The following is a 144,179-nucleotide window of genomic DNA, read 5'->3' on the forward strand; positions in this document are numbered from 1 at the left end:
CAGAGAAACAGAGAGAGACAGACACAGCGACACAGTGACACATACACAGAGACACAGAGTCACAGAGAGAGACAGACAGAGGTAGACCAAGACTGACCTAGGAATGCCACATGGGTTTTAAAACATCAAAACCTGTGCCCAGTTTTGTACTTCCTCTCTCAAGAGCACAATTCTTAAGCCTCATCAGACAGCACCATCAACTGGAAACCATGTTTCTAAATGCCTGAGCATAAGGGTGGGTGGGTGGATGGGGTGGGGGGGTTACACACCTCCTTCAAACCCCCACACAGCATGGCTTGTACTCGGTTGTCTGGAGACTAATTTTACAGAGCTCACCTTCCCCCTGAGACCAGAGCACTGCACTGTTGGGGCAGAGCAGAGATGGCTGCGTGGATTGAGTGCCTGCTGTGCAAGCACGGAGACCTGGGTTTGGAACCTCAGCCTCTGTGGAAATGCTGGCATGGTGAGGCATACCTGAACCCCAGAACTAGACGGTGGAGACAGGAAGATCCCAGGGGCTTGCTTGTCACTCAGCCTTGCTCAGACGGTGAGCTCCAGGACCACTGAGGGACCCTGTCTTGAAAAATAAAATGAAAAAGGTAGAAGAGATACCCGACATCCACCTCTAGCCTCTACATGTGCACAGACTGGGAGCATCCCTACACACATACATATAGCTATCTTTCTTTCTGCAAAAAAAAATATCATGAAATCTCATGTGACAAGGAGCTGTGTTCTATTTGGGATGCACTGAGCTCGTTTATCTGTTGAGTGTAGATGGATGAGTCAACTGAGTATAATCAGAAATGGGAAATAAACGAGGCTCCTTCGCTTGGTATTTATGGTGACATCGAGATGGATTTAATTTAAGGCTCTCTGTGGGTAATGGAAAAGGCATCTGCAAGGGCTGTGAAGACTGAACGCCTGCCTCATTTACTCCATGTGGATTTATAGAAGCTGGGACAGGGAAGTTATTTGCTGGAATAATCAGATGGCAGGAAAAAAAAAAGAAAGAAAGAAAGAAAAAAGAAACAGAGATCAGATTGAAAGTAAAAGCAAGGGTGAAGAGTAAAGCGACCAGTTCCACTCAGGCACACATGTCTGGCCCAAGTTAAGCATTAGCTATGTGTCTTGCATTTTATGTATCAGTTGCTTGTCTGATGCTGTGATGAGCTTTCTTGACAAAAGTAGCTTAGTGGAGAAGGGGTTTATTTTGGCTCACAGTTCAAAGATACAGTCTGTCCTGGCAGGGAAGTAATCGTAGCAGGGACTTGAGGTTGGCTGGTCACACTGGCCACAGTCAAAAGCAAAGAGTCATGAAAGGTGCTGTTCAGGTAACTTTTTCCTTCACAATATTAAGTCATTGTCATCATCATCACCATAATTTTTAATGTGTATGTGTGCATGCTGGTGTGTGTGTGTGTGTGTGTGTGTGTGTGTGTGTGTGTGTGTATTGAAGGTGTAGAGGCCAGAGGACAACATTGGGTACCTTCCTCATAAATGCTGTGCACCTCCTTCGAGGCAGGGTCTTTTACTGGCTTGGAACTCACTGACTTGGCTAGAGTGGCCAGCTAACGAACCCCAGGAATCCTCCTTTCTCTTCACCCCCAGTGCTGGGATTGCAAACATGTGCTTCCACACGGGAATTCTTACACCAGTGTTGGGGATCAAGCTCAGTTCCTCAGGCTAGAGAGGAAATGAGTCATCTCCTAGCGAGCTTAATCCCAAGCCAACATGAGCCATGGCTTGCCCTCTAGACAGCAGCCAGTGGCAGCAAACAGCATCATTAACCCTGGCATTCACGTTGCAGTGAAGAGTGTTACTTAGCCTAGTTCTGGGAAGAGATTTTTTTCCTTCTGGAACCAATATTTACTATTGGGGTTTCAGTACTGAGTCGCCAAAGAGTCTTCGGCCTGGAGGTCTGGAGGGAGCTGCAGAAGCCTGGACGTTGGGCTGGGTGTCTCCTTGGCTTTCTCATCAGACAGTGAGAAAGTCAGATGGAGTCAGCTCACTCCTGGGACTACGGCCTTAGTTTGGAGCCTCCTTAACGTAGCCGGAGTGTATTTTGGGAATAGACTAGCTGAGGGCATTTTGCTGATGTTGCTAGCTTGGGAACTGGGGACTAGCACAGTGGTGGCAACTATGTATCTGGGGATGCCCCAGCTCTAAATATGATGTCATGTTCTGAGACCATGCGCCCCAATTAAGATGATCATCAAGTGTGTGTGTGTGAATGACAGTAGTTCAGAGAGAAACCACACTAAACATTTTATTAAGAACCTTGTTATACAGAGCAGAACATCTGAAAAGCTGTGGGCCATCCTTCTCAGCTCAGTAAGTTTCTTTTCTTCTTTCCTTCATGACAGGGAGAGGAGAGAGTTGCCACTCTGACAAATGACAGTTGCCGGAACGTGCCTCGGCCTCCTCATCTGTGAAAGGCACACAATATAGACTTTATTTTTTTTCTTAATTTTTTTTGAGAACACCATCAAATATGATTTTTGGAAGTATTTTTGGGTGCTCGTTTTTCATTAATTAATTAATTAATTAATTCACTTTACGCCCCGGTTGTACCTCTTTCCCTCCTCTCCTCTGAATCTGAGTGCTAAGAGCACAATATAGACTTTAAAAGTTGGCTGAGGAGAGATTGGACGGACACTAGTTTGGGTCTGAAATGTCCCTCCAAGGCACGTATGTCAAAGGTAGGCCTCAGGCCTTGATTGGAAGAGGTGGAAATTAAAAGAGGTGAGGAAGGGTGAGTGAGACGGCGCCGCTGGCAGACACCCATCTCCAAGTCCGAGGACCTGAGTTTGATCCCTGAGCCTCAGAAAGAGAGAAAGAGAGAAAGAGAGAGAGAGAGAGAGAGAGAGAGAGAGAGAGAGAGAGAGAGAGAGCACTTGCTCAATACGTATGTGTTACTTGGCTAGTTTGAAATAGTTTTTGTTAATTCATGTATGTGTTTGTAGGTTCACATATGTGCAGCTGCTTGTGGAAGCCAGAAGAGGGTGTTATCTGGAGTTATGGTGGTTATGAGCCACCCAATGTAGAGAGAATCTCTTGTGTCCTGTATGGAAACACCACCTGTCAATAAAAAGGCTGATGGCCTATTAGCAGAGGCAGGGGATAGGAGGCGGAGTTCTGCTAGAAAGAGATGAACTCTGGGATAGGGTCAGAGGGGGAAATTCGCCCTGGACTCTGAGGAAGAAGGATGTATGAAACTGAGGAGAGATAACCAGCTGTGTGGCACACAGAGAACAGAATAAATGGGTGGAATAAGCAACGAGCTAGTCGGGGAATGAGCCGAAGCTCATGGCTTAGGCATTTATTCATAAGTAATGAAATCTCAGAGTCATTGTTTCTGGAACTGGGGCATGGGTGGAAAAGCCCGCAGTTACAGTCCAGCGTGGGTGTTAGGGGCTGAGCTCTGGTCTGTGCAAGATATGTACCCCAACTGCGGATTTAGCTCCCTGGCCCTTGGACTACTCTCAAAATACAACATTTTCTTTGCTGAAGAAAAAGGGAATAAGGTAAATCCCAAGGGCCTGTCACCTTCTTTGTCACCAGCTGTTTTTTTTTTTTAAAATACTTTTATTTTATTACACATGTATAAAACAAACTACATACAGCAGGGAGAACCATGTGACAATCATGAGAATAATGAGTTCTGTACATGTTATATTCATAGTGACTCGGCCATCTGCATTCATCTTGTTTGAAGTGTTTTTCTTGTCTTATTGGGTCTAAATTTCCTAATGAGATTCAATATCTATCCTATCTCAACTCTAATAGCTTAACTTCTTTATCTCGATCTAAAACAATCTTGTCCCCTAACCAACTAAGCTTGATTGTAAAAGTTTACTATCTTGTCTTCAATGCCCCTCCGAGACTTGAGGAGGAATAAAACTTAAATTCCTGAGTGAACCAGCAGTGTGGGTTATCAGCTTTCAAAATGTACAAATTGACTTAAGACAGTTTACTGCCTGACCAGTCACCCAAAACACTTTATAACGTTGGAGCCTCATCTTCAGCTTTCTGGCCTAATATCTCTTCCAGACTTATAGCCTAAGTCTAACAGATAGATATGACTCTATCAATATATGAGGTAAAATAGTTCAATAAGGTCTTCAAAAGCCTCAGAGACACACAGAATATGGCATTTAAAGCTGTTCTTACAACCCTAAATTTCTTCGACAAGACAAGTTAATTCCTGACAACACCCAGCCGACCTCAAAAAAAGATGATGAGCATCAAAGAGCCTCCTTATGGACATGGCTTCAAAAGTGGCAAAATAGCCACTGGACAAAATGTCCTCATTCCTGCCACAAACAGAATCTGCCTAAAAATAGACTACTTAGATGCAGGCAGAGTCGATGGGCGCACTCTGCCAAGTCAGGGTAAGCAAGTCCTCAATAGTTCCTGCCCTGTCACCAGCTTTTAATCCTCGTGTGCCCTGCGGCTCTGAGCCATCCCTGTGCTTCTTTGGGTCTTCCTGAACTCCAAGTTGCTCTTGATTTCAGTCTCCAAGGAAGAGTTCTCGCCGATGCTGGCCGTGTTTGGTAACCGACTTTGGTCTTTGTCTCTCCTTTTATTTGTAGTAGACTTCTAAAAAGCCAAGCCCTTCAGTGGCCATGCTCCAACACCAGGAGTCAGGCACACTCTCTGTGGTTATTTTACAGCTGTGGGCGGGGAGCCTATGGGAAAGCAAGATGGCTGCCGTTCCTGAAGAGTATGTGCTTCCTCTCAGCTCCAGCCCCACTGCAGGGCCTCTCATGAAGGAAGCAGAGGTATGTGAGCAGCTGACAGTCAGAGTCTGTGCTTTTTCTCACAGCACTCAATGCCTCCTCCATTTTTCTTTATTTTGCACAGTGGTCATCAGAGCATATGGTTTTATCCAGTAAAACAATGACACTGATTAGCAGTGTTTGGGGACTGGAGAGATGGCTCAATTAGTAAAAGGTTTGCCATCACTTATTTAAAAACAAAAACAAAAACAAAACCAACCAACCAAACAAACAGAACAAGCAGAAAACCAAGGAAAAGAAGAGAAAAATCTGTAGAAAGCATTGACCTAATTTTTCCCAGTGAATTTATTCAGAACTGCTTTTTATAGTGGTTTGACCTCTGTGACTTGCCTCTGGCTAACAGGATGAGAGAGTCATCTGGCCAACGCATTGGCAATGGTCACTTGTGGACTCCAACAGCAGGGGCCCCGGAAGCTTCCTCTCAGCCTAGAAGGCTCACACTTCTCATTTGAGAAAGGATTCTAGTAGTCAAGGCTAGTATTATCTGTGATCATAAGTAAATAACTGACGGTTGGGGGACAGTGCCACACATGAGTTGACTCCAAAGGCAATCTCTGAAGAGTTCCAGGAATATTTTGGGCAGTGACAACGCTGCTGAAACAAGTTTATGGCCCTTCAAAATGCTAGACACTCTAAAATAAGCTCTCAGGGTCGTTTTGTAAGACTCTTGATATTAAACTGCTATTTTCTGAAGGGAGGGAGGCTGGACTTGGCTTTAATCCTGAGGTGTGTTTGTTAAGGCAGAAACATAAGATCTAAGATAAACAAGCACCTCCATTGACTCAGTCTCAGGCCTATAAAGCGCACCTGAGGGCAACCAGTGAGGAGATCCGGCTCACTGTGCTTTCAGAAGGCGATTAAAAAGAGCTGCAGATTTGAGTGTGCTTAGATTATTTCTGGAAGATGTCTAGCATGCAAGCTCATAGCCGACATCTTTCCCCCACTATACTGTTGTTTAACGCATGCCGTGACGACATCAGTCTTGTGTATAGGAGATGCTTAGTAGGAATGTGTTGGATGAACCAGTTAATAAGGAATGATGGTTGCCTCCTGGGAACAGGGCTGAAGGCTGCTGGAACCCAGTTTAAACCCTCATACAGCTGTTACACGGACAGAGTGTGAAGGATGCTTCTTTGTGCTGTGTAGCTACTCTTTCAAGCATAGTGAGGAGGGACCTTGTGTTTCTGACTTTCCTACAACAGCTCTTGGCTCTTTCAATTCCACCGCCCCCCCCCCCCCACAGGCATCTCATGTACCAAGGAGGGTGGTGTAGTCTGGCACATACTATTAGCATAAGAACGACACCCTTCCTTGTTCACTTTCCCTCTTGGTTACTCTATGGTCAGGGCCTTGCTTGTAGAGTAGGCGTGGCTAAGATTTTCCTACACACTGCAGTGTTTGTGCCTCTGTTGTGTTTGTAGAGCTGGCTGGCTGAGGACATTGGGTGTTCTCTTGTCTTAGTTTGGAATATATATATCCATTAACTTGGGGCTTCTATTCAATAGAAATCTGTGGGGGCTGAGCTGCCTAGAAGCACAGTGTCAGGGCCTGTTCCCTGATTCCAAGATGCTCTTCTGAATGTAATTTCATAAGGCAGAAGGGGTGAGGCAGTTTTCTGAGGTCACTTTTTGGGGGCGTAGTCTTGCTATTTCTTTCTTCTTTATTATAGTTATTTGGACATACTAATTGTATTAGTTACTTTACATGCTGATGGGACAAAATACCCGATGTGTGCCACTTAAGGAGGGAGGGTTTATTCTGTTTCGCAGCCCAAGAGTACAGTCCCTCATGAGACAGGGGGAGGAGACAGGTGGTCACATTGTATCTACAGTGAGGGAGTAGAGCAAGATGAACTGCAGCCCATGGAATGGTACTATCCACGTTTAGTGTAGCTCTTTCTATCTCATTCAACCCAATCAATATTGATGTAGATAAGATGGAGGCTTGTGTTTATAGTGATCCTACACCTTATCAAGTTGACAATCAAGATCTTGCAGAAGTTATTAGACTTCACTGGAGGCATTTCCACACGCATACACACCACACTTTGATGGCGTTTACCCACTATTTCATGCCTTCTAACTGTCTTTGGTCTTCCTAGGCCACAGGTCCTATGAAAGAGGCCTCTCCCCTCCCCCACTTAATGAGGCCTTCTAAAGGCTTCACCCTCAAACACATTCACACTGGAAATTAGATTTCCACATCTGGATTTTGGAAGAGTCTGACCCATTCAGCCCGCAGCAGTCTTCGGCCCTGGGAACCTCAGATGCAAGCAAGTCAGGTGTGGAAGACCTAGAGACTTCAGAAGGACTGAGCAGTGACATTGGGGGTGCAGGGTGCAGCTCTCCTGGGGGTTAATAAAAACCGGATGCCACTTCCAAATTGATTCTTGCAGAAGGGAGCAGCTCAGAGCCCAGCACTCACCTCAGCCTAGACATGATAATGTGTTTAATCGGGTAGCTCCCCATCTGCATGCATCCGGTTTCAAATACGCGCACGGCTTAGAGCAGAATAGCAAGTGAGGAGTGAGGACAGAGCAGGTTTCCACCCCCATCTACACAACAGTCATTCTGTCTCTTTAAATTCTTTTAGAAGCAATTTACATTTATAAGCAGGAGTGATGATAATTGGCTGGCAGAATGACTTAGCACTCGGTCTGTGTCTGGGGACACTGGTTCATAGAGTCATTAAATACCTTGGTTAACATCAAAATGGAGAGGGATAAAATTATCACTCAGTCATTTGGGTCTGAAGCAGAGACTAACAAATTCAGTGTAGGTGAGAGTAAGGAGCCCGTGCTATATAGCGCCTGAAACATACACCCAGAGGAGGCATCCCTTAGGAACTGAGAGGGGGGAAAAAGACTCACTATTCTTTAGGATTTTTTTTAAATTGGCAAATGTTTATTGTATATGGCACAGGGCTTCAGAAAGAATCCTTTCAAACACGATAGGCACTTTGACCCAATGTAACCCCATAGTCTTCCCCTTCCTCATGTCCTGACGTTCTGTTTTTCACCCCAGCCTCCTTTCTGCTTTTATATATATATAACACACACACACACACACACACACACACACACACACACACACACACACATATATGGGCTTTCGCATCTTTATAAAATCTCCTATCTAGGCTACTGGAGTCCTTTTCAGAAAGCCCTTCCCCACATCTATATGTGGAATTGTTTTCTAGCAACTTGAGAAGTCCAGGCCTTAGTTAGATAGGTTTGCAATCTATTTTGTGCAAGGTGAGAGATGGGGAGCTTATCTTTCTTCATGCAGACTTCTGGTTTCCTGAGAGCTACTGGTCGAAGAGACTGACTTTTACTAAATGTATGTTTGTTCTGACTTTATAGAGTTGGGAGGGTTCAGTGTGGGAGCCTCTGTTTTGCTGATTTATGTGTCTGCATTTGTCCCAGCACCGCACTGCCTCTGTAAACATGGCTCTGAAAGTATAACAGTGGTAATCTGGGCCTGGTTTTGTTTTCTTCTCAAGATTGCCTTGTTTCTCCAGGGACTTCTGTGTTTTTAATCTGAGTCTTAGTACATGTGTGTACACTATATATGACATATTCATATACATGTGTATGTATCACAAATATGATATATTCACATCTATGAATATTGTCATTAGAATTTTGGCGGGGTTACATTGAATAAATAGATTGCCTTTTGGTAATGTAACCATTTTCACTATAGTAATTCTGACTATCCTTGAGTGTAAGAAGTCTTTTTAAGTGTCTTCTCCATTTTCTTTAGTATTTTAAGTTTTCTACTATGGAGGTCTTTTATTCCTTGGTAAGGCTTTTCCCTAGATACTTTATATTTTGGATATTATGAGTGGAATTATTTACAGTTATCATACATGAATGCTGCTGGCTTTTGTATGTTGAATTTATATCCTGATATTTTACTAACAGTGTTCACCATATCTAAGGGTTTTCTAGTAGGATCTTTAGTTTTCTTATGTATAGGGTCATATCATCTGCTTACAGTAGTATTTGCTTCTTTCTTTCCTATTTGTGGTCCTTTTATTTCTTTCTCTTATTTCTCTAAGACTTCAAATACTGTACCGAATGACAATACCTCATGCTCTTATTTCTGATTTTAGTAGAAATGCTTTGTGTCTTCCCCAGTTAGTATACTGTTGGTTGTAGGTTTGGCATATAAAGCCTTTATTATTAAGCCCTTTAAATTTTGTCTTTTGTTTGTTTCTAGTTCTTTGGAGTTTTTATCATGAAGGGATTTTAGTCTTCATCCAAGGCCTTTCTGCATCTGTTGAGACGATCATGTGATTTCTGTCCTTGTATCTACTGCTCTGATGTAGTACATGTATTGCTTTGTGCATGGTCAACCATCCCCGCACCCGTGGACTACAGCTCACTTGGCCACGGTGGGAAAGGCCTTTTAGAGGGAAAGGGCTCAAGTGTAACCCTGAGGTTCTGCAGTTCTGGTGTAGTGATCTGAAAATAGTCTCTGTTGGAGATTTCTCCTTGGACTGACCACCGGCCCTGCTGGTCTTTATCTTGGGTTTGGGCCACTCGTCACAATCTGTGGAGAATACATTTAATATCTCCATGTCTGACTTCTCTTCCATCTTCCGCTTACTACTTGCCTCTCCCTTGATGACCCAGTCACAAGGCCTGTGTCTTGAATGCAGCTATTGTGTGCACAGCATGCCTATTCTCCCAAGCACCAACTTCCGCTGTCTCAACCACCCACTGCATTCATCGCCAGCCATATGACAGCACATCACAACTGAATAATGAGGGCATTATGTGTTTAAAGAAAGAGGTTTAAAATACTTTATTAGGGAACACTCATCAATATTGAACATAGCTTAAATACATGGCATCAATATGTATAAGGGCCATATAAATTTTTTATCACTGGGACAGTCACATTATGAAACAAATAAAATAAATTTATTTTTAACAGTTGGCATGGTCCATAAATTCTATAATTTAATAATTTATTCATTTTCTTAGTAGTATGTACATTGATTTTCTTGAAAAAACAGAAAGAACATAAAACCAACATGATTGTTTATCATGTCACATCATAAAGAAGTGGACCTGTAAAAATGGTGTGTAAAAAATTCATAAACACTTAAGCAGCACATTCCATGGGTATGGAGGCCATTTAAATGGAATAAAATGCTTCAAAGCCATTGTAGATGTCGGGGTGTGTGGCCTATTTGCATCAATACACAATGTGCACACAATTCAAGTACAACAATGCACACACATGGATATATTATTTTCACGTGGGAAAGAATTTCTCCCGTATAGAGCATAGTGCACATCCCAGGCTCTCAGCAGGATTCCCACTAACTGAAGGGAATGTGGTCATCAACTCCACTGACCAAAGACCAAACCTAGACCTGGTGGGCACAGTTCTCAAGCACTGGGCACTTAGGAACTGTACCTCCTGGGAATTGCACATATCACAGTCTCCAAGGTTCTGGGAGAGTAACGGCAGCGAAAACCAGCCAGGCAGCCCACATCTACCTCTCCGGCAGCACAGAAATGGTGCATTTGTATTCTCAGCAGCTTTGAGGAAGAGACAGGCAGAAAAGCTGCACCAGGCCAGCAGATGTCAGGGTTCACGTCCGAGCAGCAGCAGCAGCCTTCTTTGATTTACGAAAGCACACTTTTCCTGAGCTGGAGCAAGTCAAGTCTACACGCGCCGGCGGACTGTAAAAAGAGAAGCCCGAGTTCTTCACCTGTTCTCCTCTCTCTTCCACCTCCTGGGCTGTGATTAGTTTGTAACCCTCACCCAACACCATGGCAGAACACTTGTCTTGGTGGGACCAGCTACTGCCCCTTCCTGGCTGGTGTAGGGGGCAACCAGCGTGGTTATTACAGTGATGCAGTTCACTGCTGTGCTTTCTTTGCAGGATAAAACTCGGTCTTTTCAAACATAGCGTGGAATATTTTCCTGCTCTCACAGTTTCTCTACTTTTAGTATCTCTGAATACCTTTGCTGTAATTTCCTTGCTAAGCCTTCTGAAGCCTTTGGCTTTTCTTTTGGATTAAACACATGTAGGATGAGAAGGAAATTAGATTTATTTATTTTTTCTGTTCAGGCATCTCACTGTAATGTTGTAGAATGCTCTGAGAACAAACGCAGGCTACTGAGTAGCTGAGGCTTCTTAGGTTTTCAGCCTGGCTGAACCTGGTGGCCCTACTGAGAAAGAGCCCCTACATCCAGTGTGTTCTGGTTTGCCTGGTGAGTTTTCCATTGCGTTTAAAAAGGAAAAAGAGTGGATGGGAAGTAGGTGTGGTTTGCCTTCAGGACTAGGGGAATGGAGTTTGCTGAGCCCAGGAGCCACCATAATTAATAAGGCTGTCCCTCCCTGTGCCTGGCAAACTGCAGGAGGGGCAACCCCAGCCCACTCTTGGGATGTACCCACCACAGGGCCTTTGCATGGATGTGTCCCTTCTTTTCCTTTCTAGGAGCAACTGCCTTCATTCCCACTGTCCTTGTCGCTCAGGATCCAGAAAAGTTAATATTATTGAGATTCCTAATTTTGTGGTTTAGTGGGAACTCCCCTCCAGACTCCCACACAGGGTCCTTCATGTGGACCTTCAGGGAGCCATATTATAATTTTTGAAAATGAGCATTGTTTGTCGGTTTTATGCTTATTTATTTATTTTGTGTGTCCACCGTGGCACGCGTGTGGAGGTCAGAGGACAACTCTCAGGGGCTGGTTCTCTCCTACCACCGCATGGATCTCAGGGACTGAACTCAAATCGTCAGGTGGCAACTTAGTGGCAAGTGTTTAGTCATCTTGATGGATCCTAGGACACAAGGCATCAATGCAATAAAACCTTATCTTTTCATAGAGTGGTAATTTTTTAACTCTAAACCCCAAATTTCAATTTTTTTGAGAGTTAGAAGCTCGGCAGGGAGAGTTCCTAGACTCGAGACACACACCCCCTGTCAGTGGGACAGCCCTGTGCTGCGCTCCTGTCTTCTGAGAGTCATGCTCCAGCTTTCTCTCTCCCAGCACTCCGAGGACCAGTCATTTGGGTCAAGGAACTTCCCTTGGCTCTGCCTGTAACCTCACAGCTGCTCCCTAAAAATCAAGAACCGAAATAGCCATAGACTCTGTGTTTATCCGAAGCACATTTGGGCCAAGAACCTCAGTTCAGAAACTTGACTTTCTCGCTCTGCTTAGAGCAAATTTGAGACTTGGAGTCACGAGAGACTGTTGGCAGGGAGATGGTGGCCAACGTCTGCCAGAGCCAGGCTCTGAGTGTGCTTACGTCCCCGTCCAACCAAGCCTGGCTGAGCTGTACTGTGGGCCTTCCCCATTCAGCTACCTGCTCAGAAGTTCCCAGAGGTCTTTTGAAGGGCCTGCGGTAATATCCTGAGAACATGCTGTGACGTCCAGTTCACATGTCAGGCACTCGGTTCCCCCCCCTCCGCCCCCCCACTCAAACTGCCCTTGCTGGTGATTGGGAATGGCTGTTCGTCTTGTAAACATTTACTTCTGACAGTTGCCAGGCACTGCTTGGCCCTGTTTTCCTAGACAAATTGAAACGGAAGCCTTGTGTTGAATCCTATCCCTCGTCCCACGCTCAGGTGGACTTTTCTTTCTCATGGCATCAGTGTTACACACACACACACACACACACACACACACACACACACACACACACAAGCTGCGTGTAGTGACTTTCACAGGACAGCTGCTATACACATCCAGCGCCATGTTAGTAGCCTTGCCTAGACAGTTCTGAGCCTGGTGGAATTCTTTACAGAAGTTCTGGGCGTTTGACTTAAAAAATTATTAAAGTGGAATTTCCAGGTACAGACATCCCTAATCCAAAGAAAATAGCACAGTGGGGGAAGAGTTCAGATAACTGAGAGCTCACATCTGAGTTTCGGAGTGGCAGTGCCCTGGCATGGCACAGCTCGTTTCTGATTTCCTTTCTAGTACTACAGAAATGAGTGTCATCCGTGGATGCTGGCAAAATCTGCGGGTAAGCCTGAGGCAGGTTAAAGGGTAAAGGAAAACTTACTAAGTTGTTATATGTGGAATGCTCAGGGCTTTCAGATGCCTTGCAGGTTCTTTACAACACTTTACAACATGCAGGGAACAGCTAGGGGGAGAAGTGGGGAAGATGAGAGTGCAGTGGCGTGTACCAGTTTTATCCTCTCATGAGACATCTTCCTGAACTCACTTCTCATCTGCTCCCCATTCCACAGATGAAGACCTGGCCCCAGAGAGTACAAGGAGCTTGCTTAGAGTCACTGTGAGATAGAGGGCGCGCTGAAACCCAGGACTATGATGTCCTGCCTAGGCCTCTTTTCATACCCATCTGAGCATCACTTCAGCTTTCCTCCTGTGCTTGGGTCTGGGGTGGGGGTGAGCTGAGCAGGTCAAGGTTCAGCATGCTGAGTCTGGTTCAGCTTTATGCAAGAGAGTTTCAGAGCAAAGGGTGGGCTCAAGTGTCAGGCTTCTGTTTCCCAAACTCCCTGTAGACCTTCTCTTCCCGCTTTCATGCCCAAATCTTCATGGCAGCTTTCTGCAAAAAAATTTTTCATCTATAATATATCCTTTATCGTTCCGAAGTTTGTTACAGGGCTTAGCTTGGAGCAGGTCTCTCTCTCTCTCTCTCTCTCTCTCTCTCTCTCTCTCTCTCTCTCTCTCTCTCTCTCTCTCTGTGTGTGTAGGCAAGAGAACCACCTCAGGAATTGTCCCTTAGGAGCTGACCACCTTGTCTTTTGAGTACAGTCTTTCACTATTACCTGGAACTCACTGATTTAATTATGCTGGCTGGTTAGTGAGCTTCAGGGATCCACCTCTCTGCTCCCCAGTGCTGTGATCATGAAGGTGGCATTCCCTTCCCTTCCCTTCCCTCTTTTATTCCATTTCTTTCTTCCTTTCTTCTTTCTTTCATCGGTTCTGGGAATTTCTTGGTATTTGCAAGGCAAACACATAACCAGCTGAGTTATCCCTACAGACCTAAACTCTATGTTTTACGACGTAAGCCTTGCTTCTACACCGTCCATAGAGACACAGGGAGGAGTAAAATGCTCTTCCTATCTGAAATCTTGGGTTAAGTCGCTATGGAAGTGACTGGAAGGATGTTGTTTGTAACTTATGAGAGCCAGAGAATAAAATGCCTTTTCCTTCATATCTGATGAGGAAAGCATACATTTTGATTTGGGCTTTCAAAGCGGAGACAGGACAGGCTGGCTATAGCTGACTGCCTGCTCTCTCCCTTGAAGTTAGGGATGAGGGGTGGATGCAGTACTTAGCATAGGCAGGCAGGAGCCAGGCTGGCTGCCAGAAATGGAGGTGAGAGAGAGAGCAAGCAAGAGACTTTACTTTTTAGTTCAGTTACTCCCCAATAAGTGTTTCATACTTAAGAAACAAAAACAAGTTTGTAGAAAACTGGTGATAAATCATTACTCAAGTATCTGAGGTTCTTGGATGTTTTTCTTTTAAAAAAATACTTGCTGTCTTACTTTTGCAGTCCTTCTCATTTGTCAGCTTGAATTTGGGCACTTATTTTTGTAGAAGAAAGCTGCTCACTGGCCTAGCATCCACCAATGCCCCCTATATCTTTGCTTTTTACAACTACTGTCGCTTCTGGTATGACATAGGCACTGGGAAGGAGAGACACTGCATGGTAAGAAGTCATTATCCCATGCTCAGAGTTTGATCAGTAAGGAGGGGGAAAAAAAGGACAGATGCTTTTGTGGATTCATCATCAAGATAGAGCCGCATGCATCCCAACTTCTTTTGTGATGGCTTTTGGCTCTGGAAGCTTCTGTAGGCTTTGATTTCTCAATAGAATTTTCTTCTTCCCCATTTCTAGATTGGACTAATGGTAAATATGTCTTGTTACTCTAGACAAAATCACTGCACTGTGATGGAGACTGCTGGACCAGAGACACTTTCCACCTGAGAGGCTCTGGGGTAGGGGCAAGGGCAGGAAACCAATGCTGTGTGGCTCAGGGTAAGGGAAGCTCAGTGGAGGACCAGCACTGTGGAGCAGCCGAGGCTTCCTAATGAGGATGGATGCTCTACACTTCTTGACAGGAAGCAGGGCAGAGGAGAAGACATCGCTCTGTGCTTGTCACAGTGAGACAATGGGGACAGTAAGGGCTGGGATGGGTTATGAAGCAGAAGTAGAGTTTCATGAGAAGTGATGTAGCCAGGGCGAGGTGCTCAATGGCTCTGCAGAAGGGCAAAGCCCATCACTATGATCCCGGGAGGCCCAGGGAGTGATAAAAGGAAAGGATCCTCAGAAGTCCTAATTGAAGTTCCTCTCACCAAGTGTGGCCATCATGGCTTTCAGTCAGGTTATTTCAGTAGATGGGACCTGGGGTGATCACAGTGTTGCCAAGAGGCCCTGCTGACCCAGTTCTCAGGATGCAGGCTCCCGCTGGACTTTAAGGCCACTGTCTGCCTCACTCTTACCATGTAGTCAAGGGTCTGGTCTGCTGAGTGCTGGGGTTCTACTTTCCTGGGTGCTGATGTTTCTTGAGAGCAAATGCCCACCTGGCTCAGGCCACACGAGTCAGGTCTCCAACCATTATACCCTGCTCCTTCCAAGTTCTTGTTGATTTGTCCTCTCAGCCTCTCCTTCTCCTCCCCATCCTTGTCTAGCTGGGGCATTGAGGGCCTTTCCTCCTCACGGGTGGAGTGTTGCTTTGGTTGTACTGAGTGACACAGCCGTCCCTGCCCTTCAGAGCTTTCTTTCTCATTGAAAAGTCAGAACCCACGTAAGGTCAATGTATACTAGGCACCCTACAAAATCCTTTAAGCATTAAGGTTACCAAGAAGAGACTTGATACCCTATGAGCATATAGAGGGGGAGGTAATCCTCCTCAGGAACAGTCATAGGGGAGGGGAATAAGGGGAAAAATGGGAGGGAGGGAAGAATGGGAGGATACAAAGGATGGGATAACCATTGAGATGTAACAAGAATAAATTAATAAAGAGGAAAAAAAAGATTTTAAGAAGCCTCAGGAAGATCACAATTAGTTGCTAAATACAGTTTTCAGATAATTGGCATAAATACTTGGGGAAGAGTAAACAGAAAGAGCTGAATTTGAACTTCCTATCCAGTTAAAGGATTATGGACTTTTTTTTTTGGTAGGGGAATAAAGGAGGGGTGAATAGGCTCATGAGTTGAGCTAAGTGCTCCCTAAATTCCCATTTCCATTTGATCTCATGTCTTCTCCTAATGTGACTGTATTTGGAAATAGTCTCTAAAGAGCTAATTAAGATGCCACGAGGTCATGAGGACAGATCTTAATGCGATACAACCAGTGTCATTGTAAGAAGTAGAAGTTCCCGCAGGGACTTGTGCACACACAGAGAAAAGACTACAGAGACATTCAGGGGACAAGTCAAGATCCACTGAAGAAAAGCTAACCAGCCAACACCCTGATTTTGGATTTCCAGCATGCAGGACTGAAAAGAAACCGGCGAATGCCACTGAAGCCATGCAAGCCTGAAACATTGGGTAAAAATGCACCTGAGAAATGAACGTGTGGATACAAATGCTGAAGCTCCCAGCACAAACTGGAACACAGATGTGGGAGAAGACTCTTCAGAGCCGAAGTTTCCCTAGTTCAAGGGCAGGGCACATGGAAAGGGGGATCTTAGGTCCCAGGAGCACACAGACTGATGTGTGGGGAGGGACAAGGGAAAGAGTCTCCAATCAAACAGTATCCCTGTTGACAGTCCAGCCTAGCGTATGCCTCCTGAGGGATTAGTCATCAGTCAAGGTTGTGTTTGGACAAATGTCTTGGGGGAAACTGTCTCCTAAGCCTGGAAGACTCCTGCACTCATGGTAACTTCTGCTGACCTGCCTACCCCATAGGGCACAATGGGAAGAGGCAAGTGCTTTCCTCTGTTCCCACTACTTGCTTGGGAATCATGAAGCTATGAGTCTGCTGCAAGTTGGGAAAGTCGATTTAGTCCAGTGGATCCATTAGTGACCTACTGTTAAAAGCGTGCTGATCACCTACAGCTGTAGTTCAGTAGCATTGGTTCAATAACATAAATGGGTAGTGGTTTGGGTCAGGAATAGAAAATTGTGGCCCATGGGCTAAACCTGAAACACACCTTGCAGTCTTTTGAGCTAATGATGGGTCTATAGCCTTCTGCCAAAAATCAAAACAGACCATACTGTCCCTCATGCTTAAAATATTTACCATTTTGCCATTTGGGGAAATAGTTGTCCAATTCCTGGTATACATTCGACAGATGTTTATTTATTTATTTTTGGTTCCTCTAGAACACCTCCCCATTTGGAACAATGCCTCTTTGAAAAACACATTCTTGACTTCTAAACAGATGAACTCAGAACCCTGCCAGCTCGTACACTGGGGACAGTCTGCAGTTCCCTTTGGTGTCATGCCAGGGTGGTGCAAGTGAAGAGAGTCCATCTGGGGCTGCTGCTCAGAGTATGCCCAGTGACCCACAGGTTCTCCCTGGGATCTTTGTGTTCCTGAGGACTTTAGAGTGACAGCCACAGCTGGCTTTGCCCTTACACGTCATCCTATTGAGCAGAGAGGCAGGCAGCCTTCTGGCCCTATTTCCCTGTCCCTGTAGCAGCTTATCTATGGAGAAAGAACAGAATGACACGTGCCTGTCTGTCTGTTAGCCAAGAAAATGAGAACGGGTGGCCATGCACTATTTCCAATTGTTGGCCGGGACAGGAGGGAAGAAGGCGCAGACAGAGCTGGAGTTATGAACTGGAGCTGAAGAGATGGATGTGAAAGTCAGAGGGTCAAAATACACAGCGGACACTGGGGACATGGAAGAATTGCAGATAAAGATGGAATATGGGGGTGGCCAAAGACGCCCTTAACTCATGACTTCTATTTCTTCACATGTCAAATGTGGATTAAAAACCCCCTTTCTTCTTCTCCCACACAGGAATGAACCGAGAAAGATTTGATAAGTACACATTGGCGGTGTACACATTAAATAAAATTCATGTTGAAATTTCTGTCTTAGCTGCTTCTCTATGACATTCAAATATATTTATTCTATTCAGTCCGTTTCATAGACCAGGATATTCATCACATTTCTCCCCTAAATGCAGTGCTAAGTTTTGCTAAGATTCTTTCTCACCTAATTAAGTCTGCATTTTCACGGCTTAACAGTCATCACCTCCAGATTATAGTGTGACTGCACTGAGTGTGTGACAGGGACAGTGTGGCAATAACTCTGAAACCACATGAAAGAAAAGGTCACTATTTTGCCCTTTGAAATGAATAAGCCTCTAGCTTCAGGGCAGCTCCTTACTTATCAGATGCAGCAAAGCGTGACTAAACCTCCCTGCTTAGAGCCACAGCTACAGTCAGTCTTCTCCCTCAATGCTCCCTGCCGCTCCACAGCCTTCGCAGGTTCAGCAGGGGCTCTTTAAAACCTGACACTCTCCTGCAGAGAACAGGTAAGTCTCTTTCTCAGCTCACTAGTATGCCACAGGGTCTGAGAAACATGAACAAGAGCCAATCCGTGGCACCTTCGTCCACGGGCTGGCATCATATGCCAAAATCCTAGCTGGCTTCCTGGCCCAGCCCCACAACAGTCATGCCCACACCTTCATCTTACAGGGAACATGGATGGCCAGAGGCCACTGTTGCCATGGCTTTTTGGAAGACATGGCCTCAGCCCAACTCCTCAGCATTAGTTTGGAGGCCTAGGGCAGGTTCCAACTGGGCTCTGTCGGAGCTGTGTCTGCACAGGTGGTTTCATGGTAGTGTGAAAAAGCGACCAGAGCGACCAGCGAGCATATCTCTGATGCCTGTACATCTCCTACCTCTGTCTTCTCTTGTCTCTCTGGCTTTTGCTTGCCTTTCATCGGCTTGCCTTCCACCTGTTTGCTTTTCCCTTTCCTGATGAGCCAATCTCTTCCCTTAATTAAGTCAGCAGGCATTCATGGAAGAAACAGCATCATATTTTGGCAAGAGGATGGGAACAGAACTATCTGCACAAGCAATTAGGAATGTTTGTTAGCGGTGATTAAGGAATGTCGATTAACACACGAACAATTACCTGCTCAAGAAAATAGCTCCTAAAATAGTTTCATTCTCAGGCTTTTAGCACAAAGCCTGCCGGTCTGGAAGGCCTTCGTGATGGTTCAAATAGAAAAGCAAGCAAGCAAGCAAGCAAAGATGCACAGCTGCCTACCAATGGCCCATCTTCAAAAGCTACCTGGAGACCAGTGTTCTGAGCCCTTCTCTCTGAGTGGCATCCATGAAAATCACATGCCCGGTACATGATGTGCAATTCCTGGTGGGGTTCCTCTAGCCTCTTCCCTTTCTGCTAACTTGTAAAATAAAAGTTGGCATGCACGCGAGTCAGGACAAGTGTCGTATCTGTTTGTATATACTCCGGAAGAGGCATACTTCCTAAGTGTTCCTGCAAACCATGATTGGCAATTCAAGCCTTCCACAAGCCACCCAACGTGTGTCCCACCTATCATTGAGATTTTCCATTCCTGGCCAATTTCTCCATGTTCTGTTGTTTGCTCATCTTGTCCTGGTTTGGCACATCCTGCCCTCTTTGTACGGCTTCATCTGTATCTGGGAGCGTTATGTCCTGCAGAGACCACACACTCTAAAGGTAGGCACAAGGTGTGTTGGCATGTTTTCTAAGCCCAACCTGCAGCAAAGTCCCAAGGGAATAAATTACATTAAAGTTTTGGGTGTGGATTGGTCTCCTGAGAATACTCAATTCAAACTCTCCTGTCCCATAGTGTGATGCAGAGGTGCTACAGAGAGCGAGAACACCTGCGGGGTGGGGGAATCCCCAGGTTCGAGCCACAGTTCCTTCTTGACCATGTGCAAGTCCGTAGCCTGTCTTAACCGTTAGAGTTTCATTTCAGCGATGGTAATGGAGGCGTCTCAGAGGGTTAGAGTCACCGCTCCCTGACATGCAGCAGAGCACAATGCAGAGCGTTCAGGGAGCGCCTATGTATTTAGACACCACTGTCTATCTTGAATGGGCTGATGCAAGTCAGCGACGAGAGTCAGAGGCCGCCTTGCTTTGTGAAGTGTGTTGAATACAGAGCGATCCCATGCAGATGAGGCTATGACAAGGAAAATGCTTTTCTCGAAGTGGTATAGCCTGGAATCTTGTTTTGTTGTTGTTGGGTTTTGTTTGTTTATTTGGTTGGTTTTTTTTTTTTTGAAACGGAGTCTCATGTGGTCTAGGCTAAGTACTCAAGGATAACCTTGAAGTCTTGATCCTCTAGTTTGCACTTACTGAATACTGAGTTTATCATCCTGAGCCATCACTCTTGGTTTTAGTGCTCCTGGGGATGTGTATGTCAGGCAAGTACTTTACCAACTGAGCTACATCTCCGATGCCCTGGAGAAAATATTTGAGTGAAGAGATCCATGTTCCCTCGTCAAACACAGTCTGACTCTCAGATTAGTCTCAAGTTTGCTACCATAATGTTCCATTGATTTCAAGACATAGAGACAATCCCAAAGAAATAATTTCTTTTAGAAGACACAGGAGAAGACATTTTAACTAGGGTTACTCTGGGCAAATTCCTCAAACTCCAAATAGAATCAGTAAACATGCGAATATAAATATGACAATCATTTGTTTGGCTGCAGCCATTTCAGATAGTTTTTGGCTCACTTAACGGTACAGACATTTTTTGATGGATGATTAAAACTCAACTCCACTTTTATGTTGTTTACCGCACTTTTGCCACTAATGTTTTGGTGACATTGTCAATTTCTTATAAAAGTTGGTGTGTTTCTATCCAAGGTCCTACTGTGGGAATGGAAAAAGCTGTTAGATACTTGTTTTTTTTTTTTTTAGAGGGAGAGATGCCAGTGGACTGTGCAGGCAATTGTTTATGGATAACTTTACAGGGATATGATTGTTAAGGTTTTATCTGATAACTCACTTTCTAGGGTCTTTTGTGTGTGTGATTAGAAGTGGCATCAATGGCAGCTTTTTAGTGTGCCTAAGCTTTCTCACTTTTAACATTTGTGTTTTATTCATCAAGGGATTTAAAGATCATTAGTAACACGGAATGGTACACCGATAACAAAAAGCTATGATCCTTCTTCCCAGAAGGATGCTCATCTAGGAGGGGACAGCATGGCCAAGGGTGGGTTTTAGAGTTGGGATTTAGAAGGAAGCTAATCTGAACAACAAAGCTTGTAGAGAAGAAGAGGCAGGCTAGCATTCTAAAGTTCTCCCGTGATGCTTGGACACCCACATCTGGTAGAGCTGCTATGAGCTATGAGGAGAGCCCAGGAGCCTAGAATCCCAGGCAACTTCTCAGTGTCAGAAGCCAAGTTCAGATCACAAGGCCGAGTAATGACCTTGCTGGCCAATAAGAAGCCACAGCCCAGGAAAAGGTGGAGGAAGCGGGTCAGATTCAAAGTCTCAATGCAAGCAACCACAAAAACCCAGCGCCACATGCAACATGGATAGAAATTTCCCTTTACAAAGGCTGATGGGCCAAGTTCAATTTATTGTAAGGGAGGAAGGGAAGATGCAAAGGCATCCCGTTAGGTGGATGGGAGAAGTTATAAAATGCTGGTAGCTGTGATTCTTATTAGGGTTGGAGTCACAAGCATAAACCTTATTTTACAATTCTTAAGGTAGAGTGATAGGCATGATTTTTATGTGTGATTACCAGGGTCACCATCCATAATAATCTGATTAAGGATGCAAGACTTTGGTGTATATATATATATGTGTGTGTGTGTCTGTGTGTCTGTGTGTCTGTGTGTATGTATGTATATATATATATATATATATATATATATATATATATATATATATATATAGTGTGTGTGTGTGTGTGTGTGTGTGTGTGTGTGTGTGTGTGTGTGTGTGTCTGTGTGTGTGAAATCTTCCAAGGTCTTGCAAAAGGTAGAAATCAGTTTGTGAACTTGTTTGGCAATCAATTAAAGTGTCTGAAGGTTAAGGGTCAATATGTTTGGAAACTCAGGAGGGGTGTACCTGGACCCCAAGACTCATCCTACATCCCACGGGTGAGCTCCGTTCACTACGCAGCAGTGAAGTGAATGGAGGGTGAAGGAAGCCAGTATCCCGCCATTCCTGGATTTCCACTATGGAGTTCTGGGAAAGGCAGGTCGCTTATCACATCCAGGAGGCTGCAGGGTAATAGGGCACCAGCCTGGTGTTAGTACCCATCCCATTCCAGCCTCTTGCTCTTTATGGAGGCAAGAAAAGGAGCCGTGCCTCACCAGTTCTTGCAACTGCTGCCCAGGACTATCTTACTCCATTGATAAAAGCATGCTGTCCCTCTTCAGTCCTGGCCACACTCCTCAGATCCAAGGGTGGAGAATGCACCCCAGTTTCAAATGGGGATATAGAACCAATCAAAGAGCAACCAATGGAACCCTGTCTAGGTTCACCCAAGCTGAGAATCTGGTGGTCCTTCCAAACTCACTTTAAAAACACGCTGGCCGCTACCTCACACTCCTTTCTAGGTCCCCTCTCCATAAATGTCTAATGTAGTCGCCAGTAGGTTCAGCCTGAAAATAAAATCCCCTCCCTTCCATCGAGAAATAGCTCCAAACTTAGAGTGTGTGCTCAAAATATTCACAATGAAATCATCATCCTGTATTTATAGTCTTTTTGGATTGTGGATGAGATTTTCTTTCTTTCCCATGGTATTTCTTGTCGAAAGGGTCCGTAGTGGGAAGCAGAACCAGAGAACGACTGAGGTCTTTGAGCTGAAGGGCAACAGGCCTCCCACCATCATTCAGAACCAGTTAGTTAGTTGCCAGACGCCCTGCCTCTTCCTCTGCGCCCTACCCACTCGCCTGATAAACTGGTACCCTCCCTCTCCTCTTTCCCCTCCATGAACGGTCCCTGCTTGTCCTTTAAGAAGCATTCACTGGCCTTCCGAGTGGGAGTCAGTGTCATCCCTCGTCCTGTGACCTTTCCCATCCCCTAGACTTCCTCCCCATTTTCACCAAGGGAGATGGTGTGGATCTTAATGGTTGGGACTTGGTGGTTTTCTTCAAGGCTAGGGGTCGAGGACCCCACACAGCAGCAGACCTGCAGAAAGCTTTTACTCCTCACTCGAGCTGTGGTACAGGCGGATTGGTCCTTCGGCACCGTAATCCTGGCCGATGCCTGGGGCATGGAAGAGAAAAACTTCCATTCACAGACTCCGTCTGTTTTGGAGATCTTATAGAACGTCTCTCCCGAGCCCACGGGGATACGCACCATGTCTCTATGCTGTCCCTCTAGAGCCTGGCTGGGCGCGTGCAGGGTGTAGCCCAGAGCATGCTTGGAGGACTGCCTTCTGCGGAGACACTGGATTCGCAGGACGTTCTGAAAGGCTTTCTTGAACTCCTGACTGGAGCATGGGTATATGATGGGGTTGATGCAGCTGTTTAGGTACCCGAGCCAAAATACTATTTTGAAAACGGTTTCCGGAGGCTTGAAGTCCGGGAAGAAGGACCCTGAAAGAGAACACAAAGGGTTACACATCTGATGGGCAAATCAAGAGGCCAATTGGCTAGAACCACAAACCAACACACGTCCTTTCATATCTTTAAAAGAGTTTCAAAAGCCTCCAGATGCACGTGAGTGTCTCACATTAGCTGGTAACCCTTTGTCGCGTTTTCGGAGATGGTGTCACACAGATAGGGTTGTACCAGCCCCCTCTCTCAGTGGTAGGGAACCATCTGTTGGCTTCCTCGAAGCTTTGCTGAGTGCAGCATCACATTTGGGTAGAGTCTAGACACTTGGTTTTGCCTGAGTTATAAAATAAGGCGGGGCGCACTCAAACCCACACCTGCATTAAAATGTGATTACCCTAGCTGGATGTAGTGGGGCAGGCCTTTAATCCTAGCACTCCGGAGGCAGAGGCAGGTGGATCTCTCTGCGTTCGAGGCCAGCCTGTCCTGGTCTACAGAGTGAGTCCCTAGACTGCCAGGGCTACACAGACCAGCCCTGTCTTGAGGTGGAAAAAAAACCCTTATGATTGCCCGATCATATCCTCTGTGAGCAGTGGGATCTAGGACGCCCAGCCTACTGTTCCTTATTTTTCCACTCAACATTTATTAGCTCCCTGAAAAGGCACTGTGTGAATTATGCACACCGGAAATGGTCCTCTTCATCCCTTTCAGACAGGTTTGTAAGCACAGATTCACCATACTTTCACCTTCTTTTCCCCTTTGACTCCTGAGCTGGTCTCCTTTCTCCCCCTGCTACCTGGAACAGTTCTATGTCCACTCAGCTGAGTGGTTTTGGGAAGTTTTATTACCCCTGTAGTCTTCAGTTTTTTTTTTCTTTTAAACAAAAAGGAAGGTTGAATCAATGTTTTCCTCATGGCCTCACATAACATTTTCCTTTCTTTCAGCCTATGGTCTTTTAGTATTATTATTTTAACTTACTGTTTTAAAAGTGCATATTATACATATAATGTGCTTTGATAAAATCCGCCCATATTTTCTCCCCTTCAGCTCCTCCCATAATCCTCACCACCTTTTCCTCCCAGCTTCAGGAGTGATTCCTCTAATGCATGGAGAACACTTAGCAGTGTATGTGCGCTGGAGAGGGGCAGCCTGCCAGGGCCTGCATTCCTGAAGAAGACGACACTCCGTCTCTTCTGGCAGCCGCCAGCTGCACAAAGATCCTCAGCTGAGGGTGGGATTTCATGGCATGGCAAGACTCCAGTCTCGATTTGCCTTCTTTCTCTTCCTCACTGAGCTGCAGACCCACCCATCAGAGTCAGGACACATGACATGCATGCTGGATGCTCTTACAGATGACTCCAGCCAACAGTATCCTGAGTTCACTCAGAATAAAAACTTAGATGCCATGGAAATCAAAACACACAGACTGCTGGGGCAGTTGGTAGGGACATTTAACACCAAACACAAATCTTGCAAAGTCCAATGTGTCTCAGAGAAATCACACGTGCACACACACACACACACACACACACACACACACACACACAGAGTTGATGGGTGTTTTCTCTGGAAAAACCATGTAGCTGAGGGAGTTTTATTCTTTAGGTTCCAAGTTTTCAGTGTTGTCTAATCATTTTTTAAAAAGTTTAGAGTCACCGATGATATCTTGAGCCCTGCAGGCAGTGTGACTAACTTTTTGCGTATAATTTAATGATCATTAGTAATATTGTTGAGTTATATGACTTCTGGGCTGGGGAGATATGGCTCAACCAGTAAATGCCTGCTTTGCAAGCACGAAGACCTGACATTGGGTCCCAGAACTCACATTAAAAAAACACAGGCGTGGCGGTACATGCTCATCCAAGACTGAGGATGTGAAGACAAGTGGCTCCTTGAAGCTTTCTGGTCAACCAGCCTAGCCTACTTGGTGAGTTGTAGGCCACTAGAGAATTTGGTTTCCACTCCTTCACACCCAAAATGGAATTGCCTAAGGAATAAGACCTGAAGTTGTCCTCCGACCTTCACACTCATGCACACACACACATGCAAACATAAACACATGTATATGCATCCACATATAAACCTTCACATAAGCATGTGCTCACATAACAAATTACATGCTTAATATCAATATTTCTATTTCATTAAAAAATCCTCTGTCACTCTATAAGGTTGAGTAATTCAACCACGGTCATTCAGGTAGTCTCTGGCAGGGCTGAGGCTTGACATTAGGTAGTCTAATTCCATCAGAATCTCCTAGACTAACACATTTCCTGGAAAGAGAGTGGTACAGAGAAGGGCATATGCGAAGAGTGAGGTGAGTAGACAGGATTCAGAGAAGGCTGAATTAGAATCAAGCTTTTCCAACTTCACCCAGGAGCAGAGGAAGTGTTCTGTGTTAACGTGATGACTGGCTTCATGCAAATATGGTCAATTCTCGGGGGAAAAATTCATTTTGCATTCCATTGTCTATATATTGTCCAATATTTCTCTCTCATGGTGACAGCCATGTGATTAAGGCAACCCATTTTTACAAACCTCTGCCTTTGCCTGGGCTTAATGACAGATGGCCAAGCAGAGATGAGGTGGGCATAGCAAAACTTACCTGATCTGGAGACTTCATTACAAACAAATCAGCTAAACCTGGGGAGGTATTTTCCTTATTTGAAGAATTTTCAGCTAACAATAGTAACAGCACGGCCCATAGGCCCATTGAACATGAAGCTATTAAAGTGATTTGAGAGCCCCCAGCTCTTTCAAGGATGCTATTTCTGCTTAGAGTCCAGCTTTGCACGCATAAATCTCACCTTTCCCCTTCACTCCTCAACTTCTGAGTCTCTCTCCCCTCCCAGACCTCACTTCCTTAGCCTTGGGTCTAGCTGACCCATGGCTAAGCTCCTGTGCTCTCCTTGGGTCTAGTTGACCCATGGCTAAGCTCCTGTGCTCTCCTTGGATCTAGCTGACCTATGGCTAAGCTTCTGTGCTCTCCTTGGGTCTAGCTGACCCATGGCTAAGCTCCTGTGCTCTCCTTGTGTCTAGTTGACCCATGGCTAAGCTCCTGTGCTCTCCTTGGGTCTAGCTGACCCATGGCTAAGCTCCTGTGCTCTCCTTGGGTCTAGCTGACCCATGGCTAGGCTCCTGTGCTCTCCTTGGGTCTAGCTGACCCATGGCTAAGCTCCTGTGCTCTCCTTGGGTCTAGCTGACCCATAGCTAAGCTCCTGTACTCTCCTTGGGTCTAGCTGACCCATGGCTAAGCTCCCCACTATTCAAAACATTCTGTTGGTCCCCCCCCCCCCCAGCAGCTAAGGTACAAGGCAAGAAAAGGATTTAGTTAGACAACATATTAAGATTTGGATGTAAGAGTCTCCAGCCTCAATTCTTCAGGAATATTTTCTCTTGAACCCAAGAACATCTCCGAATCCTGGCTGTTCAAACAGGCCAAAGACCTTTTCATAAACAGCACCATTTGGCTTATTTCATGAAGGGTCTGACGGTATCCGGATGTGTCTAAGCCTAGTATGTCCCTGCCCACTCCCATCTGAGGACTTCCCTGGTGGAAGGTGGCTGCATCTCTTTCCTACCACAAAGCATCACTCTGATTTTAGGAGGGATGCTTGTGATTCTCTCCAGGGAGCTGCTGATGGGCTGTGCTTCAGAGAGGGATGCAGAATGGTACTTCCACCAGCAATTTCCCAGTGGGCGAGAAACAATAGCAAAGGGAGTGGGCCTTAGGCTTCAGAAAGAGTTACTACCACCGAGTTCCCAGCAAAGTTTTACATCACACTGTCTCTCCTTCCTTGCCCAAACCTTACTACACAGACTCAGTCTCCTTTAAACTCCCCAGACTTATCTCCCCAAACTCAGTTTTTTCTCAGATCCCTTTCTCCCCGGTTACTGTGATGCTTTTTGAGAGCGTGAGCACCGCTGAAGAAGGCTGTTCCTGGTCCTCTATCCATCAGGAGCACCAGCGTGGAACCAGTCATGCTAAGGGTGTGGGATGGTTCGTGTTGACTGTCAACATGACAGGGCCTAGGATCTCCTAGAAGAGAAATCTCTGGTCATGTCTGTGAGAGATTTTATATGTTAATATAACTGAGGTGGGAAGACCCTGTGGGTGGCATCATTTCATGGGCTGGGGTCTTGGATAAAAAGGATAAAGGGAGCTGAGCCCCAGTATTCATCCATGTCTGCTTTCTGGCTGTGGATGCAATGTAACCAGCTGTCTCCCATTCCTGTCACCATGACATACCCACCATGACTCTATCTCCTTAAACCAGGAGCTAAAACAAACCCTTCCTTCTTTAAATTGCTTTTGTCAGATATTTTTGTTTACAGCAACAGAATAGTAACTAATACAAAATACGTTTCCTGACCCAGACAGTAGGGTGTGAACTCCACTTGATTACAACCTTGTTTCTGTTTACTCACAGAGCTCTACAACCCGGCACAATGACCTTGAGGACCAACAACCACTGAGTGGATGATCTGGCTGAGGATGACTGTAGTTGACTGTAGCTGACCGAATGGATGAGTGTCCTTGTCTTCTCTATGCTTGTGACCACCCTGTAGCATGCAGCTTTCTTCTGTAACCACCACAGCACCCGACTTCTCTCCTTGAGCCTGCTTTCTTCCTATAGTCTTCACTTTTTTGTGTGTGTGCACTTTCTTTATAGTCTTTTGTTATTTTTGCCATTGGTATTTCTCTTGTGTCTCTCTCCCATTCTGTACCATTTGCTGTCAAGTACCCCAGCATGTCTTGCCATACTTTATGGGTAGGGTATGTTTTCTGAAACCCATATGTGAGAAACACCTGTTTCTTTTATCGCCATAGCTGTGTTTCATGCCCCAGTGACCTCTGTCCTGACTTTGCTTCCAGGGAGCTGACACTCATCAGCTCAGTTCCTGGAACATCTTGCCCTGTAGGTCAGGTCATCTTGTACATGTGAATTTGCCTAATTTAATTCTTGGGCTTTAGAAAAATTTCAATCCTTTGGAGCTTCTTATTTAAAAATTATATTTATTTATTTATTATTTATTTATTTATTCATTCATTCTTGGAGTTCATGGTATGTGTGTGTGTGTGTGTGTGTGTGTGTGTGTGTGTGTGTGTGTGTATGTGTGTGTGTAATCATACCATAATTTGTGAAGGTCAGAGGAAAAATTTTCCATGGTAGAGTCTTTCCGTCTGCCTTTTTGAGGCAGGATTTTACTACTACTACTACTACTACTACTACTACTACTACTACTACTACTATTATTATTATTATTATTATTAATTTGTTTGGCTCCTGTTCTGTGTATTCCAAGCCATCTAGCCTATTGATTTTGCATTTTGGCCAGTTTGCGTCTGACTCCGATCTCACTGTAGGAGTGTCAGCATTAATAGATGAGTACTACCGCATGCACACAGCTGGCTAAAGGTGGGATCCAGGGACTGAACTTGTGTGTCAGGGTTTGACATGTGTGCTTTTACTTGCTGAGCTACCTCCTTGGCTTGGGTGAATTGAATTTCCATCCACTACTAGTTGCTACAGGTTTTTGGACTCTTTTCCAACCTAAACACTGTGGCTATCTTAAACCCAACTGGCTAGAGACAGGTAGAGCAGGTGCTGAAGGCTGAAGGCCAACAGCAACAATCCTCTCACCTTTAGAGAGTTAGAAACTTCTCTTCCATTGTAGGAGCTTCTTGACTCCAAGGAGAAACAGACACTGGCAAATTGAGGTAAATCCTCATGACCTTTTCCTTAAAGTCCTGACCATCAGGAACACCTGGCTTCTCATTTTTGACCTGGGGCTCCCTTGGTGTGTTGGTAAGGAGACACTAAAAGGCTTGGCTATTATAGTTAACTATGCTTCAGCTGTGAGGTGAAAGCACTGTCTTCCCTCAGTGCTCTCAGGAGAAGATCAACCAGTGTTGATTTCTTTACCTGAATTGGCTTCCACAGCACTTCTGTTTACTCCCAAAGTCAATGAGAACCAAGAGAGAGAGAGAGTGCTTCAGTTCCAACCCAACACTGGTATTTAGAGGGATCCTTTTTCCAGCTCAACTGGTCCTTCCTCAATCAAGGAGACTGAGTATGGGGCCAGGAAGTTTTTGGCCTCCCAGTAGTGCTTTGCATTACCTATCTGAAAGAGTGAGATATTGATGACAACTTTAAGAGACCCTCGGTTGTAGAGAGTCTCAGGTAAGTACAGCCATAGAATTGCTAGGTTTCAAGGATTGGCAGGACTCTAGAGACCAGGAACCCCCCTCTGCTTTATAGAGATCAAGACAGTTAAGCTGAACAGAGCAGTGGTGACTCTTTTGTTAAAGGGTCAACACCAGACCCAGACTCTATTTCACTTTACCCATGCCCACTCCCAATCTTCATGCACCATTTAACAATCCAACAATGGCATGGGCAATGTTAGTGGCAGTGCAGGCAGCCTCCATTGTATAGCACATACAATAAGGAAGAGCAAACTGGTATAATTAATACCTATGTTACTTAAAAAGTTAGAATGCATTGTTCAGAAAGCTTTTCAGAGCATTCTTATTATCATATTTTGAAAATTAGAGCTTAAATGACTCTAGATTTTAAAAAACTGACTCTGAAGGAGAATCTGACTTTTTGTGACAATGGGAGAAAATTACCCTTAATTGTTGGTTATTGTTGAACCAGTGGTCTCAGTAGCAGACCTGGTACATATCCAATGGACACAGAAGAGAAGCAATTGGCCAATTTTCCATGCCAAAGAGCTCCAGTGCCAAGTAACATTCAGGCCAAACTGGTTGGCACCTTAATATCAGGGAGAAAATTGCCTCATCCAATCAAACCCCAGAGAAATGCCGTAGGAATGACAGTGTAAGAACAAACTCAAGTCTCTTAGTCTCCTGGGGTCTACCAGATGACCCGTGTTGGGCTCCTAGTTTGGCTGTGTCATAGTGACCTGACTGAGTACCTCATAGGGTTCATCCAGGTCACATTTGAACAGTTCTTAAGTACCAGAAATCGTCAGCATATCCACGTGGAGTGGTGGCCAGGAATCCACTAGGAATGCTGCCTGGATTGACCTGTATAGAAACCCTAGGCTCACAACTCAAGACCCATGGACAAATTCCCTGTGAACTTCAAGCCTTTTTATATACAGTTTACATTTTCTTGGGAAGAGGCCTTCAGTTTGTAGTAGTACCTTCAAGTGGTCTGTGGTTTAGAACATGGCTCAGCCCGAGAAGCTAAGCCTTTGCCTGGTACACCTCATTCAGCCTGTATTCCATGACCGTGTCCAACTTAGAATCAGGGCCAGAAGATGTGACTTGGAAGGATCTCTCCTAACCCTTCCTCCCCACCCCACCCCCACCCCATTTAACTATAAAGTGCATGGCTCTCATTGTATGCTTGAGTGTAGCCGAGTGTTTCCTAATTTGAGAGTCAGCAGGTTGGGTCTTTTCTGAACATGTTGGCTGGAAGGTGAGCAAGAGTGAAGTCATGGGAGGACATGGTAAGTAAGGGGAAGATGCAAAGCGAGTGGAAGGGCAAGCTTGGGTCCCCTGGGTGCCTGCCCAGTGTGGGATAAAATGGCTAGTTATTCTCTCAGAGACAGATTCACTCCTACTCTTAGATTAGGAAAGGCAAGAAGCCAACAAGAGGTAGATGAAGTGCATTTCACAGCCTTCTCTGGGTGTCCCAGGACAGCTCTAGAGATCTAGAAATTCCCCCCAAATATATCCAAGTTGCCCAAACCAGAGCTTTTCAAAAGCCCTGTCGCCCCCAGCCAACAATGCGCAGAGCATCACTTTTCTCTTTCAAAGTGGGAGGCATCTGCTGATGACATGGGTCACACAGTGTCTTTTTGTTACTGATAAAACTGGGTCCGAGATCATCAAATAACATCCTGTCATGCAAGAACCTTCAACAAGACCCTGAAATCTCTCTATACAATCTTCTCTTTTCTTATTTTATTTGCTTAACAAATACTTAACAATACTGGATCAGGCAGTGTGGTGGGGACCAGAAAAGGGGTGGTCAGAAGCAGGCACGTAGGTCTTGTCTGTGGAGCTCAGAGTCTATTCACATACCCAGTCAACGCTTGTGCAAATGAGTCATGAGTTTCCAACACAAAGGCTTTCTTCTTGGCATGGGTAGACTCTTTGTCGATCCACCAAGATCACTGCAACCTCAGAGATGTGGCTGTAGTTTTTCACTCTATTTTCCTTCTCTTCTCAGTCATTTGCCTCTGACATATACTTAACCACGAATATGTTCAAATTCCTTTTGTTTGTTTTCAAGACTCTGGTCAAAGTTCTACTCATCCATAAGCCCCATCTACACCTGTAGTCTGACTTCTTTCTCGCCTTTCCTACTATTTCACAGAAGTTAGTTTTTTTCTCCAGCATCCACTTCTATTTTCCTTTATCTATCCACTCACTTACCCACCCACCCATCCATCTATCCCTAAGAAGACAGGGCATTTTGGCTTCAGCTTTGCTGCTGTATCCCTAACAGTGGCAGCAATTTTTATCATACGTAGGCTTCTGCCAATATTGTGGAATGGAGTCCTTTACATATATGACTCTAGTCTTTTTGAAGATGAATGTTACTTGTGACCCTTTATATCTGTCTTAGTGATGGGCACAGTGCTCAGTGAATGTTTATGGAGTCCATGAAAGGCCTTTGTTGATGGAAGACAACGGTATTTTGAATAAAATTCCTGTTTCATCGACTCACAACTATAAATTCACTGAGAGAGAAAGAGAGAATCTTAACTCAAGTTCTAAAACTGTATCTTCCTGATCAGGATGCACATATTTACATGAAAACGAGAACATTCTCCAAGCAATTTTAGATAGTTAAGCTGCAGGCACTTCATAAAGTTATTACTTCCAGTACTTATAAAAACATTTTACAGGGTCCTGCAGGAAGAGCTAAAGCCTGCAGTCCAGCTGTGATAACCATCGTCTCCACCCGTATTTGTGGACCTGAGTCTGGAGCCAAACATCATCAATTCAAAGTCGTGACATAAATAACCAAAATCGGTCTTCCTTAGGAGGAAGTGTGGGACCTTTTCAGGACTGTGTCCCTCTGCATTGTGCTGAAAGGTCGAGTGAAGACCAAGTCCTGGTTTTTGCCAGCAAGGTCATGGGTGAGTGGGCTGATGTTGGGGTGGAGAAGGGTGAATAGGAGAGTCACAAAAAGGCTTTGGTTCTGCTTGCTGTTCAATGCTTTCTGACCAATTTCCCTACTTGGAAACTCTGTACCAAGTACTTTTGATAGCTGCTGGGTCAACAATAGGCGGGTCCTCCCTCTGATTCTAGTGCCACCCTCCAGCAGCATGTAAGAATCTGGATAAGTGCTTGTTTTCTGTTAATGGCTCCTGCATGCCAACCTCCCCATCCTGCCCACAATAGCTCAGGATGATCCAGGGATGGAGTTGTTGCGGCTCCCTGCCTCTTCTCTGCAGCCATAGAGAGAACCATCATGGGCTCAGGTTATACTGACTACCATAGTCCCTGACCTCTACCAGATATGGGTGTTTTAATAGTCAAAGTAGATATAGCCAAGAGTTTTAATAGCTCATTTAAAAATTGCAGGGTGTCTTTTGGAATCTATAACATGGCTTCTAAGTACAGTGAGGCTAGCCAGTTTAAAAATACTATAAGGGGTTGGAACAATGAAATTTTAAAATAGCAATAGGGTATGGTACTGTCTTGATAATAGGCATCATAAATGAGAATTGGACATAGCACTCTCTTTCATCATAAATGAGGAATTTAGGGAGTTCAGCTTTGCCTTGAAGGAGGCAACTTTTATACTCTTCAAATTTAATGGAGTCTTCTGTAGTCTCTCCTGTGAACTGTGTGGTCCTTCCAGGGAGAATACTAAGTTTGGCAGCTCATTGATTTCTGTACCTTGGCTTCCTTCTTTGACCCACAACTCTCACACCCTCTTCTTTACACTCCATCTAAATCCTGAGCTCTAGTCTACAGGGCACAAACATCATCAGATCTTTCTCCCCATGCTCACCAACGATTTCATCCTTAACAAACCAGAGTCAACCTATTGTCTCCCATGGAACCTTCTTGCTCCACATGCAGCCAATGGCAACCTTCCCCCTCAGTTCCTCAGGCCAGAAGCCTGCTGGCATCTTCAACGACTCATTCTCCTAACTCACTCCTCCATGACAGCTAACAGTGAGTCTTGGCCACGGAACTTTCAATCTCCTGCCATGGTCCTTCTCCACCAAGGCCACCATCTCCTTTGGCTGGGACCCCATGCCAGCCCTCTCCCTGGCTTCCTGTTGTTGCTCTTACCCTTTCTATGGTGGCTGTTCTTGGTTGTCAGGCTAACTGCATCTGGAATTAACTACAACCCCAAAATGGAGGGCACACATGTGAGATTTTTACTTCACCCATATCAGGCAGCTCGCAAACACCTGTAACTCCAGTTCCTAGGGATCCAATACTCCCTTTTAGCCTTCATGTGAAGCCAAGTGTGTGTCTGTGTGTGTGTGTGTGTGTGTGTGTGTGTGTGTGTGTTTGTGTGTGCACATAGATAAGCAGGCATACACTCACCATGTAAATAAAAGTAGGTAAAAATGTAAGGAGAAAGACCCAGTCCTGGGTGTAGGGTGTCATTTTTCTGTTATTAAGGGCAGTCATGATTGTCAGAGAAGGTTCTTCTCCAGTGTTCTGATTCCCACTTGACATGTCACCTGATACCTCTTCTCGCTAGGGGATTGCTTGAAATCACATGACTGAAGTCTTACTCACTGTAGATCATCTTACTGGGGAAGAAAGGGGAGGGGGGGACCCATGAAGTTGGTAGGGGTGGGGCATCATCAGGGGGAGCGGGAGAGAGCTGGAACCCGGAAGGCAGTAATGGTGAATGGATGTGATAAAAATACATTGTACAAACGCAGATGGGATTTTCAAAGAAAAAAAATAAAAATATTAAAATATAAATTAACAAGCCATAAGAGTAGAGCCCATGTAAGTTGATTATTCTACAGTGGAAGACCACAAACCCAAGAATGTTTTGGCAGCACAGACTGATCTTAAAGGATTAAAAAAAAAGGGGGAGGGAGACAAAGTTGAGTGGGAAGGGAAGGGGGCAGATCTGAGACGTTGGAAGAAGGTGGTAAGTATCGTCGAAACATGTTTTATGAAGCTCTCAAGGAACCAATAAAATAAATCAGTGAAATAAAAATACTCTTCATGAAGCTTTTTTAACCTTGAGGCCTTGGAGCGTCTTGAGAAGCAAACAGCACTGAGGGAAAGCAAGTTTTGGTTTTTCCAGACAGGGTTTCTCTGTGTGATCCTGGCTGCCCTGGAACTTCACTCTGTAGACGAGGCTGGCCTTGAACCCAGAGGTCTTCCTGCCTCTGCTTCCCAAGTGCTGGGATTAAAGTGTGCACCACTGCACCTGGCTGTTGATTGTTTTTGAATGTCTTGCTTTCTTTTTAATATTGCAACAAAGAAATTGTCCACTGGAAGAATTTTAAACATGTGTATAAAATAATATGGGTATATTGTTTGCTATGGTAAATTACTTAGCTTGACTTATTTGCCTTTGACAGTGGTTATAGTAGAAATGTTTTAAAGAATGTGCGAATTTTCATCACAGATGACAATTTGACCGAAATAATATTGAAATTATTTACTATCACTTTGTATAAACCCTTAAGTTGATCAGGCTCAAATAGGTAAGGATGTGACCATCCAGGAAAGTAAGGTCCAGGTGAGATGCTTTGGATTTCAGATTCCTGGCTTTTTTGTTTGTTTGTTTGTTTTGTTTTGTTTTGGGTTTTTGTTTTTATTTTTGTTTTTTTGAGACAAGGTTTCTTTGTGTCGCTTTCTTTGTGTCGCTTTGGCTGTCCCAGACACGCTTTGTAGACCAGGCTGCCCTCGCTCCAACTCACAGAGATCCGTTTGCCTCTGCTTCCTTGAGTGCTGGGATTGCAGGTGTGTGCCACCACACCAGGACCAGATTCCTGGCTTTTAATGCCCAACTGACTCCATTGTCATTATCCAAGCCAAGTGCCAGCAATTGCTACCTGCAAGAGCCTTCTCATAGGACTTCTGCCTGTCTGTCACTGTCTCCTTTCTAAGGATCATCTTAGAAATTGTGATTACAATTTGGTGACATTTCTGCTAATCTGATTTAAGCATCTTCCTGGACCCTGAGATAAAATCCAGAATCCTTAACATGGTCCAGCAGGACAGAAGATCTCGTGTTGCTTCTCTCTCCTTCCCATGCTGCCCTGACCATGCTCTGGCCATTCTGATTCGTGGAATGTTTTTCTTTCTTAGGACCCCCTGCTCTTCTTTACATGGAGTATTCTCTGCATCGCCATCATCTTTGTGATGTAAGCACCCATTTGCTGTGTAAGTCTTAGCTTAAATTCTACTTCCATACACAAAGGCTCTCTGGTCCTCCTGTACCCACCCACATGCCCCAGACTCCAGCCTAGGAGGATTTGTCTTGTTAAACACTGTAAAATCAACCCGTGCTTTTCCATTACAGCATCTAGCACATTTGCTCTTCTCTGACAACATGTATGATGATGCATAATAAATATTTACTCATGAATAAAACGTGTATTGAGGTGTGTGTGTGTGTGTGTGTGTGTGTGTGTGTGTGTGTGTGTGTGTACATATGTGGCCCTCTCTGTGTGTGCATAGGTATGTAAGACAGAGGTAGGCATTGTTCATCTTTCTCTACCACTTTCTATATTGTTTTTTGAGCTAGAGTCTTGCACTAAACTTGGACCTCTCCGATTCAGCTAGGCTGGGCAACCAATGGTTCAACTATCTCTGCCTCCTAGTGCTGGGATTACAGATGTGTGCAGTCACACCCAGCTTTCAGCAGGTGGTAGGGGTTGAACCCAGGTCCTCATGCTTTCCAGAAAGTACCTTAGTGTCTGAGGCATCTTCCCAGGACTTTCCTAGGACTTTTGATATGTGACAACATGCAAAATATTTTACACACCTTATCCCAGGCAATCCATTTTATAGGCAAGGAGACTGAAGCTTAGAGAGTTTAATTCATAACTACAGTATCTGGCTGGGCTAAGACACAAATCCAACTCAGTGTTTACACTGTGCTTTGCTTTCTAGATTGTGCAGCCCATGCCATCTGCCTCTGCTTTTCTGCTTTATGGTGAAACGGGTACACAGTATCACAGCAGTGTGAGTTCCAAAGCAAGACAATCATCCAAGAGGACAAAAAAATTAACCATACACACCTTTATGATGTTATTTTTTTCAGATAGCAGAATTTTATACAATTTAAATCATTAAGAGTAAAATAAAGCCATTGAATGTGGATAATTATGAGTTCAGAGCAGACACTTGGACACTGGGTCAGCTGTGCATACTATGTTCTGTCTAAAACAATATATTTAAAAAACAAGCAGGATTGGGTCAGGAAGTATGTTCTGTCATTTTAAATGCAACATTGGATGAAGCTCAAGACTATATTCTACAGAGAACAACATTTATCTACTTATATATATCGACTACCTACCTATTTATGCTCTATCTATCTCTGTCTGTCTATCTATTTAATCTATCATCTGTCACTTATTTCTATTTATCATCTATGGAATTCATCATCTATCAGTCATCTACTTCTATTTATCATCTGTCTAATCATTTCTATCTCTATCTATCTATCTATCTATCTATCTATCTATCTATCTATTATCATCTATTATCTACCTGTTTACTAGTCTATCATTTACTTAGCTCTTTTTATCACTATATGTCATCTATGTACCCATTTTTCTGTCTGTCTGTCTATCCATCTGTCTGTTGTCTATTAAGACTCTCTATCTTACCCTACTGTCTATCGTCTACTTAGCTCTATCAACCTACCATCTATGTACCTATTTTTATTTGTCCATTAATGTACCTATTTTTGAGGGTCATTCTAGGTAGCTCAGAGTGGCCTTGAGCTTGCAATCTTTCTGTTTCAGTTTCCTGAATGCTAGGATTACAGACATGTACCACTGTGCCACCCAGAATTTTTGCCTTTTATTTTTAGATGAAAAGGTTTTTAAGAGCTATAAATAATTTACTTTAGGTTTACAATGTTTTCAAACACCTTTAGGAGTTCTTTAGCATTTTAGGTTGTGGTGATGTCTAATGAAAATGACTATAGCAACAGTGCAATTGATCCGGTGTTTTCATGCATCTGTGCCAGGTGCTTGCTCTGTGTCACTTAGGGAGTCACTTCATCTCAATCCTAGAAGCTGCATACAGGTTAATCCCCATTTTACAGATGGGGAAGAAAAAAGACAGAGAAATAAGACATTTCTCAATGAGCAAAGAACCAGTAGGAGTGAGTTGAATTCAGGGTTATGCCAGCCAGCTACAGCCCTGCTTTGTAGCCTTAGCAGTCCACTTGCTGAGGGTTTTCATGGGTGCTGCCCACCCTCTCCCTGCTGCGTGCTACTAGTGCCTGTGATTCAGTCTTCATCAGCCAATCTCAGGGCTTGACTTAGACAGCAAAAGCAAAGCATGGGATTAAGGTAACTTCTATAAACTTCTCACATAGTAATGTGTGGTGTCTTATTCCTTTTGAGAATGAGTTTGCTGGTATCCAGGCACCAAAACCATCTGAAAGGGGTTATTGTAGATAGGCTTAAAAATTGTAGTTTTTTTCCTTCTTAACTCTCTGATGGGGTTGAAGACCAGATAGTTTAGTTTCACACTTAAGCTTAGTTAGTTGTTTAGGGGGTAAGATGTTTTTAGGGTCTAGATAGATGTTTTAAGTAGATAGAGATGACATACGATAGATATTGATTTACGTTCAGAATTTTAGATTCACCAAGATAGGGACCAAGATGTTTTCTTCAAGGTTGCCAAATACAAATAACCAAAACACTATGAATGAATGTAACATTTATATAATTCCGGATTGTTTCGTGGTTCTTCTTGCTATATGTAGTTTATCGTATTTATGTGTAAAAAATTGTTGAGTTTGTGTTGTAAACAACAAATATGTACCAGCAGTTAAATCAATTTATGATTGACATGTTCCCCACTGTGAGCCTGTTTTATGCATAGGATTCACATGTGTAAGTGTGTGTGTGCAGACGTGCACATAGAAAGCCAAAGCCAATCAAGATGCTCTAGTCTAGAAACATGTGATGGGCCCTTCCCCAGAGCTGTCCTTCCCTTCCTTTCCCTTTGGACCTTCAACACTTCAATTGCCTCTCTCCATCCCCTTTTCCGAGAATTTGAAATTCTAAAGCAAAGTCTCACCTTAGTGGGTTAAGGACAGCTCAGTCTTGATTTCTTTTTACCCAGAACATCTGAAGACTTCTGAAATAGCCTTCCTAGGCTTTGACTTTGCTAAGCGACGTAAGGTTTAACTTACAGAAAAAGCACAAAGTCTTTCAAAAAGAAGGAGAGGAAGAGCCTGTCGCCTCCCCGCACCCACCACCACACACAGCCTGTATGAGGAAGACCATGAGCCTCCTCTTTTCTTTTTGGGCCTCTGAGTTTTGGGGGTGACAGCAAATCTGTCTTCTCAAGACCCAAGCACCATTCCTTCCTCTCAACACTCACCCCCGGAGCACTGGCCTCACGTGGCACCCCGACTTTAATTCTGGTAACAAGAACACATCGTAAACAACTGGGATTGTATTTCTAGCACATGCTTTTGTGACAAGCCTTTCTTCACTTAAAAGCCACCAACATTCTTCTCTTTTATTTTTGTTTCAGAAAGCAATTTTTTTCATGTCATCATAGTGTTTCATCGGATGAGTGAGATGAAATTTATTGACCTACTCTTGCTAATATGAATATTTTGCTTCTTTCCAAATTCTGCACATTATAAGTAACCAAGAAATAAATGTGGTTTTTTTTTTGGTTTGTTTGGTTTTTGGTTTTTATTTTTGTGGCTGGATTTGGAGGGGCATTTTTTGAATATTTTCTCAAGCTACATTCTTAGAAAAGGACTTATGAGTCATATGATGTATTTTTTTCTAAGTGTTTGAACCCATATTTCAAAAATTTCCTTTGGAAAGAGCACACCTATGTATATTTGTTGCCACAGGAATGAAAAATAATTGCAGTCACAGTGAAGGATAGTGAGTGTGCACTCAGTGCAAGGCTCCTAAGATTTCACACCAACAGCTGGGTTTTCCAAATTGGGAAATGGCACAGTCACCAGATAGGAGTTATGGTTGTCAAACTTTATGCGTTAAGTGATACCAAGTAATGTGTGCATAGTAAAAATTATTAGAAAATTATTTAAAACCTGTACTCAAAATCTGTACTCACTGTTTAAAATATACATAGAACGAAGTATCTACTAATATTTTTTCAGCTGACATATAAAAGTTGCAGTGACATGGGCCAGGCAAGGTGACTCAGTGGGTAAAGGTGCTTGCCACCAAACCTGACAACCTGAGTTCAATCCCAGGCCCCACAGGGTTGAAGGAGAGAACTGACTTGACCTTTACAGGTATACTGTCGCAGGTGCACACCAACACAAGAAAACATACATATATATACACACACATACACACACTCACACACACACACATGCACACATGCCCACACGTACCCGCACATATACACAATACGCATACAATGCACACACAAATTTAAAAATCCTTTGGTGAAGCATTTAAAAATAAATGTGCAATGACAGGCAACTTGTAGACACTGACAATGACAGACTCATGCAAGAAGCCACAGTTGGACTCCAAAGAAGTTTATATGGTCTGTGGGTAGCCAGGGAAGACACCACAGAGAGACAAAGTGATCATTAGACTAAGCAGCCTTGAAGGGATCAAAAAAAAATTAGAATACAGCAAGTTAAAAAAAAAAGTATGTGATTAGAAAGCAGAAAATGATTAGGCTCAATTAGCCTGAAATTTAGGCCGATTCATTGTCATAGCCCCCAAATTGGATAGTTCCCCGAGAAGCCTGGCTGAAGAGAAGAGGGAAAGCACAGTTGCTCACCAACATTGAGAAAAAATGAATTTTCAAATGCTTAGAGGATGAAAGGCAGCTTTGGGGAAAACCTGTAGCTGGTCTTAAGATTTGGGGTAATTTTGTAGATATTTGTAGAGTTTCACTCATGAAGATGTAGAGCATTTGCATAATGGAGATGACCAGAATTTACCCCAGCGAGTTCTGGGTCCAAACTATTTATCTATACTAATGCTGTGTAAATATTTCCAAAGGCCTTAAGTGTGTCCAGAGCTTCCCTGCTCACCTTCTTATTTTTATACATGTAAAAGCTTTGTTATTAAAAATGTTGCAAAAAGAAACAGAACAACCAGTCCACATCGACATTAACCGGACTCATAGACCATTCAACTCAGTGAGCTTCTGCAGAGTTAGAATAGCCATTTGCAGAGGATGCTATGGAATTTCACATTGGGTTTTACACTTGGCTGTTGACTATATCTGTATGACCTACCCACCATGGCAAACAAAAGCCTGTGATGCAGTTAGAACTAGAAATCGATTAATTGATGTCCTTCATAGTCCATGCTCACTACCTGCATTCTGTCTTTCCTCATCCTCTAATATCTAATATTTCTTGGTATCTTTTCTACATGTTATACTGCATCTATTTGTACATTATTAGCTAGATTCTGCATATGAGTGGTATATGTGGGATATTTTTCTTTCTGAAGTTGCGTAATATCACTTAATGTTATACATTCTAGGTCCATTCATTTCCTTGCAAATTTTGTGATTACATTTTTCTTTAGAGTTGAATAGTATTCACACACAGACACACACATACATACACACATGAATTTTATGTGTCTCTTTGTATACATACACACAGACAGACACACAAAGTTTAATGGTTCACTCATCAGTCGATGAACAACTAGGTTGGTTCCAACTCTTTGCTATAGTGAATAAAGCAAATTAAACATGATTGCTTCTAAAGATAGCAGGGTTCTATTCCCAAATCAAAGCAGAGGAAATGAGAAATACCAACTGTTGTTAATCACCAAAAGACATACAGACACCCTGAGATCCTGTGGAATGGCATTGGGTACAAGACAAGGTTCTACAATATGATATTTAATTATATAATAAAGTTAAATTTGTTGAATCTATTTGCCTGTTTACTGAAACACAACATGATCGAGTGTGGCAGAGTCTGGCAAACATTTCTGTGTGAAGAGCCAGACAGTGACTATTCCTGGTTTGCAATCCCCAGATCTGTGACCCGCCAGCTCTGCCATTGCATGTGGAAAGCAGTTGTGGGGATGCAAATGTGCGCAGCTGTGACACAATGAAACTTTATGTGTGGACACTAAAACTTGAACTTTAGACAAGCTGTCTGTCATGAAGTGCATTCTGTTGATTCCCACCCCCTCACCTAGTCATTTAAAAATGCAAAAATCCTCTTAGCTCAAGAAGAGTGCTACAAGGGGAGGTGGGCTGGTCTGGAACTGACCCAAAAGCATAGTGCATGTGCATGCAGGGCCACATGTGCCAAAGCAAGTGTGTGGGGGTGGGGTGGGCTCAGAGCACAACCCTTGAGTACCACTTCTCTCCTGATACCTTGTGGGATCCAGGATTGAACTCAGGGCATCAGGTCAGCATGCAATTACCTTTATCTCCCGAGCCTTCCTGTTGCCCCTCACCCTGACAATATATTTTATTTTTTAAAAAAGAATCTCATTTCTTAAGTTCTGCTTCTAAAAATACCTGGAAATGATTCTCAGTGTAGTTGCAATGATCACGTCATCAGATGGCGCTCCACCTTCTGAGGGGAACCAACACACTTTGGAGAAACAGCAGGTCTGTGTAGGAAGCTGAGGTCATACTTCTTGCCTCAGGAAAGGCAGCTGTGAGAGACTGCACAGCCATGTCGAAAGGCCTTAAGCCTCACCCGTACGTCACCATTGGCCAAAGGTGAAGCAATACCAGAGTCAATAAGGATTTACAGAGGATGACTATCAGCAATAAGGATGAAAAAAATGTGCTTAATTCCGTAAGCTCCTAATGATTCCAAGGGAAAAGACACTCTTATTGATTGTCTTTGAAGGCAGATAAATAACCACCCGATTACCGAGGGGATCAGATAAGCAGGGAAAGGCTCAGCATTAAGCCTGCCTGTGTGCATTATCTACTCCTTAAAGAACAACACCGCTTCTTAGAGACTTTCCCAGCCAAGTAAAGATGACAACACAGAGCTAGAATGTCACCACCTTTGATAACCATTATTAATATATTTTAAATTAAAAACATTAAAAAGATTTTATTTGTGTGTGTGTGTGTGTGTGTGTGTGTGTGAGAGAGAGAGAGAGAGAGAGAGAGAGAGAGAGAGAGAGAGAGAGAGAGAGAGAAAGAGAGAGAGAGAGAGAGAGGGAAAGAGAGAGAGGGGAGAGAGGCACCTGGAGGTTGTGAGCATCCAGATGTGGGTGCTGGGAGCAAGCTGTGTCCTCTGGAAGAGCAGCAGCAGGCTCTCTTAACCTCTGAGCTATTTTTCTTCAGCCTTGTTTTTTTTTTTTTCTAATTTGGAAAACACAGTTTCTTTTCACAAAATAAATTCATAGGCTTATTATTAGTGTTGTTATTGCAGCTACTGGGTTTGTTTTTGTTATTTTAAATGATTTGTAAATAAAATTTTCCTCAGTTTTAATTACCAGTGTTGTACATACTGGAAGATATAATCTACAGAAACAAACCTTCTTAAAGTCCTGTGTGATCCTTGGGAGGCAGCAGAGCCTGGTAATGAACAACAGGTCTAAAAACCACTGCCCATTTGTTGAGGAGAATTCCAGGGGAATTTCAAAAGAAAAGAAGTCAAGACAGAAATAAACATACAAGTCTCTCTGTGTTCTTTAAGCACTCCCTGGCTCTGGGGGTCCAGGTGCTGAAGCAGAGAGAGAGAGAGAGAGAGAGAGAGAGAGAGAGAGAGAGAGAGAGAGAGAGAGAGAGAGAGAGAGAAAGATGTCTTCATGTTATCAAGTTCACTGATTCAAATTCAGATTGCTGCCATTCACACCAACAGGCAGATGAGTCTTAAATAACTTCTCCTCAGAATTACATTTTCTAGCTAGTGCACAGAGCAGTGAGTTTCACCGTTACTTTTTCATGCATGTGTATTGTTGTACAATGCTCCCTTCACTGTTATCATCCTCTTCTGTCTGCCCTCCTCTCCCGCTGAGCATCCCTGATAGCCCTCTACAGAGTGGAAATCCTTCTAACGCTGCCTCGTGTTCCCCCAGCTGAATGAGCAAGGTTTATTATTTATATTTATGTATCTGGTGTGAGTGTGTGTGTGTGTGTGTGTGTGTGTGTGTGTGTGTGTGTGTTACAGCTCAAGTGTGGAGTTCAAAGAACAACTCGAGGAAGCTGGTTCTTACCTGTGGGTCCCAGAGATCAAAATCAGGTCTCCAGGTTTGGTGGCAAGTATTTTTACCCACTGAGCTATGCCCCGGAGTCAGTTTGGGAGGATGTTTTAACTTCCCCCACTCAGAAAAAGCAGTTTTCTTCACCAAACGTGGAGAGAACACTGTGTGCAAAGGGCTGAGAATGCAGCCGGCAGCTTGGCATGTGTGCATCTTCCCACCAGTGGCTCCTCTTAACCGCCTCCTGCTCACTCTCATTTACTCTTTATTCTCAGGACATTGTTTTTTTTAAAAAAAGATTTATTTATTAAATATACAGTGTTCTGCCTGCATATAAGCCTGCAGGCCAGAAGAGGGCACGGGATCTCATTATAGATGGTTGTGAGCCACCATGTGGTTGCTGGGAATTGAACTCAGGACCTCTGGAAGAGAGGACATTGTTTTTTTTTAAATCTCCAAATTATTTTCCCAGGCAGAGGTAATGATTCTGTCATCTTGGCATGCCATTCAATGTATGTGCAGTGAAAAGGGGCTTGCAGGCGTCTCTGGAACCTAATGAAAAAATGGAGCTGCGGTGGTGTTCGGAGAAAACGTATATGACATATTAATGTTCACAAAAAGGATATTTGTGGGATTATGTTTCTTACCATTCTTCATATGGGAAAACATTTTAAAGCAACTTTCTAAAACATACCTCCATCAACCCCATGCCCAAACTGCATCCTCTGTCTGTATTCCCAGAGGCCTTTGAGCTTCCTACATCATGTGTATCAGCACATGACAAGTTTGCCGGACCCCCTTGTTCTCCCCCCAGGCCCAGAAAGTGCATCCCCAGAAGAGGCTGTGACTATTGATTTCCAACTGTTTCTTGCACCAAGCCTTCTTATGTACAAATTTCAGTAATGGAGTTCAAAATTAGTTAGCCAGAAGTTTCTAAGAGTTCTCTTCATGATGGAGGAAGTTGCTCAAAAGTTCAGTGCTGGGCTCCAGACATGGTACTACAGTGAGTGGTGACATACCTTCCTGGTGTAAAAATAATGGATAGGGTTGAACACTGCACAGACTTGCTGTTCTTTTCAGCTTTTAGTTTGGGATGGATGAAGTGCCTGAGGCAAAGTCTGGGGAGGAGAAGACCATGCTGGGGCCCCAGCAGTGTAGGATGAGTCCTCCTAAACCAGGCTAAACACTGGGCTGTGCAAGCAAGAGGCAGTGACTACAAGAGAGCCAAGGAATTTGTTGAGACTTGACTTGAATCTTTCTCACTGCTCTTGGGCTCCTAAGTTGAGATTATGGGGTGACGTTTCCACTCTGCTCTGTTTCACTTTTAATGTGTCCACATGTGCTCACCTTCTTGGGTCAGTCTTTAAGACACAAACAATAAGTGAATAAATACTTTGGATGATTTTCTAATAAACTCAGTAATGTATATGGGCACATTCTTTGAAATAGGCAAGCCTTCAAAACAGACTTAAGAAGATAAAAACTCACCAATTGATGCATTTATATGGATGTGCAAATGGTCTAGGATTGCCAGTGCAGAGAGGATGATGTTGGCAAAGTTAGACTAACTTCATGCCTTAGGAAGAAGATGTAGTGATGAGAGCTGCATTGTGTTAGCGAGAGGAGAGGAAAATGGGTGGATGGAAGAGAACAGACTCAAGAAGCAGACTGCACAACAGCACAAGTGCAGCCGGATTGGGTTCGCAACAAAAGCAAAAAAAAAAAAAAAGGAGTTCAGTGGGAGAAGAGTGTTTTCAATGAGAGGGAAAGAGAAACTGGTTATCACAATAAAAAGATTGCTGTTTATTTGTTCTATTATAATACAGTACACATTAACTTGATACGGGTTTATGAATTTAAAGGATTAGGCTGCATAGCCTTTTCTTTGCAAATATCTATTTTTATTTTATGTATCTGAGCATTTGCTAGAATGTGCATGTGTGTATGTGCACTGTGTGCATGTGTGTATGTGCACCAAGCACATGTGTGTATGTGTACCATGTGCATGTGTGTATGTGCACTGTGTGCATGTGTGTATGTGCACTTGTGCATGTGTGTATGTGCACCATGTGGATGTGTGTATGTGCACCGTGTGCACGTGTGGATGTGCACCGTGTGCATGTCTGGCGTCCTCAGAGGCAGAAAGGGTGTTAGATTTCCTGGGACTGGAGTTGCAGATGGTTGTGAGCCATCAAGTAGATTCTGGGAACCTAACTTTAGTCCACTGCAAGAGCAGCAAATGCTTATAACTGCTGGACCTGACTACACAGCCCCCTGACTACACAGCTGTTTACGAGATGATAAGGAAATCTCTTTGTAGTCTTGGATTAGGAGAATTTTTCATAGGGCACAGAGACCAATAAACAGAGATGTAGACCAACAGGCTTGATAAAAGAGCATTAAAAACGAACAGATAAAATGCGTGGGAAAAAAGGCAGGCATTGCAAACACATACAGGTACTTGCATCTAAAATGCACGCATGGAGGGGACTAATCAGTAATAAGACTGCTAATCCAAAGACTAGAAAAGTAATGTGAACAGACAGTCAGAATAGGAAGGCACACAGCAGGTTTATAGGTACATGAAAATACAGTTCGCATCTGCTAGTCAGCTTTCTGTTACTCTAACAGTATACCCGAGACACCATCCAATCAACTTAAAAGGAAAATAGATATATTTTGGCTCATGGTTTTGGAAGTTTTGGTATGTATAAGGGCTTAAATAAGAGTGCTTTCCAAAGGCTTAGGTGCATCACTGACTTGGTCTTGTTTGTGGTGCTGTTGGGGAAGGTTGAGGAGGCGTGGCCTTGCTTGAGGGAGCATGTCACTGGAAGTGGGCTTTGAAAGTTGAAAGAATCCCACTGCTTCTCATTGGCCGCCTCTGCTCCGTGCCTGTGACTCAAGACGTCTTGGCTTTCTGCTTTTGCCACCAGGCTGTCCTGTCACAAGGGACTCTCAGCCCTCCAGAATTGTAAACCTAAACGAACTCTTCCTTCCTTAGCTTGCCTTGGTCATGGCATTCCACCACACCAACAGAAAAGTAGCCGATAACAGCATGTGACAAACTGGCCTCATGGCTTTAGCTCACAGTACCAGAACATATCACCTATGGAGTGTGTGGTGGAGGGGGCCTGTTTACCTCATAGCGGTTGCTAGGCAAGGTGAAAGAAGATGAAGCCAGTGTCCCACAAGTAACTTTAAGGGCACAATCCCCCATGACCTAAAGCTTCTCATTAGGGGACTTCCTCCCCCTGTATATGTTCATAGGGTATCAAGTCTCTTCTTGGTAACCTGCTATCCTTCCTCTGAGTGCCACCAGGTCTCCCTATCCAGGGGACGTGGTCAAATATGAGGCACCAGCGTACGTGTGAAAGTCATACCCCACTCTCCACTCAACTGTGGAGAATGTCCTGTCCATTGGCTAGATCTGGGTAGGGGTTTGAAGTTTATGTAGGCCCTGACTCTTAAAGGTTTCTGCCAGATTCCTATAGCACACCGAACTGGGTACCTTTGACAGGCTTCAGGAAACCCCTCAGTTCCACACAATGGTGGCACCCTTAGTCACCAGGGACACGGGGATTAAAATCCAATATGATACCACTACACACTGCCATCGCTTTTTAGGAGAGTAAAAATATGATTTCATAAAAAGTAAAACACATGCCACATTACTCTCCCCTGATCTAGCCATTTCTTTCCTTGATACTTAAGGGAAATAAAAATATATAGCCACACAAGGGTTTGTACATGCATATTCAAACATTATTTGTAAAAGCATCAAATGGGAAGCACCCGTGTACACACACACACACACACACACACACACACACACACACACACACACACTCATTGAAGATTATTTTCTATACACACATAGATAGTTGCAGAATGAAAAAAGAACAAGCTGCATGCCTCACGTGGATGCATTTCAGCATCACTGTGGTAAGTGAATGAAAAAAGAGGCTTTTACTGTACGGTTCCTCTTGTGTCCAATGCTAGAAATGGAAAGCTGGTGTAATCATAGACAGTGCAGCAGCATCTGCCTCGTGACTGGAATCCACATCACTATGGATTGCATGGGCATCTGGCTTTGTTTGGAATTGCCTCGCCACATATTGCTGTTTAATGAACAAATGACCATATAAAGTAGAAATCTCTACACTGAAATTTGGGTCCAGCTCCAGAAAGACAACATGGCCTCTGTGTATCTACTTGGCAGAACAGAGGGTGGCTATGGTGGAGTCCAAGTGAAATGAGTTATGAAAATCATTACAATGATAAGGCCTGATGGAAATTTAATTTATTCTTATTGTTTGATATTAATGGCTCGAGAGGAGCCACAAAATTGGAATTTCATAGCTCATCAGTGAGCACAGCCATAGCTTTGTGTTAAAATTGGCTTTGAAGACTCACTCTCTCTTTCTCTCTTAGATTCCACAGATTCTGATTCTAACATCAAGAGGCGAGGCCTAGATTTTTTTCTTTTTTAAAAAATATTTATTTATTTATTTATTTATTGTATATGAGTGCTTTGTCTGCAGAAGAGGGCACCAGATCACATTATAGATGGTTTTGAGCCACCATGTGATTGCTGGGAATTGAACTCAGGACCTCTAGAAGAGCACATGGCGCTCTTAACCACTGAGCCATCTCTCCAGCCCCCTAGATTTTTTTCTAATGCCACTGGTAATTCCATTGAGCACTGAAGGTTAGTAAAGATTGGGTAGATGGCTGTGCAGTGTGGTCACTGACAAGACCCCAGGCATGTCTAAACCAGTGTGTGCCATCATCGTCTCTTCCTAGTTTCCCCTAGACAGTCTCAATATATTCCTGTCGCCTTGTCATGGTAACTAATTGTCACGCTTGGCTTTGTCAACTTGGCATAACTTAGACTCACTGAGGAAGAGAATTTCAATGAGGGATTGCCAGCATTGGGTTAGCCTGTGGACAGGTCTTGGAGGATTGTCTTAATTAAGTTAATTGGTGTAGGAAGGAAGACCCAGTCCACTGTGAGTGTCACCATTCCCTACAAAGGAGGAGGCGTCCTGAATTACCTAAGAGAGGAGAAACCAAGCTGATCACAGGCAGGTGAGCAAGTTAGGGAGGATCAACTCATTTCTTTCTGCTCTTGACCGTGGATGCGATGTGACCGGCTGTTTGAAGTTCCCGTCTTAACCTCCTCACAACGGTGGGATAGAACCCAGAATTGTGAGCTGAAACAAATTCTCCCGTAAGTTGTTCTTTGTCAGGGTATTTTATAACAGCAACAGAACACTAACGGTGCTTCATTTCTTTCTCTGCCTGGATAGTAGGTTGCCATGACGACTGTTGACTGGTTAGGATCTACAAGGTATAGCCTACATCCACTTTGAAGCAGACCAGCTGGGCGCTAGACTATCACATTGCTATAATAGAGGGTGACCATGACTCAAAGTGAAACAGGACCTGATAGTGACTGTGTGGCCATTCCATGCCAGGAACATTTCAAATGATGTTCCTATAACATCTTAGTTAACTCCTCCATAGAAAGATACTAATAGCTTAGAATTTCAGAGTAGAAACAGGCATGTGGGGCTAAATTACCTGTCCTAAACCATGTAGACAGGTGTGAGTATGCACTCTGGCACCCAAGCATTCTTTCCTATGTTCTGTTCATACAGCAAAGTGCTAAGTCCATCCTTGGTTTTCCTCCTTTGAAGGAAGAAAGAAAAATCCCTTCCGTGGTCCTCCTTCTCTCCATCTGTGCCCTCTTCTCCCTCCAAGCAATACCCTGCCATGGAAAATTACCACTTTCCCACTTTTAACTTGATAAAAATTCATTTAGCCTCCTGTGTTTGAATCACACCCTCTCTCTCTGTAGAGACTTCCTGACTCTAGAAGCTAAGCTTTCACACCTAGGCTGGCCTTCTGTTTTCACTTTTCCTTGTAGGATAATGAGCACCACGAACGAGCCTAGGCGACCCTTCATCCAGCTTATGGTGCCTCTAGGTGGGAAGAAGAACTCAACTCAAGCTTTCTGGGGCTTCCGGCAGAGTCTTAATGGAATGTGAGTGCGATGCCAGAGCCTGACAAACGAGACCTCCAGTGTGCAGGAAGGACCCTGTCCAGACAGGAAATCCCTGCTGAGACGGTCACCACACACTAGGGGAAAGATGGGACACAGTCTACAGTTTGGTGGGGAACCTCCAACACCATGGATTGCTCGCTCAGCAGCTTCACTGCAGTTGCATCTGAGTTCATGCTTTAAGCCAGGTACCACTCGCCCCGCCCCACCTCTCAGGATGAAACATAGATGAGGCTGGGAGGAGTGGTGGGTAGGGAAACTTGGGGAAAAAAGGACTAGCCTTGAATCTTCAAACATGACAGATGCCTTTCTAAATCCGGCTTTGGAGAGTCCATTACCTCAGCTTGAAAGAGTGGATGCAGGTGGGCGCCATCTACAGACAGGAGAGACATGAAGGCTCTAGAAAGAGGGCAGAGCTTGGTCATGTAGTGGACTACATGACTCTATTTACTTTGTGTTATGCATATGAGTGTTTGCCTGCACGTATGATGTATGTATGAGCTTGCTTCCCCAGAACTCATATATAGACATATAGGATGACACATGCTTGTAATCTTGGCATGAGAAAGGTGGAGACATGCAGATCCCTGGGCCTTACCTACCACCCAGCTAGCCTAAATGGTGAGTTCTAGGCCCAAGAGCAACCCTGTTCCAAAATATGAGGTGGACCAATACTTGGGGAATGGCAGCTGACGTTCTCTGGCTTCCACACAGTTGCACATACACCCCCCCCCCCCGCCTTGTGTGTCAACAGAATGAGCTTCTGAAAACTCCAGAAGCCTCTGGCTCATCAAGACCCTTTTGTGAGGTAGAATTCACACGAGGAGAGAACCTAGCAACACTCTCACAAGTCGTCAGTTCTCCCTGCAAGGCTCGAGAAGCTAGCCGACTCACTGAGCAGAGCTTCCTGAAGACGGGGCTCAGGAGCCTGGTGGTGCACGCCTGCAATCCCAGATGCTTAGGAAGTTCAAGACCTGCCTGGATAACTTGAAAAAGAAAAAGAAAATAAAGAAAAAAAAATACCCCAATGGTGTCTAGTGCGGGGCACATCAGTCAACTCTCTACATCGTTCCTCTAGCTAGGGATAAAATCTTGATGAGGCAAAGACTTCTGGAATGTTCTTCCTCTCCATTAGCCACACAGTGATAAAGACCATGCCTATCTGTATTCACAGGTCTTCTCAGGATGTTTGTGCAACAAAAGAGGCTGAGGTGTAAAGGAGGGTGTCTCAGCACATGGGCGAGCAGACACGGCTAAGAAATGAAACCTACACACAATACTAGCGCCTCGGAAGAGCGGTCCCACTCTGCTCCCTTGACTTCCTTCTCGCTTGACTGGAGGAAGATTCTTCCCTGGTGATTTTATGCTAACCAGAGTAAAGGTTGCCTCTCTGGGAAGCTGTTTTAGGAAACATCATTCTGGCTTATTCACTTCCTGCCCTTCACTCCTAACCTTTTAAGGGAGGGACTGGGGATTCAGCTCTGAGTTTTCTGTGGGCAGGAAGGACACTCAGTTTGGTGGGACAGCAGCATAACCTAAAGTGAAAATGGTTCAGGGGGCTGGGGAAGGGCAGAACGAATACTTTGGGGGACTGAGGAAGAGGTGGGTGTGCCACAGGCTCACAGACATGTCCACCCTTGGCCATCACCTGTAAATTCTGGCTCCACCTCTTCCTTTTCAGGCTCTGTATCTTACAGGAAGGACAGTTTTCTCTGTCATCGCCTGTTCCTCTCAGGCACCGTGCTCACACCAGACACGTAGCTGTGCATTTTGAACTGTCTTCTTTTCCTAAATTCCTACGCTGAGTACCTAACTTGGCTGAAAATTAGAACAGTCTACATGGTACACACTGAGCTGTTTTAGCCTGTCATGAGGAATTCGTGCAAAGTGACCACAAAAACCCGGAGAGCGGGTCCTCTCCTGGTGTGCATGTGTCCATGTAGACAGAGCACTGTATACATAATGAAAAATCTTAAAAAAAAAAAGCCAGAGAGCATCCTCAGAAGAGAACATGACACGAGAAATCTCTAAAAGTGAGAGAATAAAGAAAATGTGTACCGGGGTTGGGGATTTAGCTCAGCAGTAGAGCACTTGCCTAGCAAGCCCAAGGCCCTGGGTTCGGTCCTCAGCTCTGGAAAAAGAAAAAAAAAACGTGTACCAACTTAAACACAATAACAGCTGAGGTTTTTACACTAATGGTGAGCTCTGACTGGCACCTGCCCCACTCACCACTGTTCCCTTAGCATCTGCCATGGTGCAGAACAATATACACACCTGCCCAGCACACATTTGCTCAGCTTGCCTCTACAGTGCAACTTTAAGGGCACTTTCGGTCTCACCGCCTGCCACACCTAAGACTGAATGTTACATCACAACCCATTCGAACTGCTACCAAAACATGCCTCCTGCTTGCCATGGCTTTGACTATGTTATTTTTCTCCACCTAGAAAAAAAGCCTTTGCTTCTGGATTCTGATCTACCAGATTCCAAGGCCCAGCATCTCTGCAAGCATCACCTAATTATCCTAAACTCACCAAAGCCCCTCCCAAAGAAAACCTCTTTCTCGGTGGAGGAGTTAGAGCCAGAGTCCCGCTGTCTCAGCTCCCACTAGCCTGCACTCTGACAGGGAACCACCGTGCTGCTGCGTCCCAGCAGGCCTGTCATCTTGCCCTTGGGGGCTGGAAGATAAGGGCTTTACAACCTTATTGGGCAATGGGGAGGCTGAGGAACAATCGTTATAGTGGTAGTTTATAAAATCACAAAGACTTATATTCTTCTGCCAAGCATATAGCGCACGTGCAGTCAATTAAAAGAAAGTATATTCACTTTTATTTTTACACTGAGAAATGTGCTACAAGTGGAATGTGATCTTCTATTGAAGGGAGAAAGGGGGAAGGAGGGAGGGAGGGAGAGAATGAGGGAGGGGGAGAGCAGGGAGGGGGAGAGTAGGGAGGGGGAGAACAGGGAGGGGGAGAACAGGGAGGGGGAGAACAGGGAGGGGGAGAACAGGGAGGGGGAGAGTAGGGAGGGGGAGAACAGGGAGGGGGAGAACAGGGAGGGGGAGAGTAGGGAGGGGGAGAACAGGGAGGGGGAGAGTAGGGAGGGGGAGAGCAGGGAGGGGGAGAACAGGGAGGGGGAGAGCAGGGAGGGGGAGAACAGGGAGGGGGAGAGTAGGGAGGGGGAGAACAGGGAGGGGGAGAACAGGGAGGGGGAGAGTAGGGAGGGGAGAACAGGGAGGGGGAGAGTAGGGAGGGGGAGAACAGGGAGGGGGAGAACAGGGAGGGGGAGAACAGGGAGGGGGAGAGTAGGGAGGGGGAGAACAGGGAGGGGGAGAACAGGGAGGGGAGAACAGGGAGGGGGAGAGTAGGGAGGGGGAGAACAGGGAGGGGGAGAGTAGGGAGGGGGAGAGCAGGGAGGGGGAGAGCAGGGAGGGGGAGAACAGGGAGGGGGAGAACAGGGAGGGGGAGAACAGGGAGGGGGAGAGTAGGGAGGGGGAGAGTAGGGAGGGGGAGAGCAGGGAGGGGGAGAGCAGGGAGGGGGAGAACAGGGAGGGGGAGAACAGGGAGGGGGAGAACAGGGAGGGGAGAGTAGGGAGGGGGAGAACAGGGAGGGGGAGAGTAGGGAGGGGGAGAACAGGGAGGGGGAGAACAGGGAGGGGGAGAGTAGGGAGGGGAGAACAGAAGGGGGAGAACAGGGAGGGGGAGAGTAGGGAGGGGAGAACAGGGAGGGGGAGAACAGGGAGGGGGAGAACAGGGAGGGGGAGAGTAGGGAGGGGGAGAACAGGGAGGGGGAGAACAGGGAGGGGGAGAGTAGGGAGGGGGAGAACAGGGAGGGGGAGAACAGGGAGGGGGAGAACAGGGAGGGGGAGAGTAGGGAGGGGGAGAACAGGGAGGGGGAGAACAGGGAGGGGGAGAACAGGGAGGGGGAGAGTAGGGAGGGGGAGAACAGGGAGGGGGAGAACAGGGAGGGGGAGAACAGGGAGGGGGAGAGTAGGGAGGGGAGAACAGGGAGGGGGAGAACAGGGAGGGGGAGAACAGGGAGGGGGAGAGTAGGGAGGGGGAGAACAGGGAGGGGGAGAGTAGGGAGGGGGAGAACAGGGAGGGGGAGAACAGGGAGGGGGAGAACAGGGAGGGGGAGAACAGGGAGGGGGAGAGTAGGGAGGGGGAGAACAGGAGGGGGAGAACAGGGAGGGGAGAACAGGGAGGGGGAGAACAGGGAGGGGGAGAACAGGGAGGGGGAGAACAGGGAGGGGGAGAACAGGGAGGGGGAGAACAGGGAGGGGGAGAACAGGGAGGGGGAGAACAGGGAGGGGGAGAACAGGGAGGGGGAGAACAGGGAGGGGGAGAACAGGGAGGGGGAGAGTAGGGAGGGGGAGAACAGGGATGGGGAGAGTAGGGATGGGGAGAACAGGGAGGGGGAGAACAGGGGAGGGGGAGAGCAGGGAGGGGGAGAACAGGGAGGGGGAGAACAGGGAGGGGAGAACAGGGAGGGGGAGAGTAGGGAGGGGGAGAACAGGGATGGGGAGAGTAGGGATGGGGAGAGTAGGGAGGGGAGAACAGGGAGGGGGAGAACAGGGAGGGGGAGAACAGGGAGGGGGAGAACAGGGAGGGGGAGAACAGGGAGGGGGAGAACAGGGAGGGGGAGAACAGGGAGGGGGAGAGTAGGGAGGGGGAGAACAGGGATGGGGAGAGTAGGGAGGGGAGAACAGGGAGGGGGAGAACAGGGAGGGGGAGAAGAGGGATGGGGAGAACAGGGAGGGGGAGAACAGGGAGGGGGAGAGCAGGGAGGGGGAGAACAGGGAGGGGGAGAACAGGGAGGGGGAGAACAGGGAGGGGGAGAACAGGGAGGGGGAGAGTAGGGAGGGGGAGAACAGGGATGGGGAGAGTAGGGAGGGGGAGAACAGGGAGGGGGAGAACAGGGAGGGGGAGAAGAGGGATGGGGAGAACAGGGAGGGGGAGAACAGGGAGGGGGAGAACAGGGAGGGGGAGAGTAGGGAGGGGGAGAACAGGGATGGGGAGAGTAGGGAGGGGGAGAGCAGGGAGGGGGAGGGAGAGAAAGAGGGAGAATGAATTATGGCTACTGGTTTAGTCTCAATACATTTAGACTAGTGCCACCTGCCCAGAGGGTGACAGCCAAGTGACAATCCTAGACATGGCTTATGCCTCCAATCTACCTGTTATAGATGGTTAATGAAAGTTCCCTTAGATCACTTCTCCTTGTTCAGTAGCGGAGCTCCTGACTTCTGTCAGAGCTGTGAGAAGTTGTGCCCTCTGACAAAAGCTGCCTGTCCTGTTACTTCCTGCTGTTGCCTGAAGAGACTTCCACTGGCTCGTATCGTCTTCTTGTATGGCCAACTATTAACACTTGAATATGTTCAGAGGTCATATCAATAACACCATGATCTTGACCAATTGCGGTCGCCACCAAAGCAATTTTGCAAAGGGGCCACCGTGAGAACTCTATCAATTCAGGCAAACTTTACTTCAGACTCATTTTATGCTGCATGTCTGAATTCCCACTGAGTCAATCAAGACAGCCGGGGTTTTTTGTTTTCCTTGCTCCATCTGAAGACTTGGTGACAGGAAACAAGCCCGAAGCAGCTGCTCTGCCTCACTGGGGAGAAGGGCAGCACGTGTTTTCTAAATAGAGGCATCTGCTGGAGTCTTCCAGCCATAGGCAATGGGACAAAAGGGTGGGGAGCGCTCTCAAGACACTCAGTGAGAGGCAGCTAGTTCCTCACAGAACGCTTGCTCCGACACACTCAAACAAGAAGGAATGCTCTGGGGCAGCCAGGTGGCTTGGAGGGTAAAGGCAGTTGCTGCCTAGCCGCATGACCTGTACTATTCTCTGGGACTTGAATGGTGGACGGAGAGCATCAGTCTCCACAGGTTGCTCTCTCATCCACACTTGTATACCTCGGCACGCTAAAACTAAGGATGTTCTTCATAGCACGTTAATATGTTGTGGTATGGTGACAGCTTCTGGCATGTTCCAGTTTATAGCGTGCCCTGTGGTTTTGTTTGTAGAAAATCGACCATCCATAATAATGTTTACAGGGATTTTAGAGCAGCCGTTCTCAACTTATCCCTTTTGGGGGCGGTCAAAGAACCCTTCCAAGACCATCAGAAAATACAGATATTTACATAATGATTCATAATAGTGGTGAAGTTGAAACAAATATAATCTCAGAGTTGGGAGTCACCACAATTATGAGGAACTGTATTAAAGGGTCACAGCATTAGGAAGGCTGGGGACACTGCTCTAGAGGGTCCCAGGAGTCACCTTTTGAGGTCCATCCTCCTACCCTGGCATGCCCACCTCCATACAATCACATATGCTCTCCTGACTTTGTTCCTTGAATGACAGATTTTACAACTAATTTTAACAAGCATGTGTCCTATTCAAGTGAGAGAAGAGAATTGCTTTGATTTCAACTGCCATCAAGCGATTCATTGAAAAACCCTAACACCCCCTCCGCAAAGAAAATTTGCTTGGTGTGGCATTTTAATTTCTCATCCTCTCTCACCAAGGTATTCAGCCAGTGTTCAGGGCTAATTAATACACAATCATGGGTTTAAAGGAACGTTTTGGATCCACACAGGCCATTCTACAGCAGGCACTGAATTGATTGACAAGCCAGTTGCGTTCATTATCATTTTATGGGCTCTTAGGAAAGAAGCAATGACACTGAGGTCTGGATGCTGCCTGGTGAGCTCACCCTCTGGCTGTGAAAGACAAATCATTCTGGACACTAGTCTGCACTCGTTTATGGCCATCCACTAATACTCACTCAGAGCCCACCTTAAAATGCTTCTCAGCCCTTTGGTGAGTGTGTCTTGTGCTTGGAGTTCAACAATGAGGTTCCTTAAAAAGTTACACATAGACCTATAACCATGATCTAGCTATACTACCCTTAGACATATAGGCAAAGTCCTACCATAGAGACACTTGAGGGAGCGTGCTCGTTGCAGCATCATGGACAAATAGCTAGGAAATGGAAACAGGGTAGATGGCACAAACTGATGGATAGATAACGAAGGCGTGGCACATGTACACTGTGAGAATTTGTTTAGCTGTAAAGAAGGAAAAAAAAATGAAAGTATGAAATAGGTGGAACTGGAAAAGTTACACTAAGTGAAATAACCCGGATCTGGAAAGACAGATGCCACACATTCTCCCTTAAATGTGGGCCACAGCTTCAGTTCTTTAGGTTTGTGGTGTAACTTAGAGCAAGTCATTTGGGGATAGAGAAAGAGTCCGAGTAGCATGGTCTTGAGAGATTGATGTTGTGATCCTTGGGTACCACAGATGTGTTTTGTTTGGCCAGCACAAACATTTTATGAATTGAATGTATTCTTTCTCTGCCTGCTGAGTGCTGAGATTAAAGACACAAACTACCATGCCCTGTACTTGTCAAATTTTAGAGTTAGTCCATTTCACATAGACTCTGAAACATGCTTATCCTAACAAGAAGAAGGTGTTGAATGATTCTTTTTAAAAAACCATTACAATACTCATGAAGTTGATTTTTCAGAATTTAAGAAGAGTTTTAAAATCTGAATTTTGCGATTAGGCGGCTTCATTCCTTAACATAAACTCTTCTGCAGTCAGATCACTAGCTATTTCAGAATGACTCATCCTCCCCCTTATCACTCAAGATCGTTTAGACACACGAGCCAACGTGACAAAAAGTTTCATTATAAAATTCTTACCAAAACATACTAGATTAAATCACATGGGAGAAGACCAGGAAGTGGAACTCTTCCACTGGCCCTTCAAGATCGTATTTCAGACTTCCAGTTTTGAAAAGAGAATGGTCTAGACATTTGAAAATCCTCCTGTGGCGGAGCATTGAATCAAGAGATAAATTTTTGACAAGCTCCCTTTGGAGCCTCTGGTTAAATTGGAAAGAGGGACAAATAATTGTACAAGGATCAAGAGATAAGAGGGAACAAGAAGTAGAGGAAACATGGGCACCAAACTGGCTTGTGGAGGACTTGGTACTGACAAAGAAGAGACTCCTGACTAAGGAATAAGACCTGTCATCCACTCTCTCCTCTCCTTCCCTCCCCTCCCCTCCCCTTCCCTTCTCTCCCCCCCCCTCCCCTCCTCTCCCTTCCTTTGGAGAAGGGGCATTCTTGCTAGTCAGACTGAAATGATGGAACGAGTCGGCATCAGTGAAAAGACTGAGTCCAAAGACAGAGACCTAACCGAACACTAGGGAACACCCACACCTACGCCCTGCTGTCCTGCTGCTGTCTCACAAACACGGATCAGCAAGTAACAGTTGTTTTCTTAATCTGCCTTGTGCTACCCAAACACAATACTGGAGACTAAACTACTAAGATCACAGACTTTGACAAAATAGTTCTGGGGCTGCAAAATCCAAGGTCAAATGTCCTTGTGCTGTTAAAGGTTTCTTTATGCTTCGTCATCCTGTGGATGCCTTGAAGACGGGATGGCAAGGTAAGAGGGCAAGAGACAGTGCTCAGCCTCAAGTGCTGTGATAGTGACATCAATACACTCAAAAGGGTGGACCCTTCAGGATCTGATCACCTCCCGTTAGCTCCCACATCTCAACACTGTTACATCATACACTTTGTAGGAAGACATTAAACCATAGCGTTGGTTTACAGCTGGGGGAGGGGAAAGTATGAGACAAGAGGACCCAAGGAGACCTAAGCTGAAGATACAAGCACACACTTAACAAGCTCAGCGATGGCGCAGGGGTCAAAATGATTGACATAAAGTGTGAGGAGGGGCCAGAGTTAGGATGCCAGGAAGCCTTGCGCACTCTGAGTAGGTGGAGCAACAGCCTATGATCCCAGCCTTGGAAAGCAGACACAGGAGGGGCTCTCAGAGCAGGCTAGCCATACCAGTGAGCTCTGGGGTTGATAGAGAGACCCGGGCTCCATGAATTGAGGCAAAGGAATTGAGGATGACTCCTGACAGCAACACTGGGCCTCCAAAGGCTAGCGCACAAAAGTACTTATCCACCAGCACACACTGCGACTGCAATGTACATATGTGCATATTCATGCAAGTACAACTTCTTCCCTCAACTCAAGAAAAAGAAAGCAAAACCTATTGCTTTTGGTGCCCACTAGGAGAATGGAAGACAAGTGTCAGACGGGGAGAAACACACTTGCAAATTATGTGTCTAATAAACGGCTTGTATTCAAAACTATAAGAACCCTCAAAACTCAAGGTAACAACTCAGTAAAAACAGAGGCAAAGGATTTTTTTTTAAAACTCACAGCTCACCAATAAATGAGAATAGCAAATAAAGAGCTGGCTCCATCAGTGGTCGTTAGAAAAACGGAGATTAAGACAATGAAATACCATTATACATGCAGTAGACTAGTTAAAAACAAAACAGCCCTTCTCTTCACCGTGGTTTGAATGTGAATGTTCAGGTGTTGAGGTCTTGGCCTACAGCTGGATGCTGCTATTTGGGAGGTTCATTTAAACTTCATTTAGATGGGGCACAGCTTGAGGACTTGGGTCACAATGGGTGTGTCCTTGAAGACTGGTATCTCGTCCAAGTCTCTCTGTTTTCTGGCTGCGGAGTGAACAGCCAGTGCCGTCGCATGTGCCACCATGATGTGTTGCCCCACCGAGAGCCCACTGAGGCCTGGAGGGTGACACCTCCGAGACAGTGAGAAAACACAAACCTCCATCCTCAGTGTGAAGTACGTCAGGCATTACAGTGTGAAGTGTCTGACTAACACACTCCTCCCAACACAAACCTCCAGACAAGTCTATCCGAACTGCTTAGAACTCAGGACGGTGCCATCACTTAAATGAAGTGAGAACTCAAGTTCATTCAAAGAACGGCAGCTTTGTCAATAAGAACCCACAACTGGGAGCATCACATGGTCCCTCTGGTGGGGAATGATGAGCCGTGTGGCCCTATGCACACAGTGGAATGTGCCTCAGCTTTAAGGGGAAGGCTCCTCTATACAACCCTAACGGATCTCAAATGTGGATGCCCGGCAAGAAAAGCCAAATGTGGAACATGGATGCCTCCGTGACTGCACTCCTGCGGCGTTCTTAGAAAGATAGCATTGCAGAGACAGGAAAGTCAGTGATGGCTGGGGGTCGGGGTGGGGGAGGTGGGGGTAGAGAGAGAGCAGGGAGAGAAGACTGGAGGGAGGGAGGAGAGAACCCAAGTACTCTGTAGCTGTCTGAAGAGGAGTGTGAAGAAACGCTCGTGAGTGACAAAGCATTTCTATTCCTTGATTGTGGTAGTGGTTACACATGCATTTGTCAAATACCCATAGAACTTATAAATTATATTGGCTATAAATTATACCTCCGTGTAATAATGCATAGTGGGAATTTGCTATATGAAAATCCCCAAGTGTTATTACTCTCTTTTGACATGATGAGCACTAGTTAGCATTTCTACATGCATCCTCTCATTTATTTATTTTTTGTAATTGTCTAGGAAATGGGTATAATTATTATTTAAGCGAGAAAGATTGGAAGAGAGATTTCATTCACTCATTTGTTTCTTTCTGTGTTTACTTAGGCTATATAAAAAGTTTTTAAATAGAATCAGGAAGTGGGTTATAGAATAGACATCTCTGTGTTTCGCTCCATCCTCACAGAATTACCTGTTTTAACAACATCCTCAGAAGGGTTTTGTGAGAGCTCAGAAGCCCAGGAAGTTGGTTCCATGATTCTATTTCCCCAGCAGCAAAGACAATCTGTGGATAGGCATACCTGAGAGGGAGGAACGGTTTTCCAATAGAACCGAGAGAGAGAGCCCTTCACCCCACAGAGACAGGCACAAGATACCCCGCCTCCCACAGCCCCATAGGACACTGTGCAAGAGACCTGTTTCTCACTTTATCTTGAACACTGAGGGCATTTTCACAGTTGGATAATCTAGCAGCAGAAAGGAACGAGGATGAGGGAAGGACTCACAGGAACTGGGGTGCAGAATTCACCTCACTTTCTATGGAGTGCCTGTGAGGGTCACAATGAAGCCTTCCCACAAACTTCAAGTCTCACATCACTGTCCTCTTCAACTAATCCCCTGTTTCCCCCCCCCCCCACCCCAGCACTCAGTGCTTCTTTCCTACATAGTTGGCAGCCATGTGTGCCGTCCTCCACCCCGACGGGGCTCATCTAGAATCAGCCGGACTGAAGTGCAGCAGAGCACTGGCCCCAGGGAAAAGAATAGGTTCACTGAGAACTTCAGATATTCCCAGAGGATCAGTCAAAAATGGTGATGGGAACACATACAATCAAACGGTCAAAGGCCAAAGACAAAAAGACATGGGAGGGCTGCTCATTGCACAGAAGGCAGATGGTGGCAGGGTACTAACGGCTCAGTCAGTAGGACAGTGAAAGACAGAAGAGTGGTAATGGTAGAGCCAAAGTGCAGAAATAAATAAATAAATAAATAAAGGAAGGAAGGAAGAAAGGAAGAAGGAGAAGAAGAAAGGAAACACTCTGCCAAGCAAGAAAACCAAGTTTTCCTTTAGAATTGAGAAATAGAAACATTTTCAGACCAGCAAAAGTTGTGTTTTTCACACCACACCTGCCCACACCACACCTGCCTTACAGGAAATGTTGAGGGAGCCCCTCAAGTTGAAATGAAAGGACACTAATTGATGATAGGAAAACCAGGACAAATTGCTTGAGGGACAAACTTTTTTAAGCATAAATGAGAGTTGAAGTTCAGAATAATCTTATATTGTGAAAATAGCATGTAAACAACCTTCCCTCTAGTATACAGGCTCAAAACACATTTTTCTTTTCCTCTGATACAGGGTTTTCCTATGTTACAGAGCCCTGGCTGTCCCAGACTCTCTGTGTAGCCTTGGCTGGCCTCAAACTCACAGAGATCTGTCTGCTTCCTGAGTGCGGGGATTAAAAGCATGTCCTACCGCACTCAGCTAAGACATTTGTTTTTAAATGGCTATAGCCATCAAAACTCAAGGTGAACCTGGGTGTGGTGGTGAGTGCTTTATCCTCCCAGTGCTGGGAAGGCTGAAGCAGAAAGCCATGGGCTCCAGGCAGCCTCAGGCACACAGTGAGGCCCTGCACCAACTGAGCCACGAGTCAAACTCATAAATTCTTTTGAAATACAGTTGAGTTCATTTTATGTCTATTTTTACATGTTTATTTATTTGCTCTCTCTCTCTCTCTCTCTCTCTCTCTCTCTCTCTCTCTCTCTCTCTCTCTCTCTTCCCTCCTCCCTCCCTCCCTCCCTCTCTCCCTCTCTGTTTATGCCACAGCACACATGTGAAAGTCAGAGCACAACCTGTAGGAGTTGCTTCTCTCCCTCTTCTACCACGTGAGGCCTGGGTATTGAACACAGGTCGTTAGGCTTGGGGGGCAAAGGGTCTTTACCTGCTTGAGCCATCTTTTATGGCATTGTGAGATCAGGTCTCATGTAGCTGGATTTGAACTTGATATGTAGCTGAGGACTGCTCTGAACTCACGATCTTCCTTCCTCAAGCCCCAAAGTGCTGGGATGACAGGCACCCATCACCGCTGCCAGCACTCTCCTGATGCCTATTGTTTTGTCAAGGACTTTTGCATTATATTCACAAAGAACTGTTAGATTGTTGTTTCTGCATTTCTTTTTCTCGAATGGCCTCTCGCTTTAATATCAGGGAAATATAATCTTCATGTGAACTTGTAAGGGATTCTACCTTCTAATTTCTGAAAGAAAGTGTCTATGATTGTTCTTAATTCTTCTATTGATTGAATTCTTTAGTGAAGCCATTTGATGCTGGCTACTTCTTTTCTGGCAGTTTTAAAGTTCAACTTTAAACTTGAGTCCAAGTTCCCAGGTAGCTAATTGCGGGTCTGCTTAGCTCATGTGTTCAAGAGAGTTATGATATTTCCAAGACACCAGCCACTTCATGTAAGTTCCTGAGCTGACATGAGCTGAGTTGCCGGCACTGGCTCTGTACCTTTAATACCCGCAGAGCCCAGGAGAATAGCTCAAGTCACTAGTGAGTTTCTTCCTTAGACTTGTTGGATGTTTGTCAATTTTATCGATCTTTTCAAAGACTTCGTCTTTTCTGTCATTGATTTGTCTCTTTTCAGTGTCAGTGATTTCTGCTTCTTTCCTTCCTTCTTTCTTTCTTTCTTTTTCTTTCTAAACTTGATTCTAGTTTGCTCTTCTTTTCCTACTCTTTTTTTAAAAGTTATTTTTAAAAATTTCATGTGTGTGCATGTTTGCCCCATGAGCATGTGCACCATGTGTATGCAAATATTCATAAATGTCAGAAGAGAGCATTGGAGCCCCTGAGACTGGAACAAGCAGCAGACGTGATGAGCTCAGGGGAGAGATGGAGGAGATGGGGAAAATCAGTGAATTGGAAGATGGCAATATCAATGATCCAACCGTAGCAGAGAAAATTTCTTTTTAGGAGCAGAATCTAGCTTCAGGGACCAACACAACCACAGATAAAGGTCTAACGCTGTGTGACTAGAGCCCTGCAGTGAGACAAGAAATCAAACTAAGCCAAAAACAAACAAACAAACAAACAAACAAACAAAAAACAGCCCAGAGAAGTAACGGCAGAATTTCTCCAAATTTAGCAAAAGAAAGGACCAGACAGATTTGAAACTTTGGTGAGGAACTGACAAGACAGCTTGATAGTTACAGTGATTGCTGTTCAAGTGTCAAGACCTACAGCTAGAGTCAGAGATGACCATGAGCTTCCAGGTGGGCACTGGGAACTGAACCTGGGTTCTCTGCATGACCAGCCAGTGCTCTCCTCCCTCCCCCCCCCTTCCCACCTCTCTCTCTTCACTGTATAGTACCTATGGGGGATTGGTTCTAGGACTTAAATCCACTGGATACGAGAACACCAAAGTCTGTGAATGCTGAAATTCCTTGTATAAAAAGGTACGGTGTTTGTATAGAATCTGTGCACACTTTCTTTTCTTTCACCGCATTTCTAGAGGATTTATAATACGTGATGTAAATGTTGTTGTAACTGGGCTGGAGAGATAGCTTAGTGGTTCAGAGCACTTGCTGCTTTACAGAGACCCTGGGCGCACTATCCAGGACCCATATGACAGCTCACAACCATCTACAACTCCATTTTCAGGGCCTTCGATGCCCGCGTCTGCCCTCTAAGGCACTAGACACTCACGAGGTGCACATACATGCATGCACGCAAACATTCATACACATAAAAATTTTAAAAAACCTTTAAAAGTAGGAGTGGTTATGCCATATTGTGTAAAGATTAGTAATGGGGCTGGAGAGATGGCTTAGTGGTTAAGGCTTGTACTACTCTTGCAGAGGACTCGAGTTCAATCCCCAGCAGCTCTATTGGGCATCTCACAGCCACTTGTAGTATCAGCTCCAGGGCACTGCATGCCTCTGGTCTCCTGAGGTGCCCGTGCTCACATGTGTGTGCACCACGCCCGCCCCCATACACACTTAAAAACAAAACAAATCTTAAAAAGTAAGCATAAGAAAAAAATAGCAAAGATAAAACCCGGTTCGTGTTCTATAGGATGCGAACAAAACACCCTAGTCTAAACTACCCAGGGCACAGCGGCAGCTACCCACCCTCCCTGGCTGGGAGCGGAGAGGACTCGCTGACAGACATGGGATCAAGGCTCCTCAGGTGTCTCCACTAAGGTCCTGGTGCAGGGGGGTGGAGAATGTTTTTGGCAGGTGATGGGGATGGAAGTCCTACTCCCCAGACCAGGGTCAGGTACCTCATCCAAGCCTGGCAAAAAAGGAAGTCTCGGCTGCATATTCACCCTTTGTTGACATTGGTGGTGATTGGGGCTACGTTTTTTTCTTCGCCGCTTCTCTGAAGCAGAGAAATTATTGTATAAAATGCTGTCATACTCCATCTGCTCCTGTCAAGGATGTCCAGCTGAAGGAAACAGCCTTGGCTCACAGTACTTTATTTTCACTGAACCCGAGTTTCTGCATTGCTGGCTTCTTTAGTTCCAAATGAGATGACTGATGTACAAGGAAAAAAGAATGCTTAGGGGACCACTTCTCTGGTCTCTAGGTCTATACCCGGACTACCTTTCAGAATCTTGCCATGGTTACAGTACCAATAATGCGTAGGGGTTTCCATTGTGCTTTCAGTGAGAGGAGCAGGTAAAAGGCTGTGTGCCCACCTCCCAGAAGCAGAACTTGCCCAAAGCATTCAGTAAGCACTTCATGGCTGTTTCTCCATCATGAGCACAGTGTGATACGACTCTTCAGAAAGGGGACATGGGCGCTCCACTAGTTGCTATCCGCCGTGCTCCTGTGTATGCTTTTTCCCCTAAGACCCAGAATCCTCATCCATAAGCTGTACTTGCTGCATGAACCATTTTGCTAAGTCTTGTGAGGGCTAAATGTGATCACACATACACATACACATTATACATATGCATACACATATACATACACACATACACATTACACATACAGATACACATACACATTACATACATTACACATACACATTACATACAGATACACACTACACATACACATTATGCATACACATACACATTACACATACACATACTTATTTACTATTTCATGCTGCTACTGAGAGCTTGAAATAAGGCTAGTGTATGGGGAAGTGAAGCTTTTCACTTACTCAGTTTTGGAGTCATTTTAAGTTAATTAGCCAAAGGCTTTTCTTCTATTGGGCAGACAGACTTACATTGCTGTAGAATAAAATTCCAACAAAGTCTGCAGGGTTGATGCAAAGCAAAGACACAGATGGGAATGTGCTTTGTATGGTTTGTCACATACAAGCTAAAGTGATTTTACAGTCCAGATAACAACTCAAGGATGTTTCGGGTACAGGAAAACCTTACCCCCAATGATACTGAGATTCCTTTCTGACAGGCATGGATAGAAAAGTGAGTGGAGAACAAAACAGGGCGAGGCGTGGAAGCAAACACTACGACTGCGCTCTCTTCAAAGTGTGCCTTTGCCGTGACGCATGCTCACAAGGCCACATAGGGTCGTGCCTGCCTCCCATATTTTGTCATATGCTGAGTTTTGCTTTATGCGGTAGCATGGGTGTTGGGGTGTGGGGTGGGGTGACTGGGTACTGGCAGTGATCTCTACTCATTTGGCAGAGAATCAAATTTTGGAGGCAGGTGACCAAGGGGAACGTCCTCGGGCATGGCTCCCCTGGTGAAGCCCTGTCTTCAGAACGCAAAAGGAGCCAAGAGAAGTTACAATTTTATGTTGGCGAGTCCACAGACCCTCTTTAGGAAGGTGTGGTTTCCATGAAAAGAAAAAAAAAAACCCTTTCTACACTCTTAAAAATGGGAATAAACAGTGTGTGTGTGTGTGTGTGTGTGTGTGAGAGAGAGAGAGAGAGAGAGAGAGAAAGAGATCTCTCCACGCCTGAGGCCACTGATATCTATGCAGGAAATTCTCTCCTACTTTTCTTTCAATAGAAGCTTAGGACTAGAAGGCCTGAGAGCCCATCATCTGCACCCACTGTTGGTAGGACTTTGTGACTTTGAGGGACCAAACCCTGCTGTTGTTTGATTTCTATTGCTATGATAAACACTATGACCAAAATCAACTTATGGGGGTGGGGAAAGATTTGTTTAATTGTACATTTTATAGCCTATTGTGAAGGGAAGTTGAGGCAGGAACTCAAGGGAGGAATGTGGAGGCAGGAACTAAAGCAGAAGCCATGGAAAGATGTTCCTTACTGGTTTGCTCTCCTTGGCTCGCTTTGGCAGAGCCTTATACAACTCAGGGCCACCCACCTTGGCCCCGCCCACAGTGGTCTTGCTCCTCCCACATCGTTAGTCGAGAGGATGCATCACAGACTTGCTTATGGGCCAATCCGATGAGGGTAGTCTCTCAATTGAAGTTGCCTCTTTCTCGGTAGCTTGTGTCAAGTTGACAGAGGAAATCTAAGCAGGATAATACCTCCTCCTGATCATAGTTTTAGCTGGAGAGGCAACAAGGAGCTGGAGGTGTGATAACATGTCCAGTGAATGCTCCTTAGTTAAAAAAAAAAAAGATGGTGAGGAACAGAAAGAGAAAGTTCACATCTTGGTCTTAGACTGCTCTGAGCTCACTAAGAAGCAAGTGTTGGCCAGCTCTAGAAGATGCTGGAATGAATAGAACTGCCTCTGTCTCTCTGTCTCTGTCTATCTCTGTCTGTCTCTGTCTCTCTCTGTCCCTCTGTCTCTCTCTGTCTCTGTCTTTCTCTCTCTCCCCCCTCTCTTTCTCTCTCTCTCCTTCACAGTCCGTCCCATCTCTATCCTCTGCATCTGTGACACCATCTCTGGTTTGGATGTGGAAGGAAAGAGAAGAGTAGCATAAAGGAGGGAGGGAGCAGGGAGAGGAAAAGTCAGAGAAGATGCTTAATATCTTCCAGTGCTCAGAAAAAGAAGCACTCAGATGATTGGCAGAGGCAGCATCTGCACAGAACCACGAACAAAGCAAGCAAGGATGGAGAGGCAAAGTGTCGGGTTCCAGGGAACTCAGGTGGATTTAACAGATGAAACAATGGTGGGTGGGAACACCAAGGGACTGGAGCCAAGGAGAACCCTGGCCCCACTCTGGTTACTTCCCAGCTGGGAAACCTTGACCAAGGCAGCCTCTCCGAACTTGGTTTGCTCATCAGTGCACAGGAGGGCATGATGCCAGCATCTCAGAGCGTGGCTTAAGTGAGTTTGCAATGCGGACGTTCAAGGTAAGAACGTAATAGGAGAGAAAGCTTATTAGTTTGGATGAGAACCAGTCCATTTCAAGCAATTCTTTTGACATTATAACATGCTGTCTCTCCTCTTGCCTCCCACACCCCCTCCCATGCCAACTGCTCCCTTAAGCCCTCTAATTAGCTAAATAAAGAGTGCAGACAGGACCTATGTTAAAAAATGATTTCTAAGCCCAGTGAAATCCCCAGGGAAGCAAAGAAAACCACATGGCCAATTACTGTGGCATCACTTCATTTCCGCGGAGTGACTAATACCCAGAGACAGTCACTTAAACACTAATCACAGGAGAACAGGTAGAAATTATGTTAAATGAGCCCATCTTTAGTCCTGAAAGAAAAAAATCAGTGATGCTCCCTGATCCGTGAGCATGCTTACTTCTTAATCATGGGCAGAAAGAGAAGAGGGCGGCTTCCATTTCTGATCAGATGTTAGGTCCCAATTGCACCAAGAGTTTGTCTTAAGGATGGATTTAAACATCTGCTATTGTAGCAGTGAGAGTGCTCCATGCTGTCTGCTTTTGGTTTTTCTGAAATCAAGAACTTGATAAAACAATGGTGACGACAATGGAAACTTCCACATCCCACCTTCACTTGGCTGTAATCCCAAGGCCTTGGCCTATGCATCTGTGTTCAGACGGGGGTGGGTGGGGAGAGATGGTGATGTGCCCCCACACACCTGTGAGTAGAAGTGCACAAGTACCTACATATGTGCGTGTGAGTACAAGTGGAGGCCAGAGGTCAACCTCAGATGTCATCTTTATCTGTCCATCCTTTTCTTTTCTTTTCTTTTTTTTTTTAGAGACAGTGTCTCTTACTGGGACCTGGGCACTGGTTGGCTCTGCTGGTTGACCTGTGAGCCTAGGAATTCTCCTGCCGCTGCCTTCTTGGTGCTGAGATGACAAGTATGCACACCATGCCTGGATTTTTGTGTAAGCCCTGGGCACTCATCTCAGAAGTCAAGCACTTTAATCCCCCAGGCTATTTCTGTGGGCCCCTAGCGGGATGTTTTTAAATGGAGAGCTTATTTACTAATGGCTTCCGTGGGCCGTCAGTCCCTAGCCTGGTTTCTTTCTTTTTTTTTTTTTCTGCCCCTGAAGCTTTCTTCTCATTCCTGTTCCTTGTGCTTTAAATCTTCAATGTCCCTCAGAAGCCAAAGGCTGGGTTGCCACTGGGAGATGCTGTAAAGTGTAGAAGGTGTGGCTGAGCTGAAGTAGATCTTTGGAATCATGTCCTTGCAAGGTTTATTAGAGCGAAGGTTCTTTTGACTCTCTGGTGCTTTCTGGAAGTCATGCAGTGAGCAGTTTCTCCTACCCTATGATCCGTGCTACCCATGATGCATTGCTTTGCTACAGCCCCAAAGGCAACAGGGATATGTGGCCAGTGGCCTGACACCTCTGAAACTGAAAGATAAAATACAGGTTTTTTTCCTTTCCTCGTTTTTAAGTTGTTGATGATGAATATTCCATGATGGAAAGGTACCTGTAGCTATTCTCCCACCAAATACCAAGGGCTGGGGTTGTTTTAAGGAATGGGAAGGGTGAGTAGAGAAGGAGGCCTTCATTTCCTCCCTTCAGAAGTGGTCGTGGGCATCCTAGGGGATCCTGTTCCCCAAAGCCTTACTGATCTGTCAACCACTGTTGTTGAAATATCCTAACTCCTCCATGCCCCTCAGGCTTCTGTCAGCTCGTAACTTCATCCAAATTCTGTTTATCATGCATGACAATCCTTATTTAATGATCTTATGAGAAAGGCCCAGCCTTCTGCAGTAGTGACTGCTCTTTTTGCTGTAATCAAATAACTAACAAAATCATCTTAATTTTGGCTCACAGTTCAAGTGTCCACAGTCCATCATGGCGGGGAAGGGCATGACTGGAGGAGCTCAGGCAGCTGGCTACTTTGTACTTGCAGAAGCAGGGAGACAGATGACTCCTCATCTTTCTTTTTTTCTATGTAGCCTGGGAACCCAGTCCATGGGGTAGCGTTGCCCACAGTCAGGGTGGGTCATTGCATCTTGTTTAACTTAATCAAGAATTTTTTCCCCCAGGCATGATTTGTTTCTTAGCTGATTCTAGATCTAGATACCATACCTCCCACCACTCAGGTGTTCTGCAAAGGATGTGCCAGCACAGTGCTGGGCGGTGTGGATTGCCTACAGAATGGCTACTTACAGCAGAAAGCTGGCCTCTGAGTGTGCTCACTGTGTTTACCTGAGGGAGTGAACTCCCATTTTTTAATTCTTCCAGTGTTGCAGACACTGCGCTAGGCTCTGGCCATTCCAGAAGCACATTCTGATCCGTGAGGGCTTCCCTGCCCTCCCTGTGGCTGAGACCAACATTCATATAAGCTGACCTCCTTCTCCTTGTGGAGACAGTGACCATGGGCTGAGCTCCAGCTGAGCTACCACTTTCTGCCTGTCATGTCTCAGAGCAGATTGAATTTCCTTCTGTGGCTTTCCTCAGAACGTGCATGTAACTCTACCACTCTCATTTTTTTCTCAAGAAGAATGACATAAGGAATGCTAAAGCAATTGACGAAGGTCATGAATAATCTCTTAAATCTATGTTTGTGACTGACAGGTACATGTGTCATTGGGGGGGGGGACTCAGACTCCTATCTGCAGCTATACCACTCTCTAATTGGCTTCGGCTGATCAGCATCAAGGATGGCATGCAACTTTGTGGCTGCTACAGCGCTGGCTACTTTCACCTTCATGGGACCCTTCTGCCATGTAGAATACTAAGAATTTTATTTTATAGCTCTTATTGGTACAAAGATGACTTTAGTGTGCATCTGTATACCTCATTTGACATAAGGTTTGATTTTACTCTGATTTTAACACAAACTAAAGCATTTCTATGAGGGCTTGAAAATGTTGTGATATGGATCTGGAGGGGGCGGGGGAGGGAGCTCAGTGAGGACGAGTGCTTGCTGTCCAGGTGTGAGGACCTCAGTTTGGATTTTGCCACCCATGTCGGAAGCCAAGTATGGCCACATATGCACCCATAACACCAGCTTTCTGGGGGATGGAGCCAGGAGGATTGCTGGAGCTTACTGGCTGCCAGCTCAGCTCTAGGTTCAACTAGAGACTGTCTCAAGTGAACAGGGCTAAGAGTGATAGAGAAGGACACCTTACATTATCTCCTGGCAGAGAAAGAGAGAGACAGAGAGACAGAGAGAAACACACACACACACACACACACACACACACACACACACACACAGAGAGAGAGAGAGAGAGAGAGAGAGAGAGAGAGAGAGAGCAGACAGACAGACAGACAGACAGACAGACAGAGAGAGACAGACAGAGACAGAGACAGAGACAGACAGAGACAGACAGAGAGACAGAGAGTGAGAAAGACAGACAGAGAGAGACACACACAGAGACAGACAAAGAAAAACACAGAGAGACACACAGAGAGACAGAGAGACACACAAAGAGAGATAGAGAGGGACAAAGACACAGAGAGACAGACACACAGAGAGAGCATTATCTTTTGTTGATACATGTGCATCTAACTTATGCCTGTCATCACCTGGTCTCACCCAGACCGACATCCTTAGCATCAGCACACGCAGCCTCGCTTTGATGCCTTCATTGACATTACCTGCCCCAGACAGATAGCAAGGAGTGGATCTTTGCTTGCTTTCTAAGCACACTGTCTTGTGCTCTGTCTAGAGCAAGGGTGATGGGGATATGGACGACATGGCCATGCATGGTTGAACAAGTTTGTGACTCAGTGCCTGTGGGGCTGGGGAGCCATGGAGCCATGGGAAGCCAGCCTGGAGCAAGAGTGGGGTCTATACACATCCAAACCCCAGAAATCTCATCTTGGGATTAGCAGGAATAGGGACCACTCCCTCCCCTGTTCCCCCAGGCCTGCATGCCCTGGTGCATGTAGCCCTGTGCTCCCACCTTTGTCCCCACCTTTGCCCCACTGAAGGAGGTCACTTAGCCAGGTAGCCAGGTGAAATTTCCCTTTCCCTTATAAGGTGATGCCCAGCAGCACCTGGAATTCCTCCTTATGCAAATGAGTCATTCCCAGAACCTGGCTCTGGCCAATGATGTACACTCACTTCAATAGCCCATACTAACCCCCCAAAGGTTCAAATAGCACACATTCCCCCAGTAAAATAAGCTGTCTCACTGAAGCTGCTACCCAAGAGAGTCTGTTCTCATAGGTGTTCACTGCTGCCTGAGATCTCTTCACTCTTAGTGGTTCTTGCCTTGTTTCCCCTTCCAGGACCCACCACTTGTGATCACAGGCCAATTACTACAGGTGGGGGAAGTGGAGCCCGAATAACAAGTGTCTCCATCTATAGAATGGGGCACAAGAACACAATCCTCAGCATTAGCTGTGGCCATTGTACCCCTATGATTCAGCACAGAGGCAACTTGTAATTATGGGGTACTTAGCCTTTCTAAGAACTGCCACAGGCCAACAGACAGCAGGCTATAATTTCTGTGGCTCACTGTGGCTCACAGTTTTGGGTAGAGAGTGTTGAGGTTTTGTAAAAGTGTTTTGGAATAAAACAGGCGTGGTTTGAGATCTCAGCTCTGTCACACACCAACAAGGGGCTGTGTGGGCCCCATATCATCCCTGCCTTGGTTATTTAGGCATCTATGACAAAGTAGCTTACAGTATGTGGCTTAAAAGCAATAGACGTTCATGGTTCCGGAGGCTGCAAAGTCCAAGGTCAAGATGCTGGCAGAGTCCATGTCTGATGAGAGTCTTATAGCTGTGTCCCCACAGGTGAGAGAAGGAAACATCTTGGTGGGTACCCTTAATCTAAACCATCAGGGGCATGTCCTCATGACCTTATCACCTCCTAACGTTCTCAGACCTTGCTACCACCACACTGGTGACAAGGTTTCTTCATATGGATTTGGGGGTTCAAATATTCAGACCATAGCACTGAGACCCCCTCCTTCTCATCTGTGAAACTGTGTGATACCAACACAGCACTTCACACAAGGATCAAATTTCTGTCCCAGGTACCCAACTCATATTCATTCATTCATTCATTCATTCATTCTCTCATATTATGGGATACTGGTTCCTAAACAAATCCTCTTCCTGGAAGAGGTCATGCTTATACCTTATGTCAGGCAATAATGCTTTAACCCATATGTGTTTCTCATTTCCAGAACAAGTTGGGGGCTGGTGGGTGATTTGGGGATGTGGGCTGGGGACTGGTGGGGAATTTGGTATGTGAGGATCTAGGCTAAGGACAAGTAGGGATGTGAAGATATAGGCTTGATACAAAAGAATTGTGAAATTTAGGGCGGACTTTCTTTTTTTCAGTGACACTGGCATGTCCACAGTATGACACAACTCTACTTGTTTTTAGTGGCCCTGCAAAGCCCTTCTCTATAAAGCCACACGGCTTGGTGTCCCAATTCTTTCAAGTTCTTGTGCTTCCTGAGCTGACACTTAGTTGAGCTGAACAATGAAAACACACAACAAAGCAATGCCCATGACCACTTGCCAGGGCATGTGATAATCAAACACAAGGGCACAGTGCGCATGAGGCCAGGACCTGGCTCAAATCCTGTCCTTATCAGATGCCAGCACACACTCTCTTTCTGTGCCTCTTCCTTTACAGTGGGGACAATGACGGTCCCTGTCTTAGGGGGCTGCATGTACAAGGTGGTGCTTAACAAGTGTTCTATGTCATCTATCTATCTATCTATCTATCTATCTATCTATCTATCTATCTAATATCTATGTATCTATCTATCTATCTATTTATCTATATCTTTGCAACAGTGTCACATCTCAGCCCTGCAAAGCCACACTAGATTGTGATTTCTGGCATCTCAGATGTTAACATGGTGGCTTCAACCTGTCACCTGAGCTGGGGTTGCGCCAATATCCACAATGACAAACACAGCATAGTCAGCCGGCCTGTCTTGACCACTGTTAACACCGGAGTCTGGATAAATCCTGCTCTGCAACAGGATGGTGTGGAGATGGGGTTGACGAAAATATGACCATAGCCAATGCAAATTCAAGTGTGAACTGGCATCGTCCATCACACAGAACTTCCCCCAGTTCAATGACAGTCTTTCTAAAAAGCAAGAAAATATAGATGTATGTATTCCTTAAACAATATAGCAAATGGGGTGAGGAGGCAGTGGGCCAAGCCCTTGCCGCACAAACACAAGGACCTGAGCCTGGATCCCCAGAACTCATATAAAATCTGGACATGGTGGCCTATGGGCAACTCCAGCACTGGGCATGAGTGAGGGTGGGAGTTGAGTCAGGGAGAAGCTAGGGACAGAGCATCACTGGGATTCCTGGCCAGTCAGCCAGTTTAGCTGAATCAGTGAGTACTGGAACCAGTGAGAGACCATGTCTCAAAAAACATCGTTGAGACTGATACAGACATTCAATGAGGGCCTCTGCCCCCCCCTACACAACCACACACACCCACACACACCCATACCCACACCCCCTTACCCCTATACCCACATACCCACACCCCCACACCCATACTACCACACCCCCACACCCACGTCCCCACACACCCACCAATCCACACACCCCTACTCACACACCCACACACCAGCATCTGCACACAATATCACAACAGTTTCCACTCACGTCTTATCACTAACAAATATTCCTTGGCACGAATGGGAAAAAGAGAGAGTCAGCAACAAATGACCAACAAGGAACGTGATAAGACGCTCAAAAAAGACATCAAAGAGGTGCAGCCAGCTATCACATAATCTTTGATCCCAGACAGATCTGAAAACGTGGTGCTCTTATTATTATAAAGATGAGTAGGGAAATTGTGATGGAATTCAGAGCAGTCTAAAAGTGAAGGAAGACCTGAGGGAAGGTGAAGACACACCAAGCAGAATCTAATTTATTTGGGGAATTATGGCTCCTTATTTGTAAATGTTGAGAGAGAGAGAGAGAGAGAGAGAGAGAGAGAGAGAGAGAGAGAGAGAGAGAGAGAGAGAGAGAGAGAGAGTATTAGAAGTAGATTGGGGTTTAGGGTGAAGGCGTGTCCAGTGCTGGAATGGTATGTGAAGGCGGCCATACCTAGAGTTTCTATTACAGTCAAGTGTGGGACATGTGGCAGATCCACTGAGGACACTCTCAGGCTTCTGAAGGCAAAGAACAGGGACTGTGTCTGCAGTTCCCTTCCTAGGTCATTCTTATTTGCCCTCATCACAGTTTAAATGTTGTCACCTCCTGCCCTGAATGTCCCCTGTCAACTTCTGTCAGCCTGTTTCTGTGGGAAAGCACAGGCTGGGTAGATAGTGGACCTGTAGGGCACATTCCTCTCACACCTGCCATTGGCCTTGATGGTAGACCTGGGCATTCTTGTTTCAAGGAAAAGTGAGGACATGGCTGTGAATGACAGTGCTCCTCAAACTCTTCCTAACAACTGGCTTGAGACACTGTTCTCCTCTGCCATCTCTAGACCTCCAAACAGTAACTGAAGCTTTTTCATGTTAGGCTATCACACATTTGGACCCTTGAGAAGAGACCAAAGAAGATGCTACCATGGGAGCTGGGGGAGATGACTCAGTTGAAAAAGTACTTGCTGTGAAAGCATGAAGAACTGAGTTCAAAACGTAGAACCCCAGAACCCACATTAACAAACAAACAAAATGTGCTGGTGTGTGGTTGCAATCACAGCACAGGGGATGCAGAAATGGTGGATGCCTGAGACTTGCTAGCCAACCTACCTCGCTTCAGGTTTAGTAAAAGATTGCTTCAAAAGATGGAAATAGTGCCCGAAAAACAACACTTGAGCTTGTTCCTGGGGCTTCACAGCCATGTGCACACCCGCAGACACTCATGCACACTCATAAACACATACTCACACTCAACACATGTGCTCATATGCACGCACACACACACACACACACACACACACACACACACACACACACACACACACTTACAGATGATATCCTGGAGTCAGGAGATAGTCCTTTAAAACAGAAAAAGAAGCATCAATACAAAAGAAGACCAAAGAGAACTTGGCTGGAGGGACAGCACAGTTGGACCTTCTCACCAGTTGTTGCAACAAGAGTGAAATGTGTGTGTGTGTGTGTTTAGAGATACAGTGGTTTATCTAAGGGATGAACTAAGAAATGAGCCATTCTGTCCACAGGCATTTCTGTGGCCGACACCCAGATGATTTTCCTACCCTAGATGATCCTAGAGGAACCATCCAAATTCACAGAGCCAGCTCTACTCCTGGGTGATGTGCAAACTCCTTTGCCACCTACCAGAGCAGGCCTGCATTGCCACAGCAGGCTCTGCAGTGGATCCAGGTTGGTGGTGGGGGTCTCTCTCTTACCCTTTGTTGTTTGTCTACTGCTTTACACAAGGTTGAATGACTTGTTGAAAGCACGAGATGTCATTCCATATAAGTGCCTTTGTTCACCCTGGCATGTGGTCACTCTCAGATCTCATAGTTTCTCATGGTTAAAGAAATATGCTTGAGAAAGGAATCTGAGGTGCAGATGCTAGGGAATGGGGGGAGGTTCAGGAGCCCCAGATTGTGGAGTTATAACCTAATCACATTTCCTTGGCAGCCATACAGAGTCCCCGAAGATCTGTCAAATTCCCATGGACCCTGAGAAGATTAAGATAACAGCACGCCCGACACAGCTAATGAGGAAGATCTAAAACAACTGGCAGAAAGAGATAGAGTTATGAAATGCTTGTTATGGATAATGACTGCCACAAATCAGCCTACAGGGGCAGCTTCATTTTACACACTGATGAGGGGAGAGAAGATGCCAGGAAGGCCAAGGCAGGAACACAATGCTCAGGCCTCAAACGGGCTGGTTCTGAGCCCTTCTGAGCCTGGCTGGGAGCCAGCCCCTGACAACATGTCTTCACTGGGGTTGACCAGTTTATGAAAGGTCTAGATGGGGCTCGGGTTATCCTTTAGCAGGTAAGCACACTTACGGTGAAGGCCGGCATGAGGACCTGAGTTTGAATTCCTGTAAAAACCCAATGGTGGTCGGGTAGTGGTGGCACACACCTTTAATCCCAGCACTCGGGAGGCAGAGGCAGGCGGATCGCTGTGAGTTCAAGGCCAACCTGGTCTACAAAGTGAGTCCAGGATAGTCAAGGCTACACAGAGAAACCCTGTCTCAAAAAAAGCAAAAAGCAAAAACAAAAACAAAAACAACCCCCAACCCAATGGTGATTCTGTACATTTATAATTCCAGCACTGGTGTGTGTGTGTGTGTGTGTGTGTGTGTGTGTGTGTGTGTGTGTGTGGTGTGTTAGGGACTGATCACTACGACTTGTTGATCACCAGCCCAGCTCCCGTGTTAGTGAGAGATCTTGTCTTAAGGGCATAAGATAGAGTGTGATAGAGAGTGATAGAGAGTGAAAGACACTTGACATCTTCCTCTGGCCTCTGCATCTACACACTTTACACACACACACACACACACACACACACACACACACACACACACATAGGAATATGCATGAAAGTATACATGTATACACAAAATGGCGTCAGACTTCGTAGGTTAGCAAAGGAGGCTGAGTTGGAGATTCACCTCTAATTAGTGTATTGGTCTTGGCCCCAGTGTTATACCTGTGGGAATCAAGGCAAGTAGAATGGGGTAGAGGAAAGAACTGGGGTACAACACAGCCAGACAAAGGCCTTAGTCCATCTCTGGAGAGTGGGCATCCATGCTGGGTAGTTTTATGCCAACTTGACACAAGCTATAGTTATCTGAAAGGAGGGAACTCAATTGAGAGAGTGGATCCACAACATCTGGCTGTAGGACATTTTCTTAATTAGGGGTTGATGGGGGGAGGGCCCAGCCCATTGTGGGTGTTGCTGCTGTGCTGGCGGCCTCTGGTTTTATAAGAAAGGCTGAGCAAGCCATGATGAGCAAGGCAGTAAGAAGCATCACTCCATGGCATCTGCATCCACCACTGCCTCCTACTGTTCAGGTACTGTCTCAGGACCAGTGGTTTCCTCTGACCTTGTCACAGTGGCATCAGACAGGTGCTCAGCTTCCTGCCTGAGTGCATACCAGTTCCCACGAACTCACTGCTTTCTATTTTTGAATGGGATGAAAATAGAACCAAGGGATAAATTTTATCTCCCTTTGACTTGTCTGGAGTACCTTGAATACGGATTCATCCTGGCACCAACAGTAAACCACAAAGCAAAGACCCTAGGCGGACACCCCACTGCCTGCCTTAGGCAGAGAGTGACTCAGAGTGCTGAGAAATGAAGGTACTTGCTCTGCCTCTGCCCTTAAACAAGCAGCCCAGTGTGACTCAGGCTTTCCTCTTGAGACTAATTAAGATGCTATAAAAATGGAAGGGCCTCGTTGCTAGACACTTTCTCTCCCAACTGTATCATCAAAGCAAATAGAAACAATACATTCAACCTGTGAGTCCCCCCCCCCCAAGATTTCTGTTCAGTGTGAGATTCTATTTTCATTAGCAAGTGCTGGGGGGGAAAGATGAAGGTGAAGAGGAGGCTCTCGCAGAACTTCAAAATAACCTGTTGCTTTTGACATGGAAGGAAACAATTCAGAAGCTTGCCATATTCCCACTGGGTATTTTCATCTAGTTGGGTGGTTGTGGTAGTGTTACCTTGATAGAGTCTAGAACCACACAGGAGAGGAGCTTCAGGGCATGCCCGGGGGGATGTTGCCTAAATAGGTAGTAAGACCCACCCACTGTGGGTGGCACCATTCCCTGAGCAGGGGATGCTGGACAGCATAAAATAGAGAAAGCAAGCTGAGCACTAACAAACAATCATTGCACTCCACAGTTTCCTGGCTGTGGGTGTAGCATGACCAGCAAGCTTCAAGCTCCTGCTGCCCTGACTCCCCTATCATGATGGATTGTACTCCGAGCCATGAGCCAGAACAGGTTCTTTCTCCCTTAAGCTGCCTTTGTTAGGGTTTTTTTTTTTTATCACAGCAACAGGGAAAGAAATTAAGACAGAGCTATTCTGGAAGTAACAGCCAATGCAGCCCCTCAAGAGAAAGTCCAGTTATGAGTACTGGAAAGGAGAGAGATGGCTCATGTACTAGGACAGCATTTATATACTTGGAGGACCTACAACGATTAGTTGGAAGTAATTAACAGTATAGTAAGAAAGCAGGAACATACCTGGCTAAACAGTAAATGCCTGAAACCTTGTGGCTTTATTTAGTAATACAAATAGAGGACATTCACTTTAGTGGTAAAGACATAAAACATCTAGAGATACACTTCACAAAGACATAGAGAATGAGTAACAAGGAAAGCCACACAAATGGACCGACTCACAGGAGATGATCACATTCTTCAAAGGGGCATGGCTATACTGTGAATATACCAGTTTTACCCATTTGACCATATTAGCGAACGGAATTCCAAGCTATAGTTCATTGAACACCAGACAAAAGCATTCTTAATTTCACCTGGAGGAATGAGTATGGGTGAAAAGACAAAGGGAGACGAAGCAGGGAATGAATGTTGCCTGATTAGATTTTAGAATGTATCTTAAAGTTGCACACGGGCGTGCAAGATGGTTCCGTGGGTAAAACTGCTGGCTGCGGACACTGACAAGATGTGTTCGATCCCAGAGCACCCAAGGTGAAAGAAGAAAACAAGTTCAAGAAAAAAAATAGCCTCTGACCTCCATATACACCCCATGGCATGCACACCCATTTGCACATCGTACACACACACACACACACACACACACACACACACATACAAACACGCATAAAATAAATGAAAATGAAGTTGTGTACATGTATAAACATTGGTGATAAAATGCAGGTCAGGCTTTCTCTCGGTTACCCAGCCAACATTTCTGGGCACAGGAATCAGCACTCACTCACTCCTCAGGCAACTGTGGGTTGACATGGACATTATTTTGCACAGGGGCACCAGCCCAGGAGAGCTCCGTGCTTGAACTCCCTGGGCATTGTCTTAGATAAAGCAGTGCAACCTTACAATCTGGACCAGTGTCTATGGATGACACTGAGAGTGTCTGCAGCTCTGTGCACATCCTGTGGCTGGGTCTCCATGACAACAAACATCTGGCAGAGGAGCGATCCATCCAGATGGAACGCTGGATGTCTCCCACTTCCTGTGGCCTTCGTGCTATATAGGTGAAAGGCACAGACCCCAGTTTTAATTTTTAATGTGTCTCCCAGATTTTTGATGCCTCACATGATGGTAATGGTCACATCTTTTACGTGGGGAGGCATAATTTTCAAATCCATCAGGTGCTCATTGTAAATGTAAGAGGAATCATTGCAAAAATGAAATAAAGAGAGAGAGAGAGAGAGAGAGAGAGAGAGAGAGAGAGAGAGAGAGAGAGAGAGAGAGAGAGCGCTCTATAACCAAAGCAAGTTTTGCAGATTTAGTATTTACAAGAGCACAAGTGAGAACAAGCCAGCAGCTATCCCATGCCAAGCTGCAAGCCACAAATAGATCCCAGAGCTTTCAAGCAAAACCCCAGTGGCTCTTCAGAAGGAGTGCTCCCCATGTGTCCTGCATCAGGAGCCAACAATAGTGTTTGTTTGTGTGGTGAGTCAGGGTTAGTGTTCAAGTCACACCAGGCCGTGCACAGTTAGATGAGGTTCCAAAGGGCAGAGGAGAAAACAGAAGCCCATAGCATACTGGGAGAGCCACACAGCTGGGAAGGGCTCTGACTTTAGATTCTGGAGGTTCTGGTTAGAATCCTGGCCCAGCAACTTCCTAACTCATGAGCCTGTACCTGCTGTGCCTAAAAAAATATTATTAGTAAAGGATGAGAAAAGGAATTTGACTGACACAGAGGCACTGAAAAACAGTTGACCATGAAAATTATAATAAAACTAATATCATTGACTTCATCTTTCTCTGCTTACACACCTTGGCCCCAAGTTACTTTTGCCCCTATGAGCTTTGTCCCATGTAGGATGAAAACAGCTTCAGGAGGACAGATTTTTATATGTAAAAACATCACCCACAAAGAGATGAAAGAAGAAGCAAGAAGGTTAATATTAAGCGCTCTAACAGGCATTGGAGGAGATGATCTGATGCCTACTGGAGCTGTGGTACCACCCAGCAAAACCAGCTTGAATGGGGGAGACTGCTTTGTGCGGGCTGTTTACCTGCACTGGTGAGCTAGCATGTTTGCAGCAGGCGCTGGGGCTGGACATGTGATTCAGAAGGGTCCCAACTTCAGTGACTCCTCCCACACTGTGCATGGGTCTCTGTCTCTGTCTCTGTCTCTGTCTCTGTCTCTGTCTCTGTCTCTCTCTCTCTCTCTCTCTTTCTCTTTCTCTCTGTCTGTCTCTCTGTATAATACTGTACTTTGTGTGTTGGGGGAGCAGAAGGGGCATCAAATAGTCTCTTCTGTCTGTCCAGGAAGCCCCAAGGACGTTGGTCTTTGCCTCCTCAGTGATGAGATTTTTTTTTTTTAACATGACTAACTGAGGCCCTCACAATTGTAAGGCACACATTTTTGCCAACTGAGCCTTCTCCCCTGGGACCTTTAGTGACCTTGACATCTGCCTTTCTGCATTACTTTAGTCTTTACCGAAGTACCACAGAAGGCAAGGGAATAGGCTTCGTCAATTTGTTGTGAGTGGGACACACAGTCAGGACTATTCAGATTGCCCCCACACACCCTTTGGCTTGAGTTGTTCCAGTTGGCTGTCTACACCAATCACAAGACTCTTGCTTCTCCAAGCTGTGTATAGTTAAGCCAAGTAATTGAGTACAAAGCAGGACAGGCAGTTAATCATACAGATGCTGCACACCATGGTTTTTTTTTCTTCCCTTAAACATCAAAAAGCTGCTAGGACACTTCTTAAGTTTAAAGGACCACATTTAAGCACCTTGGAAAACCAGCTCCTTGTTCCAGTGTGTATGCACATATTCAACAACATATGGGCCAAATCCAGGACTTGTCTGAATCTACATCTTAAGAGAACAACTTAGACCTACTGCTAAGGCCATCGTTGGAGTCTAGGTGACAGGCAGAAAACCCAAGCTGCTCATATTAAATAAACCGCAGCTGGCCAGGTGCTCTCCGATGAAATACAACGAGACTTTGATTCTCTTTGATTTAATTCAATAAATATTTATCCAGCACTTACTACTGATGCCTAGTAGGCCTTGAGAATTCAAACATGATTAAGAAAAATCCAGGTTAGGCCGGTAGAATATCCTCCAGGGCTTAAGCGCTGAGGGCCTAAGCCAGCCCAGTGTTTCTGCTGATGGAGCACGGAAGCCTGGAGACCAGGAAGCTTCCCAAGGGTAGAGCAAGAGAGAGTCCAGGCAGTTTAAATGTTTGAACGCATGACCACTGTGGATTACATAACCACAAACAAACAAACATACAAAATGGCAGATAAAATACTAGCCCAAGGTGCTCTTCTATAGCCCTGGGGCTCAGGAAACCATCCATCCCTCCTCTGGACACACATCTCCACATGTCAAAGGGCTACCTCCTCTCTGTCCTAAGCTGCCTATGTGTCCTCCAACTGATCTCCTCAGAGTATCATGATTCGTAGCTCTACTCAGGGCCAGTTAGATATTAAAATCAAACTAATAAAGAGCTGTTATCATTAAAGGACAGGTTAAGTCCAATCACAGGGATCTAAAGTATGTGATATAAGGCTGGGGAGGTGGCTCAGTCAGTAAAGTATGTGACACATTGAGTTTGACTCTCAGAATCTATGTTTCTATGTTTTTTTTTTAAAAGTCAGATGTGTGGGCAAGGACTTATAATATCAGTGTTGGGGAGGCAGAGCCAGGCAGATCCCAAGGACTCAGTAGTCAGCCAGCTTAACCTACTTGGTGAATTTCAGGCTAGAGGAAGACCCTGTCTCAAAACACAAGGTGACCAGCACCTAAGAAACACCAGGAGACTGACTTCTGGCTTCCACAGGCCCACACAGCCATGCCCGTACCACCCACCAAGCACATAAAATAAGCATATGGGTCTGGGAGACGGCTCAGTTGACAAAACACTTGCCACACAAACAATAAGACCCGAGTCTGGATTCCCAGGACCCTCCTAGAGATCTTGGTGTGGTGACAGGTGCATTTAATCTAAGTACTAAAGAGGCAGTGACAAGAGGATCCATGGGGCTTGTTGGCCAGCTAGTCTAGCTGAATCAGAGGGCCCCAGGACCAGTGAGGGACTCTGTCTCAAAAACATAAGGTGGAGAGCAATTAAAACACCCAACATAAAAAAAAACCCCAAAACAAAACAAACAAAACAAAACAACGACAACAATAACCTAAAAAAACCCACAAACAAAAAAAGTTTTTTTAAAGGGGGCTGGAGAGATGGCTCAGCAGTTAAGAGCACTGACTGCTCTTCCAGAGGTCCTGAGTTCAATTACCAGCAACCACTTGGTGGCTCACAACATCTGTAACGTGATCTGACACCCTCTTCTGGCCTGCAGGTGTACATGCAAACAGAGCACTGTATACGTAATAAATAAATAAATAAATAAATAAATAAATAAATAAATAAATCTTAAAAAATAAACACAGACAAGACACCCAACATCAACCTTTTCTCTCAACTACACACACACACACACACACACACACACACACACACACACACACCCTGCTAAATTGTCCTAGAAGGTGACAGGTTGTGAGCCTAGAGTGACATTCCGACCTCTTTTTACTATACCTGTGTGACTATCAGAGGGAGGCCTCTTCAGAGCTTGGACACAGGTCAACTGTGAAGGCAGAGTCTTTAAGAGTCTGGCATTCACCAGGGTTTCAACGTGTTTCTTAAAGATATTCTGAGATCCTAGTCCAGTCTGGGGTGGCGTCTCAAAAGAGGCACACTAGGGTTCATTTTAAGAGATGGAACTGATATGGTAAAAGGGGCATGCATTTTTTTCTCAGTCCTTCCCAGAGACTAGAAATTAAAAGTAGGGAGGGCCTAGGGACAGACAGAAGGGTCATGGGGTCGAGAAGAAAACACAAGCCGATCTCATGACTGCAGGCATGCTAAGCTGGCCAAGGTCAAGAGAGAGAGAGAGAACAGGCCCCCTTGGCACGACCTCATACCATATGTTCTCCATATGAGACACCTTTGCATGGAGCTGCCTGCTGACCTTGGCCCTCACTTCTGTCTGTGAGCCCGGGTGAATCACAGGAAGTCAATATGAAGTTTCTCAAGTTTGTGTTTGGCTCCTGCTGTCCACTCTCCATCCTGACCCTTGTGAAACACTGTTACTCAAGAACACTCAGAGGGGGTCAAGTTAGCAAACTAAGAGCCCGTTGGCTATAATTCCCTTCCAAGGGACACAGTTGGACTGTAGAGATGCTCCCAGCTCAGGTGCAGATGTTAGGCTGACTTGAGAGGACAAGTGATTCTGGGTAGCACCAAGAACAGTAGCCAAGTGTGGGAAGGTGGTGACTGGGTGGGAGAAAGCATTGTGCACCGATGTGTTCTTTCTGGTGTGTGTCCCAGAAGACCCATTTGATGTTGACACCTGACCTTTGACCCACACCCAGTTCTTGCCAATGGCTTCTACACAAATACCATGATTTAAATTGGCTTGGATAAGACAGTTACCATGAACACCCAGACTGGGGTTTGAATATTTACGATGAACACAGAGATGGTTTCTAAAATGCACTTCTTGGCATCAGGGGTCCTGGGGGGGGGCATTTCTTTCTTATTCTGAACATTGGCACTCTCTCTTTCTTTTTAATATGTTGCCCTGAGGAATTTGGCAAAAGAAAACTTTTAAATCAGATTAGGAATATCACCTTCCCAGTTACATAGCTGAAACAGGAGGTCTTGATTTATTCAAACTATATTTGTTTGAAGACAAATTTAACTTTAAATGGAGAAACTGCTCGAAGGTCAAGCTTTGCTTTGGTTATTTTGGAAGAGTTGCTAAAGCACTCTTGTCCCCCGTGGAGGCCGGGTTGACACTGGGAGGTGTTACTTGTGTTATTCCCCCTGCACCCATTTTTTTTCTGCCTTTCAGTAACAAGGAAGAATTATGGCTGAAGAGAGCAAAAGGATCCTTATGTGGGCATGGGCACAGCTATGGACACGCCACTCACCGTGGCAGGAGCAGACCGGCCTCTCCAGCATGCCGGTCAGGAGGGCACAGAGTGCATTAAGGGCATGAGATTTGGCACTGAGAGAGCCAGACTCCAGTTCTTTCTCTGCCGCGCGCTTGTTGCATGACCCTGACTGCGTTGCTTCATCACACGGTGCCACACTTTCTTTCTTGAAATGAGAGTCGAGATGCCCATTGCTCTAAACGTCTTCAAGGGTTACGCGAGTGAATACACACAAAGCATCGTGCATCAGACTGCAGTTAACTCAGGCTTAAGAGCAAAGGGGAGAATCAAAGATTCAAAAGGGAGAATCCAGGGCAGCAAGAGTAACCTGACGCGCTGAGATTTTTTTTTTATCTTCCATTCCACCTGAGGATCCCTTCATCTGCGATCCCAAGCTCCATCCTCTTCTCGCGCCCCTGCCCTCTCATCCATCCAAATGTAAAGGCAGTCATTTCTGTGGCTACTGTGACATACTGATTATGTCATCCTGACAATACCTAGGAGTGCACATGTGCATCTATGAGGGAGTTTCTAGATTTGGATAACCAAGGCCAAAAGAACCACATTGTGTGTGTGTGTGTGTGTGTGTGTGTGTGTGTGTGTGTGCGTGCGTGTGTGCGTGTGTGTGTGTGTGTCTATTCCAAGGAATTGGGGTCCTGGAGTGAATGAAAAGGAGAAAGCAAATATGAACGTTGGTCTCTCTCTGCTTCCTGGGAGCAGTACGATGTGTTCCTGCCACCATGGCTTCCCCATTATGATAACCTGTGACCTCAAACTGTTAGCCAAAAGAAATCCCTTCCTTCCTTAAGCTGCTGTCTTGGTCTCTATTACTGTGATAAAACAGCACAACCAAAAGCACTTTGGGGAAGAGAGGGTTTGTTTCATCTTTTATGTCTTTGGCCATCATGGAGAAGAGAGAGGCAGGGCAGGAAGTCAAGGCAGGAACATGGAGGCAGGACAGGAAGTCAAGGCAGGAACATGGAGGCAGGGATAGAAGCAGAGCCATGGAGGAACTCTGTTCCTGGGTTCCTCCTCATTGCTTGTTCAGCCTGCTTTCTAATAGAATCGAAGACCCTTCCAGGAGCGGCACTGCCCACAGTGAGCTAGACCCTCCTACATCAATCATTAATCAAGACAATAGCCAACAGTCCTGCCTATAGGCCAATCTTATGGAGACATTTTCCCAATAGCAAAACTCTTTCCAGGCCCTGAATGCTACACTGCCTGAGAAGTGAGGCTTTCCTGCCAGGGAGAACTTCCCCCATTCTGCATGGGGTCTGATAGGTTACAAATGACCTCAGGTTACTGACTTCTATGGTTACAGTGCTTCTATGGTTTTCTTTTTTCTCCTGGCTTTGTTGCCAAATTTGACTATTGTCTCTTCTTTTTCTTGTCAGGATTTTATGCTATCTTAAGTGTCCTACTTCCCTTCAACCCCGGGTAATTTCTGTGTGTTCTTTCCAATTGCATCCATGTCCTAAAATTCATCTCTCAGCCTTCCTTGAGAAATGCCCAGTATCTTATATTCACGGTTTCCCCACTTGCATCAAGAACAGGGAAACGGGCCACTTGCCCTCTCTTCCCCAAAGCATCGCCATGCTGGCTCTTGAGCTCTAAACCAGTCTTACTCAAGAGAACACTTGTGGGCGGTGGACTCTTTTCTCTCTGTGTTGTCCAACACGTGAGCGACTAGCTCCGTGTAGAGAGGGAAGACTTGAAATTCGGTGACTCTGACTTTTAACTTTATCTAATTCTAATTTAACTTGCACCCTGTGTCCAGGGCCCATCTTATAGGGCAGCACAATTGCAAAAAATTTCACTTCTATACCATAATATCAAATTGAATATTATCTAAACTCAAGGCCTTCTGGGGCCACCTGCTTGCCCGTCACCTCTACCTACATGGCGCTCCACAGAGCCTTCCACATTTAATTGCTTATGAATCCCACCCTGATTCTCCCATGCGTGTGGCCTCCGGCTCCCACTGACCTGCCTTCAGGTGTCTCCACCTCCCCCCCACCTTCTGCATCTCCCTGTCGCACACCCGTCATTAAAATCTAACGAGCCAGCCCCAACCTCTCATCTCCGCACATGATTCTGCTTTTTCTTTTGTTTTTGTTTCTTTTCTGTTTGTCCTGGCTTTGTTTTTAAAGACAGTGCTCCTCTGTGTAGCCCTGGTTGTCCTGGACTCACTGTGTAGATTAGGCTGGCCTGAAGTCACAGAGATCCACCTGCTTCTGCCTCCCGAGTGCAGGGATTACAGGCGTGCGCCACCACCGCCCAGCTCTGCACATGCTTCTGAACTCACTCTAACCCTGTTTCACTGTGCTACTTAGCTGTCTCCGAACTCCCAGAAGCTCTTCATTTCTTCTTAGTTCAAGACTCAAATCCTCATCAGTTTTTCAAAAAGACATTAAGGACAATGACTCACCAAATCAGATCTTACACCTTGATTTCTTCAGTCTACGAAACCTCTCTGTCTGTCTGTCTGTCTGTCTGTCTGTCTGTCTGTCTCTCTCTCTCTCTCTCTCTCTCTCTCTCTCTCTCTCACACACACACACACACACGCGCACACACACACACACACACACACACACACACACACACACACGTGCGCGCACACCACTGATTATCCCTCTAGGCCATGAGCACACATTTCTTCCTCCTGCCTTGGCATGTCAGCCACCTTTTCCAAGCCCCCATTGCAAATCCCTTGCCCCCACAGGGTAGCCCTTCCTCCTGCTATGTATCTTATGTCTGAACTTCTAGCCCATTCCTAATAAACATGACTCCGTCCTGGTGCCTGGTGCTTGGTTTGCACAATCCATCCTTCAAAGCGGGCAGCGAGTCTTCTTCCAAGTCCCTCACGAGACTTAGCTCAGGCCCGAGGGCACAGGAAATGCCCAGTGCTTCATCAACACTTCCTGATTAATCAGTGAGTTCTGGGTTAGTGCTGGTCACGAAAACATCGGAGAACTCAGTGGACATTAGACCACAGAGTTAATCATTTGCTCTCTGCTCCCCCAATGCCCTGCTCCTCATGGCTTTCTCCAGCTTAAACTCATTTGTGTCCTTCACTTCATGCAGGGGGCAATAGGAGCTACTCAGGACAAGGGTGCAGTAGAAAGTGTAGGTTTATCTGTTTTCTCTTCAGGTGACGGTCACAGTTAATACTTCATTTGCCAAAGAAAGTGGACAGGATACAGAAGAAAAACAGTGACAGAGCTGTCGTGTGATCGCGTGGTAACATCAGGTAAATTATTTATCCTCTACAAGCCTCCGTTTATAGGAGCAGAAAACATGATGAAAAATTCTGCCCTCAAGTCTTCTTGGTAAATTATAGAGTGAGCAAAATAAGCTATGATAATGGAGTAGTTATGGCCGAGGCAGTGCATACTCACCTCAGGGATGGCCTGAGAGTTTTGAACTGAAGGGAAAATCCGGAAGGGCAAAGCTCAGTCAAAGAAACTGGTTAAGGAAGAAATTTGGACACTGTAAGCTAAGAAGGAGAACTGTCTGGAATCACAGTGGATCCCGGAGTGGCACAGATGTGCCTGACACCTTGGCCCACAGAGCTCAGTGGTGCTGTCAATGTAAGTTGCATAAAACAAGCATGACTATTAATTCTCTTGATGTTTTTACAGTTGAAGCCTGGAAACTATCAGTGTTCTAAGCACTGAGCATAACTACTCATGACTCCTTTCTCCAAATCTCTGGAGTTAAATTAATTTTGGAACTTAGATTTTTATAAAGGTAAGTAGTTATATACTATATATTATATAATATTTTTAGTGGCACATGTACTCAAATAAAATATGAACACCCATGAAAAATATCAGTTTAAAACCTTCAAATAGGCCCATGAGTTCAGACTAGATTCTCTGCCAAGTGATTCCTCATCAGATTAAGCTACAGTCCTCATTATTATTTTAATTATATCTGTATAGAAGGTGCCTCTTAATAACTTACAATGTATAGGCACTGAGTAATCACATCAGGAAAGTTAGCATTTTCATCTCTTAGAACATTTACAAATTAATTTTTCAGCATTACAACTTATTAATATTGACCTTTCTGTCTTGGTAGGTTCTGAAATCAGACATTCCAAAGAAAATATGTTTTCATACCACATTATACAATTTTGTATAAAGAATAATGTTGAAAGCTCCCATTTAGCATCCAGAGATGTAAAAAAAAAAAAATAGGAAGCTGGAGAGATGGCTCAGCAGTTAAGAACACTGTCTGCTCTTACAGAGGTCCTGAGTTCAATTCCAGCAACCACATGGTGGCTCACATATATAATGTGATATAATGCTCTCTTCTGGCATATAGGTGTACATGCAAATATAGCACTCATATACAATAAATAAGTAAAATCTTTAAAAAAAGAAGTAGGAGGTAGCAATTTCAAAACTTATCACAAAAGTACAAGAGTCAAACCAGTGTGTTTTTAGTGTAAAGATATACAATGGATTCCACAGAGTGGATGGGAGCCAGGAGACGGCTCAGTCAGTAAAGTGCCCGACAAACAAGCCTGAGGACCTGAGTTCTGGTCTCAGTCACTGATGTTAACAAAAAGGAAAAGAAAGCTGGGAGTGGTGCCTCATGTCTGTAAACAGTGCTGGCAGGGCGAGGCAGACACAGCCCTGACACTCACTGCCATCTGGCCTAAACAAAGGGGTGAGGTGTGAGGTGAGTGAGACTGAGAGAGTGTGGTGGAAAGCAGTTGAGAACTCAGCATATGTGCATATTAACAGTCTGTTCACACGTCATCACTGTGCAATTGGGAGGGAGCAGTTGCTTTAGCAATGGTGCTGAAACAACTGGATTTCTCCATACTGAAAAGTGAGGCGGAGCCTTGCCTCACACCAAATACAAAAATTAATTCACAGCCCGTCAGCAACCTAACTGTGAGAGCTGAAGCTAGGAAATTCTTAGAAGTAAACATAGAAATACATCTTTCTCATCTTGGAGTAGGCAGTGCTTCCAATATATGGCAACCTAACACAAACAACAAAAGAAAAGACAGACAAACTGCATCGCGTAAAAACTAAAGACAGACGTGCATCAAAGGACATTATGAAGAAAATGGCACTGAGCAGTACATGCCTGAAACACTAGCAATAGGCATGCTGAGGCAGAACAATAGCGAGTGTGATGTCAGCACAGGTTATGTACAGAAAGAAACTATCAAAAAAAAAAAAAAAAAAAAAAGGAAAGAAGGAAAAGAGAGAAGAAGGAGGAAAGGAGGGGAAGGACAAAACAAAAAGAATAAAAGTATCTGAGAACTCTCAAAACTGATAAAGATCTACCGTATTTTCCGGACTATAAGACGCACCTGACCTTAAGATGCACCCAGTTTTCAGAGCCTTAAAACAAGAAAAACAGTAAAAACAGCAATTGGACCATAAGGCACACCCTAATTCCTCCCCACTTTTGGCGGGGGAGGAGGGGAAGTGAGTCTTATGGTCTGAAAAATACTGTAGTAACTGACACAAAGTATCTCCTGAGCCTCAGCGGCGGGTGGCACATATAGATGTTACTCTGGAGCAGATAAACAAATGCACTCTAAGCACAGGAGAAGCCTCTAGACATCCGCAGGCCGTTAGGAAATGCTGAGCAACTGTGGGCTACTGTATACTCAGTGTCAACGGGTGTAAGGATTACGGACGAGGAAATAAGAAGTGGTGGCTGTGTTGGGGAAAGTGGGGCCCTTGAGCCTCTGGTGGCTGCAGAAACTGGGGCAGCTGCTGTGGGAACCGGTTTGGCAGACCCTCTATAAACTAAACATAGAAGTCTCAGATGACTCAGCAATTCCACTTCCCGTTACGAATCCAAGCAAACTGCAACAGACGTTCAAAGACTGGCACGTGGCAAATATTCAAAACTAGCCCAAAGGTAGAAACCATCCAACTGCCTGTCAGTGGATGGGCAGATAAGTCAAATGCAGCAGATCCACACATTGGAATATTATTAGCCTGTCACAAATGACACGTGTCACAACATGGGTGACTTTCAGAAGAGCAGGCTGGCAGGGGGGCAGTGGGGTGGGGGGAGGCATATGGAAGGCCACACATTGTGTGATTCCTTATGGATGCAGTACTAATGACAGGGTCATCATATTATAGATGAAGAGAGATGGATGACTGCGGAGGGGAAGGGAGGAATCACTGCTGGTGGGCGAGGTGGAGAAGAGTTACTTAGTGGTGATTGCTGCCTAACATTGGCAGCATACTCTCAAAAGCTGCTGAATTGACACTTTAAAATGGTTAAAACAGCAAATTGTATGCTGCACCACTGGAATGGCCACAATTAAACACACACACACACACACACACACACACACACACACACACACACACACACACACTGATGAAAAGCATTTTTGTTTGTTTGGTTGGTTGATTGTTTTCTTTTTGAGACATGCATAGCCTTGGCTGTCCTGGACTCACTCACTCTGTAGACCAGGCTGGTTTCAAACTCACAGATATCTGCCTGCCTCTGCCTCCCTGAGTACTGGGATTACAGGCATGCGCCACCAAGCCTGGCTTGATGAAAAGACTTTTTAAGAACCTCCAGGAATCACCATTTAAGTTGTGGGATGCACATTAGGCTATGGTGGCACACGCCCACCACCCTCGCATTTGGGAAATGGGAACAGGAGGATCAGAAGTTCAAGGTGATTCTTGTCACAAGGAGGTGACGGCCGGCCTGGGGAGCATGAAGTACGGTTCACAGTTTTTATTTTCCTAAGATCACCTTTTAGTAATTGGTCAGTGATAGTGAAATGATAAGAAAAGAGAAGGCGACGCCATCGCGGACCGCAGGGATACTTCTAAAACGTTTCTCATAACGAGGGACGGATCTACTCAGCCAGTTTGTGAATAGCAGGTTTCTAACTCGCAACTGGATGCCTGGCATTAAGCTAAATGTGAATGACACATTAAAAAAAAAGTGAGCGTGCAAACTGTTCCCTTCTCAAACCCTTTTTGGGCAAAGGCTACTGGTCTGCTCTGCAGGCATTCCAGAATAAGGGCAGCCCAGCCCGTGAGCCCAGGTCAGCTTTGCCTCCTTCCCCCTGCTTTCCCTGTGGCACGGGACTGAGTCTGAAATTCGACACCTTTGGAGAAGAGCAAGCTGTGATGTGGTCCTCTTGAGGGGGCTGCCAGCAGGAAAGGGAGGGAGGATGTTGCTTAGTTCTCAGCACTTTGGCTTCCAGTCCTCTGTCACCAGCAAGGCACCACTTATATCCAGTTTATAACTTGGATACGATTTGCACAGAATTCTGAAACATTATTTGAAAGCTACCAGCCTAATACAAACCCTTCCTCCTTTGGATAAGCGGGCAGGATGCAGGATGCAGAAGATGGGCAGTGTCTTGTGGGTGAGAGCCTAGGGCTTGGCTTGAGAGCTGATGCCCTTGGCACTGACTCTGGGAAGGCAGCTACATAGGGCCAACAAGAAGGCACTGGTTCTCAGTGTTGTAGCTTCTGTCCTGAAGTTTAAGAACTGAACTGATGCCCTTAAGTGACATGCACACACCACACGGTGCTCATGTCCCCCACTGGTGTGTGGAAGCGCCAGTCTTCAGTGTGGTGGAGTTTGGGCAAGTGGGAAGTAATTAGAATTCGGATGAGGTCAGAGATTCATGAGGGCACTGGTGTCCTTATAAGGAAAAAAGGGGCTAAGTCTTCTTTTGCCAAGTGAAGACACAGGGAAGGGGGACTGTGAGTCTGGAAGCTGATCAGAACCCCCCATTACCCCATCCCCCCAATCTCCACAGCCCCCTGCACCTCCCTCCCTCCGCCTGCCCCCTCCAGGCCAGCCTGAGCCAAACCAGGAGTCCTCACAGCAATTTAAGCCACTAACCCATCCTGCTCTGTTATAGCAGCCCCAGGCTGACAAAGACAACTTGCCATACTACTACACAGAAGAACCCACAAGCAACTCGGAAGCAGAGGGAGGTCACCAGCCCTCGGAACACTTGACAAACTAGATAATAGGTAAAGGTGAAAATGAGAGAAATGAACCATCAGCACGTGTCTATTAAACACTAAATCCATCTAGCATGTGACTTATTGATCATCTATTAATTCTAAAAGCCTCAATTATGTCTAAAGCTAAAATTTACTGAGTTTACATTTTCTGACTAGAATGGAGTAAATTGGAATTAATTTTAAGAAACGAGGCAATAAAATACCAATCATTTTCAAATTAACCACTACCACAAGGACTCCTTTGATGTCTACACAGAACAAAAGAAAAAAAAATTAGAAATACAGACCAAGCAGATGAGAAAACTAGAGAGTAAGACATTAGGGGAAGAAATGAGAATTTGCTTAGAGGAAGATGAATAGCTCTGATTACTTCTAATCTTCAGTAGAAAGAACCCAAAATACATAAGCACTGTGGCCTGGCTAATACTGAAAAACAAAGCTGTGACCAGAAAAAAAAATGAAAGAGAGAAATTTCTAGAGACTAAGTTAATTAATTGGAGAACAGATGAAAATAATAAACCCAGAACCTGAATTTGTTGAAAGGGAACAACAACAACAACAACAACAAAAGACCCTGATAAAATCAACAATCTTCCAGTTTGTCACAATAAACACAGGAAGAAGTTTCAGTGCCTAGCGAGGGAGACTTGAACAACATCCTTGAGAGGAGGACGTATTATAGACTGTCATACATACATCCCAGCGGAAGTGTTTAACTGCAAGGAAGTAAAATAAATATGATCACACCTGACCATCAGAGTAGACCAGGACCCGTGGAAGGAACAGAAACGAGACTCAAAGAGTCACAGCCATAAAAGGAGTGGAGCCCAAGGGTTTTCCAGGGCAAATCTTCCCAAGCTTCAGAGCACACATAATTCTTACACCAGTTCAACTGTTACTGACAGTCAAAAAAAAAGTTCAAAATGTCACAATTTGTTTTATAAAGCTGGTACCCAAGAAGATACTTGATACCCTATGAGTATATACAGGGGGAGGAGGTCCCCCTCAGTCACAGTCATAGGGGAAGGGAGTAAGGGGAAAATGGGAAGGAGGGAGGAATGGGAGGATACAAGGGATGGGATAACAATTGAGATGCATTATGAATAAATTAATAAACTATATTTTAAAAAAGCTGGTACCCAAAAGGGGTAAAGATGATAGACTGACTCCAGGAGGAGGAAGCAGAAACACAAACCAGAAGTGGATACTTAGTGGTGCAGCTTCCTAGTCAAACAGCACCTAATCCGAGGATTAAGAGTGGAGAGTGGGATATTACTTTCTCACATACTCTGGTGCCTCACCTTTGACCATGCCCCCTGGAGGGGGAGACCTGGTGGCACTCAGAGGAAGGACAGCAGGTTACCAAGAAGAGACTTGATACCCTATGATCATATAGAGGGGGAGGTAATCCCCTCAGGAACAGTCATAGGGGAGGGGAATAAGGGGAAAATGGGAGGGAGGGAAGAATGGGAGGATACAAGGGATGGGATAACCATTGAGATGTAACAAGAATAAATTAATAAAGGAGAAAAAAACAATTAAGAAAAAGATAGGACACTGGGATAAAATAAAATTGATTATGTCAATGTCCCGCTCCCCCTACCCCCCCAAAAAGATTTAAAAATCCGTGTTTGATGAAGCTATAGATCCAGCCCTGATGAGTCAGCATTCAGAAATGGAAATAAACTAAAATGCATTTTAAAGTTGGGCCCTGAGAGTTCTACAAACTATAGAAAGATCCTTCTTTGATTTGATGAAGTGTATTGATCCACCACCAATAGCCAGCGTCACATGTCTGTGTTTTTTTTTTTTTTTAAATCAAAGCAGTAGCTTTTCATGTCACTGTCACAAAGGGGTTTTGGGAGATGTATGATGGAACTGGAGTGACAGCAACAGTTCAAAGGTGAGCCCAGAAGCCAGCAACACTAACAGCCCTGAGGTTCCTGGGGAAACTGGACATCCAAAAGTGCATGGCATAAATTTGAAAAGGAATATACACCCTGGAATCTTAAGCCAAAATGTCTGAAACTGATCTAAGTCCTTACCAATATGTAGGGGGACTGTGAAGGAATAAATGAAAAGAAAGTATCACAGAGGCATAGTTAATGTGTCATCAACACTGGAGAGACAGAGGCACGGGAGACAAATAAAATAGATTTAAGATCGCCTTTTACTACGACAAACAGCGTTTTCAAAGCGTGAGAAGATCTGATGGATTATTCAATAAATCTGTGGAGACAGATCTCAAACCATTTCAAAATTAATACAGTTATGTGTCATCTACCAAAATATGAACAAAAAACTTCCAGATAGAATATGCACAATGCTTTAAAAGAAATAGGCTATCTGACTCACACTGGGGAAGTGTCTCTAAATATCCCCGGAGGACATGTTCCATGAAGAAACAGATTAAAATATTTGGCTGCATAACTGTGTTCTATGTCTACATGATTGAAAAAAACAAGCCCCATAAAATGCAAATAAAAATGGTCGCTGAGTATAAGGGTTATATAAATATATCTTCATTCTCCTATTAAACCTGTTTTTGTCTTTCAGCTGGCTGGTAGCCATGGTTATTCTACAGAATCTGGGTGCCACCCTAGGAAGCAGGGGGCAAGAGTCAAAACAAAGTCCCATTTATTTGCCAAAGGGAGAGGCCTCAGCCCTGTCTACTATGAAGAGAAGGGAAGGAGATGGTGGGAAAAGGCCGGTGCTCACTTGTTCCGAGCTCCAGCCTCAGCGCAGATGGAACAGCCATTAAAATTGTCCAAAGACAAGAGAGGGCAGGGGAAGTTTCTCAAACTCTCTCTCATTCCCAGTGTGTGGGGAAGGCGGTCTATCGCTGAGGCCATGCAGCTGAACAGGGACAGAAAGCGAGCCTTGGGTAGCACATGTGTGCAAGGAACCCGTAGGCTTCTCTTTACTGAGGCCAGAATGAAGAAAACATTACTGAGAATTTGACTTGGGAGGTTATCAAAGGTGGGTGAGGGGGCTCTTGGGACAGAGTGACCCCTGTCCAATGGTAATAGAGCAAGTGGACCCTAGCCAGGGGCCAGTGGTGAGGACACGGTATGGCTGGGTCACTAGGTGAGCAGCGGTCTGTGGGTGTATAGCCTGAGGTTCCTCGGGTGTGAGAGTTAGAGACTAGATAAATGAGGGCCAAGCACTGGGATAACTAACCAATCTCTCCTTACAGGACACACACACACACACACACACACACACACACACACACACACACACTAAACAAAAAACAACAATCTAATAGGACAAATAAATTTAGAGCCATAGTCTGTATATTGACACATCCTGTAATGGGTTCCATAAAGGCTTGCTCCCTAGATACCACACTAGGGACCTCCAAGAGGTGCGGATCTAAAGATGGTCCTAACATCACTGAGGGTGAGCTCCAAAGGAGCTAGGGGATTCCTGTTCTCTCATTTCCTGGTTGATTTGCTGCTTCCTAGAGTGCAGTACATGTTCTGCCACACAGCCCATCATGGTGTTCTGTCTTTATCTGAAGCCCAAAGCAATGAGGCCGCTAGACCTTGGACTGCAACCCACTGACCCATGCACCAAATAAACCCTTTTTTCCCTTTATAAGTTAATCGCCTCAGACATTCTATTATAGTGATGTAGAGCTGGCTAACACAATCTCTTATTTCCTGTCTCCGACAACCCTGGAGTTCCACAAGAATCTGGTGTAGCAAGTATATTTGAGGAAATTTCTGGAAGGCCAAGTGCTCTGCTCTGAGGGCTCATGTCCTCCCAACTGTGTATGTTGACATCTCAACCTTCAGTGGAATGGGATCAGGAGGTAAGGGCATTGGTATGGGATGAAAAAAAAAAGGCCCCCAAAGCTCCATTCTTCTACCGTGACAGCTAGAACAATGTATGAGCCAGAACATAGGGCCTCACTACAAACCCATTGTGCTGGTGCCTTGATCTTGGACCTACCAGCTTCGGAGCTGTGGTTAATAGGTTTCTGTTGTTTAGAAATGACCGGGTGTACAATGGCAGCATAGTGAACCAAGGCACTGAGTCAGGTGAAGGATACAGGGCAGGTAGGATTATAGAGAAATGATCAGATCTGAGGGAGCTAATTTGGGATGCTATTAAGTGTGAGTCTCTCTCTCTCTCTCTCTCTCTCTCTCTCTCTCTCTCTCTCTCTCTCTCTCTCTCTCTCTCTCTCTCTCTGTGTGTGTGTGTGTGTGTGTGTATGTGTGTGTGTGTGTGTGTGTGTGTATGTGTTGCTGTGGACATCTGAAAGATCAATTGTTTCTTTGGAAAATAACGCAGCTTCATCTTCTCAGCCCATCTGAGTTCTGCAGAAGGCAGACAAGCCAGTATTTATGAGTGATTATCGCCTTTTGTGGATGAAAGACAAAAAAGAAGCAGAAAAATGCCCTCAAAGCACAGACAAGCAATTTCGTCAAAGGAAAAAAAAATGACTAATACCAATGTGGAAGGAAATGTTCAAATGGTGGAGAAATATGCTATTGAAAATGGAAGGCTGCTATGCAAGTGCCAGACTGGCAAGCTAAAGGGTAGGGTGGGGAGATGTCCTCTTCCCCACCTTGAAGCTCTGAGGTAAGGCAGTATGTCCCTTATGTGGTACCTTTAGAGTCAGGCTTCCTCAGCCTACAGAGTCAGCTGTTGTTCAAAGCCCTGCAGGAGCCAAGGCCAATAGCTTCCAAGGCGCAGTACATCCTTCTGAATAAGACTGTATATCTTCAAGACAAACCAGTCTTGTCTTGTGGAGGGAGCCGAAGTTAATTTAAAGCCAACTGAGGATATATTATTGGTGATGATGTGACATGTTGTCTTGTAAATTAGAGCTCAGAAGGTGCTGACCGAAGAATAACCCCAGAGATGCACAGAACCCCGATGCCCACCGCCCCCCCCTTTTTTCCGGGAAAGAACACGTGATACAGATCTTACCTAGCAGATGATAGCTCAGCCTGTCCAACACAAAGGTCTCCCAATTGGTCTATCAACAACCTTAAGCTCATCAAGTTTTTGAGACGTTGAAATATGAACTTGTCATCTCTGTGCCCTGGTCGCCATTGGATTTAAAACAACTGGTAAAATGGCTCTCAGACCTTGCCTCATCTGGCACCTCTCTGCAGCTTCACCTAACACCAATTAACTCTAGCTACGATGACCATCTGGAAAATCCCTGTGACATCAGGTTATCCCTGCTGCATTCTTTGTGCATTCTGCTCCCCGCCCCTTTTTTTTTAAATGAGACAAGGTGTCATGTAGCCAAGGCTGGCCTTTGAACTCACTATATAGTGGGTAATGATCTCGAACTGCTGAACCTCCTGCCTCTACCACAGAGTGCTGTGATTCCAGGTGTGCACAACTATGCTTGGTTTACTCAGTGCCAGGGATGGAACCCAGGGCTTCATGCATGCTGGGTAAGCACTCTGTGGATGCAGCCGCACACCCAGATCCCCCATTCACTTGTAACTGCGAATGATCAACCAGTTATAGAGACTTTGGCTCAAAGGTTAGGTCATTCTGTGAGAGAATTTCAACTCTTACTACCTAGGACCACCTTAGTCCACTTTTAAAAGTACCATCTAGACCCACTTTCTAGCATTTTATACAGTTTGGGGTTGTTTGTGCATCTGCCTCACTCTGGGAACTGGAAAGCTGAAGGAAGGGAAAAAAAGGACCTTGACTTTTGTGCAAAGGCCAGTAGATGTCAACAACTCCCCCGTGCCTGTATGTATTCACTCCTCCTGTACCGAGACACCGGTCTGCTTCTCTTTCCAGTGGACTCAGGCAGGTCTTGCTTTGATGGAGAAAAAGAGAGCAGTGATGTTGGGCCAGAGGTGGATGCAGGTCATTCCACAGAGGCCTAGCAGCTAATGCTCTATTGTAGAGACAACAGTCCTGCTATGAGAAAATCGATTTCGAGCATTGGAGGAGGAGAGGCCACCATGAAGGCCAGCCAGTTCTGATCACTAGCCAAGCAGAGTTCTGACTTATGTTCACAGACTCACATGCAGGTAAAAATGGATGCTGCCTTTTGCCCCTGTTTGGCGGTAGTTTGTGATGTAGCAGGAGCATCTGAAATATTGGTCCTTTATCTTAAACCCTATTCACTATTAGATTGCCTTCACATTGCTGTCTCTAAGACTTTAACCCTTTCTGAAGTAATCAGGGGCCGGCTTCCGAGTTACCTGCTGGGAAGTAATGATTGACACCAGCTATCTGGGCACTTATGGAGGAACCAGTCATTACAGGACATTTGAAAGCCATTCCACGCATCAGGGCTTTCTCCTTGCTGTATTTTCACTCATCTCTGTCTGAAGCTTTGCCACGTATTTAACTGTTCCGACTTCCAGGGATTGGGCTGTCATTATCTTCAGTGGTTCTCTAGCCACCTAAAGCATAACAGGTAGTCTATGAAATTTTATTGAATAAACAAGTCATTTTCTCTGCTCCCATCTGGAAAGCATCTCTCCAGCTCTCCCTTCACCTGAGCCTCCCAGCCTAGAACGCATTCTCCCTCGCTGCCAGTCCATGCCTCCCATCTTCTGGGAAGCACAATTCTCTAGTGTCCTCTGCCCTTATAAGTCAAATTCCAACCTAATTTATTGCCTCTGTTGGCGCAGAAGTCCAATGGTGTAGGTCCAACAGTAACACCAGGCATTGTATCAAAAAAGGGTACCATACGCAGAATTCAGACACGTAACCATATGTTTGACGAATGTTGTCTTCTTCACTTCTTGTTTTCCCCTGCTTTCTCTCTCTTATACCCTCGCCATGGCAATGCCCATACCCCCATGGCAACAGCCATATGTCAACACATCCATAATGATTTGTAGCTCATATAAATTCTGATAGATCAGTGATTGCCATTTGCTGTGAACTAGGCACTACAGGGAAGCCTGGTTTGTCTGCTCTCCTCTGTTGTATGAAAAGCAGAGCTGAGGTCTAGATGTCGGGCCTCAGGAAGTAGTAGGCAATAGACGAAGGGTCAAGTACCAAAGATGACGTCATGCAGCTGCTGGCGTGTCCCTAGGGGACAGTCTCCACTCTTCTTTCTTTCCTCAGTTGAAGGCTGACGCTTTCCTAGTCTCTCCACTCATCCCTGCCATCAACACTCACAGTTACAAGCTGTCTCTGCACCATCGGAATGTCTGATGGCAGTCTCCAGTGTGACCTCCCTCAGCTCAGTGGCTTCTGGGTTCCAACCAAAGATTTGACTTGCAAAAGGGACACAGGACAAGCAAGATGTAGTTAGAGTCTCACCTCAGACACACTGCTTAATCCAGCATGCACCCCAGGCTTAGTGGGGAGAAACTTGAAAGAAAGGGGCATGCCATAGCAATGGCAGAGTGACAGAGCCTCCTTCTGGTCTCCAGTGGGGGCTTTTGAAAGACAGGGTCTTTTGTAGCTCAGGATGTTCTCCAACTCACTGTGGTTTGAGTATTGTATAGTGGAGGGTGACCTTGAACTCTTGGTCTTCCTGCTACCTCCTGTCAAGTGCTGAGATTACAGGTGTGAGCCATCACGCCTCAGTGGTGAGGAACTTTTACTGGTAAAATGGAATCTGCTCATTTGATTTTCCTTAGACAGCCTCCATTTGGGTGCTTTAGTTCCCAGCTTGGGACACCCCCTTCTTTCCAGCCTCTTTTATTTCTAATCTTTTCACTCTTGAGTCGCCTACTGCAGATTTTATGCCTTTTCTCTTGGGGGGATTGATAACATAATGGCATATTTATTTTTCTGTTCATGTCTTGTGTGAAAAAAGCACTTACAGCTGCTAATGAAAACAAATAACATGCCACTGATTGTCTTAACCTGCTCCATCAGCGAAGCTTCCGCAGTGAATATAACTGCTCTATTCCCCAGCACAAGGTACTAATACTGTTTGAGCATCAGTCTTTCAGGCCCATGTCAACTACTCACTTTGTCTCTAACTAGCTTGCCAGGCCCTGGAAAGCAAAGGCTCACTGTGCACATCTTTCCATTCTCTCTGCTTTGGTGTCTAGGATTTATCACCTGTCCAAATCTCCTGAGAGAAATACCTTCAAATTCCTTTGGTGTTCAGAGGAAATTGCTAACGACACATTGGTGAGTTTAGGGGTCCTCTGCCCCACTAAGCAGGCTTCTGACACACTGTTAATTGTAGGTTTTCAGTTTCCCTCTTGGCTTTGTGTCTGTCTGTCTGTCTGTCCGTCTGTAAAATCACAAGCTCCTCTGTTATACTATCTTTACCCCAGCATTATCAACTCCTTGAGAGTGCAGAGCCCAGGAGAAGACTCTACCAAGTGTCGGGTATCCACCTGCCCTTCAGGACACCATGGACTGGATAATCACACCCCATTTCTTTCAGAGCCCCAGTCACCATCACCTGAGGTGCCAGGTACCCATCATCTCTGACTCTTTCCACCACCTGCTCTGTGTAGGCCCTGATCTGACCCTGACCATCCCATCCTCCCAGTTGCTCACCCCTTACCCTGCTCTCTAGAACTCCCATCCACCTGTCCTCAGCCACACACCCCCACAACCCTCAGCCGCTTAGCGTTGGGAGGGCACCAAGTAGTCACCTTCCCTGTTCTGTTTCATATTCATGACCATAAATTCCAAGTAGTCCCTTGGAACACTGTAGTGACTAAATTTTCATAATATACAGACTCTCATTCCTAAGATGGCTCATATCTTTGTTTTGTTTCTCAATGCACACGTATCTTATTCCTTCCCCCCTCTCAGCCTCTTAGCCCCCTGGAGACATTGAAGTATTCCAAAGAGAGCTCTAATGCTCTCCTTCACTCCTTCTTGGTATGGCACTCACATGCCATGTCTTCTCTGTCATTTTCCTCCACTTGGACATACCTCTCTGCTCTTTCCTATGCCACAGGATTCTATTTCATCTCCAGAAGTTCCTGACCACACCTGAAATCTCAGCTCTTGACAGGTGGTGGCAGGCAGACCAAGAAAGAGTTCAAGGTCACTCCACTCCACTCAAACCACAGTGAGTTGGAGAAGAGCCTGGGCTATGAGAAACCCTGACTTTCAAAAGTCTCCACTGGAAACCAGGAGAAGGCTCTGCCACTCCGCCATTGCTATGACATGAACTGTTCCTGCTCTATTTCCTCTTTCTCATCAGAATATAAACATCATGGCCCATCTTCCAGTTTTGAGAATTGCCTCTGGATCTCTCAAGCAGCACACTTTCCCAGCCCCCCTCAGCAAGACTCTTCCTAAGAGTTGTCTATTGTTCCTCATCCCACTTCATCTTGCATTCTTCCTCAAAGATGCACAGTTGGGCTTTTGTGCCCAGCATTCCACAGACACTACCAGCCTCATCTGATCACTGTCCATCACTAAGGACCACCTTGTCACCAAAGCCACTGCTGGTGTCCAGTCCTCTTCTTGCTGTACTTGGGAACTGTGTGTGACACAACTGACTATTCTTGTTTTTGTTCTTTGTTTTGTTCTGTATTAACTTTTTTTTCCCCTCCTGCCTCAGGGACACCATAATCTCCTAATTTTACTCCTACCTCCTGAGTCACATTCCTCCTCTCTTGTGTTGTCTGATTTTCTCCCTGCCTGACACCTCTGAGGCTTGGCTCTTCTCTGTCTTCTCTCTGGATGCCTTCTCTCTGGCTGACCTCTCTGTGTCTCTCGCTGTACACATTGGTGCATCACCCTTAGCCCATGCCCCCTCAAAGCTCCAAGTTCACACATCTTCTGCCCACGTGGCAGCCACTCGGATGTCCGTAGACATTCGCAGCAAAGGGGAAAAACAGCACTCCGGTGCCCCACTTTCTCCAGCCCCTCCCAGCCATCTCATTCTCTATTTTTTTTTTCAGTCTCTGTCAAGTATGTCACCAATTACCCAGTTATTCAGGTTCTGAAGCTAGAAATTATCCTTGATTTCTCTTCCCTACGTCCTAAGTTATCAGGTCTGCCTTCGAAAGAAGGGCTCCCCGTTTCCCCTCTTGCTTGTCATAGGCCATTCCCCCACTGAGCTCCCACAAGAATCATTACAAAATCTAAAGAGCCACTCAATTGCTAAAACTCCTCCAGTGGCTTTCAATACCAAGTATGCAAATTTTACTCAGACCAAAAAGACCTCACATGACGTGACCTCATCTGCCCTCAGCCTCCTTTTGCCTCTGCCTCTCGCCCTTGCTTAAGCAGGCCAGGCTCTCTCACCTCTGCATCCACTGTTCCCCTCTGCCAACCTGTTCTTCCCTCAGGGTTCTACAAGCTTAGTTCAGCCAGGGCTTTGCTCGAATACCCCTTACACTGCACAGAACTTCCCAGACCACCAGTTCTGTGGCCTTAATGCTATCTCTCCTCTCTGCTGATTTTTTTTCAATAGCTGTTATTAATCCTCAAACTTTTAAAAGGGCGCGTATTGGCACATGCTTACTTCATGGGGGAGATTTTTCTGCCTTGTTCATTCTTAGTGGCTAAGACAAGGGTTCAGCAAGCACTTGTGGGGCGGGCGAGGAGAGGCAGCTATAGTGGTGTACCTTCCAGGAGGCAGAGAAAGGAGGATTGTGGGAAGGAAAGTAAGCAGAGAGGGTAAAGAGTGTTGGTTGCTTCTGAAAACTCAAAGCTCCAACATCCTTCCAGGAAGAGAGTTTGGAGCAGGGACAGGCAGGCACAAAGAATGCCATGGTGGGTCAGCATCCCCAGCAGCTCTGTTCCATAGAAATTCTGCACCAGTAGACAGCATCTGTCTGCCTACTGTCTCCAAATGTAGCTACTGGTCACAGCTGGTCACTGAGCACTTGAAAAGTGGTTAGTGGGACCGAGAGATGGAACTTGGGTATAATTGAAGTTTAATTCACATTTAAACATCTGCATGTGGCGAGTGGCTAATATCGTTAGAACTTGATGACAGTTGTTGGAAAGTCTGGCCAGCATCTGGGGCCCAGTCGGCACTCAAGAACTAGACCTAGTATTCTGACACAGAGTTGCAAAGTGTGGTGCTGTAATTGATACTGGGCTCAAAGGAACTTTAGAGAGACTGTGTGATTACCGTTTTCGATGATTTTATGTTTGTTAGAGTTAGCGGCAACCAGCATGCAAGTCACTATTTTAGTTTATAAACCAAAAATAGCAAAGCAGTGCTTGAGTGTCATATCGCAGGCCTCTCAGAGACCAGGACTGTTCCCAGTGGCTTGGCTTGTTGATACTTACAACGAGCTAATTAATTTTGACAACAGCTAATTCTGCATCTGTAAGAAATTGGATTTGCGGCATTACTGTGCTGTTTTCAAGCCGTCACGCACAACTTCCAGGATAATTTTGGATAGGAGTGGTGGCTGTTTTCAAACTGTACACTACCACAGTGACAGAGTATTTGCTTACTGGGATTGTTAATGGTGGATTCTTTAAGGTTTTTATCTGGTTTGGAGAGAAATAACTATTCCTGTTGTGAGCGATTTGAACACATTCTCTTCCATATCGAATTCAACAAACGAAATGAGCACAGACAGAGCCAAAGCCAACACTATAACACAAGGGAGTGAGCCGGCTAACCCTATCCTATACTGTCCCACCTTTGCCCAGAATAATAATAGTGGGTATTGTCAAACCAAAAGGACTTTCTTCGCCACCCACAGCAGAACACAAACAGCAGTCTGCTCACTCTTAAGGGAGTGAGTGGATCTAAATTAAACAGGCTTAAAGGAATCAGGAAACGACATTCTCCTTAAAGAGACCAATTAATCTGTAACAGCCAGCAACCTTCCTTACTGCAGCTGACAAAGAAGTGCCCTAGGACCCAACGCAAAGGAAACTGGGATAGAAAGAGGGGAAGCTCTACTTTCCACCAGGGAGTCCTTCCTGTGCGCTTTGAATTGCAGACCCCTCTTCCACCCCAGACGGAGGAACTCCCAGTGAAGATTCCCCACTCCATAAATGTTAAGCTGTGTTGCTGAGAACACTCACCAATGGGCATCACTAGGAAGAAGGGCAGCCAGCAAAGGACAAAGCAACCCACCACGATGCCTAGCGTCTTGGCGGCTTTCTTCTCCCGGGAAAACTTGAGCAGCCGAACGGAGAAGTGAGTCTTATTCTTGGCACTGCTCACCCCGCTGCCTTCTGCTGGGACGTTTTTCCGGTGGATGCGGAGCGTCACTTGCTCCGAGTCTGACTTGTCGGTCTTGAGGCCTGACTTGAGGCCTCGGCTTTCCCTCTTGGCTACTACATAGACTCGGCAGTACATAACCAGGATGATGGTCAGTGGCACATAGAAAGAGCCCAGCGCAGAGAACAGCACGTAACCCGGCTCCTCGTTGATCTGGCAGACGGTCTCATCCTCAGGAGGCGGCTGCCTCCAGCCGAACAAGGGTCCGATGGAGATGACCAAGGAAAGCGCCCAGACACAGAGCAGAGCCCTGACGCCCCTCCTCTGGGTGACAATGGTGGGGTAGCGCAGCGGGTAGCTCACACCAATGTATCGGTCGATGGAGATGATGCAGAGGCCCATGATGGACGCTGTGCAGCATAGGACGTCCACTGCTGCCCAGATGTTGCAGAAGACCCTGCCAAAGGCCCAGTAGCCTAGTATCTCAAAGATGGCAGAGAAGGGCAGCACGGTGGAAGTTAGGAGGAGGTCTGCTACAGCCAGGTTGACGATGTAGTAGTGAGTCACCGAGTGCAGATGCCGATGACAGGCCACTGAAAGGATCACTAAGATGTTCCCCAGCACCCCAAAAATGATGAGGCCCCCCAAGATCACCCCAAGCAGAATGGCCTTAGAAATGTTCACTGGTGCTGGCGGGTGGGTGCAGTTGGAGCCTTCGGAAGCATTTTCAGAGAGAAGCACCATGGTCTCAGGGAGTGGGGTGGCCAAGGTCCGGCTTTGCATGGCCACCCTTTGGTGGGGGGTGCGGAAGCAGGAGTGAGGAAGCCAAGTCAAAAAATCTCAGCTTGGCAGAATCCTGCCAGCTGGGTTGGGCTGGGGGAGGGAGTGAGCACACCTGTTGGAAACCACCCTGGGCAGCCCTGGGAACCCTCGGAGGGCTTCACTAAGGCACAGGGCATTGAAGGTGACATGGCCAGGGGCGTTCTGGGCTTCTGAGGGCACCTTCCCTACCGGAGCTTGCAGCGAGGTTCAAAGGGGCATGCTGGGAAAACAAACAGAAATTACAAAAATTTGCTCTTCTGTGCGGTCTGATCCATCCTGCGCATCCATATGTAAATTCGAAATTCGCAAGTCTATGGTCAGTCTTGGCTGAAATGGTAGCTAAGTGTGGCTCAGCTGTGGAAGCTCATGGCAGGGACCCTGGATATCTGGGCGCCGCAGCTGGCTGGCAGTTGCTCTCAGCTTGGCCACCCAACTATGGGTTCCTGCTAGGTCCAGCCTCTAGGCGTTCAGACGAGGTGACATGGGTCAGAAATATTTGCTGAGACCGAAGTGGCCCCCGGAGCTTCGTTTATCCGAATCCAACTGAAAAGAAAAAGCGCAAAGAAAAAGGCGGATCGGATCGTGAGCCAGGCGTCTTAGACAGCCAGGCCCTGCTGAGCTCGCCCAATAACCAGACTCCTACTGGGAGCCCGCCGCTCTGCAGTCCGAGAGTGGCTTTGTGCGGGCCCTGACGTAGGCAACACGGGACAAGGGAGGGGACCTCGTGCTCTGTCCCCTTCGCAGTCCTCCCTAGTCCCCTGGGAAGCTACCTTTTCGTGCTTCACCTCGCCTTGGCTAAGTTCAACATCCAAAGCAAAACCAAGCAAAATATGAAAACAGCCTCTCCTCCTCAAATAATGACACCCAAACCCCAAGCCGCAGTAGCTGGAAGCTGCATTTCCAGAGACAGGATGGAGAAAACAACGCCCCCCCCCCAAAAAAAAACCCCTCCCCTTTCCTGCACCACCACACTAGCTCCACATGCTCCACTGAGGCAGCGGGTTGTAGCGCGGGGGCAAGCCGGTGGAATCTGAAAAATCCACCCGGTCGCCTTTGAACAGGTTGCACCACAGTCACCTGGAGAGGGCGGCCTGAGAGAGCGAACCTCAGAGAGCACGGAACCGCAGGGCCACGCGCACGCTCACTCCCGCGGAATTGGCGCTCGCTCGTGGGAGCAGAGCGCGCGTGTCTATCAGCCAAGCCACCCTCCAGAAAGAGCCAGGTTCCCAGCATAGCTGATCCCTAGGGCTAAACAGGGCGCTGGTGGATTCAGGCAGGATCTCCAAGGGGTGCCCGCCCTGGGGATTCTAGCCTTGAGCCACACCCGGGCTTCTGGGGACCTGGGTGGGAGCGCGCCACTCCTCAGACCAGGCTTTGCCTAAGGGACTTTAATTAAAAAAAAAAAATCAAGCCGCGTGCCAGCAGTCGGGATGCTTGGGATTTTCTGGGTTAGAGATCATGATCTACCTAAATAATACTATTTCTACAACTGCAAAAGTACCAGGAGTTGTGGGACAGGGGTACGGGATCTGAGCCTGTGCATACTTTGTCGTTTGGGTTGAGCCCCAAGGCAGGAAGAAGGTTCTTCCTGTGAAGATGACAAGTTCAAGCCCTCACAGGTGTTACCCAAACCACGCCACCACTGCGGAAACAGCTTTCTCCCACCTGGGGGTCTAGATAGGGATTAAAATGACACTTGTTAACTAGAAGGTAACTTGTTAACTAGAAGGTGATCCCCATGGCAAATCAGGGAAACATGTTTGCGGTGCTGCTATCAAAGCCGATCCCAAAGCAGGAGAGGCAGGGCTAAGTGGAGGTCCAAGGCACCGGGCCCACTCCCCACCCGGCCCCGAGTGATGTCGGCACTGGCCACCGCAGCGCTACTCACCTGCTGCGCGGTTGCGGAGGCCCCTGCGCCAGGAGAAGCGGACCCACGGTCGTTGCAGCCTTAGTTCCTTCTCTGCAGGGAGGAGAGGGGGCAGTTTCTAAAGACCGAGTCTTGGTCCTTCGCACCCGCTGACTCACCCCACCACTGCGGAGCAACTTAAACTCCGGGCTCGCTTCTGCTTCTCCTGGATCTTTAAAAATAACGACTGAAAACAGAGAGAGAGGGGGGAAAAAAGACAAATACAGCGAGCCAATAACTCCAAGATCATCGGTTTGATATTCAGTTCCTGGACACCAGAAAAGAGAGGCTAGGAACTTTGCGGCTCGGATTGACGTAGCACAGGCGGTAGCCCGGCCAGTACCGTAATCTCCAGCTGTTACCGTATTCCTCTGCAGCAACTCGCACAATCTCGTAAAACTCGAGGTTGCCATCCATCTCCCTGCCTGGAAAGCGTGTTCATCTCGCCCCTCTCCCTCCCTTTGTCCGTCTTCTGGCTCTCCTCCGTCTCTTCCCCTTCCCCCTTTCTCCCCTCCCTCCCTCCCTCCACTCTCGATCCCTCCCTCGCTTTCCTTCCCTTCCCTAGGTCTCCACCTGTCAATAGGCTAACATGCATTTAAAAACAAACAAACAAACAAACAAACAGACTCCCTTCCAAGTCTTTACTGAATAGATAATGTGTTCTCAGAAAACTTCCAAAAGTTACTTTGAGATATTTAGTTCAACTCCTGGCCCAGGTTTGTTTAAGTCTGTGTGTGTGTGTGTGTGTGTGTGTGTGTGTGTGTGTGTGTGTGTGTGTCTGGTGGTGGCAAATGTGCAAGAGGTGCCTGGCATTGTTTACAGATGTTTAAGAAGTACACAAAACCGGATAAGATTCCTTAGATTTGATTGCAGTAGTTCCAGGGAAAAAACAACTTTTAAAATATGATCCACTTTTTTGTTTGGTTACAGAGTTTTAAATTTTATATGGTCTCACCTAGTGGCACATGCTTTTAATCCTAGCACTCAGGGAGGCAGAGACAGGCAGATCTCTGTGAGTTCGAGGTCAACCTGGTCTACAATGGGAGCAAAGGGAGTCCAGGACAACTAAGGCTACACAGAGAAACCCTGTCTTAAAAAAAAAAAAGTCTTAAGGCAGTCTCAGTCTCTCCCACAATGTAGTGTCTCCAAGAGCATTTGTTTCCAGTTCTCAAAAGAAAATGTATCCGGGGAGGAGAGTTTCCTCTCTTCTGTTTTTTAATAGTTTTGTGGAGAGCTCATACAATCAATTTTATTTATTTATCTCTTCCTGACAAATTTCATGCTCTGCTTAACTTAAGACTAAGCTAAGCCAAAAGCATTTCAGAATATTAAGAACGAACCAGAATTTTCCCGGCACAGCTCTCATTTCCTATGTTTTTCATTGCTATTGACTCAGACACAACACACTTTTTAATTTGTTTTTATTTGTTGTTGTTGTTGTTTTTGAGACAGGATTTCTCTGTGTAGCCTTGGTTGGTCTGGACCCTCTTTGTAGACCAAGCTGGCCTCCTGGAACTCACACTTTTTAAAAACACTTCCTAGAATCCCTTAAGACTGGCAATACAAAGTAACTTTAGGAGCACACCGCAGGGCTGCAGCTGCATGTGGTGGGTACACTCTTTGCTTGCATGCATGAGTCCCCAGATTGGATCACTCAAGCCCTCTATTTTTGTTCCCTCTCCTAAGCAAAATTGCATTAATATTATTCACCCACCCCCCCAAAAGATATTTAGGGACTTAAAAAAAAATAGCAGTATGCCACAGAGTGCAGAGATGCAACCACGTGGGATCAGGGGCCGATAACACTGAAGACTGGGACTTAGATATCTTCTTCCTTTGTACATAACATCTCCCCACCTGTATGCTTAGAGACATAATGCTCACATTTATCACATTCGATTTGTTTTGACTTCAGTAGCATTTCAAGAGTATTTGCATATATGGCTTGCTTCTTCAAAAACTGAATTTTGGAGTCTAGAAGAAGCCTAGTGGATGCACAGACAAGAAATTTGGCTCTTTTAACCCTTGCCTTCTAGAGACCAAGTCACATGCTCTCTGAGATCCCTCCCCATTTGGAAGAGGCTGCTCTACACCCCCAGGACTTTCGCCCTTATTCAATATTCTTCTTTGGGAATCTCGCCCCCTAGAGGGAGAACCCGAGAGCCATTGCTTAGTTTTGTGTTCTCTTAGCCTACAGCAGGAACATTCATTCTCTTTTCCCAGTCTGTAGGCTGTCTGTCGTTTTTGTTCTGTTGACAGTGTCCTTTGCCTTACAGAGGTTTTTCAGTTCCATGAGGTCCCATTTATTAATTGTTGATCTTAGAACCTGGGCTGTTGGTGTTCTGTTCAGGAGCTAAAGGCTCTTCCCCACTTTTTCTTCTAATTGATTAAGTGTGTCTGGTTTTATGTTGAGGTCTTTAATCCACTAGGATCTGAGTTTTGTGCAGGGTGATAAATATGGATCTATTTGCACTTTACTGCATGTAGACATCCAGTTAGACCAGCACCATTTGTTGAAGATGCTGCCTTTTTTCCATTGTAGGGTTTTGGTTTCTTTGTCAAAGATCAAGGGTCCGTAGGTGTGTGGATTTATTTTTGTGTCTTTGATTTGATTCCATTGGTACACCAGTTTGTTTCTATGCCAGTACCAAGCAGTTTTTATTAATGTTTCTCTAGGGTACAGTTTGAGATAAAGGATGAAGATACCTCCAGAAGATCTTTTATTCTATAGGATTGTCTTAGCTATTTGGTTTTTTTGTGTTTTTCCATATGAAGTTGAGAATTGTTCTTTCAAAGTCTGTAAGGAATTGTGTTGGCATTTTGATGGGAATTGCTTTTGGTAAGATGGCCATTTTTACTATGTTAATCCTACTGATCCATTATTAGGGGGGATCTTTCCATCTTCTCATATCTTCTTCAATTTCTTTCTCAGAATCTTGAAGCTTTTTTCATACAAGCCTTTCACTTGATTGGTTAGAGTTACACCAAGATATTTTGTTTTTGTTGTGGCTATTGTGAAGGGTGTTGTTTCCCTAATTTCTTTCTCAGCCTGTGTTTTTTTTTATACAAGAGGGCTACTGATTGCTCTTGAGCTGATTTTGTATCCAGCCACTTTGCTGAAGGTGTTCATCAGCTGTAGGAGTTCCTTGTTAGAATTCTTGGGGTCACTTATGTATAATATCATCAATGAATAGTGATACTTTGTCTTTTTCCTTTTCAATTTGTGTCCTCTTGATCTCCTTTAGTTGCCTGATTGCTCTTGCTAGAACCTCAAGTACTATATTGAAGGGGTAGAGAGAGAGTGGGCAGCCTTGTCTAGTCCCTGAATTAATCTTGTGAATTTATTTCCTTCCTGCACATTTTGGTTTACTTGAAGTTGAAATATGCATCTAATCTAACATGGACCATGGATGCTAAACTTGAAATTTTACATGGGAAAATGGCAGAAAGGGCCAACAGGGCACACTTGGAAAAGCTGCCCCAGGACAGTGGCTGCTCTTTTCTCTCTATGTCTGCAGGGGCCATGCAAATGTGTGTGAGCCTCTTAGCCCAGGCATTTTGAGAGCTACCTGTTGGCAGTATGCCTCTACAAGTACAAAACCATGCTATTTGTCCAGAGAGGATGGAGAAAGGAGAAACTCAGGGTTCAGGCTCCCATCAGACATGAGGCCTTAGTCCCATGGACCCTTTATACTGAGGAGAAGTCTGTGGCTACTGGGACTCAAGAGCTGCGTGCATTCAACCTAGACATCCGAGGAGAGGCCCCCTTTGCTTCATTCTAAAGTGTTGTGTGACCAGGTGTGGTGGACGTGAAGAAATGCGGTGGATGGTGAGGATCTGAGAAAGCTTGTGCATAATACCTCTTGGCTCCATGATTGCAGGATAAACCAGATTCCAGCCGATAGATAGAAATGGGAAAAGCAGCTGGATAGAGCTGAGTCACAAGAGGTGTGTGAGTGTGTGTGTGTGTGTGTGTGTGTGTGTATGTGCGTGTGCATGTGTGTGTGTGTATGCATGTGTGTGTGCATGTGCGTGTGCGTGTGCGTGTGCGTGTGCGCGTGCGCGTGTGCGTGTGCGTGTGTGTGTGTGTGTGTGTGTGTGTGTGTGTCCAAGCCTTCAATAAGATTGGATGAGCCAGTTTGATTGGAGGACTGGCCAATCATCACACATCTGATGTGTGTGATGCCTGTAGGATTGAGCTAATGATTAGTGAGAAAGTTAGAGAGCAAGATTTGGAGGTTAAACAAAGGAGGCCGTCTATCAATCGGCTCCTTAAAACAATGCACAATGAAATTAGGACTGTTGTCTGGGATTTATGATTTGAGTGGAAGAGCAGATGGCTTAATGTTAGCACCCACCGCAGTGACCTGGCATTATCCATCAGTTAGTTCTCTTGAGGCTTAGGAAGTTAAAGCAAGAGGAAAATGAAAAACAAAAACAAAAACAAAAACATCGCTCAGAAGGCTGTGGATGAAGTAACAAATCACAATTCCCCAAAGGAGCATTCTCTTCCAATCTTTTGACAACCCATGAAAACCACACAGTGCACCGACACTGTGGGAGGAAACTTCTCAAGATCATAATTCTGTCTTTGCCATCAATTGCCCCAAACCACAGCAACCTGGGAAAATAACCTACTGCAAACAATGTGAGTCCACCTGAGATCCTCACCCTGTAGACTAGTACATTAAGGGGAAGGAGTCCAGGCAGCCCTTAGCTGCTCAGGCAAGTTTGCCCTTGTACAGGACATTTGACTCGAGTCCTGTCAATCAAGTGCTCTTGGTCCCTTGATCAAGCAGTACCTTAAACCTGCTGAAACTGAGCATGTCTGACGCTCCATCAACCGCCCTTGCTTCACTCCCTTCCACTTCATGGCTTGGCTGTTCCTAACTTCTCATTTCTCTTTTCCTGCTGCAGATATTTCCTCAGTAAAATACTTCTATGCCTAATACTGCGCTCTTGTCTGCTTCATTGGGCGGCTGTGAGATTTCTTGCTTCTTCTTGTCACAGACATTTAAAGAAACATGTTATAATTTGTTTACATGTTGTTATCTCATAACCATCATGAAGTCTCACATGTATGTCTAGGTTACTAGACATGCAAAGAACTGCATCTGCCTGTGTTTTGTGCACATGTTACGGGACTTTATAAGACTTTCCCTCTGTGATGAGGAAGGGTGACCTCATGGAAGAACCTACCCTCATCCTCTTGACGCTGAGGTCCCCTTCCATGTTTAGGATTTATTTTAGGACTGAAATTAAGTCACGTGAGCCAGATGAGAAATGACACTGATTTTAAAGAGTCTCTGAGAGACAGGGGAGAGAGTTCATTCAGTAAAGTGCTTTCTATGCAAGCATGAAGATCTGAGTTCAACTCCCAGGACCTATGTGGAGAAACTGGGCATGGAGGCTCACACTTGTAATCCCTACATAGGAGAGGCAGAGACAGGAGCCTCCGCCCACAGATAGGTGGCCAGTCAGCCAGCAAGCTCCAGGCCAGTGAGAGACCCCTTCTCAGCAAACATGGTGGACAGTGACTGAGGGCCGTGTGAGGCTCATTGACCTCTGACCTCCACAAACACATGCACATACATAGTCACACAAGAGCAGGCACACACATTGATATAAGAGCACACATAAGTCTTAAAACATTTTTGGAAGTCTTTCTGAAATGAGGGGCCTCAGGGACAGCGGGTGGAGGTGGGATCCTTAGTTTCTTCTGGCTTCATTTCAGCAAAAAACATGACATCATTTGAAGACTTGAAACAGGGGGAGGCTTTTATTCTTTTTATTGAAGGCTAAGCGTACACTCCGGATCAATACCCCAGATTTCTATCCAGGCTTGTTAATTTAACTGCCACTGATGCAGCGCATTTACCTTCTAGAAGTCACGAGGCATAAATTGGTAGGATGGTCTTGTTCCTCATATCAGCAAAAATCAAGACAACAAATTTTGCTGCTTTAAAAAAAGTTCTGAAACTGTCTCTATCAATATTGCACTCAGTGGGAACAATCAATGACCTCAACGGAGAAAGGACTTTAATAAGCTTAAGAGGGAGGAAGAATAGGACAGAGAAGTTTAAACGTCAGGCTGGTCTGATTTTTGCATGAACCATAATGAGGAAGCCTCCCGCCCCCCCCCCCCAAATCTACTGCTACTGTAAAGCTGAATGCACTCTTTCTTCTGTAGCTGCCTTTGTCGCTATCTTATCACAGTGATAGAAAAATAACCAAGGCAGTGAGTTACCTAATCAGCCGAGAAAAACAAAATAAAATGATGTCCTGAAAAATAGATAACCCTCAGTATCTATTTGTTGTTTTCAGCGACACATGTATTTCTAAACTATTAAGAAGAGTCGATTTCTAACGAAGTAAGTTAGACAGTATTTCAGACTAACATGTTTGGGGTTGATATTCATCGTAGAGATGACCACCTCAGAGACACAAAACTTAAGTTAAAATAAACCGTTTATCTTTAAAAGTCAGCTTCAAGGTTAGATTCTAATCTCTTCTCCCATAAAATTTGTCTCTTTGTCCCATCTCCAAAATTTCTGCAGCTAGCAGTGGTCTACAGTGAGAATGGCAAGATGGATGGCTAATCAAGTTATTGATTATAATGAGTCAGCATGTTAGATTCTAAAGTGTCCAAAATGACCTTGACCTTGATTATATAAATGGTGAGTTCGGTCAGTTTACCATTTCAGTGTGGGTCCGGATACCATCTAGGAGTAGATTGGACTCAGAAGGGCTTCACTGGACAAGGTTGGTGAAAGGCCTATTGGCCACACTTGAGGTTTTGGAAAATTGGGATTAGGAAAATATATTTTTAACACGACATCAAAACCAGACCTTGTGATCTGGTTCAGCAGTGAAGGAACCTGCTGCCAAGCCTGACAACCGGAGTTTGATCTGTGGAACAAACAAGGAAGGAGAAAATCGACTCCTGAAAATTTCCCTCTGATCTCCACACACAGGCACACATGACACACGCACAACAAATAATCATAAAAACCCAGAACTTAAAAAAAAAACCCAGAGATCTGAGCTGCACCAATATCCAACATTTCATCACAATAAAGGGAAGAAAGCAGTGGTGTTGATTTACAGTTTTAATTGGGAGAGGGAAATATTTGAAATAGTTAACAAACAAGACTATTTTTGGAACGTGTGTATTCTCTTGCTTTCTGGACCCGACTGTCTTGTGACACCGATGTCCATCGCTGTCTTCTTGAAGGCAGATGACTTCGCCTCTCGTCTGGCATTGGCAATGTCTTTGAACTTTATCTGCCTGGATGGGATGGATGCACCTGCGGTTTTGCACTGGTTCTTTTTCAGCTTCTTGCATCTGTATGTTTAGTTTGCCTTTATTATTTATTCTTTCACAGTTCCATATGTGTATGTATAATGTATCTGGACCCAATCCCTTCCTCCATTATCTTTTCTATTCTCTCTCGTATCCTTTTAAGACTCACACCGCTATTACACCAGTGGGCGCATCTTGCCTGGCAGGTTGCTTACTGCAGCTCTGGTCATTAGATTGTGAGGTGTTTGTGTGTGTGTATGTTCAGAAGTGCATGTGTGGTTTTTCACTCTTAATGAGGAGAATTTTTGGGGACATTAGAACAGCCTGGAGAGTTCTCATGTCTTTGTGGCACACAGAAGACCCAGGGAGTGAAAGAATGGGAAGAGTCAAGTTTTAAAATGTCAAGTGTTTTCTCTAAAGCTATGGATGTTAAATGTTACATATAAATAATGATAAAGTGTATTGAAGATAAAAAAGACAAAGTGTAGAATTAGAAATGGATTCTAATACATATTTTATAAATGGTCTATTATTGTCATCAGTACACCTTTAGAGGGTTGTGAAAAGACTGTAGAGTCAGTTTTTGTTGGTGGCCACAGCTCAGTGATATTTAGTGCTGCTTAATTCATAAATGTATTACACAAGGAAGCACCATGGTTACAATTATTATTCATTTACATATAATTTTTTTCTTTACTGAGGTTTGTTGTGCTAATTTTCAGCAATGTCTAAATTTTTCTCTAGAAATGAGTCCTCAGTCACTTTAATTTCAGGAGGGCAAAATCCTTGGTGTTTATAATTGACTTCTCAAAATATTTTTTGCAGAAATTTTTTGTGGTATTTAATACATGAATGTGGAAAGTCAAGAAACCACAATTTTTCCCGCCACAAAAGTAGCTTCCCATGTAAACAAAATAGCAGTTTCTAAGAAAAGCTCATAGCTTCCTAATAATTTATGTTCAAACTGATATTTCCTTAGGATTTTCCCACACTCTATCACTGGAACCATATCCACACAAACTAATCCATGAGGTCTTCTGAGAATTAATGTCCCCTTGGAGTTCAATAACATTCAGAGCCCCATAGCAAGGGTTTAAATACAATTTCCAGTTTGTAAAGAATTTTCACATTCCTTCTTTAAGGCAAAGGACCACGGCTTTAAGATAATTCTAACTATATAGACATTCACTGAGTGTTATAGACTTCAGGTCTGGTTAATTTTGGTGTGTGATATTTTTTTATTTATTTGCATTTTAAAAATAATAAAGTTTCAAAAAAACTTTAAAGGCAAGGTAACTGGGAGCTGGAGAGCTAGCTCAGTGGGTAAGAGTACTGGCTGCTCTTGCAGAGGACCAGGGTTCCACTCCCAACACTCACATGGCAGCTCACAACCAGCTGCAACTCCAGTTCTGAAGGATCCAGCACCTTCTCCTCATCTCTAGGGCATTGCATGCAGGTGGCACACATACCTACATGCAGGCAAAACACTCACACATAAGATAAAAATAAAATTTAAAGTGATTAAGACAAGATAGCTAAAGCTTAGAGAAAGCAGATCAGCTGAGGGTTGAATCACACAGCTGGACAGACAGGCTTTTCAAGACTAAACCAATAGCTCTTCTCAATATGAAAATGCCCAAAATAAAATTAAAGTCATACGTGTTGCATGCATCATCCAAAGGACAGAATAATATCATCTCCTGGCTGCTAACTTGACACTTCGCAGGAGTTAGTAAACAATACTTCATGGGTAAAACATGATCCTCTAACTTATTTTTGAATGTTGGCATTTATTTATTTGTTTATTTATGGTGTGTGTGTGTGTGTGTGTGTGTGTGTGTGTGTATGTGTGTGTGTGTGTGTGTGTGTGTGTGTGTGTGTGTGTGTGTGTGTGCCACTGCACATGTGTGGAATCAGGAGACGATTTGTCTGATGTCAGTTCTCTCCTACCGTATGTGGCCAGGTTTGGTGGCAAGCGCCTTTACCCACCGAGGCTCCTTGTTAGCTTGCTCAAGTTTTTATATGTAAAGTGACGTTTCATCATAGTATTTTCAGACATGTGTGGCATTCTACACTAGTGGGATGTGTTCCCCTCACACACTGCACTCAGGCAAGCTTTCTACACGCCCTGAGCCTTCTCCCCCCACCCCCATAGTCTTTTTTCTTTTTTCATTTATTCCATGTCCAGTTATCTTCTCCTCCTCGAGTTCAAAGGTCCTTCTCCTCTCAGAATTCCCTTCCTAGTGTTATGACTCCTACCCATGCATGTACACACACACACACACACACACACACACACACACACACACACACACACACACACCACAAATATAATTTAAGCTCTGTATTCCATAATGGGGAAAATCGTGGTATTTATCTGCCTTATTTCACATAACACAACGATCCTAGTTCCATCTATTTTTTTCTGAAAATACCATGGTTTCTTCCCAGCTGTTTAAAGTCCACTGAGCCTACATCACCACAGTTTTGTATCCCTGTGTTTGTTGGCGGCCGTCTAGGCTGGTCCCCTCCCTGGCTACTGTTACTAGTACAGCAGTTATTCTGAGTGCACTGTGGAGTGTCCTCCTTGAGTCCCACACAGTCTAATATGTGTACGGTTCTCCAATGAAGAATGGTTTACATGTTCTAAAAGTTTATTTAAAAAAAAACAGTGAGAGATGCTCCCCCAACAGAGAATATGCAACTGAGATGTTTGAAAGCCACAAAGCCTAAAATACTCCTGTCTTGGATTAGTCTTAGATTGCTTTTGCAGAATCTTGGTCTGTGGTGCTGTAGGTGGCAGGCACAGCAGGGGTGGGATACCTGTTTGCTGGCAAGTGTCCTTGTAGGTTGACATCTTTAGAGGGAGGATTGTCTGGAGTGTTTTCAGTGCAACAGTGAAGGCGATATGCACAGAGAGGCACTGCTCACTGAAGATCTCTAGAGACCAGCACGGCGTACAGTTCTGGACTGAGATTACCAAACCTCAGTAGACAGTGTCACTCATTTGGGGTCTGCCTCCACCCTGGGATTCTTCAGGAGGCTCAGGCTTGCTATGCGTTTATCCCCCATGAGCCCTTTGGTTCTGTGTATGAGCAAACAATCATGGAGCTACTATATATTTTGAAATCCGCTCTGGGTGTGTCAGGGTACCAGAGAGAAGAGTTCTCAGTAGTGAGTACAAGGGCAATCTTATTCACTGTGTTATGAGAAGTGATGTAAAAGAGACAGGACTTAAATAGATTGCCCTTCATTCAAAATGCTCATCCGAGATTGTTGCTTCTATTATTTAACTATTTAGCATGAGAAAAAGCTTGCTAAGGATGCCTTTTTCAACAGACTTTTATTTAATACCCGTTTTGAAAAGCACTATGACAAATGTTAAGAGTGTGATGGTGAGATAGATGCCCGAGGACTTCAGAGACACACATACAATGATATCAATATACTGTAGTAATACCGAAGGGAAGCTTGACACAGACGTGGTCATATTTCAAGCCTTGAGTATATAGCTGGATTGTGATATTTATTGCTCTCGTATCTTTTTAGTGAAACAGTTTCCCACTATCAAAGTCTGGTCAGTGAAGGGGCACTAAATTCTCCAATCACTTACCAAGTACCTGTTGTCACTAGGCGAGCCCCAACTAGTCCATCTAAGAGAGTTTCATAAATACGGTGACAGTCAACCCTTCAGTCTCCAGTAGAGAGTTGAATCAGGTATCTCACCACTGGTTAAAACCACCTCAGACAGGCAGCAGCAGATATTAAACCTATGTGACATGTTGTAGAGGGCACAAGGTTCTTGTACTCATAGGTGAGCACTGCAGAAACCAGGAATGTCAAACATGCAAGACTGTCTTCTTCAAAAGAAGAGACGTACTACCCAGAAGACTGGCAATGGATTGGAAGTGGTTCATAGTCAGGTGAACTCTGCACTATCTATATAACTGGTGTGTGTGTGTGTGTGTGTGTGTGTGTGTGTGTGTGTGTGTATGCATGCATGTATAACTGGCTCCCTCATATTCTTACAACAGGACTGGAAATGGTTAATAGTCTATCTGCTATCTGTATGACTGAGACCACATCAGATCTTCCCCCAGGTCTTTAAGATGAGACTTGTAGTCTAGCTATAGAATCCATCTTAATGGAAGAGGTGACATATATTTTGAAAAGAGTTTCAATGTGACTATGCCTTAAGCTTTATTGTGCACACAAGATTGTGTTACTCCAGGAAATTTCGACCCCCCAAAAACTTCCCAGTGCCATAATCTAGACATTTGAACCATCACTGTCTGCTGAGCTGTGTTGAACCAGATTTCTTCCTCCCCTTACATGAGTTGATACTCTGACAGCCATGTCTGCTTGGTGACAGTCTATACAGTGTATAACCGGCAATTGGAGCAGATTTGGTACAGGGAAGTCTTTAGTACACGAATTTATATTGCTAACTGACAGGTCCTTGCAGGGCTCTGTCCTCAGTGCTTTGAGTCATGCAAATGTAATGTTCACCTGTTGCCATCACAGATGGGCTCTGCTCTCCACATCTCAGTTTGCTCATCAGCCTCAGACATCTCAGCTTCTATTCTGCATAAGAGCAGAGTCATTTTCCTCTCTACCATCAGCACATCTGCTCCTTCAAGTTCATCTTTGTCTGTGCCAGAGACTCCAGAAGGAGATTTCACTGCGATGTAAACAGGTCTCCTGACCCCATTCACAGAACTCTCATGCTCTGGCATTAACTTTGGCCATCAAGGCATTTTGAGCCCTTGCAAGCTTCCTGAGGAGCTATGAGAATTGGCAGTGAGGGAAGGGTTGGTGTCAGCCCAGAATCAGATAGAGCGATGTCCATCTTTCTCCTTTGAGACCTTTGGAGACGTAGGATTGTGCAAAGCACACACAGAAGGCTTTTGTCTTCTGCATCACCCAAAAGACATGCACAGGGCACTGCTCCTGGGTCACTGCATCCAGTGTCCAGAGGAACCAGAGGATTCTCTTCTGCAGCGAGAGAGGTCATCTGGAGCAAAGTCAGCTGGAAAAGCAAGAAGATTCAATTGGAAGAGGGGAAAGCAAAACTTACAGAAGATGATTCGGAGCTTTTGTGTTTGTGGGAAGAAATGTGTGCGTATGTAAGAAAGCACACCCCACATTTATGTTGAGCCACAAGCAGGGTCCACAGTGGGGGAATGCAGTGACAGCTGCTACTGATGGCGCTAACTTTCAGATGTGGAAGATCTCAACCATGATGAACTCAGTGTTGCCAAGGTGAGGGTTTCCTGTCCTTAGGTAGCATCTGACTCAGGACCACTCATTCCAGCTCGTTTTCAAGGCAGGTTAAGTAAGTAAAGGATGACTCAGCAGCTGAGAGCAGTCAGAGCTCTTCCAGAGGACCAGAGTTCAGTCCCCAGCATCGACCCTGAATGTCTCACAGTGCCGAGAGATCCCATGATGCCCTCTTCTGGCTTCCATGGGCATCTACACAAATGTGCACACACACTCACACACATATAAATTGTATTTTTAAAAACCTTTATTTATCCAGAACCAAGTGACAGACAGTGGGGTGAAGCAAGAAAGCAGGAGGATGCAATCAGAGAGAATCACCCAGAAACCGGCAGAGCGGGGTGCTGTGCCTTGCTGATGGAGCTGGCCTGGGATGAGTGATGCTTTCCTGAGTTCGTGTTTTCCTGTTTGCCACGAACCCTCCAGGGATAGGTACCACACGTAGCTAGAAAGAAGCAAGAATCTAACAGCAGACATTAATTCTCTGTTGAGACGAGGAAGCCGAAATTTCTTAACAAATTATGAGAGACAGGCAGGTGAAAGTAATAAAACAAAGTCCCTTTTCACGAAAGTGAGGTTTTCCTGTATTTTCCCTCTCTTTCTTCCCACCTCCCTCCTTCTCAGAGTGCAGCGTTTTGCTTTACCTCTCAAATCATTTTACCTCCGGTGACTCCTTCTCAGAGAAGTTTAATGGGGAGGCAAAGGTCGCAGGGGAGATGGGTAGTTCACAATCTTACGTTATATGCTGAAAATTTGCAGTGACAAAACCAAGATGAGGAGGCGACTCCTTGAGATGATAAATATGTCGTTTTTCCTGACTGAAACAACCGTCTCATGGCTTGGCTGTGCATCGGATTGCCATGCTATCCATTTCAAAGGCATAAAATACACTAGGAATAGCTCCCTGAAGTTAAATTGCAGAAAAGGGAAAAAAAAAAAGGAAGAATATGTGTGTGTTTGGGGGGTGGGGAGGAGGGGATTCGGAATCTAATTGTAAACTTGTTAAAGCTAGAGTGTATGAAGATTGAAGTTACCACTTCAAATTTTCTTTATCGGGACCAGTGAGATGGCCCAGGAGAAGAAGCGCTTGCTACCAAGCTTGACCACCCGAGTTTAGTCCCTCAGCCCCAGAGCCCGCAGGTGAAAGGGGGGAACGGGCTCCCCTTCCTTGTGCTGGCCAGTGGGAACCCCTGCAATAAGTGAATGTAAAACTTTAGACGTGTCTTCATCAGTATGACCTGTGTGACCATGTTTGATTCTGTTTTACAATATTAGACATTTTGAAATTTCCTAACCCGTCTTAGCAGGGTCTTCCTGCTGAGAAAAACAACTCATTTAAAGTCTGGAATCTACGCACACCTCTATCGCACCTCCCACTCACTGCTAATGCATTTTGAATATGCACACCCCTTCCCGCAAGCAGAACCGCTTCTTAGAGAAATGCGAAGCTAGCTCAATTCATGCATCTCGTGGGAATAAAGCAGTTTTGGAGGAATTTTGCCTTGCTAAAAATGACAAGGAATCCTCCCTTGGCTTTGGTAGAACTTTGGTGTATCCAAGATGGAAACAGTCCAAAGTTTATAGGAGAGAAAGCTGGACTAGCTGCCTCACTGTAGAATTGCCTTTGGGGACAGCACCTAAGGTGACCCTGGGGACAGAGGTACCAGGGCTTCTGTCTCTGTGCAGTGGCAGCAGGAACAATCCTGGTGAAGATGCCTGAGGTTGGCAGGAAAGACGTGGAGTTGATGGCGCTGCAGGGCCAGCCATGCTGGGTTAATCTCAAGCCGGAGGTGGTCAGGGCTGGTTCTTAGAAGTAGGAGGCAGCTGCGGGGCTGACCTGGGAGTCAGGAGAGGAAGCCTCGCTCCTCCTCTGAGTTCCTCCATCAGCCAAGGACCACAGCCTCGGAGAACGTGCCTGTCACTGGAAACAGCGGCTTCAATGTCTATAAAGCGAATATATTGGAATATATATGCTCTTTGGGTGCTCGGGACGGGTCGGTCTCAGCAGGCAAAGTAGCTGCTTTGGAAGCCTGGGGACCTGAGGTTAGAGCTCAGAACTCATGCAAAAGTTGCCAGGTGTGTTTGATCGCCCCAGCACTGAGAGTTAAGGGACAGAGCCGGGTGCATCCTAGAGGTTTGTTGGCTGGCTAGCCAAGCTGAAAATGGTAAGCTGCAGGTTCTGTAGATTCAGTGAGAGACTCTGGCCTTAAAAACAAACAAATGCATAAACAAAAAATGATTGAGGAGGACATCTGGGCAATCTAGGCATCAGCCTCCTGGATTCACATATACCTGCACAGGCAAGCAAAACATGTGCGCTCATGTGCGGGTGCAGACACACACACACACACACACACACACACACACACACACACACACACACACACACGGTTTCTGATGTATTCCACCTTTCCACTGAAACCTAAGGCAAAACAAAAACCAAAAGAAAAAAAACCAGAACAATTGCTACAATGACCAACCCAAATCTGTCATCTGTATTTCGTAGCAATTTACGGCTTGCTACATCTATTTTAGCTAATTTTTGATTATTTTTTTGAAAAACATGCAATATCTTGACATCCACCCTTACTAAATGCTTCAGAATGCTCTTCTGAAAAGTAGCTAGCTTTCTGAAATACACACAATGTCATTATCACAATGAATACGACAGCAACCTTTTATATTGGCTTATGCGCAGTCTCTAGCTGAATTTCCCTAGTTCTCCACAAAATATTTCCAACCTGTAGCTTTAAACAACCAATGCCCTCACACTGCACTTGACCGGTCCTGGGGCTGGGGAGATGGCTCAGTGGTTAAGAGCGCCTGCTGTTTCACTAGAGGACCTGAGTTCAGTTCCCAGAACCCCAATGGTGGCTCCAGCCATCTGTACCTCTAGCTCCAGGGCTTCTAATGCCTCTTCTGGCCTCCGCACAAGCATACAAGCAGACAAAATACCTGGACACATAAAATAAATAATAAATACAGTAACCATAAGCCCCTTGGATTTGAGAGATACCTGAGCTCATAAAGTGCTTCCTGTGCAAGCTTGAGGGCCTGATGCCAGAACCCACATAAGAAATCTGGGTGTTGATTATTAGCTTATGCTTATAATTGTAATGCTGAGGAAGAAGAAGAGGAGGAAGAGGAGGAGGAGGAGGTTGCAGCCAGGTTCCCGTGGCTCGGTAGCAAGCCAGTATAGCCTATTTGGCCAGTCCCAGATCCGTGAGAAAACTTCCAAAAATATAAGAAGAATGGCCCCTGAGAAACAAGCTCCAAGGCTGACCTCAGGCCTCCACATGCATATATATGTGCATATCATACATACAACCGTCATACATGCAAGCATGCATGCACACAGACATACACGTCTTTTCCACCTTTTAAAAAAAACCATTAGCTTATTGAAGAAAATGTAACTTTGTTACTAAGCAACTAGCCTGAGTCACCTTGTCAGAGGTGCAGTGCTGCTGGGCTGCATCCAGTCGGTTTATAAACATCACTGAACTCAAAGTCCTGTCTCCAGCGACCTTGTTCGAAGTAAGCAAGAGCATGGAACGAAACTGACATCTTTGGCTCAGACAATTGTGACTTAAAGCATAAAGCTCATGTCCCCAGACTCTGGAGTCACAGTTGGTCAGTAAGCCAGACTGCGGTGCAAGGGGTCATGGCTGCTAAATGCACACAGGGAGAGGAAGAAAATGTTTTCCTTGCAGAATGGGGAGAAATTTAATGGGGACATTAAACTTGCACTATCATTTTAAGGAGTTTCGATTTTATTAAATACAAGCTTCTAAGTTTCTTCGGCCCCAGAGGAATTCTTAAAAACACCCCGTTATGCTTTTTCCATTACAAAAGCTGTAACTTTTAATTTACTTCTTGAGGATAATTATGATTTTTTTTTTATTTTAAATGTTATTGAGGAACCTGAACAAGCTGAGATTTTGGGAGGGACGACTTTATCTAAACATCGATCAGACCGTTTGGAGCCAGACTGCTCCCTCTGTAGGTGGTTCGCCAGGGTGCCCTGTGCCAATGCCCTTTAGTAGGGTGTGAATGTCCATATTTTGGCCTTTACTACTGTGTGAGCAGGTGAATCTTTGATGTTAGCTATCCCTAAGCTGCTCAGTGTGGGGCCATCCACAGGAGCATGGAGAACTTTTCATTGGCTACACCCCCAAAGGGAAGTGGCTCTTTTTCTCTCAACTGGCAACAGCTCCTTAGCTGGGGGTGTGGGTTTGGGAGCCCTTCCGCCATCTATGCTGGAATTCTTTTTTTTAAAAACGTTATGTACATGTGTGTGTATGTGTGTCTGCATGTGTATGTATCTGTGTGTACATGTGTGTACATGTATGTGTGTGAACATGTGCGGTGTATATATGTATGTATCTGTGTGTATGTATGTATGATTTATATATGCATGGGTGTGTGTGTGTGTGTGTGTGTGTGTGTGTGTGTGTGTGTGTGTGTGTGTGTTTTCCAGAAGACAATGTCAGTCCCTAAGGATCTGGAGTTACATGTAGTTCTGAGTTGCTTGATGTGGGTGCTGGAAAATCTTTTGCAAAAACAGCAATTGCTCTTGGTTACTGAACCACCACTTTAGCCCCGGTGCTGGAATTTTTAAGTAGCCTGATCTGGTGCAGGCAACTACAACTGATGTGAGTGGCATGCACATAGCCACTTAAGAGGTGAGCAGCTGTTTTCTGTGATGGAGAGGCAGATACCTCTTATCGACCATGTTTTTAAGAACTTGCAGAAGCAGCAGTGCGTAAACAGCTGCAAGTAGCATCCTTGTTCCAGTATCTTCCTCAGAAGATGTGTTGGCTTGAATGAGCTGTTGACCACATTCTCAGGCTTTGTTTGAGTAGGCTTAGGAGGTGTGGCCTTGTGTGTGGGGGAATATGTCCCTGGGGGCAGGCTTTGAGATGTCAGAAGCCTAGTGCCATTTGGAGTCAGCTCTCTCTACTTCCTGTCATTGCTGTGATGACAAGGCACCCAAGAAAAACAAGGCGAGAAAGGTTTATCTGGGCTCACACTTTCATGGACTTTAGTTCAAGAAAGCAACTCTATTGCATTCAGGGGACTTAGCACTGTGTGAGGGTGCGGTAGATGAAAGCTGCTTACCCGGTAGCGTTGGAAAGCAGAGAGGAATGACAGGACAGCCTTCAAAGCACACCACCTCGAAATCAAACCACCATGCCTGGTTCCCCTCCCTCCCTGTGATCTATTCAGATTTTGAATCCGGGGATAGATTAATCTCTTGACGAATAAATGCATAAACTGATGGCATTGTTGGGAGTGTTAGAGACTTAGAGGACAAGGAACATTGGGGATGCCTCAGGAGTGTTTGTCCTGCCTGTGGCCCTTCATGTCAGAACCTCTCTGCTTCCTGGTAGCCATGCGGTGAGCACTTGACCCCACCAGGATGCACTGCCTTAATCAGGGAGCCAGTAAACCATGGGCTGAAACGTTTCAACCAGAAAAAAATTCATTTCTTAAGTTGCTTTGTTAGGTACTCTGTCACGGCAAAGAAAAATAGACTAACACTACCACTGAAGTCAAAATTTGTATTTACTGAGACTTCATGGCCCAGGACCAGCATCTTCCATCAAGGAAGATCTTCATGTTATAGAGAAACTAGGGCCACAAACATTTCATGATCACAGCGACACTAGAACGGCGACTCAGCTGGACTAGTTTACCAGAGAACCTCGGGGTACCTTGCTGCTTCTGCTTCCCACTGCAAAGACCCCAAGTGTGTGCTACCATGCCTAGGTTTTCTTACATGAGTCCTGGGGTCTGAACTCAGGTCTTGTGCTTGCAGAGGACTGACTGATCTCTCTTTCCAGCTCATGGCTAGGAAAGACCTAGGTCTTTGTGATGTGATCCTTTGCCAGAGTAGCCGTGTTGCTGGATTAAAATTTCTCTACAATTATGCAATTAATAGTACTTCTCTATTTAAATACATATATTGATACTGTTAGACCTCTAACGGAACCACCACGTGTATTTTCTCTTTGCTTTGGTGGTTGCTCAGTGGTTAAGCACTACTGCATGTGTGTATGTGTGTGTGTATAAGGATGTGGATGCAGCGCTGATTTTTCCTTCCTCTTAAGCCTTCACTGGCACCTTGGTAGGGATTGAGAAAGATTCGGTGTGTGTACTCATGTCATGTTGGAGTCATATTGCTTTTGGACCTTTCCTGGGGCGGGGTCTCACGCAACTCACTCAGCAGCTAGCAAAGAACCAAATACATGCTTCCTTACATTTCCCGTGGCCCAAGCCGCGCATTATAAACAGTTACCTTTTACTAACATGGGATGCATTGCATCCTAGTGCAATCTTCTCAATCTCCCTCCCCTCTGAATCCAGGCTTTAAATATCAATATTTTTTTTTTTTGGCTGGTGGGGATTCTTGGAGCAGCAGATAAGAGAAGTTTTCTGTAATCCATTTAGTAAAATAATTGGGTTAATATGCCTGGGTGTGCGGCATTATGGATAAAGCCCACGCTTCACTGCCCCCTGCACTTGGTGAATTGCCCGGGGAAGCTGATAGACTCCCGGGTGAGAATAACAGCCTGTCTCCCTGGTCGCCCCTCCTCCACCACCATATTCAGCTTGTGCCCAAAGAACAAGACAACAAGTCCAGAGCGGTTTAAATCTCTTCTGAGATGTTTACAATGCTTGGATGCTGGGAGCTGCAGGGAAAGTCAAGGCTAAGCCCGTGAATTACTTGAACATGTCATCTGTGAAGGCTGCGTCTGAGGAAGTGAGGCCACTGACGATGGCTTGTTTTAGGAAGGACATTACTTTGAGAGTGACAGACTGTCTTCTGACCCTTTCTTTAAAGCCAAAACGTAATGTGCGTGTGGTTGGTGTGTTTGTTGGGGTTAGAGGGCAGCTTGCAGGAGTCAGTTCTTTTGTTCTACCATGGAGGTTTATGGGGATTGAACTCAGGTCTTTAGGCTTGGCAACAGCTCCTGTACCCAAGCAGCCACCTCATTGGTTCTGGTCTTTTCTTACAAAGATTTTGATCCCCCTGTTACGTCAGATCCCTTTAACTACCTCCTTATAGGCCCCATTGGGGCTTAGGCTTCAAATACCTGAATTTTAGGAACACTATTTACCCGATAGCAGGTAGACTGATGGGATGTATCATATGCGGAGAGAGTGGCATTGGGATTCCTTTGCTTCCTTAGGTGCTGTGTGCATCCCACAGTTCATTTCATATTTCAAGTCTTCAGACTCCTGAGTGAAAGACATACAGCCTTCTTCTACCCTTCCCACTCTGTCCAGGAAAGTGCACTTTGTTGCTTTCTTTTACCTTTCTTCATTACACAGATCACTCCTTGGGGTGTTGTGGATTGGTTTTGTTTACTGTCTCTCCCACTCATGCACACCAGCTAAAAACCAAGCATCGACTGGGGAGGGGCAGCTCCCAAGCCTAGATAATCACCTGGAATGAAACAGTTTAAAAAAAGAAAAGAAAGAAAGAAAGAAAGAAAGAAAGAAAGAAAATAAGAGAGGCTGAAAGAGAGGTTGAGCACTTGTAGGTTTTCTGAGGGACGAGAGTGATCTCATTTACCATCTAACCGAAGAGCCTCTGGACACAGTGACTTCTGTGTGCAAATGAAGAACGGCCCATCAAGACTTGTCATTGTGTGTGTTGGGTGGGGGGCATGCATTGCTCTGTAGACCAAGATGGCTGGTTCTAGGATGCAGTGGTAACAGCTGTCCTAACTCAACCCTTCTGTCCTTGATGCTACACACCGGAGAAACACAAGTGGCTTGGCCTAGGATTACAGAAACTGAGTTGGGTAGAAATGATCTGGGAGGAATTGGGGCAGGGAGGAAACATGATTAAAATATATTGTATGTAAAGAAAACGTTTTCTTAGTTTAAAAACAACCCTCCATACCTCTAGAATACGAGAGAATGTTTTCAAGTAATAAATCAGATATAGAGCATCTAAGTGAAATTTATACTTCAATTCCTTAAAAGAAGAGAAGCAACCTGGCCTTGTATAGTCATGTTCATATATTATGTCAATACTTGGGAGGCCAAACAGGCCACACAGCTAGGCCATGTCTAACAAAAGGAAGAAAGAAAGAAGAAAAGAAAACAAAGAAAGAAAAGACTTCCTAATCAAAGTGTGAAGAATTACTCAAATACCCAGATAAGTAAGCAGCCAAAACTGACTTGAAAAAACCACCTGTCAGTATCAAACTCAATGAGAAACTTCTTACCTGCCAGGATGGCTGGAAGCTTCAGTTTATCATGAAGTTCAAACAGTTTTTGTAGTTGAAGCAATTTGTGTCCAAAGCTTGCAACCCAGCAAGCACCTGGTGCACAAATCCTTAACTGTTCTGTCAAGACACAGCACAGCTCCAGTGATAGCGGACTCCTAGCTCATCAATTCCTGCCCTTTCTATGCCCTCAGAGCTAGCCAACCAGCAGAGGGCTCGACAGGCATATCTACAGAAACCTCTCTGTTGTCCTGTGTCACTTGGAACCCTTTTCAGTTTACTTATTATTCAATAGGCAGTCACTCTTGGCCTGAGTTACGTTTGGCACAAAAAAGCTTTGCTGGGTTTTATCTCCAGCATTGCATGAGACCAAATGTGGTGGTGCACAGCTGTAACCTCAGCACTTAGGAAGTAGAGGCAGGGCATCAGAAATTCAAGGTCATTCTCAGCTGTATGGTGAGTTAGATGCTAGCCTGGGCTACATAAGACTGGCTCAAAATAACTCCTCTTACCACCACCACCACCACCACCACCACCACCACCACCACCACCACCAACACCATCAACACCATCAACACCACCACAACCACCACCACCACCACCACCATCAACACCACCACAACCACCACCACCACCACCACCATCAACACCATCAATACCACCACAACCACCACCACCACCACCATCAACACCATCAACACCACCACCACCACCACCACCATCAACACCATCAACACCATCAACACCACCACAACCACCACCACCACCACCACCACCATCAACACCATCAACACCACCACAACCACCACCACCACCATCAACACCATATACACCACCACAACCACCACAACCACCACTACCACCACCATCAACACCATCAACACCACCACAACCACCACCACCACCACCACCACCATCAACACCACCACCACCACCACAACCACCACCACCACCATCAACACCATATACACCACCACAACCACCACAACCACCACTACCACCACCATCAACACCACCACAACCACCACCACCACCACCACCACCACCATCAACACCATATACACCACCACAACCACCACCACCACCACCACCACCATCAACACCATATACACCACCACAACCACCACCACCACCACTACCACCCCCGCCAACAACAACCTAGCCATTGCTAAAGAAAACAAACAGAATCATTAGTTAATCCACTAAAAGCACTTCTAAAGATAGGCATGAAAGCAGGTGTCTATCTAAAAGTTGTGGAAGGATGTTCAAAAAGCATTGGCTATAATAGCAAAAAAGAGAAAACAAACTCAAATGGGCATCAACTGATGGATTAATAGAATAGAGTCTCTCCATACATGGAATATCACTCCCCTATAAAAACAGGTACAGCCAGATGGTGGTGCCGCACGCCGTTAATCCCAGTACTCTGGAGGCTAAGGCAGGCAGATCTCCAAGGTTGAGGCAAGCCTGGTCTATGCAGAGCAAGTTCCAGGACAGCCAGGGCTACTGAGAGAAACACTGTCTCAAAAAACCAAAACAACGGCAACAACAAAAGAGTGCTGAGACAAGGATGGACTTTGGAGAATTATGTTACACACATTTGAACACACATAGTGAGGTTCTACAAGGCACCTCATTAGACAAGACAGTTTGTATGACATACGCAGGACAGATAATGGCTGTGGTTCAGGGAGAGTGTGAGCAAGGTGAAGTTGGTGAGTGACGGCTAATGGCTACTGGATTTGTGTGTCTGGATGTATGTGTGGCTACGAACACGTTCTAAAACTGGCGTGATAGCTTTGTGACTCTGAAAATTCTACAAGCACCGAGTAGGATGCTTTCTGTGGTAGGTGACATACTATGTGACTGAAAGTTCAACAAGTTGTTTTTAAAGAGGCCCCGGGGTGATTTTAACGTTTAGCTAGAATTGAAACTTTCCATCTGGGGCTGGAGAGATGATGTTGCAGTTAATTATTCTTACTGCTCTTGCAGAGGACCTATGATCTGTGTACAGCACCCACGTTGTTGGCTCACAACAACCTACAGTTCTAGCCTGAAGGGATCCCATGTCTCTGGCCTCTGTGGGCACCTGCACTCACATGTACGTGTATGTACACAAGGTAAAATAATAATAATAAAATCTTTTAAAGAAAAGCTCTCTCTTCCTCCATGCTGAGCTGGCTCTGGTAGCACCGAGTCCAGGATGTGAGTGCAGACAGACACTCTCAGCCCTTAGGCTATAATCTTGAGAGACCAGATCACTTTGGACATGAAATAGTCACAACCGAGGGTTATGCAGGCGTAGGGGCTGTGTTCCTCTCTGCCTCATGCACCATGACAGGCTTGGTAGGTTCAGCATCAGGAGAAGGCTCCATCTGTCCAGGGCCAGTTCAGTCCAGGGAGGAAAATGGCGAGTGACACTGGCTCCTCCTGCACACTGGGCACTGTACCCTACAGACTCAGCACAGGCTGGGAGAGGGATAGCCTGGTCAGCTTGCTAATGTCTGAAGTGGACTGACTATCCTTCGATGAAACTCTGATGCCATTTATGGACAGATCACAGAACGTGGAGGTGGGCCTCTGGGAAGAAAGGGAGGCAGAAAACGGGCTAACCTGCAGGTTTTGTTAAATTTAATGATGCTGACATGGTGTTAAATCAACAGGCAAAAAATCTATCTGGTGAGTAATGAGAAAATCAGTCACAGAATCTTAAATACAGATTAGTCTTCAAGGAGCAGTAAATTGAGGTTATATGTTTCTGATGATCGAGCAGGGGCACAGAAAGGCTGGCTGACCACCCCAGCACATCTTGAGAACTTACAAAGCTGCCCAGGAGCCTCCTTCCACCTTGGGTAAAACTGAAACCCCTATACAGCAGTGCAAAGCTGGAGTTTCAGGAAAACAGCACCAATAAGTTGGAATTGGGTGCTGTGTGTGCAGTCACCTCCAGGTGCCCATAGTGGATTCATTCTAAGATTCCCCAAAGGATAGAAGCAAATCTACAGATTTGTTCATCTCTTGTATCTAATGGTGTCTTTCAGAACTTTAAATTCACCAAGATAAGAAAGATTTTTTTCAAGGTTGCCAAATACAAATAGCCAAAACACTATGAATGTAACATTTATATAATTCCTGATTGTTTTATGGTTCTCCTTGCTGTATGTAGTTTATTGTATATATGTGTAATAATATAAATGTATATGTAAAAAATTAAAAAACAAAAATCTATCTCCTACCCACTCCTTTTTGCATAGCTTAAATCATCTCTAGATTACTAACACAGTACAAAGACTATATTACATAAAGAGCTGTTGTGGTTTGGGTAATAAACAATTATTAATTCAGTGAATGAAACAATTTAATTATTTAGGGAATGATGACAACAAAAGAGCTTGGGACTTGTTTGGCACAGGAGCAGTCTATCCCGGACACCTTTAATCTGTGGGTCTTTAAAGCCATGGATGTTGAAGGCAAGAAGTGCTGAACGGACATGAGTGGTTATAAGGAACTGGCTCCTTTGGTCTTAAGATCTGCCATAGGCAAGCTGCAGCCTGAGCTCAATGTGGCTCAAGTGTGAATTCCAAGTCCCAAGAACCAAGAGACTTGATTATATAAGTTCAAGCTTGGGTCTAAAGGTAAGAGAAAAACCAGTACCCCTCAAAACAGATAGGCAACAGGAGTCTTGGCTTTCATGTGTGTGTGTGTGTGTGTGTGTGTGTGTGTGTGTGTGTGTGTTGCATGTGTGGGTGTACAGTGTATGTGAGTGTGTGGTATGTGTGAGTGGGCTGTGTGTGTGTGTGTGGTGTATGTAGATGTGTGATTTGTATATGTGTATGTGGTATGTGAGTACAGTATATGTGAGTATGTGGTATGTGTTATGTGTGTGTGGTGTGAGCATGTGGTATATGGGGCTATGTGTGTGTATGGTGTGTACTTGATGTATATGTGTCTGTGTATGTGTGTGAGTGTGGTATATGTGTGGTGCATATGTATGAGTGTGTGTATGTTATGTATGTGTGTATATGAGTGTACGTGTATGTATGTGTATATATGGGTGTATGTGTGTGTGAGTGTATGTATTTGTGTATGTGTGTGTATATTTGTGTGTGTGCATATTTTGTGTGTGAGTGTGCGTGTATATATGTATGCATGTGTGGGGTGTGGTGAATACGTGCATGCATGCATGCATGCATGCATGGAGATAAGAGGTTGCTTTCAATTGTCTTTCTCATTTGCTCTCCGCCATATTTTATGAGACAAGGTCTCTCGCTGAACCTGAAGTTTGGTTAGACTGGCTGGCCAGTGAGCCCGTTGGAATTCACCTGTGTCTCGTCTCTCAGTTGTAGTACTCGCTTTACCCCTAAGACCCCACCCCATTTCACCATTTGTTCCATTTAGATCCTTCAACAGTTTGGATGGGGCCCACGAGCACTGAGGAGGGCAACCTGATTACCCAGCCCACTGATCTAATATTAAGTACCCCCAGAAACAGCCTCATGGACACACTCAGAATCCTGTCTGGGCATCCTGTGGTTCTGACAAGGGAATTCATGAAATTATCTGTCACAATTCTTTAGGTTCTAATGAAATCTGCCTTTACAAAGGAGCACCATGTCAGTTCATGCTTGTGGCTTTGGGGTCTCAGCGTTGGCGTCTCCCTACACCCATGGTCGTGTGTCTGAGGAGCATCATTCATGGGGCAGAAAAAAAAAGCAAAGGCCAGGAACGCATGGGGACACTGTGACACTGTGCGAGGGTCTCACAGTGGAAAGGTCACCGTGGTTTATAGCAGATGGAGGGGGTATCATGAACTGAAAGAAGCTTTAAAATGATTGCTCTTCTTCCAGAGACAGGGAGGGCGTGCCCCTGCTGAGAAAGCAGGACCATCAAAGACCAGGGCACTGCTGTGAAGGAATGATGGAGCAACAGGCAGAAACAGCTTAAGCAACACAGAGCATGCTGGGAATCAGAGAGAGAGGCAGAAAGACCAGGGGGGCATCTGAGAGATTCTAAGGAAGGCCTGAGACTTACTGTAAATAGTAGCCGAAAGCCACATTGCTGAGACAGGCATCCCCCCTGACAGGAACCTTCCAGAAAAAGCTGTCTGCTTTTTCAACTCAGTTCTTAACCGTGAATGGCTCCCACAGTTAGTCACCTTCGCAACCGTAATTCAATGTATCTTATTAAAATACAACAAGGGGAATGAGGTCACTAATAACAAAAATTCTATTGCTTTTATTTTGTTCTTTGTTCTTTGCTCTCCAGGTTTTGCGTGAATTTAAGAAGCGTGTTGTTTTTACACATGGAAAAGTAAGGAAGAGTACAGAGTATGGAGGAACAGCTTAGCCTTTCTATTCTTAAGCCTGAAGTGATAACTATAGCTTTAAAATTCACTTTTAATAGTCTGAAATAATACTGCTATCAGTCCTGGAACACAGTTGACTGTGGGTATATTTCATTTACTTTTTTTTTTTTTGGTAGCCCAAAGTTGCCAGGAGATGCTCTTTTAATCACTAAGCAACTGAACTGTGCACCTGGCTTACGTGTAACCGGGTGTAACATCTCCCCAGCACCTGCGCAGAAGGCAGAGCTGATAAAATTGCCATTTCTCATTCAGCGCTGGGAGCCAAACAGAAAAATGTAAAAATCATTTTACAGTCTGCAGTTCTCAGATCTTCCCTATGGAAGGGACATTCCTAGGTCTCCAGTTCCGAAGGGCCCTCAAACGTAGCCCAGCACCATCCCCAGCTATGCGAAAAGCAACGATTAAACAAACCCGGAGAAGCTGTGTCATCCATGGGTGGTGCTGTACTTTTATAGTTTCTGTAGGATGAGATGATTGCTCTCGGTATTTGACAACCAGTTTGAACGGGAATATCCATGTGCTGCCACTTTACAAGGCTGACATCTGTATTTCCAATAAGCCTGATTCATGCTGTTCACCTTCCCCTGTGAATGTCAGTACAGACCCCTTTAAAGACCTGAGGAGGGGTTTGAAGTTTATTGCACAGATTGTCCTTGGCTGGTGCCATAGTTTGAGCAGGACCCCTGGGCCTATATCTGCCTATCATAATGTTCTTCTTGTAGGTTTCTAGGACCCTCTGGATCCTTCTACTTTGCCATTCTCCCATGCTTCTCTCATCTAGAGTCCCAATAGGATGTCCTCCCCTCTGTCCCAGTTTCCTGGTAAGTGAAGACTTTCTTGGGACATGCCTCTTGGGCTAGTGTGCAGTAAACTTCAAACCCCTACCCAGATCTAGCCAATGGACAGGACATTCTCCACAGTTGAGTGGAAAGTGGGGTCTGACTTTCACACGGACTCTGGTGCCGTATTTGACCACGTCCCCTGGATGGGGAGACCTGGTGGCACTCAGAGGAAGGACAGCAGGGTACCAAGAAGAGACTTGATACCCCATGAGCATATACAGGGGGGGGGGAGGTCACCCTCAGTCACAGTCACAGGGGAGGGGAGTAAGGAGAAAATGGGAGGGAGGGAGGAATGGGAGGCTACAAGGGATGGGATAACCACTGAGATGTAATGGGAACAAATTAATAAAACACTTACTGGAATTCAGCTAGCTGCACACTGAAATTACCTACACTTTTTTTTAGTCCGCCCCGTCCTCCAGCCCCCTCTTTTCTTTCCCTTCCTTTTTTCTCCTCATTTTAAAGTTCTTATTTATTTTTAATTGACAACTGTTAATCATGTCTATTCATGGGGACGGTTTGATTTGTGTGTATCCTGATAAAAGATTCAGTTCAAGGGCGATAAAACCGGCCTGATCTTGTCTGATCTTGGAAGCTAAGCAGGGTCGTGTTGCTGTGGGTTTTTCCTCCTCACTTGCCCCCAAGCTTCTGGAATAATGACACATGTGATTCAAAATATTATTTACAAATACCTAGCCCATATAACCAGGCTCTTCTCTGACTAGCTCATAACTTAAAATCACCCATTATACTAATTTGTATTCTGTCACTTGGCTGGTTATCTGAGCTCAGGCACCGTGGATCCACTCTCCCCACATCTGGCCGGCTGAATTGTACATGTCTAGTGCTATCTCAGAATTTTTTTCTGCCTCGAGGACGTTCCACCTCCCATTTTCTGCCTAAACTATAGGCCATCAGATTTATTATTGACAGGTGCCATATCCATATAATACACAAGATATTCCTTCTACAGGGTCAGACCTGGTTAGTTGTTGGATGGTAGGGTGCTGTAGGCTTGCTGGGTGTTGTGGTGCACACCCTTGATCCCAGCACTTGGGAGGCAGAGGCAGGAGGATCTGTGAGTTCGAGGCCAGTGTGGGGCAGGGCGACACAGAGAAACCCTTCCTTGAAAAAGAAGGAAAAAAATCAGTTCAGCTGAGTAATATATCAATTACCTCATCAACTTTCTTATTTTTGTCTCAGGGCTGGAGAACGGTTCAGGTGTTAGGAGAACTGGCCGCTCTTGCAGAGGATGCAGGCTTGGTTTTCCGGCACCTATATCTAGTTCACAAACCACCAGCAACTCCAGTTTCAGGGCATCCAAGCACCTTTTCTGGCCTTAACAGGCACTGGGCATACATACAGCACACACACACACACACACACACACACACACACACACACACACACACAGGAAAGCAAACACATACATAAAAATAAAAACAAATAAAAATAATCAAAAATATCTATTTTTTTTTTTTACTGCAGGGCACTAGGTCCCTTGTGAATTTAGGTGCTCTTAAACCAAACCTGTCACCTCCTTACCACCCTTCCTTCCTCTCATGCTGTCTTTCTATGAGACATGCATTTTTGAGATACCGTCTGTATGGTAGATGACAGACTCCTTGCTTACGTGTGCGCTTGGCTTTTCTCACTAATGAAGCTTTGGCTTTGTGTCCCAAGGTTCAGTTTTAATCACCGTGGAGTGCAGCCTTGGCATCTAGACCTCTCCACGGCCCCCAGATGGTCCTCATATACACCCCAGGCAGAGGCGATGGGGAAGCAGCCTGAAGTCCAAGTGGAGCCTTATCTGCAAGTGTGTCAGAGGGATCACATGATCTGCTTGAACACTTTCTTCCTGTGTGTGAGAAGCGATGAGCACCTTTCTCCTACAGGGCCACGGCAAGCATCAAATGAGATAATGGCTATGAAATGTCACTGAAATATAAAGGACTCATCAGCGGATAAGTGGATGATGAAAATGTGGTCATTGTTCACAATGAAATTTTATTCATCCATAAGGAAAAATGAAATTGGAGGGAGAGCGGGTAGAATTGAAAATACAGTATATTATGTGGTATAAACGCAGCTGGGAACAGCAAACGCCTTCTTTCATAGGCAGAGCCTGACTTCCACTCATATGTGAACATCTGTGTGTGAAGCCAGAACATGAGAAAGGAGACCAAGAGATAGGAAGGAAAAAGTGTTGAGGGAGGAGGGTGTGAGGGTAATAGGACCAATGTGTTATGGCTGGAAAAGGGCAGGCATGCTGGGAGCTGAGGATGGAAGGGTGCAGGGTGGGTGGGGTCAGAGAGAGGGAGAGAAGGCAGTATGTATGAAATATAAACTAAGTATGTATTCAGATGTCAGAAGGAAACTTGTTACTTTGTATGCTAGGGCTGACAAGATAGCTCAGTTGGCAAAGGTGCTTGTCTTTAAGCCTGACAACTTGAGTTCAGTCCCCAGAAGGAAATAACCAATTCCTTTGAGTTGTCCTCTGACTGTTACATGCATGGTATGCATGTGAACACACATGTGCACACACAGACAGATGTAATACAAAGGAAAAAAACCTATTAAAAGTATATAAAGGAGTATACAATTTTACATCCCTAGAGATACACTGGCATTATTTTTTCCCTAAAAAAACATTTTAACAACTTATTTTTACAAGAAAACTATGCTTCCATCACCTTAACAGAAAACAAATGTCCTACCGATGGTTAAGACTCATCTCCCTGGTAAATTTCATACCAACAGGAGAATATTTAAATACTTTCAGTGAAGCAGATACAGACAGGATGTGTAATTATCCAAAATTTCCATTTCAAAAAATAATTTCCGTTAGTGAGAAAAGGAAGTAAGCACACTGGCCGCAGGATTTTTATCTTGACATACTTTGGATGTAGATTTTTAAAAGTATATCACAGATAGAATATAGAAAGTGAGACATTAAGTGTGAGGAATTCTCCAGAGGTCTGGCGACTTCAGCAAATAGAGATTGGTGAAGATGAAGAGAGGTGGCCCATGCGGCTGGCAGCATGGATGGGACTTGAGACACACATGGGAATGGTGTCCACAAAGACCTGGTAAATGGACTCTGTGGTGATTGGAATAAAATTGGCCCCCATAGGGCCATAGGAAGTGACATTGTTAGGTGGGGTATATTGGAGTAGGTGTGGCCTTGTTGGAGGAAGTTTGTCACTGGAGGAGGACTTTGAGGCTTCAAATGCTCAAGCCAAGCCCAGTGTGACTCTTTATTCTTGCTGCCTGCCAATCAGGATGTAGAACTCTCAGCTACGTCTACAGTACCACGCCTGCCTGCACACCGCCTTGCTCCCTGCTCTGATGATAATGGACTAAACCTCTGAAACTGTAAGTCAGCTCCAGTTAAGTGATTTCTTTTGTAAGAGTGGCTATGGATCACAGTATCTCTTCAGAACAATAGAAACTCTAACTAAGACAAAACCCAAGGAAAGTAAAGAATTTCCAAAATGGGAATGAAGAAAAGGAAAGCATTATGTGAAGGGAATTTGAAACCAAGAGATGTTTTCCCATAAGGTCCTGGAGTTGCTCAGAAAGCAGTAGGGATGATGCCTGGCATAAGGGCTGAAGCTGAGAAAAAAGTTTCACCGTGGATGAGATCTTCCAGAAGGGGTGAAGAGAGGCAGCCTCAAAGGAGAGGTGCTTGGTAGGAAAGAGGCTCACGCATCTGTAATAAGAGGGGGAGACAGAGGCAACAGTGCAGCTGTCTGCTGCTCATAAGTTTGAGGACCCAATGACTATGAACCTGGTGTGTGAGGTGTGCTGCAGGACTGCCATGTGACGGCTGGGAGGAGGATGCTTCAGCACAGGGCATGGGGGGTGTGGGGTGGGGAGGGGAGGTGGAAGCCTGCACTGCTAGAGCAGTGGTTATCAACATGTGAATCACAACTCCTTTGGGGGGGTCACTTATCAGATAACCTGCATATCATATATTCACATCATAATTCCTAACAGTAGCAAATTATAATTATGAAGTAGCAATAAAAATAATTTTATGGTTGGAGTCACTACACCATGAGGAACTGTATTAAGGAGCTGCGGCATTAGGATGGTTGAGAACCATTGAATAGAGTATGGAAACCAGACATTATAAAACGAGAAAGGATGCTCATGAATGTTTAATGTCAGTTAGTGGTAGACATGAGAGTATGAGGTTAGCTAGTCCTTGAGAGGATCCATCAGAACAGGTGTGGGGAATGTGGGTAGTTAGGTCCAAACAAGATGATGATTTCAACCAGGAAGGGTCATGAAGGAATTACTATTTCAAAGGGTTTGCCTTCCAATAACATTTAATAATGATCAATTGTAGTGGAAATTTTAGTTTCTTTAACAACTCACTTATGTAATGTAAATGTGTTTTTGTTTTAATTCCAAGTGTGGGATGTGGGACTGACTTAGTTGATCCATAGCTGATAATTGCTTCATGTGGCTCAGAGAGGGGTGTGGTCTTTGCTAGTTGGAGATGGTTTAATTCTGAGGACTTGGAGAGGGTATACATACAAGATCCCAGAGAGAGAGAAGGCAAGGGATTCAAGGAGACAGATGGAGAAGGAAGAAGGCTTCCTGTTTCTGCATTTGCTGTTTGCTGTTGCTGGACTCTTTTATAAAGAACCCGATGACCCTTGCTGGAAGGAAGTAGCTAAGAGACCTATGCCTCCTTCCCTTCTAACCTTCTTGTTCTCCTACCTAGGGTTGAGAGGTTGGAAGGGAGGTAAAGGCTTTAGGGTCCTCAAATAAGATAGAATTAACTGTGGCTCCCACAATCACTTCCTAGTGGGGAAGTGTACAGAGTGGTCCCTCATAGAGTTTGCATGATGAATGTCTCCTGAAGGTCTGTGTGCTAAAAAGCTGGGTCCCCAGGGTGGTGCAGTTGGGAGATGGAAGACTCTTCAGAAGGTGGGTACTAATGGAAGGTCCTTAGGCCATGTGGGTCCTGCCACCTAGGAAGAGTCATGGTACCCCTCTCTGCACGCTTTCTTCTTACAGTTTATTGCTCTCACCAGAGGCCAGAAGCAATGATACCACATATGGTGGGCTTGAATGCTCATCCGAGATCCAAAATGTATCTCGTTTTATTTCATAAGCAGTTATGGGCAGGTATTTATTATGTATGTATGTATGTATGTATGTATGTATGTATGTATGTATGTACGTACGTACGTATGTATTTATCTATTTTACATCTTGGGTGTAACCCTCTCCCCCTTCTCCTCCTAGTCCTCACCTTCCCTCTCCCATCCCCCCTCCCCTATTCCTTGGAAAATAAGAGCCCCCTTCCTATCCACCCCAGCTCATCAAGTAGCATGAGGACTGAGCATTTCTTCTTCCCCTGTGGCCTAGTCAGGGAGAAGTGACTGAAATGCATGCAACAGAGTTCATGTCAGAGACAGCGCCTGTTCCCCTTACTAGTAGATCCACATGTAGCCTGCGCTGCCCATTGGCTACGTCTATGTAGAGGAGCTAGGTCAGTCTATGCATGGTCCTTGGTTGGTGCTTCAGACTCTATAGGCCCTTCTGGGCCCTGGGTAGCTGGCTCTGTTGGTCTTCTTGTGGAGATCTTGTCACCTCTAGGTCTTTTTATCCTTTACCCCACTTTTCCACTAGACTCCTTATGCTTCTCCCAATGTTTGGCTGTGAGTTTCAGCATCTGTTTTGAACTGCTGCTCACAGGACAACTTTGATAGGCTCCTGTCTGCAAGCATAGCAGAGTATTGTTAGTAGTGCCAGGAGTTGGCTCTTTCCCATGAGGTGAGTCTTGGGTTGAACCAGGCATTTCTTTATTGTGCTGAAAATCTGACTGGCATACTATTGTAGAAATCCCACTTTGAAGTGTCTCTTCTTTAAACCAGTGTGAAATGTTTGTTGTTTCTCTAGCAAGAGATAGATTTGGGGGTAGAGCCAACTGGATATGTTCAAAACAGGTACGGGTCTCCAGTGTGCTCTAAATGATGTAACACATGAAGGAGAATGGGGCAGCCAGCTCAGAATTCCACACTGCATCCTATCTGCTGGTATTTGTTGGGATGGTGGCTGCCTAACAGATAGGTCAGCAGCAGAGCCTGCACATTTGACCGTGTTTGGAAAAACAGTGTTCAAAGACCGAAGTAAAGATCTTGAGATGAGATCATCCTTAAATCCTGTGACAGTGACCTTATAAAACAAAGCGAGGGGAGAACACATGGAGGAGGAGGTCACATGAACACAGAGGGGAGGTTAGAATTCTATAGCCGTAAACTGAGCCATACCTGGAGCAGCCAAAGGTGGCAAAGGCGGAGAAGAAATCTTCCTCGGAGCCTCTGAAAGGTGTGTGGCTCCACAGACACCCTGACCTTGGGCTCCTGGCTTCCATAGCAAAGGGAAAATGAGTTTCCATAGTTTTAAGCGACCACATTTACAGTAATTTGTGAGAGGCTCCGTGCGGTCCACTAATATAACTGTCGATGTAAAAAGATGCTGCTTCCAAGAACATGAACAGTGTCCCCAATTAAAGAAGAAAGTAATAAAAATAGTAAATCTTGCCTGCTCTTGTCCTGGTGGGGTTGAGTTGCTTCATGGAACACATTCAGCCACTTGTAAGACCACACGCCAATGCTTAGTCAATCAGTTGACACTGTCTGATGACATCATCAGAGCCATTGAATTCTGACCTGACTCGTGATACGTCAAGGGTCTGTTCTCCAGCAAGTAGATGACTCATTTTCTCAGTGCTAAAAAAAAATAAATAAATAAAATTCCATCTGAGAACTGTTTTTTCATAAAAATGTAGTAAAAGTACATAAACCTGTAATCCTCAAAAGAGAGAACAATGAGGGAAGGAAAAGTCTTATGCTTTTTATTTTTTTTAGTGGAGAAGAATTAGCCAATACTGTTGTTCTACAATGGGTGGGTACTTCTGACACAGATTCTCACCTCAGTCTCAAGGAGAAGTTGAAGTGGAGCAACATTTGACATTTGGTTGCTTCAGGGGGTAGATGCCAGTGTATTAGCTGAAGGCAGAATGGATTAGAGCAGCAATGTCATCATGCAACGAAAAGAAGCTGTGCTTGCCTGGCCCTACCATCAGCATTAATACCCTACCCCATGGCCTGGAGGCAGAGAGCCATGCAAATAGGACCAGAGTAGGAGTCCCAGTCATCTCCACTTCTCTGCTCTGGGTATCAGAATATGAAAATCTGAAAATCAAAGTGCCAGGTATGCTGTACGTGTGTGTGTGTGTGTGTGTGTGTGTGTGTGTGTGTGTGTGTGTCTGTGTGTGTGTGTGTATGTGTAGAAATATGTTGATGATATGTGTGTAAGGGTGTGTGTGTGCTTGTGTGTGGAGGAGGCTTCTTTATTCTGCTGTCTTCCATGGTCAGCCATCTTCACTTATGTTTTGTATCAAGGTCTCTCACTGAGCCCGAAACTCAGATTCAGTTGTACTGGCTGTTTAGCAAGCCCCAGGGATCCTCCTGTCTCTGCCTCTGCTGCACTGGAATATATGGATCTGAATTGGGTCTTTGTGTTTGCATGACAAGCTCTCTACTGGCTGGTCCATGCTTCTGGCCCTCCAAAGCACGTACAACTTTGATATTGACAACCCTAGATTGGATGGCCCAAAGTGCAATTCGTGGGGCGGGGACATTTCTGCCCTGCCTTTAAACTTGTAAGGAATCTTACTGAAGAGCTGAGTGTTCAAGTCAAAGACTTGTATGGCAAGAACTTCAAGTCTCTGAAGAAAGAAATTGAAGAAGACATCAGAAGATGGAAAGATCTCTCAGGCTCATGGATCCATAGGATTAACATAGTAAAAATGGCCATCTTATAAAAAACAATCTACAAATTCAATTCAATCCCTATCAAAATACCAACACAACTTTTACATACTTTGAAAGAACAATTCCAAGCTTCATATGGAAAAACATAAAACTCAGGATAGCTAAAACAATCTTATACAATAAAGAACTTCTGGGGGGTATCTCCATCCCTTACTTAAAGGTATACTACAGAACAATAGTAAAACAAAAACAAATAACCTGCATAGTACTGGCATAGAAACAGACTGGTGAGTCAATGGAAGACCCAGAAATAAACCCACATACCTATGGACACTTGGTTTTTTTTAAACAAAGAAACCAAAATCATACAATGGAAAAAAGATAGCATCTTCAACAAATAGTGCTGGTCTAACTGAATGTCTACATGCAAAAAATGCAAATAGATCCATATTTATCACCATGCACAAGACACACAAGTCCAAGTGGATCAAAGACCTCAATGTAATACCAGATACACTAAATCTGTTAGAAGAGAAAGAAAGAGGAGGAAGAGCCTTGAACTCATTGGCACAGGAGACAACTTCCTGAACACTAATAGCGCAGGCTCTCGGATCAATAATTAATAAATGGGACCTCTTGAAATGGAAAATCTTCTCTAAGACAAAGGAAACAGTCATCAGAACACAATGGCAGTCTGCAGATTGGGAAAAGATCTTCACCAATCCTACATGCTACAAAGGGCTAATATCAAAATATATAAAGAACTCAAAAATTAAACACCAACACACAAAATAACCCAACTAAAAAATGGGGTATGGAGCTAAACAGAGAATCTCAATGAAGGAATCAAGAACGTCCAAGAAACACTTAAAGAAATACTCAACATCCTTAGTCATCAGGGAAATTAAAATCAAAACAACTGTGAGATTCTGTCTTACACCTGTCAGAATGGCTAAGATTAAAAACTTAACTGATAGCACATGCAGGTGAGGATGTGGAGAAAGGGCAACACTTTTCTATTCCAGGTGGGGGTGGAAACTTGTCCAAGCACCATGAAAATCAATCTGGAAGTTTCTCAGAAAATTGGAAATAGCTCTATCTCCAGATCCAGCTATACCACTTCTGGGCATATACCTAAAAGATGCTCCACCACACAAAAACATTTGCTAAACTAAATTCATAGTACCTTTATTAATAATAGCCAGGAACTCGAAAGAACCTAGATGTCCCTCAACCAAAGAATGGATAAAGAAACTGTGGCACATTTACACAGTAGAATACTACTCAGTCATACAAGGAAATCTTGAAAACTGCCCACAAATGGATGGAACTAGAATAGATCATCCTGAGTGAGGAAACTCAGACCCAGAAAGACACATATAGTATGTACCCACTTATTTTTTTTTTGATATCATCCTGATATTTTATACATTTTTATTTTATTTTTTTTAATACATTTTTATTAATTTATACATATTACATCTCAGTTGTTAGCCCATCCCATGTATCCTCCCATCCCTCCCTTCCTCTCACTTCCCCCCCCTACTCCCCTCCCCTATGTCTGTGTCTGAGGGGGATCTCCTCCCCCTGAATATGCTCATACGGTATCAAGTCTCTCCTTGGTGACCTATTATCTTTCCTCTGAGTGCCACCAGGCATCTCCATCCAAGGGACATGATCAAATATGGGGCACCAGAGTTTGTGTGAGAGTTAGAGCTTCTTCTCCACTCAACAGTGGAGAATGTCCATCGGCTAGTCCGGTAGCCAACATTAAATTAAATGGAGAGATACTCAAGGAAATCCCTCTAAAATCAGGGACCAGACAAGGCTGCCCACTTTCCCCATACCTCTTTAATATAGTTCTTGAAGTTCTAGCCAGAGCAATAAGACATCAAAAGGAGATCAAGGGGATCCAAATGGGAAAGGAAGAAGTAAAATTATCCCTATTTGCAGATGATATGATAGTGTATATAAGTGACCCCCAAAATTCCACCAGAGAACTCCTACAGCTGATAAACACCTTCAGCAAATTGGCAGGATACAAAATAAACTCAAAAAAGTCAGTAGCTTTCCTGTATGTACCCACTTATAAATGGATATAATCCTATCTATAGCCATATAATACAGGATTACATATTACAATGCACAGACCCAAAGAAGATAAGTAACCAGGAGGATCCAACGGAGGA

The 144,179-nt window shown here is 45.1% G+C and overlaps 1 protein-coding gene across 10 annotated transcripts; it reads right to left on the reverse strand.

Moving 5' to 3' along the window:
• Positions 1 to 9,590: 9,590 nt before the first annotated feature.
• Positions 9,591 to 107,609, reverse strand: ADRA1A (adrenoceptor alpha 1A). 10 transcript variants are annotated; one of them, XM_084767164.1, is made up of 5 exons: positions 107,141 to 107,607; positions 104,292 to 105,795; positions 23,025 to 23,263; positions 22,854 to 22,931; positions 9,591 to 10,503 (listed from the first exon to the last, which is right to left on the reverse strand). In XM_084767164.1, exons 2-5 carry the CDS (start codon positions 105,211 to 105,213, stop codon positions 10,447 to 10,449), a joined length of 1,296 nt encoding a protein of 431 aa, XP_084623290.1. In that variant the 5' UTR covers positions 105,214 to 105,795; positions 107,141 to 107,607; the 3' UTR covers positions 9,591 to 10,446. The 10 variants fall into 10 exon arrangements, 9 of the variants coding, with proteins under 9 accessions (XP_084623290.1, XP_084623288.1, XP_084623286.1 ...); XR_014776384.1 differs by having other exon boundaries at positions 22,240 to 23,263; positions 107,141 to 107,604; XM_084767162.1 differs by having other exon boundaries at positions 22,854 to 23,263.
• Positions 107,610 to 144,179: the final 36,570 nt, after the last annotated feature.

Source organism: Acomys minous (assembly GCF_964271855.1).
Source record: "Acomys minous genome assembly, chromosome: 18".
NCBI classification, from domain to species: Eukaryota; Metazoa; Chordata; class Mammalia; order Rodentia; family Muridae; genus Acomys; species Acomys minous.

Bases quoted from the DNA above. Each gene is read 5' to 3' on its own strand.
- ADRA1A (XM_084767159.1), bottom strand. From the start codon at position 105,213: ATGCAAAGCCGGACCTTGGCCACCCCACTCCCTGAGACCATGGTGCTT. The intron at 23,264-104,291 runs GTGAGTGTTCTC...GTTCTCTTTCAG, and splicing joins CTTCCTAGTGATGCCCATTG to GGTCCTTCTTCCCGGACTTC.